This window comes from Neopelma chrysocephalum, unplaced genomic scaffold, assembly GCF_003984885.1.
Source record: "Neopelma chrysocephalum unplaced genomic scaffold, ASM398488v2 Primary Assembly neopelma1_67, whole genome shotgun sequence".
Classification (NCBI taxonomy): Eukaryota; Metazoa; Chordata; class Aves; order Passeriformes; family Pipridae; genus Neopelma; species Neopelma chrysocephalum.
In genome coordinates this window covers 3019789-3163967 of record NW_020897726.1, presented here as the reverse complement: position 1 = coordinate 3163967, position 144179 = coordinate 3019789, and the positions used below count along the sequence as shown (strand labels likewise).

Here is a 144179-nt window from a genome sequence, read left to right as displayed (position 1 = left end):
ATTAGTTTAATTTATTACCAATCTAATCAGGACAATGAGAAAATAAAAGCAAATCTTAAAACACCTTACCCCACCCCTCCCTTTTTCCTGGGCTCAACTTTACTCCCATATTCTCTACCTCCTCCCCCTTCCAGCTCAGGGGGACAGGGAGCGGGGGTTGCAGTCAGTTCATCAGATGTTGTGTCTGCCACTCACTCCTTCCTCCTCAGGAGAAGGACTCCTCACACTCTTTCCCTGCTCCAATGTGTGCCCCTTCCACAGGGCACAGTCCCTCAGGAACAGACTGCTCTGGGGCAGGCCCCCTGTGAGGTCACAACTCCTGACAGCACACCTGCTCCAGTTTGGGCTCCTCTCTCCTTGGGGCCACAGGTCCTGCCAGAAGCCTACTCCAACATGGGCTTCCCACGGGGTCACAGCCTCCTTCAGGGCTGTGCCAGCATGGTGTCCTCCATGGGCTGCAGGTAGATCTCTGCTCCACCATGGACCTTCATGGGCTGCAGGTGGACAGCTTGTCTCACCATGTTCTGCACCACAGGCTGCAGGGAAATCTCTGCTCCAGCACCTGCAGCACCTCCTCCCCCTCCTTATTCTCTGGCCTTGATGTCTGCAGAGTTGTTTCTCTCACATATTCTCAATCCTCTCTTATCTGGCTGTAATTGCTTCCACCTATAACTTTGTTCCCCTTCTTAACTATGTTATCCCAAAGGCTCTACCACTGCCACTGATGGGCTCAGCCTTGGTGAGTGGAGGGTCCATCTTGGAGCTGGCATCGGCTCTATCAGACACAAGAGAAGCTTCTATCAGCTTCACACAGAAGCTACCACTGTAACCTCCTGCTACCAAAACCTTGCCAAAAACCCAAATACATTGTGGGAACATTTTGCCTCTTGAAAAGAGAACAGTATAAATCCCTGTCAGATTGCTGTGTAAGTCACCATCATGTTACCAAGGACAAAAACATAACCCCGCTTATTAGAGTAGATCCTCTTTTAGTCTAAGTCAGCATTGCTTGAGTCACTCAAGCTTAACTAGCGTATCACCAGGGCATCTGCTGAGTTCCTGTGAGTCTAAATCCTCTGCTACAAAAACTGAACAGAAGACAGCCTTTAATTTCAGTGAAATCAGAAACAGATCAGCTCTGGGGAAGGTTATGCTTCCAATATACCAAATTGTAGTTATTTTTTGGGTACTGCTTTTGTTTGGTCCTGAACAAATTCCTTGCCAGTTGCTTTAGGATATTCTAGTCTAGCAGTCCTTTCTTTCCTTAAAAAAAAAGAGACTTCAGTAAGTTTAACTTAAAAAGTGGTATGGTAAAGGGAGGATCTGATATTTTTTCAGATATAAACACTATGATGATTGTAAAAATAACCCTAGGATATGCCATACACATTGTAATATCTGCCTAAGCTAAAAAGGAATGTAGCAGTAGCTGGAAATAATGATAAATGGGTTGTAATTCCTGAGCTGCTTCTCACTATTGTAAAAGCTGAAGTTAAAGTAGTTTGATGCTTAGCCTACTCTTTTTCTCTCTTACCTAACCTTACTTACACTTTTAGGTTTACTTTTCACAGATAAAACAGAGACTTCTTGTTTGAAGGACTACTTAGTGGTCATTAAGTTACTTCTTGCCAAATTCTCGAATAATTGCCTCAAAGGTTTCTGTAAGGTACAATATATTTGGCATGCATAATTGGAAGAAACAACATAAAACATACATTGCATCTTTTAAATAAACAAAATATTTTTCGTTTACACAAGACTACATAAACAAGTAATAAAGACTTTGCTGGCAGAACTTTCTTGTTGGGTCATTAAAATAACTCTGCTTTCATGCTTCTCCCCTTCCCTGGGAATAATTTTTTTTTTTAATGACTACTGTTATTCTTGCTACTATTATACTTGCCCCAGCATATTGATGTTAGACATGAATGTCACAGTAAGAAGTTTCTTTTAAACTACTCTTGTGACATCCTGAACAGTGCTTTTTCTAACCTAGCTTACATTTTAAAAGTGCCTTCAAGTTTTTCATCTCATAATGAAGTTCAAATAGTAAAACACAATAAAACATAGATGACTGACAGTCAAGCATAATATCAGAGAATAAGCACACAGTAAACAGATTTTTAGGGATTCTAAATTATTTGAAGCTTGTATTTCTTCAATGAAAAGCTTACTTACCAAGTAAACATTCATTCTTTCCTTGGATATGTAAGAAAAAAATGTATTCTGATTGTTTTGCCTTCTGCTGGAATATTACACTTTACAAAAGTAGATTGAATTTTCCGTTAGCATTGTTCTACCAAGATTTTCAACAATAAAAAGAGCTGTATCATTAACTCTGACTTATACTATATCAAATTTAGATTAATTCCAGCAGTGAGGACTACCACATGCAGCTTGAGAAGAGTATGGCTGTACATTCCAAAGTCAGGACTACACAAGGCCTTCTCTAACCTTCAGAAATAGAGGCTCTCTTTGCGGGGGAAGAAGATGCCTGCTGCTTCACTGAAAACCTTCTTAAAGCTCCTACATTTGTATAATAAACAGAGGGAACTAAGAGTTCAATGTAAAGAAGACTAGAGCATATAACGTAGCTACTCGAGAAAGTCACTGCAAATTTGATGTTATTTCTGACCAATTTAGCAGCACACTAATCTGCACAAAACATTTATTTCAGTGAGCGTGACAGCAATATTTACAAAAATAAGATTGTCTCAGGAAGGTCTGTAGATTAGCCTAATTAAAATAAATTAACCCAACTTAAAGTTGGTACAATTTTCTTATGAAGACAAGCCCACTTTCTTGAAGCATTGCTCACATTTATCATACTTGGACATTTTGTTCAGAGCAGACATAACATTTTTGATAATATACAGTATGTAGGACAAAGCCGCAGCAGTTTGTCATGGGTGGGCTGATCCTCGCCCACTTGAGTTAGGCAGGTTTTGGAGGACTTGTGAGAACGGCAGAGAGCTTCTCTCATGATTAATAGGCACGCAGCATTGTTTGATCTCCCAGGAAACGATGCTGTTTGATTTGGGCATGCTGTGATGAAATGGCAGTTGTATCAGCCCTGTCCTTTGTTCCACTGTCTCCTATCAGATGTTTAGGAACCACCAACATTTCTGCTGTTCCCATATGATTATCCTCACATTCTTCCTCACTGTGCCACCCAGACCTTCAAGATAAGCATAGCCTTGATGTCTTTTTCTCTAAAAGTGTTTGAGATTTATGATTCATCAGTGGTAAAAGTCTTCAGTTTCTCCTTTAATAATCATCTTGCCTAGTGCCTGTGGTCAGCAATTAGAGATCTTGCTCAGAGAACAGTAGGGAACATGGTGATAAGCAGCCTACCAATATTAGCATTTGGTGGCTTGCTACATGCCACATCCACAACAAGCCTGTTTTACAGACCATAGGAAAGGGAAGGAGCAGTCTCTTTCCCAGCATAACTTCAGTTAGGTCAGCTGGTCACAAGAATGAAGAATTTTTGTGCTGTTCTTCACTTCTGGAAGTCAAGGCAGACATACCGAATAAAGCTAATAGCAAATTAAAGAACTGGGTAAATACTTACCTCAGACAAGAAGTAAGAAGTGAATAAAGTCTCCTAGGCATTAAACCCATGAAATTATCTTTGTTTGTATTTATTTTTGATCACCAGACCTGCAAAGGGCAGTAAGTGACATTAAGGCATTTAAAATACAGTAGGCAATCTGATATTAGAATTCAGGAACAAAACAGACACTACTTCACACATTTAAACTGCACAGCTCTTGCTTGCAGTGTCACTTAGTGCATGGCTAAGGGTGCCAAAATAAGGTGATCCAAAGACAGAGCAGAACTGTGCTTCATCTGCCACCCCATCCTCCTCAGTAATATAACTGGGTTCATATTTCATAATCCCACCAAAATACTTATTTAATGTAGAAAAATCCATTTCACACTTTTTTTTTAATGCAAGCATTTCATTTTATTTATCTCCATCCACACGCTGCGAAAAAATATTTTAAAATTTGAGTCCTCATTTTTAAATACAGTAATTGCCTTCAGTGTTTGTAACATATTAATTACTGGTAAGAGACAGAAATGAGATTTCTTAATTTAATCACTGGATTAGATCATTAATCAAATCTATATTGGATAGATTATACAATGCAGAAATAACAATATTCTCCTTCAGGTTCTATTATTTCAACTAATTGCAAAAAACCCCCCACGTTTTTCCAAACACTGTAATAATACTCTATGTGCACTTTTCCTTTTCCTCTCTTTATGTTTGTGAAATAGAGATCAAAATAATTACACAAAGGTGTATATTAAATACTCAAACCCAAAACCACTGGAAAAGCAGATGATGGTAAAGAATATAAAAATGAGTTTAAAATAAAATATATTTTTTAAAAACATACCTTGCCGTTTACCCTTCTATAATTCAAGTTTAAATTGTGCTATATTAAAACTCCACATATTGGTCAAATTTATTTCTCTGTTAGGAACAGATTTCTGGTCTTTTCTATGCATCAGCATTTACAGAGAACTGCAAGTTTGCTGCAAGATCTGTGGAACTTACTTTCTTCTTCTTTTGGAAGTCATCTTTCATAACAATGTCAAAGATCTAAAGGAGGGAAGACATTCCTCCATGTTTTCCATATTTTTTTCTCACAGGAATGGAAACATGGTGTTCTCAGTGTTTCAGGATAATAATCCCAATGACTACGACTATGGCATCCAAATAATGGCCAGCTTAGCAGAGCACCTTATTGGACTTCAGAGTGACTTTATTCATTACTTCACTCTTGAGGGAGTCTTCTCCCTTACAAGAAATTGCAATAAACAACCTCCATTCTTGCTAATACTCAGCCGTGGTAAGAGGGCACTCAACATTGTACAAAAAACAGGACAGTTCAATTCTGGAGTCAGGTCAATCCTAGCACCTGGAAAGCCTTCCTGAGGGCTGGTTTCTGCAGGATCATTCAACAGCCTCTAAAATTTTGCGTTCATGATGTGGTTCTGTACCTCTACCACACATGTGATCAACTCACCTTCTCATGACTGCTACTCCTGCCTCAACTTCCCTGGACTGCGAGTGTTTGAATTTAAGAGAAAGTTTCCCTTCCTATCATTCAGGAAGCCCAGAAACACAGGAGAATGTAGTGGTTTTCCCTTTTAATACAGAAAGTATGAACCCTACAGGTATACAAAGCACACCTGGCCTCCTTCCAGATGTCTTTTTTTTTCCTCTCCTTCAAAACATAATAAGCTCTAGTGCCTTCCATTAAACACTGGAGAAGTACATCTTTGCCCACTCATAACAAGGAAGATTATTATTTGACTGTTTCAAGACTCATCAGTTCTCATTCTCCGGTTCCCATGGAAACTATCCCCAGTGAAGTTTGAGAGGGGCTTTGTGTGCAGCAGAAATGACAATAATTATGGAGAGAATTAGGTTTCTGAAGGGGAAAATCTTAACTACTTTCAAATTTTGTCTAGACCTTGGATGGTAAATCATCCCCTAGTTTCACTTTTGCCAAATAATAAAGTAGAAATGAGTAATTTGCTGTGTTGATTTTTAGTTCATGAGATTTTTAGGGAAAAAAGGTACTGGAATAAAGATGTATATTTTGTCTGAACAGAGAGCAATGTAATCAGCATAAAATAAAGAGTACAGTATTAGGCTGAAATTAGTTCACAGTGTTTTCTGAGAGAAGTTGTATCTAAATTTATGGATAAAATTCTATCACGAGAGGTACATCTACCATCTCCCTTGAAACAGCGAGATTGTTTCACTGAACATCTACTATAAATTAATTTGATGGAGCAAGTAGTAAACTGGCCCAGCATCTTCAACAAAAAAAAATACAGAAGAGGTTACAGTAAAAAAAAGAGAGACAAGAAAGGGTTGACTTATATACAAAATTTTATAAATTGTATGAGTGCTCTATTAAATTCTAATTCTTGATGAATGAAAAGCAGTTGGTTCAATAATGACAGTATTTCCTAAAAAAACCGCTATGCTTATAATTGAATCTAATTATCTTCTGTAGAAAGAAGTTGTTACACAGATTTAAAACAAGATGGATGATTGAAAGAAGTGGTTGTAATGATGAGCAATATTACAGAGACATAATTATTATAGAAATTGTGATTAATAACTATTTTTATATTTTTGAACAGATTTGGAAACAGAATAGGCAAAGAGACGGGAAAAGGAGCAAGGGGTCTAATATGAGGCCCTACTCAGTTAAGACTACATTCAACAGAGAACACCTATATAATTGTATAGCAATTCCAAAACCATAAACCAAGCATCTACAAGTTCCTACTCCAAAGGACACCTCCCACTTAAACCTGGAAGTTTTCTAAAAATTCTACTTCTATGCAAGCAGAAAACGAAACAGCTTGGCAATTGTGTCACATGCCTATTCTAACTGAAGACCCCAAATCCCCAGGTGCCATGCTGGTCCCCAAGGAGCCAATACCTGCGCTCAGAACACACCCAGCCTACAACAGGAGGCCAGAGTACTTCACAAAACAAAGAGGTGAACATTTTCTTTTAAAACACAGCCAGAGAGGAAGAAATTGTTGTGTTTATTTTCATACAGTATCCTGATGGTTAGAGCACTCACTGAGAAAAAACAGGAGACACCTGAGCTAAAGGTCTCTTCAGCAAGACGTTCTTCTCCTGCCTCCTCTCTGTCTCCTGCCTCAAAAACATGTTTAAATACGAGGCTGGAGGGTAGATGTAGCAGGGGGAGGGGAACAGAAGACGTGAATATACGTTCACCCCTGAGCATTTAGGGCTGTAAGCAGAATAACAAAAATACAGATTGCACTCCTTGGACTTGTTTTGGAGTTGTGTTTAAAATGCACAAACAAGTCTGGAAGCTGGGAACAGAGGCCAGAAGTTACCCCTCCCTGCTGGGAGAGCCAGGCCAGGAGTCATCCTCCTCCAGGCCCCAGGATTCCCGCATTCCTCCCAGCCTACTCACACAACCTTGGCAGCACCGCTCCCTCCCCAGCTCCAGCCTCCCGGGCAGCCTGCTCACTTGGGCATTCCCCCAGGACCTGGGAGATGCAAGTTCAACATGCCCAACTGAGCAGCAAGCCCTTATAAACTTCTTAGTTAAAGCTTATGCTACTGATTCAAGTATAAGAGGTGTCAGGAAGAGAGAAACCACCATGGGTTTGGTAAGGTTTAGTGTGCTGGGTTTTTTTTTATTAAATGACATAGAAGGATAAAAACATAGACCAGAGCTCAGAGCTTGCATGCACTGGCAGTAGAGGCAGTGTGCCAAGGGAAGGAGGTGCCTATGGCCCACAGAGAGCTAAATGCCAAAGCTGCAGAAGGAGGCAGGATTCCTGAAACATCCCTGTTCTCACTAATTGGCTCAGAGCAGCTTCCTGCTGAGAACGCTGACTCTTTCAGATCCCCCTTCCCCATACGCAGTATCCATCATCCCAGTTGTTTAACAGGGGCAATTAGGGTGCCAAACACCTAAAAGTTATGTACAGGAGCCTGTTTTCTATTTCTTCACTCTGAAGGCTAGATGAAATCTAGCCTCTATGGACCACCGTTTCCATTTGTTAAAAATAGATAGAAATTAAGCTTTGTATTCCACTGGGCTGGCAAGGATAAATGTACTGAACATTGAGATGCTCAGGCATTCAGTAATGGGAGTTGTAGCACAGGATAAACCTCATAGAGATAAGATCCCTGTCTGAAATCTTTCCTATGCAAGCAATTAATCTGAGAAGAGTAATATGAATGTGATACAAAACTATTAGAATATTGAGTTGGTTAAAATAGACTGACCAACCAACGTTGTGGGAGGAAAATATTCCTACAGGCAGTATGAAAATCGCAAGCTCTCTGCACAAAAGCCAAAAGCAGTAAAAGTGCTCTCAAAATTCTCTCCCAGTTCTGCAGCCTACATGAAGGAAAGACAGTAATAGCCTAGGCCAATACTTATCCCTGCAGTGCAGCACAAGTAAGGAAGGGGAAATCATAAGGAACTGGCACAACCAAAACAAGATATAAATTTTTATCCCTGGACTGGGAAGGGGAAGAAGCTGATGAATATTTGCAGAAGTGAAAAGCTTTGGCATAAAACAGAGTGGGGCTCAGACTTCGGCCCTGCCACTAGGGCTGCCTGGAGAAAGACATTTCTGCTTCATGAAAGCTGAGATTTCAAAATCTGGCTTTAAGCCAAACCAAGATAGAATTTCCAAGCTGATGGTTCCTAAACATGACTTTTTGAAAATAAGCAAGATGCTTGATTTTCCATCCAGTAATGATCCTGTAATACAAAAGCAGCATTTGTTACAAAACAACAGAATTTAGACTTAGGTATCAGAATTTCCTATCTTTGTGAATGCAAATTCAGTTGAATTTACATGATTTGATAAAACTTTCTAAAATAACTACATTTTTGATTAATGTGAAGTTTCTGTCCTTAACTACTCACAAGTAAGATTCATGATGAAAACAAAACAACAAAAAAAGCACGAACTGGACACAAAGATCAAATCAGAAAATAAATACTAACCAAGGGAAAAGATGGATCTTAAGCCATGAGAATTAATGTAGTATGAAGACTACATACCTTATTTTGTCTCAAGAGTATATCTATCCAGAGTTATGCAAAATGGTGGTGATTGTCATTTAAAGTTCACTGATGTGGACAAAACTAGTGGACTGTGTGTATAAAGCCGTAATAATTCAGTAAGACAAGAGCAAATATACTACAGTTCATCAAATTAAATAGCTCCTTATCCATGTTTTTGCGAAACTACCTCTGCTTTATCTCTGTGCCACAGGAGCATCAGCACAGATTGATACCAGAGCCTCACTCCTGTAGACAACGGATGTCACAGATCTAAGATTTCCCAATCTCCCCTTCCTTTAGGCACAGAAATTCATTTGAGAAGCTGCCCATTTTTTGACTTAATCACATAAATGCTGTCTTATATGTAGAAACACATGAAAAATAGAACAGGTGGATAAAAATAGGTTCAGCCTGGGAGAACCCAGAATTTCTGAACATTCACCACTGTGAACAAGCTGTTAGGAGCTGTGGAGCTGTTCGGCAAAGGCCCCAGTTTGGAAGCCTAAGGTTGCCATCTTTTGGAATTGCATGTGAAGTGTGTAGCTCCCACACAGTGCCATTTCATGAGGTCAGGAAACAGCAGTAGCTTAGTGAAAGAAATTTGGGATGAGACAAATTGTCTTTACTGCTAAAAAGTCTTTACTTCGAAGTGTTTTAATCAGTAGTAGCATCCAACTCCAGAAGAAATTTCCACACTTTCTTGTCATCAGTACTCACATCACCTAGGTAAGTTCAATAATGGTTCTACAGGTGAGTGTGAAGGACCCCAAATCAACTTCTGTCTTATATGGAAATTCCACAGCATCTAGTTTTTGAAGGGAACATATGGAAAGGCTTTCCATTTTAACCTCCACCCAGTTCCCCTGCCTTGTTCCCATGATCCTTTAAAGTCTCTTCCTCCTCATCCTGGATGCAAGCTGGCCCAGTGGTTACTCAGGAGTTTTCCTATCTCCCTTCTGTTATGGAGTTAGTTACTCCTTCCCTTGCATGCCCCACCCTCCACTCCAGCCTCCCCTAATCATGCAACTTGTTTTGCTCTCACAGAAGGTGCCATCTTTGCTCTCCTTCATCCAGTGTGCAGCAGATGGGACAAGAGGCAGTCTGTATTCCTCTCCTGGCCAAGATGCCTCTTTCCAGCTCAGGATCCAGAAACTGTCAGCAGATTAACTAAACTGTTTTCCAGAATCATGAGATTCAGTTCTTCTCGATTTCAACAGGAGTTGTTCCTGAGCCTAAAAAAATTTCACTTAAAGATACTATACAAAAGTCATATGCACCACTCCAGCGATGGAAATAATATCGGTGCAAAGCAACTTCTCTTACTAACACCTCATGGTGGATATGCCTGGGTGGCTGAGAAAATTGGATCACAAATTACATGGGGACCACACCATCCAAAGTTCACTTTATTTCAATTCTCTGGCTTCTGTCATCTAAAGTTCACTATATTCATGCTTTAACTCAGTTCTCTGGCTTCTGTCAAGCCAAACTTTGTAAGATGTTGGCAAAGATGGTCAACCTCATTCTGGGCTATATAAAGAAAAATGTTGCCAGTAGGTTGAGAGAGGTGATCCTTCCCCTCCCTCTACTCAGCACTGGTAAGACACACCTGGAGTACTGAGTCAAGTTCTGGGCTCCCCAGTGCAACATAAAAATTAAATTGGAACAATTACAGTGAAGAGCCATGAAGAGGACTGAATGACTGAAGCAACTGTCATATGAGGAGAGGCTGGGAGAGCTGGGGCTGTTCTTGGAGAACAGATTGGAGAATAGAAAGCTCAGGGAGATCTTGTCAGTGTGTATAAATATTGGATGGGAGTGTGTAAAAAACATGGAGCCAGGCTCTTTTCAGTAGTTCCCAGTAACAGGATAAAAACAATGGGCACAAATTGAAATATAACAAATTCTACTTGTAAAATACGAACTGTGCTCTAAACTAGGGTCTAATTTCCCATCAGTTCATAGCAACCACATATTTGCTTTCCAAACATACGTCTCTATGACTCTTTCCCCTCATAGGCACTCCTCTGAAACATCCCAACAGTTACAATCCTATCAACTTCCAAGTCACTCTGTAAAGCTCTTTTGCTATTAAGTCTGCAAAATTCAAATTTGATTATTGGGTTGTTGATGGTTTGTGACTTCAACTGACCCAGGCACTCTCACTGCCCCTTTTACTCCTTCTCTCATCTTGTTTTATACTTAGCGTGTAAACTCTGGGAGTTAGGACTGGCTTTTTATTCTGTGATTATACAGCCTCAACCCTCTTGTTCATACCTAGAGTTCCCAGATACCATCGTAAAAGCAAACAGTGGTAAAACTGATCTGCTGATGTAAGTTTAGAGAGTACATTATCTATCACTTTCATTTTTAGATACTTGTTCAAGGAGGTTTTCATCACTGAAGACATTCATTTCACTTAAGTTTAGCCATTTAACTGCCAGAGCCCTCCTGGAAAGACAGATAAGCATCATCAGAGAGGCATTCACCTTACCTCAAGAGACTTATATCAGCCTGGTATGATCTACCTCTCTCTCTTCATTTATTAGAAAGTGAGCATAGAGACTTAAAATTTAGCCAGCTGAGATTATGACATAAATCTACATACTCATCAGTAAACATCTCGCTTTGAAAATTTTTATTTAGATGGCCTGGACAAAATTCCATCTTTTTCCCTAAAGAATGTCAGAGAGTAATACAAGATCTCTTATAAGGCATCATTCATATGATTTAGTTACAATATTATGCTTTACTAGTTGCAGTCTTTCTTCACAGAAGCTGAGATTCCAGTGTGCATCGATTTCTTGTTGCGCATTTACCCTGCTTTCTGAGAAAACAACCATTTTTCTCATCACAGGCTGTAAAGCTGCCATGAAACACAAAAAGCCATTCAACTGGGCTGTTACAGTCTCAGTTAAACTTGCTTAAGATCTGGTTTAGGCATTCCTAAAAGATCCTTCAATGCTTTGTAACTTAGACAATACTGAAGTGGCACCAATAACCTAAAATTATGTTGAGGACTCTGAAAGTACAGCTAGAGCAACTCCAGTAGTTCTGGTAATTAAGCGCTCCTGTAAATGGCATTCACTATTCTGACATTTACATTTAGGTGAGGAAAAAACCTGTTAGAAGTAATAATGGATGACTGTTGTGATATAGGAAATGCTGAACTCCAACAGTCTGTGATTAACAACTTACACAACCATGCAATTAACGTCCTGCCTTTTCAATATAACTTAAGTTACACAATGCTAGTGAGAAAAATGAGTTTTATTCCCCAACAAGCTGACCCAAGCTGTACAGTGTCCTACACAATTTGCAGCTAATCTTGAGTAAAAGAGATTGAGAGACAGAACTTTTTGTTTCTTTGTTGTGAAATTCAGTCATGCAAAGAGAGAACAAGTGCTTACTATTCTTTCAGAAAAAAAGAAGCATCTGTGATGATTACCAAGAACTCGCTTGCTCACTTAATGATGCACAAAATCTTGGTCAAGGGCTGGAAATATTTTGTGTTTGAATTTCAGTGGAAACAGTGCAAAAACCCCTTTGTAGATATATAGCAGTCACCCCCAGGGCTACTAGAAAGAGAATTAATTTTGGACCTTTCTGTGCTTTGTAAGTTTAGGATAATGTAAGTATAGCATTGACAAGTATTATATCTCATCTTTGGAAGGATGGAGGAGGGAAAAAGGGGCAGGCAGGATTTAGGTTTGGTTTCAGCAGCTTTAACACACAACATCTAAGCATGACCTTACTTACTAAATAGTCCTAGTGATCTTTACATTTAAGTAGATAAGTGTAGGAGGGAATTAAGTAGATAAAAATGCAGAAGGGAAAAAAGAACATAAAACAGCCTTCTGAACATAAATATCAATTCCAGATTTAATGGCATCTTAAAATCAAAGGACAACTTTGCTGGCAGCACACTTCTCAAGATTATTCTAAAGAATCTAATTATCTAATTTTGAAATATAATTTGTGTTGTTCTTCTTGATATGAGCTCATAAAACCAAAGCTTTGCTACACTGTTTAAGACAGAGTTCAAGTTACAGACATTAAAAAAGAGGTGGTGATACAAAGTCTTTCACCTCTGGCAAAAATCATAGAATCATAGAATTGTTTAGGTTGAAAGGACCTTCAAGTTCATCAAGTCTAACTGTTAACCCAGCACTGCCAAGTCAACCAGTAAAACATGTCCTCAAGCACCACATCTACACATCTTTTAAATACTCCCAGGGATGGTGAATCAACCACTTCCCTGGGCAGTCTATTTCAATGGTTGGCAACTCTTTTGAGTGAAGAAATTTTTCCTAATATCCAGTCTATACTCACCTGGTACAAACTGAGGCCATTTCCTCTAGTCCTATCCCTTGTTACTTGGGAGAAGAGACCGACCCCCACCTGGCTACAACCTCCTTTCAGGTCATTGTAGAGAGTGATGAGGTCCCCCCTGAGACTTCTCTTCTGCAGGCTAAACAACCGCAGCTCCCTCAGCCTCTCCTCATAGGACTTTTGTTCTGTACAAGACTAAATATTCTCATGAATAATGGCTAGTTGAACTCAAAGTAGGCAGTTGAAGTAAAACTAAACATAACTTCTTTGGTTTTATTTCTTTAGTAATTACAGGAATCTGTGAATTGATGAGATCTTAGAGAATCTACCATGTTCCGTGAATGTTCCCATCCCAATATTTAAAGCTTTAAGACAAAGCTCAGCCATACTGCAGCAGTCATACTACCAACACTCGAAGTCAGTCAGATACTAATTTGATCATGTGAGCTCTTATTGCAAGCTATGGCCTGTCTTGTCACATTTAGGCATATTTGCTATACTTCCTGCACGCCAAAAAAACTATGCATTTGGCCTATACAAGCCACATTTTGTTACATGATCATCAAAGGTTCTTTGCACCTAGTTCCAAAGCATAAACAGGAGAGAAAGGCACAGAAATGCCAATTAAAAGCCATAATTTTCTGTCACACCTAGTTAAATATCAGGATCTTCAGTCTGGCAATTTCAATGGGAATATTCAGCTCTGTTCAATTATACTTAATACCTGACTGTGTTTATAATCTCACAGCAGTTGCTCCCATTCAAAAGCACTTTTCTGTGCTTTTGCAGCTCCAACATTCTCCTGTTTGTCAGAACAACACATCATTTTGTAGTCATTCTTCTCTCCCACTTCTCTGAGTATTTTGCCAAGTCCTGTTGATTCCCCCTTTACAATATGTCCTGGAAAAACAAGCAAGTCCTTTCTGTCACTCCCTTGGCTGAAACCTTTGTCTGAGTTCTGACTGTCTTTCTTCTGAAGTTCTTAAACTACTGCTACCTCCTCTGTTGCTTTTTCTAATTTCTACTTGGTACTCCCACAATTGCTACAAACACTTTCACAAAAGCATTCCCTCTTACAAACCATGAATCACTTCACTGTTTTCCTCCATCCTAGCAAGCAGATATTTCCAATTTTGCTTATTCTATTCTTTCTGATCTTTCAGCTTTTCTTTCAATCTTATACTCAGTTGTATTGGCACTTCCAATCTGACTCCATCCTGGTATGGGTAATACGAAGTCACTTCCTACCCCCAGCAGCAAACTTTCACTGAATCCCTCCAAAACATATCACTACCATACATATAATTCTGATTATATTACATATTTCTGGGAATTTTTTTTTTACCTATGAAAAGTTGAGTTTGAGTATTCCCAAACCAAACAAGAACTTCTGCACACAGCTTTCTAGATGGCCTGTGAGACAGGTTCCTATTAGAACTTCACAGTGAATTAAATACTATAATTTCTAGCTTAATGCAGCTGATCTGCTACATAAAGGTCCTCCTACACGGTAAACTTTCTCATGCAGAGACTTTGTCTTTGTTCTGACACTTTGATGAGATCATACATGTCTTTAGTTCATATATATAGGACATTCATTCCTTGTAAAAGCAAAATAACTCCCTGTCTTTCCCTTCCTTCTAAAAATACAAACTACTCTCCCTCCCTCAAATAAAAGCCAATCAACAAACCTCTAATCAAACTGAAGGACTTGTACGGTTTGCTTGCCTGGTGGCAACAACTTTGAAACTCAGGGGATGGCACCTGCTTAAAATGGAATGTTACTTTTACAGGGAAAATATTCAAATTTGTTCTTAAGTTAGGCAATTTTGAGTGGTTTAACCTTTATAAAACTGTATATTCACAATAAAATACAAATTTATCTTATTGTATTTTAACTAAGCTTGTAGTTTCAAATTAAGGTACTTGTACCTCACTGAAAAACAAACAAACAAACAAACAAAAAACAAAACACACCAAAAATCTTCTGTATATGACACTGCCCAAAACTCCCATGTTTGGAAAGGCTGCAATGTTAGAAAAGAAGGAAGGCAGGAGTGTTTCCCTGCTCTATGGCAAAAATATATCTTCAGTGTACATTCACTTTTTTGTATCTGGTCTGCAGTTCAAAATACTTCAGTTCTACTCTCTCTCTGGACCCTTACAGTGTAGTGCAACTTCATATTACTGAATATCTCTCTGCTCTATCTTCACATGCTCTGTAGGGATCTTCTCCGTAGTTTTTAACACACATGGTTGCTACAATAGGTAGCAAAATCCGGGGCTTTGCAGAAATGCCTGATCTGCTTCAGAGTATCTAGTCTCTTTACACTTATTTTTAGGATTCCATTCACTAACTTGTAAAACACAACTGAAAGAAACTGTTTTCCAATCACTGCTTTCCTTGGGTTCCAGAATATTCCACTGGTTGCATACAGCTCATTATGTTATTATCTGACTGCTGGTTTAAACCTTGTAGCCTAAAGATAAACAGAACTGTCAACTTCAGTACCGTAAACAAACACTTTTGGCAAACACAAGGTGCCTGAGACTTTTCTTCACTTATTTCACTCCTTTAGACCTAAATAACCAGACTGACAACATGTATTCACAAGAATATACAGAAAGGATACAAGGTATAGAAAGGATGACAAATGAGCCAGGCTAACCCTCGATATTTGGGCGCTAATCCCTCCCACCAGCATTGTGGGCGTCCAACTCACTCCTCCCAGCAGCCAACCTACATCAAGTGGCAAGAAAGAGCATGAGGGACTGCACACAGACAAGCAGAAAGGTCTACATATTGTTCTGCAATGTTTGCAGACCTGCACACAAAAGAGCAAAACCATTTCTGCACGAATATGTTGGAGAGAGCAGGGTACATTTAATACATGTAAGGAAATACAGGACATACACTATCTTTCAGAGTTAAAGGATGAAGTGACTGACAAGGAACTCACAATTAAAAATTGGAAAATTATTTTTAACCTTTCTCTACTAAAATTTCATGCATAAATCAAGGTTGCATTTTAAATACTTGAATAAAAGCAACTGAGAGATTTAAAGGTAAAAGCTCTAATCAGATAGGAAGATACACATGTGGACAAAGATTAAAACAAATCTTCAAAATAATTCAGAGTTGCTAGGGGAAATGGAGGTCTTATTCTGCAGTAAAACATGCAAAATTTTCAGAATGCCAGCAGATACAATTTATAACATTAAATCAAGAAGCTTTTTATCTGTGGCCTGTACTTGGGATAGAATTTGGTTTGCAGGAGAAAATGGCACAGATGAAGGTTTTCATTGAGCAGAACACTTCACAGCAATGAAATCCAACTTCATTTAAAATCCAGATTTGCCAACAATGCAAAAACTATGGAAGTGACAGATCACGACTACAATTTGTCTTAAAAATCCATAATAATGCTGCACTTAAGTTCAATCTCTTACAAATCACTTCAAATCAAAAGACAGCTAGGGTCTATTGGAAAATAATATATAAATGTTTTTAAAAATTCTTATAAAAACCTGAAGAGTCCACTATAGAGCTTATTTTTTACAAGACTTGTGAAACCAGGACTGTCAGGTACTAAGGATGTTTTGTGGTCAGATTTATTAACCTGATACTCAGCTTTTTGCATTAAAAAATCCAGAAAGATGGTGTATAATAATATCTAATAATACAGGTTCACATCATTCAAACCCTTAGCATGAAGGCAAAAAGACTGGGCTGCCAGGATGCTGTAGCTTATTTCCATGTGACAAACAGAGAAGCAAACCTAGAAGAGTCAGAAATCACCTTCCTTCTCCTATTGCAGAAGAAGCTGGAAAGATGAATTTTGAATCCTATGAATCTGAAGCAGAACGGGCCAGCAGCATGTATGGAAAAGACTAGACCCAGAAATCTGACTATGAAGGAAAGCTTTTCCAAATTTTCAGTCCTGCACAAACCCCTTCAAAATGTGAGGATCACAGGAGTTCTGACTTCCATATCACCCCTTCCTTCTCCTCCTCCCTAAGATTACAGGCCTAGATTAAACAGCATTCCTGGTTAATGGTGGTAATGTCCACCTTCACTCACTAGATAAAAGCACTACTTGCAGTCTACTGCAATAACAACACTCTTCATCTACCTTGGATACTTTAGCATTCAGATGATTTACTATAATCAGATATAGAAACCTTATCCAGAGACAGCAAAGAAACCTGTTATAGACTGGTAAGTGAAAATCTTGAAACATGAATGTAATGAAAAAAGACTAATGCATTAACTCATGGGGCTCCCAAATTTGAAATAATCTAATTTTCCAGGGTGCAAAATTCTCAATTCCTTCTGAAGTCAATGAGAGTAGTAAAGGACAAGACTGTCTAGGCTGTTCCTTCCCAGATTAATTTCTAGTTTCTCTGATCACCTGCCTTTAGCTGGCCGGTCCTCCACCTCTTCAAACGAAACCCTGCAATTCAGTAACTCTCTCTGTTACATTTCCCCACAATATTTTATAAGCTGAGAGGTTTGGCAACTGCTAGTTAGTTACTTTGCCAGTCAAAACCACCACAACACAAGGATTAGTTTCTCCTAAACAAAATATGTTCTACTTGCCAAAAGATACAAGCACTCCAGTGTGAAGACATGGCAGTTAAACAACAGAGTCACCTGAGCACAATCTTGTTTGTATGTGGCATTTTTTCTGAAAACTAAAAACATCTGTCTCCCTTGGTACTTATTCTCTGGGAAACAAATGTTAATGTTTGCTGCTCTCATAATAACCGCCTCCCAAAACCACATCTATACAAGACAGAAAACTAGCCTAAAATCCTGGACATGAACTCCCCATTACTCAAAACTAGTTCAGATGTGTTTAGATAAGGCACGCCTTTGGATTTCAGTTTAGACAGAACCACATTCAACAATCCTGAAACTACAGCTGCATTCCACCCTTCCAGCCTCCATGTTCTCCTTGTTGTAAATCTGATTATTGTACTCTGTGGCATGCTCTTTATTTTTTTAGTCTTTCTTAAATGCTACCCTTAAAGAGCCACTTTCAACCTGTGTCTCTCCATATTAGGTAATATGTCACACAAACCCATGAGAGCACATGATACTTATTTAAAAGAAAACATACAAGTATTTCACTCTTCCTCCAAGTAAAGCTTGTTCTGGAACAGAAAGAAAACTTATTCTTTGTTCTGTGAGAACCTTGGCCCTTCCTCCTAACATCACTTTCAAACTTCATGCCTTCAGGCTGGAAACATTCCATTTTTCATCAAACTGTTTTCTGAAGACTGCACATAACACACCTGTCACAAGCTTTTGCTCTGCTCCTTTGAGGAGTTTCTGCAACTCCCACACTCTTGGCAAGAGCTGACTCCAGGTATAAGTCCAACACCCTGCTTTACTCATCATCTAGGATGTATGATTAACTTGTTTTTTTCAAAGTTATTGCCTTAAGCTCTAGGTGCTGACTACTCCCATATGAGGAACCACATGTTTTTCACTGTTGGCCCATGTTTCCGCTTCTTTGGGCTGAGAATTCCTAATGAAGATGGGATCTGTGTGTTGCATAACCTGGCCAACACAACGCTGACATCCAAGGTTTGGAACCTGCAAGAGTTCCTGCTAGGTGTGTTCCATTCCCCAAATCATTCATAGATTCCATCTTGATATGGGAACTATTTCTCCAAAGCACCAGTGATTTATTGCATCAAACATAATAAAGGATTTAAGTTCACAGACATACACAGTCTCACCTCTGACAATGCACATGAAACCCCTAAAGAGAACATGCAACTTTCAGTCTAGATCACATTTTCACAGATGCTAAGCTACGTTTGCTACAAATCCTGGTTATAGGAAAATGTCAACCCTTTCCAGTAAATTTCGTAAGAAATTATTTGGTCAAGGGAGAAGAGATGGACATTATTACCAGAGATTAGGATTTATTCACTTGGTTTGCATTTGCCAATGTCCTCATCTAGCCCATTGTTTTCTCTAATAATTCCTTTTGAGCTAGTTCTGTGCATCTGTGCACAGGGAGTGTATCATCACACAGCTGCACTCCAGGGCCTATGCTCTGCTAAAAAGGAAAACAAAAGAAAATTAATTCAAATTATAAATATTCTCCTTTTTCAATAAGGAGGACCTCTGAAGTACAGAGGATCTTAGTTACATTATCCACAGAAGGTGCATAGCTTTGGGCAGCCACAGGTTAGCAGAATTTAGAAGCTCCCATTTTTCATCCATTAACTCTGATAATTGTATTTCACATATACTTTTGAACAGACACGCACTCTTACCTTCCCAGGGGGGAGAGGTTTGCCTTGTTGTGGATTACAAAAAATGATGAAACAAGTGATTTTTGTAGATAACTTAAGAACTGATGAAGAGTGAAGAGGCAAGAATTAGTTCAGAATTTTTAACTAATTCGTTCATCAGACTAATGTCTCTATGCAGAATTTACAAGAAATTAAGCCAATTTAAAACCTAGAGATTTAGAAATAGCAGAAGTCACAGAAAAGATGAGGAAAATATTAATTTAGTGATATTTATGCTAGACTAAGAAGACTACTAATATGAATACTAATATGAATACCACAGACAGACATTTTATGAGACTCAGATAATGGTTCTGGTACTATTTCCCCCCACATGGTAAATCAGTATATGTAAAGTATTTATTCTCTGTGCTAGTCTACAAGATGCAGCCTTTCCCAATACAAAGGAAAGGGAAAGAAAAATCAAACTTACCACTGTCTAGCTATTTTTGTATCTTTCTAGAATAGCACTTGGAAACCCAGATAGAAATATTAATTCTCTGAATGAACACATTCCCTAAAAGCTTTGACCACAGGAGAAATTTTGATGAAAACCACGGTCAATACTTTTTTCTTTTAAGCTAAGGTACAAGCCATCAGTGAGCACCCAGCAGCAAGTATGTTTGAAATGAAATTTTCTCTTAAAAGAAAAAACACATATAAAGGAGTGAAAGCTCTCAATAATATTGACAAGAACCAGTATTTCAGGTGCAGTAGTGCATGTCTTAAAAGCCACAAGTATTACATAGACATGTGAAACTGTAACCTCTAAAATAAGGCCAAAGTCACACAGGGCTGCTGGCTACACAAGTGCTGCTTCAGCAAACTCAAGTCGCCTGTGGGCTGTTTTAACTTAGAGTGTGCTTCTTATTTCTTCCAAGTATTTTCTTTTTATTTGTTCCTGTTTATCACTTCCATATTTGAATATATATAACCTTCTTTCTCTGAACACATATTATTTCCAAAAATATATGCCAAATTCTAGAGAAAACTACTGCATTATATAATTTGATCTTCTGAGCTCCTCTTAATACTTTTAAATTCCAGTAAAAGATAAAATACATGGGTCAAATCTGCTAAAACCACAGCTCATAAAATTCTATTTTTGTTCAACTCTGGAAGTTACTTTTGAATAATATGCATTGTTTCAATAAGCATCTGTTAGGTGAATTTCACATAATACCAAAATTCTTGGATCCTTAATTTTTAAAAAATTTTTTGTCACATATAAAACATTTAGCTAAACACTGCATAAAAACAAGTAGTATACTGCTGTCAGAAATTACCACATTAACATGCCAAAGGCTTCCAGTAAACATCGGAAAGACAGAAGTACAAAAGAAATAAGAATCATTGGAACGTAATGAAAGCTGTTATTATAAACTCCTCAGGACTTACAAACTGAAACAAGTATTGTAGTTGATCTTTTTATGTCTTACATCATAACTTGGTATATTCATTGCTAACCTTGAAAGCTATACAACAATACACAAATATTTTTCTCACAAGAGTTCAAAAAAAAAAAGGGAAGGAAAAAAAAGACTCTTTTTCCTTCTTTTGTCCTCCTTTTGTGGGCTGATCTTCAGAAACACTGAACACTCACAAGCATTCAGTACCTATGAAGATCAAGCTGGAAGCACCTGTGCTCTAAAAGACAGAGGCAAATGGATTAGGTTGTAGTCCTTCTGCATGAAGTCGACTGCCTAACATGTCTGAAGAACAAAATAAACCTTTGAACCTTCTGCGGAATGCATGAGGAAACAGTAATTGTCTCTATTGCATCCTTAAACAATGAGGGGCTTATACTCTGGAATTAAGAAGTTTTAGCTAAAACCTCTGTACTAAGTGTCAGAAGCCAGCTCTTCTCCTTGCCAAAGCAAATGCACTAAATACAAATATGGAATACAGAATCATTTCTATAAAAAGATCTCATCACTGCTCCCTTTCAATTTATTTCAATACAATCTGTTAAATTACAGTACAAAGAGAAAGAAATACTTACAGAGGAAGTATTTCTAACCAATATCAAGTAATTGGTGGCTGATTTAAAGAAGCTGCTTTGTCCATATCACTTCATTTTGTGAATGTAAGGGTAGAATTCTTAAGTGTCACTGCATTACCCAAAGCTTCTCAGGTGAGTCAAAGTCTGTCTTGTGGGGCTGGGTTAGTGCTGGATCCTTTGGAATCCCTCAAGATACAACTAACAAAAAAGACATAGATACCCACCCACACACAAGGGCTGCTATGAAGGAAGCAGTGGGACAAGGCAGGCTTTTGTGGCACTTGTTTACATACCCATGACACATAACCTTTCCTTCTCAGGCAGTACATCCCACAAACATGTTTTAGACAAACAGAGCCTTCTTACTATGCAAAGGTGGCAGAGCACTGAACACTACTACGCTGCTGAATGATGTTGACAGTTTTATAGTGTCTATAGGAATAATATTTTCACACGTAATACTTAGAAAGAAAATGGTAATGAATAATCTGATGACAGTACAGATGCTTACAAAAATCAGACACTTCACTAGCATAAAAATTATTTTTGGAAAGGTACCAGTATTCTCACTCATTAGTCTAAACATAACCATCACAGGATGAGCTAGGTCCCCAAGATTCTTATGGCACAGCTGCACCTGTATGGCTTTAAACGCTTCCATAAAGGAATGAATCAAAAAAATTACATTAACTTCACAGTGGAAGTAGGCCTACTCAAAATTAAAAAGTGCCATGAAACAGAAGAGTACTTCTAGGCAAAGATAAGTGAAGGAGTGTGATTTCTGCTTTTTTTTTATGTAGTCAAATTAAAAATTAAATATATTCTGAAAGTCTCTGTGGAAAGAGAATTAAAAAAAATCCTTTATCTGGGATAATGAGCTGGCTGACTAAAACACCAAAGTATTTTGCACCTTAATGTCAGACAGAATATTTATACTGAAGAGCCTCTTGATATGTAAAGTTCCTCTTCATGAGATGGATTATTGGAAATTTAGAGCTGTAACAAGACTAAAGCCAGACAGGGTAAAGTCTTCCACAATTGTCTTTTTCCCCCTGCTTATAAAGAGGTCAGTAAGGTCAATACAGTTTGAGTAAGCCAGATTATACTTCTTCCTTCCAAACCTCAAAAGCATACAATTATTACTTTTTTACAAATACATTTGGCTCACTAGAGTGGAAATGCTTATGGAATTCCATGAGAAATCAAACTTCTGTATGCAGGACAAAGGAAAGAAGGTTATACACCATGGATAATGGAAGACTTACTGCAATTTACAAATATCAAACATGACAACCCACCAGAATGTGAAAATAAACGTAAAAAAACCTAGTTGAGCTGAGGCTTTAGTTGTGGAATATTTAGTTCTAGTGCAGGCACTATTCTTATATGTGCCATACAGAAAGCTGAGTAGCTCCCTGAACAAAAATGTGTATTTACATAGCACTTTTTCTTAAGTGGTTATATATGACATATACATGCACCTACCCGCAAAATACATCATCATATCCAAGAACTGCAATTTGACAATATTTTTCTTCCTCCACAGGGGGATTTGCTTCCACAGCACAGCAAACACTGTCATAGATTTTGGGCTCTGCCACAGACATTAAATGGCAGTCAGAAATCAGCAATTAGTCCAGAAAGCATAATGCAGACAGTGTGAAGTGAGGCAGCATGGAATGGTTGGACCTGACATAGGAAACTAGGTACAACGCATAGGGGAGCCTGGAGCTGACACCCTGACCATTCTCTTCAGACACCTAACTGACAACTCCACCAGCTGCAGGGGCAGCTGTTGAATGCTGAAAAAACCAAACCACCTTGGATTTACACGCAGAATAGGGATCTAGGCTTAACATGGGGTGAGATATTCAGAAAAATGCTGTTGCAAGGGCTTTTGTCACAATGTCCTTTTATCACCCACATCTGTGTGCACCAGGCAAACCTGCTAGGTGTCCTGTCCTACTTTACTGCTGGTCTCACAGAATCACAGAATTGTTAGGGTTGGAAGGGACCTCTGGAGTTCATTTCATCCAACTGCCCTGCCAGGACAAGGTTACCTAAAGCATCTTACATAGGAATGTGGCCAGGTGGATTTTTAATGTCTCCAGAGCAGGTGACTCCCTGACCTCCCAGGGCAGCCTATTCCAGTCCTCTACCATTCCAATGTGATGTTCTTCCTCATGTTGAGGTGAAACTTCTTGTGGTTTAGTTTATGGCCATTGCTTCTTGTCCTGTCTCTGGGCACCACTGAAAAGAGGTGGGCACTGTCCTCTTGACACCTGCCTTTGAGATATTTATATGCATTAATGAGATCCCCTCTCGGTCTTCTCTAGACTGAACAGGCCCAGCTCTCACAGTCTCTCCTCATAAGAGAGATGCTCCAGATCTTTAATCATCTTTGTGACCCTCCGCTGGACCCTCTCCAGTAAGATGGGGTCAGATGTTCAGAAATCTGATATTGCAAGAGCTTTCGCCACGACGTCGTCCCCTACTGCTGGTGTCCCGGCTCCAAGGGAGAGCATAGGGCTGGGCGAGGGGAGCAGCGAGGTGCCTCAGCCGCTGCCTTGCCTTCCCTTTCCGACCCGGCGCACCACGGCTTCGTCCCGCCACATCTGCCCCGCGGGACGGGAGGGGGCAGCCCCCAACCCCACCAGGAGCCCACGGAAGCACCGTGTCCCGCGGGCCCCGCTGCCCAGGAAGCCCACACAGGGCATGCCTCCTCCAGCGCCCACCTCCCTGGCGGCGGGCGGCTCCTCCCGGCATGCCCGGCACGTCCCGGCCGCGCTGCCTGGAGACGGCCGGAGGGGCGGAGCGGGGCGGGGAGGAGTGGAGCGGAGCGGGGCGGGAGGGGGAGGATGCTGCGGCCGCCGCGGGGCGAGGCAGTGGCGGCGGCAGGAGTGGCAGCGGCGGCGGTGGTGGCACTTGGCGACACGGAGGATGCGGCGGCGGTGGTGTCGGCAGCAGCAGGCGGAGGAGCGGGGAGCGATGCGGTGCTGCGCGGCGGGGCCGTGGCCGCACAGCGCCCTCACCACCCTCCTGCTGACAGGTCGGTCCCGGCGCGTTTCCCGGGGCGAGCGGGGTAGGGCCTCGCCGGCAGCCGCCCGCCTGCGCCGCGGTGCCCCCTCGCCCCGAACTTCTCGTCCCCTCCCGCCGGCGCCGCTGCCCCCCGCCTTGCCCCTCGGCTACGGCTCGCTGCGCGCCCCGTTCCCCCCGCCCTGTGCCTCCCGGCGGTGCGGGGTCCGAGCTGCCTCGGCACCCCCCATCCCGCGGCTCCCGGCTCCCGAGGACGCTCCGCGGGCGGCGCAGGGATGGCGGCCTGCGCGCCCCCGCCTCTCACCCGCCGCAGCCCCTCCCGGCGCGGCGGCAGCGCCCGAGGGCGGCGGGGCCCCGGGCTGAGGGAGCCCAGGGGTGGCCGGCGAGGGCGGAGCGGGATTGCCGGGAGGGCTTGGAAGCCAGGCCTGGCTGGATGGCGCGGATGGCTCCACTCCCGGGCACTGGGCCTGGCCCGCTGAGCTCCTCTGCTCCCTCGACCCGGTGCCTGACCCGAGGGATGGGCTGTTGTGGGTGCGGGGTTGGCTTTCGTATTGCCCCTCTTGCCCCTTATTTCTCATCTTGACCATTTAATCCAGCTGTGTCAGAATTATGACTGCAGAAAAAAGTCTGGATCTTGGTCCGTAATGCATGTAAATAATGGCTTTCATGCAGTAGGCAAGTTTCACACCCACAAGGTTCTTCACGGTGAAATACAGATGCCAGTTAACAGCAGCCCAGCTGCAGAAGTGCCTTTGTGAGACTTGTTACACCAAGAGCAAGTCAACAGCAAGAAATCCTATTTCTTTTGCTTATTTTGACGTCTGAGAGGTTGGTGGTGTGTCATCTGCAAGCAGTCTGCTCCATATCCTCTCAAATGGTGTCTGGGTACACTTTTAGTGTTTCTTTAAGTGTCTGGCCATGCTTGTCATAGGATATTGACATCAGAATTGACATGAAGCATTGGTTACAATTAAGATGTGGTAAGAACCTAAGTGTGAAGTTGTTCAATGTGAGGATAAAACTTTGCATTTGTTCAATGCAAGGTACTGCTTACTCCTTTAGTGGAAATTCTTCCTCTTCTGCCTCCCCCTCCATGACTGGTTGTGGGATAGCAACCAAGAAAGAACTAGGAGAAGTTAAGATAAGCTTTCTGTATCAACTGAACTAATGGGTTCTAAAAAGTTCAACAGAAAGAAGCTGAGTTGTGAGCTTAATCCACATGTCCTTTCCAGGCTACATCGAAAGGGAAGAGGTCTTAAGGTTTTTTAGTGATAACTTTTCCACTTCAAATTCAGACCTTTCTAGGCTTGGTTCAGTTGGATTTCCTTAGTTAAAACAAAAGAATACATGGTTTGAAACTGATGTAAAGAAGGAGGCATGAACTCTAGTTCTGCTACATTTTTTTAAGAGATATTTATACGAAATTTATTCTTCATCAAGGTGGAGATGTATAGTATGTTCCTGATCTGAATGATGCAAAATGTCCCAGGAGGTCACCTGAGCTCCCCTCCATTCTCCTTAAGCAAAGAACTTCCAGCCTTGTTTGCTGGCTCTGGGATGAGCCATAGCCCAGCATTAAAATCTGTTCTTTTGAATCCTGGTCTTCAGTAGAGTCTACAGTACAGCAGCATTACTTAACGAGACAAAAGACATCTTGCAGACAAAATGGAACATGAGAAGTAGCACAAGATTTGTAAATAGATTTTTTTTTTTTTTTAGTACTCCTCAACTAATACAGGTTAGTTTTTCCCATTTCTTTTGTAGCACTTGATCTACAGAAGAAACGTATGATTTTTGCATTTCTTAAAAATGCATGAAACATAAAGGCTTTTCGGAGGCGGGTAGCTGCTGTCAGAAGTCTGGGTTGTCCCCCTTTTATTGCTCCCCTGTCCTCCTCATAGCAAAATATTATTTCAAAATGCAGAGATTTCAAGAGATTTAACAGTTTTAAGGGTGTAAGAGGATTTCAGAAGTTCAACAGTTGCTCCAAGGGGGCTAGTATAGTACTGAAATGAAAGGTATTGACTCTCAAATGCTAGCTGATGCTCATTTTCCTCCACTGCTAGGAAAAAATGGGACTTTATTGTGAGAAGTGACATTTAGGATTAAGCATTTCTAATGCCAGCTAGTTAGTTCTTTGGCTTCATAATAACAGACTTCATAGAAGTTTACTAGATTACACTAGTAGAGGTGTCTGTCATATTAGTTTGTCAGAGCAATGAATTGCCCTCATATTCTGCTTCCGCAGAGAGAGTGGTCATCAAAATGTTTGAAATTATTGTGGCCAGTGTTTTTGCCCTGTGTTTCTGCACTTAAAGAGTTATTTGTCAGTGCCCATGTTGTCCCTGGAACCCCTCTTTCATCCCAGGAATAGGGAGTTTTAGAGTGATGGAGTCATCTTCCTTCTTCCCTATAAAGGGATCAAAAAGGGGAAGGAGCTCATTAGTTCCCACCTTGGAAGCTGTGGTTATGTGGTCACGGTAATCTATCGCAGCTGAATTGCTGCCAGAAAACATTCTTCTGCCCTTCCATGGCTAGGGATTTTCACTGCTTTCCTTGGCACTGAGTAACTCGTGCACTGATAATGTGAATTGGGTCATCGGCTGAAAACTAATGCACTCGCAAAATTTGTTCACTGAAATCTGTGTATCCCTACACTTGTCCCAGTGTTGACAGGACAAGGGCTGTTGGCAATACTGCTGCTCAGCCGCAGCCTGCACAAGGAGGCACAACATTTCACAGATGATGGGTGTTTTCAGACTAAAGCCATGGCAAACCTGCCCTTTTTGCTTTTGTGGATGCAAACATAAGAAAAAAGAAAGAGGTGTCCTTCAGAGAGCCTCTAGATGTCTGCCTGAGAAGATGTTGCCTGTCAAGTCTTTGTACTAATCTGACCCAGATCAATAAATAAAATCTGTTGTCAATGAGTACTTGCTTGAATAAGTAATTACACGAGGGAAAGGGTAGCCATTCCATTAGTGTGCTTTTCATTACAGAAGCACATTATTTATAGGCAATATAGCTTACATAGAGACATCTTAGAAGTCCCAAAGCCAGTAAGAAGTGAGCTTTATAGCAGAAATTCACATCTAGATGTAACTGTTCAGTGTGTAGAGAGGCTTAGTTTTGCTCCATAATGTTCTTAGATTTGCATAGAAGTTCATTAATGTACGTCAGGAGTTGCAGTCACAAAAATAAAACCCTTTCTTTAGAAGAAAGATTGTTTCCAAGCAAACTAAGAAAAAATAATTTAAAACCTAGACGAATACCTGTATTGGTATAGCTGTTGGGCTCTTCTTGAATAGATACTGATAAATTTACAGCAGAAACTATCAGTGTGGAGTGCCCTCCTTTGGCAGACCTGTAGAGGAAAAGAGGGAGTTGCTAGTTTTGATTACTTCCGTGAGAATTTGAAGGAAACAGAGGAGAAGAGACAAGAAACTAAAGAATGCAAATATTAATCTCCCTCCTAATCAGCTGAACTGCTTTTCAAGCAAGTAGTAGCAAGAAGTAGTAGAACTAAGAAGTGCTCTGACCTAACAGGAGTTTTTGCGTGGGTATCTTGCTGAAGCATTTTCAGTGTGAAACAAAGTGCAGCAGATTGAGAGCTGAAGGCATGGATTTCAGTATTCTCTGACAAGTATCTTTGTGTTGGAATTAACATGAACATGTTACATAGGTTGAAATGATACATTGTTTTGTTAATAGCATAGTTATGGCGCTCATCATGTAAGGCCAAAACAATAAGGTTTATGTAAACATGATCTGTGTCTAAGTGTTGATACATTTGCAACACAAACAGCCAAAATGCCTTTTAAATGTAGGTTATTTTTAGTGACAGTCCAAACCATGAAGATGAGAAGTGAGAAAGAACAACCTACTGAGCAGACAGAAATCTCAGCGTCTCGAGATCGATGACTTTTCTGAATTCCTTAGTCTTTCAGATCAATTGCCACCTTAGAAATTTGGAATGTAATTGCAGGGATACTCTGATAATTAATATCAAAAGATGATAGAAATGTAGGAGATATCCTGGAATAGCATGCTTACAGGGTTGCTTGGTCATACCTCATGGTTACACCATGGGCCTCGGGCAGGAACCACAGGAACTGACAGTGTTTTCCTCACCTTCATGGAAATGCTAACTCAATTCAGTTCTCTTGTCAGGCCTGGAGTAGGAAGGAGAATGGTGGTGGGTAAGTGCTTCTATTAGTAAATAGTAAGGTTTTTGTTCTCCCAGTACTTAATTTGCAGTGTTCCCAAGAATGCAAGTGCTGAAGTTTCACAGTGAGACTGGCAAAATGCTTTATTCAGTTATTTTTCTTGAATGATTTTTGAGAAATGTTCAGATGTTACAGTAATCAATGAGTAGCACAGGAACAGGTAGAAAACCACTGCCTATTGAACAAAGATAGTATAAAGCTGAGAAACATTTCTGGTGTTGATTTGGACTTTTACACAGTTCGAATAAATGGAGTGAAGAGGAACCTGAACAATCTGCAGTGGAGAACTAACACAAATTAAGTTTTATTTCTTATGTAGTAGCTGTCATTGATGAGGATTTTATCTGTTAGAAAATATCCAATCTCAATGTGAATTTCCACTGAGAGAATCCACTTTCATTCATAGTAAGTTTCCACCATGTGCTGTGTATTAGGTAAGAGGAAGGTGCATGGAGGTTGGAAGAGGGGGGAGAATAGGTGGTGCTGCAACTTCTGCCTCCTGTGATGGAGAGTTGTTACCTACTGGGCAAGTATCTCAGTGTGGACACCAGTGGATCCTCATTAGCTGCCTGGGTACAGGCTTTGATTTGGACTGTGGGCCAAACACCTTGATGCAGAGAGTTCCCTCTTTACAGATGTTTTGTTTCTACTCAGAGGTTTCTGATTGTTCTGCTCCATGGTTCTTGGCAGCCCATCAGAAATCTGCGCTGTGTATGGACCTGTGCTTCCAGCTCAGGATGCAGGAAGGAAGACTGAGCCAGATGGGATATGCACTAGAGGAGTACAAGGGTAGTTTTTTTTGGAGCAGAGTTCTGCCATAAAAGAGTAAGGGGCAGTGTAAGCATGGCCTGAGGTCCTTGTCTGTGTCATGAAAGTAGCAAGCACATGTTTATGTCAAGTCCCAGGTGAAGGTGGAGGTGGAGGAGAGAAGGGAAGAGCCAGCTTTTGAGAGCTGGAGCTGCATGCTGCTTTAATAGTGGGAGAGATGGGCTTGAGATCCTACTTCAAAGAAGCAATAAGAGGACAGGTTAGGGTGCAGGATGCTGTGTGGATGTCAGAGTGCAGTAAAGGAGTGGGGAAGGTGAAGTTGGTCCATGATACTTAGGTCCTTTTTTGCTTGTTAGCTGGGCAGAAATTGTTGTGGGTATCTTCTCTGTTAAATACTCTGTTGGTAAATATTAATACTTAAAACCTTTACATAAACCATATGCAAATAAAATTAAAGAAAGGGAAAATAGTGTAAAGTAATATACTTTATATAATACTGTAATTTACAGTTATAAATTGATGCAATTATAATAAAGAAAAAAGGAAAATAAAATTAAAATATTAATTACAAAAAAAAATAATTGAAGTAAAGAAAAATGAAAACACTGTAATGTACTTCACCTGGGCTTGTTTGAGTACCAGGCACAGAGTTGTTCCTGCTGATAGAGACCGTGGTGGGTTCTCCAGCAACTGTTTGTGTGCAACAAACTGAAAAGCCTGACACTATTAACATTTTTTTTTTGAGTGAGTACAAGGCTGATTAAATTAATTCTAAACTATCTCTTTGATAAAATGCATGGTTTGAATCCCTGCATTCTGTAGTTTAAGGCCTCTTTTGTCATCCTTTAATCACATTCAGATCTTCCCAGAGCCTTCGTGATGTTGTCAGCGAGCTTCTTGAAGGCTCTGCTAGAGAGAGTATTTGAACAGTGATCATATCTGTGTCAAGTACAAAAGTAAAATCTCCCTGTTCCTCCTTGATGTTGCTGTTTACATGTCAGCTGTTCTAACCAGTCTTCTGCTGAAAGCCTCTGTTCAACCAGTTACTTCCTGACTTACATCTCTAGGTTGTTATCAGAGTTGAGCATCCCTGAATTGTGTGCTCTGTGGTGTGCATGGTGTGCTGCTGCCTTTGTTCTTGGTGTGCAGTTACATTTTATTCTATTGAAGTGCACATCACTGATCACCTTTTTCCCAGAGAATGCAGACTGTTCTCTGTTAGGAGCATATCATCTCTATTATATGTCAGCCTCCTAGCCTTTGTTTTTATCTGCAGATTCTGTCAGTGTATTTTATACATTTAAGTCATTCTCCCTCTCCCCCACTCCTCCCCCCCCACTCCAATTGCGTAAGGCTAATGCCAGAACCTTGTGAGGCCCACTAGAAATCTCATATAACAAATTAACTTTTTAGTAGCCATGTTCTCTTGCTTCTCACACCTGTCATTTGAAATTAAATAGGTGGTGATATATGTGCAAATACCACATTGTAAACTGGCACACTGATTTGAAAACAGGCACACTGGCTGCTTTTCCAGTTCCCCTGTAAAATGCAGCTTGGCATGGAGAAGTAAACAGGTAACTTCTTCAATCCCCGCAGGTAAACATAGCACAACTTCTGAACCCAAATCAAAGACACTTACTGATCATTTATGTTTAAAAATACACGTGGAACTTGTCTTTCTTCTTTTTTTTCAATTCCATTTACATATGCTAAAATTATTTTGTATTTATTTTCTCAATCAAAATGTTAGGTGATGAGCTGCATAGCTAAGTGTAACGTGTCAATATTGCTATCTCTATCAGGAAAAACTTGTGGGCTCATCAAAAGTGTCTAAAAAGATGCATGAAATCCTTAATAAGGATTAAATAAGGATGGTGATAAGTATAATACTTTTCATAAGGACTGTGATAACTATAATACTATTTTCCATTTAGTAATTCAGTCATCTAATCTTGTATTAGTTGTTTTGTCTGGTATTGGTGCTGATTTGTAGCTGACAAGCCTCTGATTGCCCAGCTCATCCTGTTGAAATATTGGAACTTTATTTTACCTTTTTTGGAATTTCTAGAGCATTTCAAGAATTACAAACATTTACACTGAAGGTCCTATGCAGTACTGAATTTCATAATCCCGAGGATGGTATTATATTAAGATTTTCAATATATGCAGATCAATTCAGTAGGGAAGAAGTTGTCTATCTGCCAGACATATGTAAACCAGTGGACATAAATAATAGCTTTTTGTTAAATCAGATCCTTTGTGTATATTAAAAATCTAAAGAAATTTAACAGCAATGTATAATTTAGAAATGTTATTGTGTTGGTATGTTAATTATTGCATTAATTAAATTATTAATTTTAGTAAATAAATAAAATTAAAAATTAATTTAAAGTGCATTATTTTTTTATTACACTTCATCCTCAATTCAGTTTTCGATGTTTTGTGTAACTTATCTTTAATAAGTCTCTCTCTTACATGCATAGATTAAGTATTGTGTATCTTCATTACTGCTGAAGCCAGATCTGTTTGACCTCCTAAATTCTGTTTGGAGAATGCAATATCACTAATGTCATAGCTGACTGGTGTAGCAGGTCAGAAGTTTCCACAGATGAAAATGATATTCACATACTTGGAGTATTTGCCAAGAAATGTTCATTTCTTCCTGCAAACCACTGTGTCTGTACACAAGTACTGCTACTTGATGTTTCTGGTATTGCTGTTTTTACAAGGAAATTAGGATGCTAATCCAATAACATCTTTGGACTGGGGTTTGACATGAGTTCTCACTCCCAAAATACTTCAAAATAAAGACTACTTATTATGGCTACTTTCCCTTTCCTGACTGCATTTCCTTCCCTCTGCATTTTCAGTTGACTTGTAACTGTACAAACAGCTGATATTATCTATTATTCATCACAGAATAACAGAAACAAAAAAGTGGGAAGTGAGGAGGGAGCATTCTCAGGCAGTTCTGCTACTGGTGAAATGGAGTCTTTTTGTCAGCTCCACAGCTGCTTGTTTTCTCCTGTGATCATTTGCTCCTCACCACATTCAAAACTTCTTCCTCCTTCAACAGCACAGATCCAGCTGATTTCAGGCTGTGTTCTTGCTATGTGGAATATAGACAACCATTTTTAATGGGTCCTTTTTTCAAAATTGAATATTAGTTATGCCTGCAAGGCAAGGCAATCAGCCCCACGTGTCTTTTGTATAAACATTGTTATACAAGCAAAGCTGTGCTCTTGGTTATATTACTTTCCCTTCTTTGGCCAAAATATACTGTGCCAGTGAAAGTTACTTTATATATGTTTTTGCGTCTATGTAAGATTTTGCCAGTGCAAATACATCTATCAGAGAATGCTCTTTGTCATCTTTATTATTAGTACAATTATGTCAGCAGAAGCATCTGCAGAGGTTTAAGCATTTAGTGTAAACCTAACTTATTTGGAAAAATTGGTGTCAAAAAGGTGACTGTCAGAAAGATTATTACATGTTTATATATTCATATCAAACGCCACCATTTTTTAACCTGTGGTTCCTAAACTCTGACTATAACCAAAATGTGGTTTAGAAGGCATCTGATCCCATCTGATCAGGTTGTTTATGGAATTCTGTTGATCTAATTTTTTTTTTGCATTTGTTTTATTCTGAAAAGCTTTTTTGCTAAGCTCTGCTGATGGCAATAATGGAACTGTTAACTGGACGACTAAGCGAGCCCACAGTTATATTATCAGCAGAATAAAGGCTGTTCAGAAGAATGGTGAGTTTAGGTTGAAAATTTAAATCCCATGTTGGTTCAGTCAAACCTGCTTTTAATATTACTCTTGTTTATTCAGTCATGTCCGTGTTTTAGGAATAGTGTGCTGTTTTAAGGTAAGTAGTTTGGAAAACTCAACATTTCCTCAATCTTCAAACATTCACAGACCTGTGTGTCCTTGTGAGTCTTCTCTGACTTTACCTGTTCCTGTAGCTTTGCTTGAAATAATGGCAATGTGTATATCTAATACTGCACATTTTCTTATCATGGCTGGTTGCTTGGAGATACCTCTGCAGTTTGCTTAATACAATAACTCTTCTGTAACAATTTAAAAAAATCTTCTCACATATAAATGTAAAAGATTTTACTGTCATTTATGCAAGTACACATGGAATATTGTAGCTGGTGCACACTAGCTGAGAAAAAGCTTTGCACTGATTGCCCATCCAGGCAGACAGTCTGAATTGCCCTCTAGATCAAGTTATTTCTGGGGTTATGCTTCATCTGCTAAATATCAGTGGGGAGAGGACCCATTGAAATTCCCAGAAAAAAAATTCCGGATGGATTTTTTTCTGAAGATCATCAACATAGAGGCTTCAACCAACATGGTGAACCTTCTGAAATTTCTGGAGATGGGGGTCTTCTGTATCTGATATCAGGCTCTGGGATGCAGGCTGTGCCCATGTTCAAGACCTACAAAAAACCCCTTGAGATCTACAGAAAGGCCTCCAAGGGATCTGGAAACAAGAAAGAAGAAAACAGTGCTTTCAAGGTAGCTGATACTGTCTTTTTTTCTAGCAGGGATCTGATGTGATCCTATGTAGTGGAGATTTTCAATTTCCCATGATTAGTTTTACAGAAGCCTTTCACAGTCTCATTGAGATTTTTGTCTACCACAGGGAATTTGCCCAGGCAATTCACAGCTGGCAGTCTGCTGTATTAGATTAGCATCTAGAAGTTGTTAAGCATAATCACTTTCATCCCGAGATTACCTAAGATGATTACACATTCATCTCCATTCTCAGGAAGTCTTATGAAAATAATGGTGGGCTTTAAAAGCTTGTGAAGAAAATAGCATTTCACTTGTTTCATTATTGAAAAGCTGGAGTGATAGATGTAGTGGACTGAAGACTCATCATTTTCCTTCTAATTTTGAAGAAACTTCATAGGGAAAAAAGAAGAGGGCTTCTCTTACAAGGGGAGCAAGAACTTTTGAATTCTTAATCTCTATACTTGTGTCATTACAATGTGTTTGTCATTCCAAGATAAAATAGATCTGTGAGATTTTCTCTTCTGAGAGATGTTTCTAGAATTCCACCAAGATCGGTGTTTTATATCTGCATCAAATCCTTATTAGCATACTTACTTCAGCAGCTGGGCATGTTTCATTGCTAGGGATGGGCAGGCATTTAGTGGTGGTAATAGGTTTTTTATAACAGGCAAAATAAATGTTATATGGGGTTTTCCAGTAACTGCTATTATCCTTCTTTATTTCTGAAACTATTTGTCATGGAGAAACTTATGGTACATTACTTTTTCACTGTTCTTCCTGTTTGAAATGGATTTTCATTGTTGAGGCAAAGCATCAGAAATGGAAAAATAGGTATGTGATGCATTTTCAACCAGCCACCATGTTTTTGTCAGCTTTTCTGCTCTATTAATGTTATTGTACTTTTTCAGCTTTTCTTGAAAATATGTTAGAGGAAATTAATTAGTTTCCTTCTGTTTTTTACAGCTCGTTCACAGAATTGAGTGCAAAGGTTTTTTGGATCATCATTTACTAATTTTAAGTAAATAAATCAAAGAGCAATGTTACTGTACTTAAGTTTATATAATGAAAATTACAGTAATTGGTTTATTAACCACACAGAATTGTAATAAATTTAAATTTCAGGATTGTTTTAATTTTGTCACTAAGATAAAATTATTGGAAAAATGCTCTGTTCAGAACTGTGTTAAAAGCGGTTTTCAAAAATGGGAAAAAGCAAATGCTGTGTAATTTGATGACTAGAATATCCAGAACTTGAGACTATTAATTCTGCAATATTAAGCTTGAAGAGTGGGAAGTACGTAACTAAATGTGGAGGTCTACATTACAGATGTCTGCATCTCCTCTCAGGTGCCTCTGCAGTCCATGGACATCTAGTCACCATAGCCTGGAATATAGGACATGATTCATCTCATTTTACAAGAGAAATCAAATTAATCAACCCCTAGAAGCGTCTGTGTCTTCTCCACTGACTATAAAAGGAGCCTGACTAACTCAGTGGTGGATGTTTTTTCTGTAGGCATCTAAAATTAGGTGAGATAGATTCCATACAGAGTACGTGGTGAGAGGGCTAGAATGCCTGTGATTAATGCCTAATTAGCAGTGTCTTTTTAAGCAAATCTCCAGTAAGAAGGTTGATATAAGGCTGGGGAAATTATACTAGGATTAAAAAATTACACCAGCATGAAAAAATTACATGAGCTTGATCCACATTTCAGATGTGTCGTGCTTATTGATCGAAGTGTTGCAATTAGCCCTTTATCTTCTAAAACCTAGGAGTTTGTTCCTAGGAGTTTGTTACAATGACTCTGAAGTTTCTTTTGGAGTCACTCTTCCCAATGACAGCATCTCCATGCTGTATGGCCTATAATCTTTGTTCAGACATGTCATTTATCATAAAGTTTCTTTCAGTCCAGCAAGCAAGGCAGGTAGCTGTGTGTGTCTATCTATGACTTACCATCTTTATTTACCACTTTTGTGATCCTCATGTTCCTGACAAAATTTATTAGCAATGATTCTTTCAGGGCATTGACGTAAAATTCAATAGTAATAAAAATATTAATATTATATCTTATTAAGATACCATGAGAAACACCTATTAGATCAGTTTCTCCATTTATACTTAAATTTTGAAACTTGTCATTAAAGTGGTTTCTTATCCAATTTATCATAATAATTTCTTTTTTCTTCTAATTCATTAAAATGTGTATGTAGTACAGCATTGAATATGTTATACCTAAAGAAAGATATACCTTTATCAACTAATTTTGTACTAAATAAAAAATAACATATTGCTTTTACATATTCTGGTCGTTCTTAATTAATTTCCCTTTAGGCTTTTAATTCTTTCTCTTGTAAAACAGGGCTTCATTTTTTTTTGTTTGGAATTAGTTTCATTTGACTGGCCTATAATTATCCATGTCCTTCTGTTTTATCCCTCAATACAAGCACAATATGTTCACTAATGAACTCTCTAACCAAAGTTTTAGATGTATGTTATCTGAACCTGCTGGTCTGAGAAATTCTAGCTTTAGGAACTCAGAGAAGTCAGCTGAAGTGAATTGCTTTGTCCTTTTCTGCATAAGAACTGAAAAATCTGCTGTTTCCAGTCAGTGGGGAATCAGTACCATGAATTGGTAAGGTTTCTCTGTATTCCTCATGTTCCTTTTTATGTAAAAACCAAGGAAACATGATTGTGTCATAATTTAATGTATTTTTATTCATGTAATACTACAAATAAACGAACTATAAAATTACAGTAGCCTTCCTTTTTTTTATAACAATACAATTAAAGAGCTTGTATAACTTCTGAAATCTTAACATAGGTTTATTTACTGAAGTCTTGGAAAGGATCCTGTTGGGCAAAGAAAAGGTTTGCCCTGCATTCTGTTCTTAAATCTCTGTAACCTTTTAAAAAACTAATAAACAGGTATCTAATATTTGTTGCTTTCCTTTCCCGATGCCCGCATTGCTGTTGAAATGCATGGAGTTCCCCAGAGCATGTCTCATTTTTGCCTTTTTTCTGTCTCTTATCTCTCCTTCTGCTTTTCAGTGTACACGATTCTGTCTAGGGTGCACTCTGATCGGAATGTATACCCTTCTGCTGGAGTTCTGTTTGTTCATGTTTTGGAGAGAGAGTACTTTAAGGGGGAATTTCCTCCTTACCCAAAGCCTGGTATGGGATGCTAAGATCTTCCATATTATATACAAATGTAGAAAAATTACTGGTTTAAGAAATTGAAGTCTACTTAGTGTACCTTAGAGTTCAACATATAAGATAAAAAGGACATGTTTTAGTTTCTATTGAAATATATTCAAATTAAATAAAATATGTGTTCCTACACTTTTAAAATATTCTGGTTTGTGATAATTTGTGAAAAGATTTGCATATAATTGTGTGTTGTGAAAAAATGTAGTTAATTTGGAAGGCGTAATAATACATTTTATGTCTATATATATATGATATTAGAAAGTGTTCCTTTTATTCACTTTTGCATTAAATATGAAATTGTGGAACTTTAATAATTATGTCTGTTAAAATTGCCATTTATCTGATCACTGTCTCAGACATAGTATCCATTAGTCTATATGATGGAGGAATTTGAAAGCATATAGTAAACATGAGACAAAATAGAAGATTAAAACAAATGTGAGACAACATAATAATGTTTTCTTTAATTTAAAACAAATATTCCTTTGGATTCAGCCTTCTTCCTACATTTAGGAACACTTTAATGTTAGTAAGCAGTTTGTTTTTAGAGAAGGACCTGTGATTTCTTAAGTATGGTATTTTGATGTACACCAAAGCTAAAAGATTGATCATTGGCAGGTTAGAATATGTGTAAGCAATCTGGAGGGTGGGAAGAGAAAGAGAAACCATTCAGCCCTGCATGTTTATCTACAATAAAAATATATAAATATATCCAATTTATGTAAATGTGGCTACCATATTTTCCTATAAAATATGAAAAACCTGTAATACATGTACAGTGCACACATAATCCAATCCTGTTTCATTAATAAGCTCTTGAATTGATTTGAGAGTGCTGTTATCACTTTAAAGAAAAAATAAGCTTCTGTTAGCATTGGTTAAATTTTGTCATGAATAAACCCAAATTTTAAAAAAATTTCTTCTCTTTGAAAAATTGATGTTTTTTCTGACATGAATACCTGAGTCTTCATTTATGTCATGGTGACTGGCAGAGTGAAGTTTGCCTCTGTCCCAGTTTCCTCCCAGATTTGGCACACAGATGGAAGGAACCTGGAAATTTTACTAATGATGGATTGTCCGTACAGCCACAACCTCTCTCAACGTTCCTGGCAATAGGAATCTGATTTCAGATCCTATTGAAATTGGTGTCCCCGTAGATGATTGTGATCATATCAGAAATTCACTGTAAGGCCAGATGTTACCATGGTCCTTTTATTTTTGTCTGCTGGATCATTAGCATAATTCATTGATGAAGGAAGGGCTAACCAGAATGTCTCTCAGGTGGCTTTCAGAATTTTCCCTGAATCATTTGTGATGCTGGGAATTTTGTTATGAATGCGATAGATTAGGTTACTGAGATGTCCTGAGAGAATTGCGAGGGAAGTTGTGTTACACACCCGGGTGCTGGTTTGGTCTGGTTCTGGTTAATTTTACTCATAACCAGATGTGTAAATGTGTACCTGAAGACTAGTCTGGCAACAGGTCTCAGCCTTTTGTTCCTCTCTGGAGGAGATGACAGGTGTTCATTCCTCAGTGGGCTCAGTTTCTGCCTTCTGTGCCAGCCTACCTGTTTTCTTCTCTCGACACTTGTCCTACAGTGCCTGCTGTTGCCATCTGAAAGCTGAGTTGGAGCATGAGGCAGAGGTGTCTGTGCAGGCTCAGAATGGATTTGACTGAGTTCTGTGCCTCAGCTGGATGCTGCCTCAGCAGTGAGGATCTGGTAGTGTTCAGCCATGCTTGATTTCATTTACAAAAGCTAAAATAAACAAGTCAGACTCAGGCATTTTTAAGAGTATCAATGAGAACCACAAGAATGGAGGTAGTGGTTTGACTTGAGGGACTTTCACGGATTGGAGCTGGACCATTGTATTTAGTAGCCATCAGTGGATCCATTTCACAGGAATGTCTGGCCCTTCTTTGAATCAATGTGTTTGCTGAAGAAAAATGACTGCCAGGCTGTTGGTGCTGAAGACGCATGTGTATGTCCTGATGCTAACAGAAGCTTTCAGGCATTGGTGATTACACAGCCACTCTTTACAGTAAGCCCTGCCAGGTACATTGAGTACCTGGAGCCATCATTAAAAACATAAAAGAAAGTTGGGGAGAGAATTAAAGGACCGAAGCCTTTGTGCTTTTGTCTGTGAGGAGGTGAGATGCTTCAATTCTATGTGGAACTGAGCTCTAAAAATCAAACCCACTAGTTACTGAACATGAGCACTCAGTTGGCCAGGACTCTAGGAAGTGCCAGTATATTATCTCTGCAGTTGGTTACACTTTTCATGTGTGAATTTCTTAATACTTAAAAGTGCTAAGTTGGAGTTCACATACCTGATATAGTAAAGGTTAGCAATTTTTTTTTCTTTTTGGAAAGGTTCAGAAAACAGAACTGGAAGCCAGAATAAGACTTTCTAGTGGACACATCAAAATCAAGGCATATAGCATTTTCTTGTAAATATTCTAATATAATTTTTCTTATCTAGGTGAAATAAGTAATGATCCTATAACATTTAATACCAATTTAATGGGTTACCCTGACAGACCTGGATGGCTACGCTATATACAAAGGACACCATACAGTGATGGAGTGCTGTATGGCTCACCAACTGTAGAAAATGTGGGCAAACCAACCATCATTGAGGTATTTTCTTTCAAATGTTCAAAAAGTTTTAGAGTGTAGGATTCAGAACTGTCAACAAATATTGCCTCTTATTTTTGAAAAGTTAATTACAATAGTTATATAAAAGATTGTAAGGCAGGGACAGACTTGTGACATTAACATTTTCTCTTAGGTACCATTTTATCCTCTTTTGAGAGAAAGACAGATTGTATGACATTTTATAGTTTACTTTTAAGGTGTAATATATAAGTAGCAATAACTAGTTAAGCTTAATACTTCTACGTGCAATACTTCCTGATTTTTGTCTTTTTAACTTTCTAAGAGGCATTCAGTAAATGATGACTATGTAAAAGTTTTATTTAAAATACAGGACAAAAAATCTTTGTAAACAACTGTTCTTGAAGAATAACTGAATTCTGAACTTTGTAACATTCAATCTAAATATGGGACAGACTTCTCCCCACTGGAAAAAAGGTTTGAGTCAATAAACAGTTGTGGGGCTTTATGTTAGTTTTGGTTTGTTGGGTTTTTTTAAATTACTTTTCATCAAGTATTCCCTTGTTCATTATTTATGTTTATTGTTATTTTTTAGTTAGCACTTACATGTGTGTAATTCTGTTCATAAAAGTGTTAACAATGACCAAACTTTATTTTTGACAATTAGCTATCCAAATGTTTAAAAGCACTACTTATTCATTGAACAGCAATTGAAAGGGAAAAAGGACTATATTTTCTGCCTTGTGTTTCATAGACAGCAGACTGAATCAGGCACTGTGTGGTTCACAGTGTTTAAGAAATCTGCACATTATCTTGCTCCAGCCATTTTGCTACAGCAGCAGTACATTTGCCTTAGACCCTTAATGGTGGTTTTTTTTCTAAATTGTGTTTGATGTAGTTTTTCTTTCTCAAGAATGGCACCTCTGGATGTTAAGTTATAATGTAGATAATTTCACTCATGGTTAATTTTATATACATGATTCAGTTTTGATTTCAGCAGGACTAATGACATCTGAGAATTAATCATGTGCAGAAGCTCTTACAGACTCTGTTTAGCTTTCTGTAGAGGAAGCCATTATTTAAAATTGCCAGTTTTTAAATGGCATGTGCTTTTAAATTCTAGGATCTGTATCAAGACCTCCATTCTAAGCATGACCCCAAGCTTATATCTGAACTAAATCTTGCCTACCATGCAAGTTAATTCTTTGCAGTCCCAGTGTCAGATGTGGCTTTTGAATTAATTCTATGGTACGTGAGGAGGGCAGGTGGCATTTGATCCACTTCCTAGTGCCATCTGAGTAGTTGCATATTCCTGGCCTGAGTATAACTTCCGTCATGTCCTGAGGGGGTGTCATGGGTAGGTCAATTAATTGGAGGAGACCTCATGATTAGAAGAACCTAACATTATGCACAGCACTGCAGTATAGCAGGAAACATTCTTGAGCTCAGCTCCTATGAAAGCTGTGCAAAGACAGTTTGTGTTTGAATGAATGTTCAGGACAGGGCAATCTTTGCTGCTGTTGCTATTCCTTGGTGCTGGGGCATGGCCACACTGGCAGCTCCCACTGCTGGAGTGCAGGCTCAAAGTGGGTACTGTTGTGCTCCTGTATAGAGCTTGTACAACCAGGGGGTTTGTAACTGCTGTTACAACCCTTTGAAAAATTAACAGAATTGAGGATTGGAGAAATCTCAGAAATATATTTTCTGTTAATTTTGTAACAAAATTGTTATTGTTACATTACACAAGATCTAATTGTGTCAGGTAAGCTTTTCCCTCTCCACTTAAATGAACCTGCAGAAGATATTCCACAGCATTTTTCCTTTTCATTCGAATCCCTTAAAAAAGTGCAACATTTGTTACTTTGTTTGTTTAATAGTCAATGTCACAATAGTTTGTAGCTGTTTGCTGAGAAGCAACATAGTTCTGCCACTGTTGTCACTCCTCTGCCTTTCCTTTGTCTCTGAAATGAGTGAAATAAAGTCTAAAATTAGAAAGAAGATTAGTTTTTGTAAGTTTGTTTCATGAAAGATTCATCAACTTTCAGGGAAAAAAATAGAAAAAATAGTACATATTTATACTGATATCCAGCCTCATTCAGTATTTCTTACGAATGAGCACTTAATATAGTGCAACTTTGGAGTACAGTCACCACTGGGAAGTAACCACTTGTGCACATTTCAGGCATCCTAGATATTTAAACTTTAAGGATGGTATACTTGCATATTTTAATCATGAAGGTGTATGTTTCCAAAAATAAGACACAAGAATGTTGCATCTACCCCCTAGTTTTCACTTCCCCTATAGTTACAGATTTCAAGATTTTTTTAAAACTACTTATGTTGGAGCAACATTTGTGAATCCATTCATGGAGTATGACTTCACTGGGTCTAGAGCTAAAACTAAACCCCAGTCCCAGAAATGAGAATTGCTGGGATCCCAACACTTTTTCCTTTAAAAAAAAAAATCTCTATCTAGTTTAGTTCCCTAGGAGCTATTAATGAATGTAGATCTTACAGTATTGATGGAGGGGGTTGGAGGCTGGATGGGAAAATGGTTGCTTATGGTTGTTCTTAAAGAAAACAGAAAAGAAAGAATACACGTGTGTGGTAGAACACTTCTGTCAGGGCCAAAATATTCTTTTCACATACATTTCTTGGATAATTGTATTTGGCTACAGACTGGTCAAGAAAATTCTAGTATTCTGACTGGAAGGTAGTACTGCATTAAATAAATTGACCTTACCTTTCAAATTTTATTTTATATTAGCAAATGAATGTTCATACATTTCAAAATAAGGAGGCAAAGCATTTAAAAGGTGATAAGTATTTCTGAATTATGAGTTTAATTTTCATGGATGTTTCATTTACCTAATTTTTATTTTTGCATTGTTTTGCAATCATATCTTTTTCACTCCAGATCACTGCGTACAACAGGCGTACCTTTGAGACAGCAAGACATAATTTGATCATTAATATAATGTCAGCAGAAGGTATGTACAGAAAATAGCTTGTTGTGTTTTGAACTGAATAAGCGAAGCCATCTCATAGGCTTTGGTTTTTCAAGATAAAAAATCCTGTAAAATAGTTGTCTGGTGTTCAAGCCAAATGCAGGGACACAAGGGAGAAGTAAGAGAATTTTTCCTGCTTTAATTCATTTTGTTAATTTAAGATGGATTATTTCTGTCATACACGACTGTTTTTCCTCACTCGTAAAAAAAAAGTTAGCTTTTTTTTTTAATTAAATTGGTTTTAATTTTAAATTTCTCCTTGTCTTTTCAAATGGACTTTACATGAAGGATTTCCCTCTCTTTCTGCATGTTGTTTAGTTTTCTTAGTTCTGCATGTGCCTTATGCAAAGAACACTTACGTAGGCAGATTCAGAAAAAAACAGGTTAAGGCATATATAGACATTTAGTCCTTAAAATTAGTTCTTTTCATCATATTTACCTATTTACATTATGGAGTGTTGTGAGTTGGAATCCATTGTTGCTGCAGATCAGTTTTGACCCCCAAATTAACATGAATGTAATTTTATCTGTTTCATGGGGTTTTACCAGCTGAGACTCTTTTCCTCCAGTCCTCTTCTCCAGTCCCAGTTGCTTTATAAATAACTGAAGATTTTCAGCTCGAGTAACAGCTAATGGTACTCACTATTGAATTAAATATAATCACATTAGGTTCAAAATGAACTAATTCAAATACAAGACTTTTGGAAAGCTGTATAGTCTTAAAGTAGTATTACATTAATCATTACTTCGGATATTGGAGCCTTTGTTTAATGCAAAACTTTTTCATCACAACTAGATTTTCCTTTACCATATCAAGCGGAATTCTTCATAAGGAATATGAATGTAGAAGAAATGTTAGCAAGTGAAGTTCTTGGTGACTTCCTTGGAGCAGTGAAAAATGTATGGCAGCCAGAGCGCTTGAATGCTATAAACATCACTTCAGCCCTGGACAGGGGAGGGAGAGTTCCACTTCCTATTAATGACATGAAAGAGGGGTAAGCACATGTGTCAGTCTGATGTTTTTGCTTTACACTTTGTTTTCTTACTGAAAAGCTTAATATTTTTTCAGGTTTTCTAGAAACTTTGCAATTGCTGTTTTATATTTTGGAATTAGATATAATAAGTTTACTGGTGTTCTGAGCCCTAGTTATAGTACAGGTTTACTATGACAGATACCATTACAACAGGCAACAGCTCCTGTTTGATGTTACAGTCCAAGGAATACTAACAAATTCCATTAATTATGAACCAGTTGGTAGTAAATATGCTTATATTGTAATTCCAGTTTTATTTCTGAGCAGTCATTTGGCATGCTTTTCAAGTTTTTAATGGTTTCCAATTCATGAAACTCAAAATTTTGAAGCAAGGTGTGATAGAGCATAGGTTACAGGGACACTTAAATTTCTAAAAGCATTTACCATGTAACAGTGTAATTTCTAGCTGTACTCTTGCTTAATGTCAGTTAGTTATGTGATTCAGGAGCACTGTGGACTTTCTTCTGAAAGTCATAAGCTGAGGTATCTGGGGAGCTCAGGTCACTTAGTGTAAACTTCAGGAATGCACTATTTCCAGTTGTGATTCGTAACCATAAATTCTGTTCTGAAATACTGTACTTCTCTTGGAAGCTAATAAGGATTCAGTCTTTTCAAAGTCTGATTGTGGTAGGGCTTTTCCAGGGTGAAAATAAAGATGCCTATTTATTTTTAGATAATTTAGATATTTTGGTGTCAAATAATATCTGAGAAAGGGCTGAAGGTTCAAAATTTGAGATGGGTGCAGAAAATCTTGTTTCAGAGCCTTTTTGTGTATCTGGAGGTTTTGAGCACATTTAAAGAAGGCAAGTCATTTCTGCACTAGCCAGAGTAATAGCAGAATCGCTTAATACAGGTGGCTACACTTCAAATATTTAGTTAGATAGTGCCTGATATACCAAGTGGCAACCAGGACCTAATTTCTGCTTCAGGGTCCATTGGTACATTATTACCCGGTGCAGCAGACTGAATTTTCCAGCAGCATTCTCTATATCTAAATATGACAATTAGTGTAGTAGCTTTTATTTTATGTATGGTAATGCTAAATGAATTATTAAGTTTACATTCAGCTTTCAGTATTCTGAAGCAAATTTTGTTGCTTAGCTACAGTATGGAATCTTTTAGGAAAAGCTGGGGGTTTGGCAGATTCATATTAGTATTAAGTTTAGAAATAACTAGCCATCGTGAATTTAGTTTGAAAACATGGGAAGAAACTCTTCAGAAATACTATGATGAGCAAGACTAAAGATTTCCTTAAGATAAAATGACACTATTTTAATCCAATTTTCAAAAGTAGTACTGATTTTCTTATATGAGGGAACTACACCTGGAGCTCTGTGACTGCATGGAAATTGACACTTGTGCTGGTAAGCAAATATTTACATTATGTGGGAAAACAGAATGTGTTGTAATGTGCAGCTAGAAAAATCCTTTTGATTTCAGTCAGTTATTTGTATGCTTAGATAAAGTATACTATGAAGAAAAATAATTTTTAAAAGTAATTTCAGTCTTTAAAGAACAGCTGAATGTTACTGTAAACAACAATAATGTTTGGAAGAGTATATAATTGTGCTTTGGGGATTTGTGAGACATCCTGCTGGTCTGTCACTCCTCTTTTTCTGCAGTGTGTATGTGATGGTTGGGGCAGATGTTCCATTCTCTTCCTGTTTACGAGAAGTGGAAAACCCACAAAATCAGCTGAGGTGCAGTCAAGAAATGGAGCCTGTAATAACTTGTGATAAAAAATTCCGTACTCAATTCCATATTGACTGGTGTAAAATCTCTCTGGTGAGTTATTTTATTATTGCATAAAAATGATATTTATAGAAGTACAGGTGTGAGTTTTGCCAGCCTGGCCAGACAACTTTGCCAGTTGCGCTTCATTGTGACTGACTTTTTTTTCTATTTACCAGACATGCTTAAGGTTGTGACAGGATTTTGCTATGTAGGCTAAATTCTATTAGAGGTGAGCCCCAGTGAAACCACCATATTTGTTTTCACTAGCAGTGAATGCTATAAATGGCCAGAGAACTCTAGGCCTTACAGAACTAAAAGTAATTAGAGAATTATTTAGGTAGGTGTAGTTCATTAATTTAGAATGCTAATACTGCTAGTTACACTTGCTTTCCAAAAAAATAATGTGTGTCTATATATATGTATGTTTTCTCAGATATTGATTCTACAGCACTGACCAGTTAAACAGCATTTTTATGCTGTTAAAAAACTGTTTCTGGAAATTGTCTACAACATATTTCATGTTAAAAATGAAATAGAAAAAGAAAATAATGTTGACGAATTAAATGAAAATAAATGGGAACATTTTTCTCAAACACAAGAAAAATGATAACCAAACAGTAGACTATTTGCCATGAAGGAGTATAACTCCTAAAGAGGCTTTTTAAGATTATTTTTTTTTAGTTCCAGTAAGGAAAATCAAGAAATAATACAGTATTGGAAGAGAATGTTGCAAAGTTTGAACAATGATGGTGAAGGTACATAAGGTAAACTTAGATAATTGTTGAGCTGCGTCACACATTTCTGAGAAGGAAGGTGAAAGGGAGATATTAAATACTTTTTATAGTGGAAAGAACATACTGAGTATGAGAAAAGGTATTCATACACAAAATTGATTGAATAACTTCAAGTAATTTCTCCCTATACACTATAAATTAGGAAAGCTGCTAGAAAACTCAGAAATACTTGTTTACAAAAGAATATCCAGGTTATTTACATTTTATTGGCCTTCTGTTGAGAAATTGCAAAAGGCACAAGTGTACACAGCAATACTTACCAGCACCTGAAAAACAGCAGAAGGTAGCTAGTCTTTGTGAAGAACAAACTATGTTAAGTCTTCAATTTCCTCCTACAAGAAAGATGTAGAACAGAGGTGCAGCAGCAGATGTCATTCCTTTATGGTAAGGTTTTTTAATACTGTCTCACAAACAAGCTCAGGAACGTGGCCTAGGTGAAGCTATGACATAGTGAAGAGCTGGCTGGTAGCCATAATCCTAGAATAATTATTAATAATTCCTTGCTATTCTTCATTAATAGCTGGATGGTGAAATGGGCTTATTAAATTAAATTTGCAGTCCCCATGAAACTGAAAGGATCTGCAGCTGCATTGAAGGACCAGATAGCATTCAGAAAGATCTTGAGAAGTTGGAGAAACAGCCTTAGGAAACAGGGAGAATTTTAAAAGGAGCAGCAGAGGTACAGTGCACACAGCAGTGCTCATGCAGAATGAAGAGTGGCTGGTTAGGAGTACTTCAGAAAAAAAGGTCTGACAGTAGTAGTGGCTCATAAAGTAATCATGAAGCAGCATTGACATGCTGGTTTGATAAAAGCAGAGATCACCTTGGGATGTGTAACAGGAACAGGCTCTCAGAGAAGCCTAATTTTCTGCAGCAGCCTATAACTCAACCTTCTTGAATTCAACTTTTGGCGGCTTGCCACAGTAACTGAATTTAAACAGTCTTAGGGGTGTTTACTGTTGCCAGCAGCATTGCTGCTGTAACCTGGTGCATCAAAGGGAAAAGGGAGGCGAGCTTCTATCTATCTAATCACAGTCTGCTTTTCACAAGGCAAGCCAAGGGGCAGGAATTCTCCCCTGCCATGGGCTGGGAGGGAGTGGAGCTCTACTTCCCATAATCACAAGGTAGACAAGCCATCATAACCTCTTCTTCCCATTTTTATGAGGTAACATAGGCAGTTAGCACCAAATCAAAGAGTGGATTCAAGTTTGGGGGTCCCAAATTCTGCAAAGAGGGACAATGTAATAAATGCTTCCTCTTAATGCTGCTTTTTGATAGCTTATTCATTTATTTGTCAGTCACATAAAAAAGTACATAAATGTTTTTTGTGCATTTGTTAGGGTTTGAGATTCAGCTAAGCAGCCAGGTGGAACTCAGGGTACCTAAAAGATACTGTGAAATTAATGAGTGGAGAATACATAAGTTAATTTTTGTTTTGCAAACTGTCTTGCACTAATAATATACATATATCTTTGCATTTGAGGCTCAGCAAAATTTCTGGCATTCTATGAAAATGTGTTCATCCATTGCATAAGTTGTGACTTAAAGCATAAATTATAAAGAAATGACCATAACTTGCAAGATTTCTCAATGAACAGTCAGACAGAAGTTCAAGCATGTATGCAAATATATTTGATTTTTATTAATGATCTGGAGAGAGTCTTAAGCCAACACTGATAAAATTTAATAGTAATATCTAACTAAAGATAACAAGAAAACAGAGGCAGAAAGTTAAAAAGTCATCTGGGAAAGGCAGTCAAATGGAATAGGAAATTCAGTAGCAAAACAAGGTTGTATTTTGAGGAACATTAGGTATAGACATAAAAAAATATAAAAATAAAATCACTTGTGACCAGGAATGCAGCCTTCTGAAGGTTAGTTGAATTAAAAAAAAAAAACCTTGAAACTCCGACCGATCAACTCAATGCACGTCTCATGTTGTGGTGCCTCCTGCACTGGGTGTGTGGGGGAGGCAATGAGCTGCTCAGCCCTTGGCAGCTCAGTTGATGCCTTTGCTTTTTTGAGCACTGGATGGGAAGCACTGAAGGAGAAGGAGGAGGAAGAAAGTCATAGGTGTGTGACTCTTCATCTCTGCCACACTCATACAGGAGAGGGCAGTATTGTTATTTAGGAAGACTGGTAAGAAATGGATTAATTCATAAAAAAGAAATCAGTACTAAAGAATTAGTTTGCACTAGGGATGTTTACTGAATTTTTACTCAAATACTGTTTGTGTGACGTATGCCTGAAATTAATCTGTAAAAACCGTGGTGTCTCTGGTAGGTACGAAACAGTCATATTATAACATTACTATCACATTGATCAGAAGCTTTCATAAAATATAAGATTCTATTGAGTAAAAAAAGTGATTGGATAAAATTGTATAGAATTTGTCTAACATGTAATATGGATCCTTTTATATGTTATCGTTGGTTAGATACTGCCTGTTTTTACATTCTGTTACTTTGTTATTTGATCATCTTTTTTTTTCTTCTTTTTTTTTCCCCTGGGTATCAGGTTGACAATACAAAACAAGTTTCCACCTTTCAGGAAGTGATTCGTGGAGAGGGAATATTACCTGATGGTGGAGAATACAAGCCACCTTCTGACACACTGAAAAGCAGAGACTATTACTCGGATTTCCTAATTACACTGGCAGTGCCCTCGGCAATAGCACTGGTGCTTTTTCTAATCCTTGCCTATATCATGTGCTGCCGACGGGAAGGAGTGTGAGTACTTTAACACGCTGATAAGTAACTGTAGACTTTTCTAAGATTATAATGCATAGAGGACTATTTGTTAGAATAATTCTATTTGGTTCATTATAAACCTTTAAAACAGACCAAAAGATATCTGCTTGAAATGCTGAACTATTTCTCACCTAAGCACATGCACTAATTTCCAAGCAAGTGGACATAGGGCCTTTAGTTGTTCTAGCTGAAAGGTTTAAAATACTCAACATACACACAAAACTCCCCAAAATCTCCACATGTGCACAGCTCTCCAAAATGCCCTCAGCAAATAAAATACTAATAAAGGATCATTGGTTCAGGAGGATATTAAGTAATTTCTAAAATGCTAACCTTCATAATGTAAACCTGGTTGAGATTAACTGAATTTAGACATACTATAAAAGAAAAATACATAAAAGGAAAGCAGCAAGTAACGTGATTCCTGCCATTTCTTACACAAACTACAATTTCATTTTGTCACAGAATTTATTTTAGCCAGAAGCTTGTTCTTTAACCTGCATTTTCATTTCCCTCTGTGTGTGTGTCTGTGTGTGTATGTCTGTCACCATTATCACATCTCTCTACGTCCGTTCATCAAGGCCTCACCATAAACCCCGTTGCAAATGCTGCCAAGTTGCGTTTAGCAATAACCTTGTCAGCATTTCTACATCATGTACTATTTTCATCATCAGATAGATTTAATGTTCAACTATCAATGCTATTATTTAATTCATAAATTTTGTTTTGTTTTTAGGGAAAAGAGAAACATGCAAACACCAGAGTAAGTGTCTTCTTTCCTGTTATTTTTCTTTTACCATTTAATTTTCATTCTCAGTAGCTCGTCATGCTTCATACATGTGTGTCATAATCTTCTTTCATTCTCTCTAAACCATGGTTTAATTCATAAATGTGAAAGCTGCTTTTAAATCAGAGTCCCGGCAAGGATAGAAGACCAGAATAAAAAGGGTTTGAAATTAATGACTCATAATTCAAAATAAAATAGTTCTGTTAGAATAAATATGTTAATATGCAATTTATACTCCTGGTTATTGGACTTCCCAGCCTGTCTCTTAAAGGCAGTGACCAGGAGAAGAAATATCCTGGAAGATATCCAGGGTCTATACTATGGAGTGTTTTAAAATTAATTTATGAGCTTTTATGAATCTACCACAAGAATCAGGAGTTAACCAAAGCTTTCATTTTAACTGCAGCAAATAAATGGAACATGAGCCATAAATTGCACAGTCTTGGATCCTATGAGAAATATCTATTCAGGCAGGAAAAATCTAATGGAATAATTACTGCCTTAAAAATTAAATAAAGCCAATATTTATTAATTTAACTATGTAAAGGTACTGTAATTGCTGCACTATAGAGTCTGTAGCATGCGTCAAAGTCCTTGTATTTTTAAGAACAATAAGAATTGTAAAAATCTATCCATTTTGGTAGAGCACTTAAAATATGTATTCACTATTTTATTTCCTTTTGACATAGCATCCAGTTGGTCCACCACAGTGCTATACAGAAATCAACCAAAGAGCTTCGTGACATGTCTAAAAACAGAGAGATCGCGTGGCCTCTTTCAACGCTTCCCGTGTTTCACCCTGTGACTGGGGAGATTGTCCCGCCCCTTCACACGGACAGCTACGACAATACCAGCATGCCACTGATGCAAACACAGCAGTAAGTGTTTAGATTTTATTTTATTTCTTAATGCTCACTGTATTGCACGATTTAACTGTAGATTCCAGTGCATGTCTTCTGAAATGTGTTTCTTATGGAGGTTTCAGGACTGACTCCCAGTTCAAGATTGCTCTGATGTTTGCATTTCCAGCAGAAAGAAAGGCCTTCTGTTATAAAATTAGATGGCTGGCTTTCAGTCTGAAAGCTTGGCAAGAGGCTTTGCATGGAACAGTTAGATGTGTGAATATTTTGGAGAAAAACTACTTTTGATAGAGGAATCAATTAAAACTGTTCTATTTTAGACACCAGGTTGGTGGTAGTTTCATACCAGAAAATCCAGACTTTGTAAATGGTTAGTCATGTACCTGTCACACATGGTTTGTGTTTGAAATGTTGATGTTGAACAGAAGAACATATTCCATTACACAGATAAAAAATACAGACCCATCAAGGAAAACACTCAGAGCTCTCACCTGTTTCCATTGTTGCCACCCTCTCTCCAAGACAGAAACCAGAAAAATACTCGTTCCTGTTCTTTAGAGTTCATTTATCAGTAACTTAATGAAGCTATTGAGACAGACCCGCCCAGTGCTTTGCACATGTTCCACTTTAGACAAGTCCATAGTGCTGTAGCAAAAAGGCATTTCTGGTAAGATTTCCTTGAGGTGCCTGGGGCTGAGCAGATCTGAGGCAGTGGTCTCAGAAGTGGCTGGCATTTTTCAATGCCATCTCTACAACACCATCTCTAGCTGGTAGCTCCTCTGCTGGCAGGCCTGCATGGCCCCAGTGGTACTTGTCCAGTGGCAGCACTAACTAGGCCCTAATTTGCACATGCTTGCCCTGAATTCCCTTCATAATGTAGTTCCGTGTTTTCTTCTCCCTGTCCCAAAGCTAAATTCTCCAGGAAGTACAGCTGTATAAATTATTCCTTGTACAACTGCATCAAAGTGCTCTGCCCTGTCTTTTAGGGCTTCTTTATTCAGAATAGCAGTTTTTTATGACTGGGGTGCCAAATCCTGTACCAAAGGCTTTCTTGAGTTGTACATAAAGTATTTATCTGCTTCACCTATATTCTAACCCTTAATTCCTTTCTGTAAAAACACCTTAGTATCTGGTAACTGTGAAAACAGACACTGAAGCAGGGCACAAAAATGTAACTTTGCCTTGATAAGTGAACTGGTCCAACCCATAAAACTGGCTGACTGTTCATTCATTCCAGTGTCAATAACTAAGTGGCAAATGCTGTCCCCTTTGCTGTACTCATCACTTATGGAAATCAAACTTTGCTTAACATCAGAAACCCGTGGTGACTCTTGTTACCTCTGGCATTTCACCAAGTCTGAGCCTTTGAACCTAGCTGACAAGTGAAATAATAGGAACTACTTTAGCACTAGTTTTCTAGTTTTCATGGACTTGGCTAACCTTTGGACAACTGTATTTGCATACTGAAAATAGATTATTGCTTCATAAGCAAAAAAAATGAAGTGTAAATACTCAGCTTTCATCATAAGACAGTTCAGACTTTGTATGGAAGCATTAAAGATATTAAATGTTTTTTTATAGGAACCTGCCACATCAGACTCAGATTCCACAGCAGCAGAGTGCAGGTCAGTACTCAGAGAATACCGTAACTATTAAGTGACTAGTGTGGAGGAATCACTAGTCAAAATGTATACAGTCTATGGACAGTGGAAATAATTTTCAAATATAGTAAAGTATTACAGCATTGTCATTCCAGATTTTTTTTTTGCTACAGCATTGAAAATTCTGGGATGGGATTAATTGAACAGGTGGGATAAATGCTACATTAGGACTCTGCATGAGACCCTGGAATCGGGTACAGCTAAGTTAGAAACCTCATATAAATAATTTTCTGTTACAACATGAAGGTACAGCCAGATTCCCAAATGCAGTTATGTGGTTGGGATTCTCTGACACTTGGTAGGAACCCCAAATTTCTAATTCCCACCAGTACTAGTTAAGCTCTGAAGAAGGAGCTCTTTAATTGCTGTTATTAGACATAAAGGGTTGATACTGGGGAATCTGTGGTGAGGCACATATCCATGCTTCACGTTTCCCCTGTCTTAGTTGTCACTTTTATATCTTTTCACAAATGCTCATGCACTGATTGAGGTCAGGAATGACCTGTAAGACTAAGGCTTGACTGTTCTCTCCACCTGGCATCTCAGGTTTGAGAAAAAGCTACAGCCATAGCCACGTGAAAGGGGGTAAGAATCACACAGGGAACAGGTAGAGGCCAAAGCATGATTTTTAAATATTCAAAGAGGTATTTAAGCCAAACACTAGAGAGATACATATGTATTGAACATAATATGGGAACTACAGCTCCAAGTGGAAGATTTCTTTTAACTTAGGAGTTACATAAGCAACTCTTTCTTTTCATTGAAAATCCTTCTTCTTCATTACTGCTTTCGGGGATTAAAGGAGAATTTCGTATGACAACATTTCAAAGATTTGAGGCAAGTATATAATAGATTTTTTTGCCCATGCAGGTTGTTTTGTTATCTGGAAATTAAAAACAGTTATAAAAAGCCTGACTGTAGTTCTGCTAGCTTTGCTATTTGTGTGCTTTATTGCACATATGCTGGAAATGGCTGATGATCCTGGCAGTCAAAGCCTTGATCCAAAGCCTCCAGCACTGGTTTGGGTTGACATTTAGCACAGCTCTTCACACTGACTACTGCAGACATTTAGAAGGCAGAATAAAAATGTCACACAGTGCTACTCTTCTGCTATGACTGTTTTGTTACAAGAATTCCAGTCTGTCTTGCAGTAAAAAAAGATGCAAAATCACCGGGTAGTGCTGTATGGTGACAGCAAAGAGGAATTTTTGAAAAGGTATGAAATATAAGCTAGCATGGGTTTGGCACTTGTGAGTCACACTGAAAAACTGCCTAAAAATAGATCTTAAAAATCCTCCTGTGTCTATATTTTCTGTAGCACATAATTTCTGTAGAATACAACTGTTCTTTCATATTCATCACAGACACTGCCTGTGACAAGCTCTCAGAAATCCAGGGCGGGGGGGGGCAGGTGTTGGAATGTATTTGGGACAGACAGTGTTTCCTCCTCTTCTCTTAGTTTATAATGACACCTTGCTTTGTAACTCAGATGTGCAGGTGAGCCTGCAAGCACTTTCATAACATGATGCCATGCGCCTCTTTCAGTTTATGTTGTGGTATCTTCAGGGTATCTATGACTCCTGTTGTCAGAAGGTTAGATTTTTAGAAAGTTATCATTTAAAACAAAATTCAGCTACTACTAAGTTTTTTAGTAGCATGAGTACAAACTTAGCAATCGATTTTATTCATCTGTTCAAGTAAGAAATTTACAGAAATAAAACACCTGAGGCCAAAAAAAACCTATAGAACTAGACATTCATTGATAAATTTTCTTCCTTTTGTACAGAAAATTCAAATTCCCAGTAATATATTCAGGACTGTTAACATACTATCAGTCACTACCATGAATAAGAAATTTCTATTTTAAGTCTTCAGTAGGCCATATTTAGTAATTTGAAGAGCAGACCATGGCTAATAACCACTGTCCTTTTCAGGAACTATTTGAATCCCCAATAAGAAATGGTTTTATTTTAACCCTAACTAAAAAGGCAGACTTAATAGGTGAGATAATGCTTGGCTATTTCACAAGGTTAAAAGCAACTGGGAAAGAATTGTGTGAAAGGTGACCACTCACATCTAACGTTCACATTACACTGATGAAAATTGCTACTGGTCTCCAATATGAAAAGATACATTAAGTTTTGTAATTGTCTCTCTGTCAATAGTCAGAATTCATGAGGACTGTTTAAGGTGCTTAGATGAGAAAGTTTATAGGGTATAATGCAAAAGACTAAATATTGCATGCACACCGTGTACTGCCTTTTCTGTTTTGTGCTTCAGTCTGACTATGAGGCCTGTTAGATCCCAAACAGAAAGATAAATTCCCAGTTAAACAACATTTTCCCAGTGTTCTCCCTTCCCAGAAGAATGCAAGCAAAGCTCTTGGTCCAGGTTGTACTTGCAGTGTTTCTCCAATGTGGTTGTTGATAAAGGACTCATAAATACCATTTATGTGCTGTGCTCTCAATTGACAGTTCAGTATTGTTGAAGCATCACGTGCCACTGATGGATTATAAAGATTCTCATCTATTTGCAGGTAAATGGTATTCCTGAGGAAAGAAAACTAACAGAAGCAATGAATTTGTAATCAGAGAAGGCAGCAAATTGTCTTACTTCCTTATTTGTTCTGGTCGATGCATGAGTTTTTCTGGTGTATATTGTGCATGCCCACAGTATTACGATGCTTTCAGTGCCAGAGAGTACAATCACTTCCATATAACTAATGTACTGTATCCTTTTGTACTTTGGACATTTTTGACAATTTGTAAACACTGATAACTTTTTATATTTGTTACATTCAGATAATAATCTTTCATATCTATATCTATATCTATATCTATATCTATATGTATTAATAAATATCAAGCTTTATTCTGTCTTGTGATCTCTCCTGAAAGTTTTAACAGGGAAATCAAAACTTCAAAGGATTTCAGAGTGTTTAATGGGATGATAAAATTGCCTTATATTTGCACAAGAAAAGCAGTAGTGTATAAGCACAAAAACTTGTGCAATATAATGAGGCTCAGAAATAGCACTGCACATTTATTAGGCATTAATTTTTTAGAGAATATCAAAGATAATGAGCAAAGTTATTTTTGGAAAAAAAGCCCAGAAATAAAACCCCAAACAAAATAACTAAAACTACTCCTGATGAAAATTGGATTTCTGTTCTTTTACCAGATATTTACCGTATCTGAAAACTCGTAAGCAATAAAACATTTAAAATCTGTCCATTCATTCATCTGGTTATCTTACAAGAAACTGTTGCAAACTACTGTAGGCAGAAATTAATGTCTGCAAATAAAAAATGGTTAATTTTGTTACTGTATACTTGGACTAACTCTTCAAAAAAACTCTTCAAAATTTTTTTGTGATGTTCGCAATGCAGTTAATTTTTTGTATCCTCCACGTTCTTTGTTCTTTTTGGAGCACAGAGTTGTGGGAGAACAAGCTACCTAAACCATAAAAAGGAGTTGATTTAAGACATACTTTCCTGGGAGGTGGTTTCTTTGAGAGGCATTTGTCCCTACAGCTGAAAGCTTAAAAATATGGACTTTGTTAAGGATCTGTACTGAGGTTTCCATATTTTTCAATAGACAGTGATAATTTATCTCCTGACACTTTTCACAAGATTTTAAATGAGTTTCCGATGCTTCTTTAAATCTTCAAATACAGCATAACACAGGACTTCAGGGTCTGCAGCTATAACAGCTCACACCAACATTTCTTGGGGTTTTACCTCAAAGCACTGTATTGTTTTAAGCTGACACTTACGCTTTGTCTTTTTTCCTGTAATATTTTCTCTTTCAGAAGCTGTATGTTCATCAGGACATTGCATTGTAAGCAGAAAACTGCGTCTGCTTTAAAATTACTAAATGCTGGCTACATTTCCTTAGCTGAGGTTTGTGGGGTCTCTGCTAAGAGAAATTTGAGTAATTCTGGAATTTAAGACTGAGGATAAAAGGAATTTGTAAAATGAGGTTATTAGAATTTGTAAAAAGACCAAAGTAGTCACTTTTGGTTTTGCTTTCTTTTTCTTTTTACAGTTATGACCCTGTTCTGTCAAAACAAAAACTTATTTTAATTTTTAAGCAAATGTGTTTATAGACTCAGACCTGAATGCAGCATCTCAGCAGATAGTTAGAACAAGTCCTGAGCTGCTTTTTAGACAAATTTTGTGCAACAAGTATGATAACTCTTGCAGCAAAGTATATAATCAGTGCTCAGTACATAGTACATACTTGTGTATTGTCAAACCTGCAATGTCAGTTTGCAAAGCTGCCCTGAATGCTCAGCACAGCCCACAGAACTTGGTAGCAAATGCAGAGGAATTCCATAGGAATCCCACTGGTGGTTGTTAGACCAGGAGAGGTAACTCAAGCTACAGGCATTAAAGTTGAAAAATCAAGGCAGTTTTTCTGAAACAGTTGGAATAAAGAGCTATTCCTACTCACTTTCAAAGTGACATCCATCACACCTTGCTAACTCATCCAAAAGGTACCAGGGAAGACTTCACCAGTCAATCAGCTTCCTCAGAGACATGCCCCTCTCCCCCCCTCTTCTTTCCAGCAGCTTGGATGGTTAGCAGGGAAAAGTGAATCACAAAACTGCACACTGAGGCTTATAGTAAATTAGACATTTACATCTTTTACCCATGCTGTGAAAAAAAAAATGGAGTACAATCAGCATTTGGTTTCTGTTAATTTATACTACTGTTTTCAAATGTATGAGTTGCCAGTGTTTTGAAACTGAAATGAATGGAATGGATTTTAAATAATGATTTTTAATGCAACCTAAGACTGAACTTTGTAATTGGGTTTGGATCATAACAATTTCTGGTAACTCGAGGATGACATGACAATCAATGAACTACCAGTTGAGCCGCTCCCACCTTATTTGTATTAATGTCACAATGCCAATATATTTAAGGAAATGTCTTACACTGTTATGTACATGCATAAAAAATTAGTTTGTAGCGGTGGAGGTTCCACCTATTTTGAAAAGAATCTGATGATGTAGGTGACTTGGGTATGAAGCATACCTGACCTATTTTATGACTGAAAGCTTCATTTATCTGAGGTAAGTTTAATAACAAATTATTTATTTTTACTTATTGAAACAATTACTCTGAAAGCATAGATTTATAAAGCTGGTTAAAGACACTTAATGGCTAAAGAATTAATTAAGACAGTACATTCACAGCCTCTTTTAACATATGATGGCAGTATGAACTGATATTACATTGATTAAGTTGTAATCAAATTAAATAGAAAGCCCTGCCACTGTCTTTGTACATATCTGAAATGTAAAATCTAATAAATAGGAAAACATGAAGGAATGAAGTTGTTGCCTGGTTAATTTACACAATGATACCTAAAGAACACAGTGTTACAGCTGTTAACATTACTGAAACAATACTGGATGGTCGGTGTCTGAGAACTGGGGTGGAGCTGATGGTGCAGGGTTTGTTTACCTGGGGGCGATGCCTAAACAGGTGTCATGACTAGAAAGGATGGAGAGTGTTTGCAGCACTTAGTTCAGGTGCCTGTGTTAGATACTATCTCCCTGATTATACAGAACTCTGGGGATAGGAACGACCACTCTTGAGTCCTTTGCTCAAGGAGCCGCTTCTATTTAGTGTGGGATTTAAGTAGCTCAGTTAGAAGCTAAATTCTTTAACCCAAACAAATCTTAAAGATGGGTTTGGTTTCTTATGTTGCCTGACCAAAGAAAACCCAAGTCAGTTCCTGTCCTTTCCTGCAGAGCTGTGCCTCAGAGTTCCTGCCTTGTAACCCAGGGGAAAAAGTATTGTGCACCTCCACTGCAGAATTCTGCTGAAGACCCCTGAGCTCCAGGGTGGTTTTGGCTACTGGAGCTGTAATTTCATCAGAGCAGGGACAGTGCCATTTACTGCAGAACAATCGTTCTTCCTGCATTGCATCGGACATAATTTGTGATACAGTGAATACCTCGAAGTAACAGTATCCAGAAGTACAGAGCTCTGGAGAAACTGCAATATTAAACTGTGATTCCAGGCAGGCTGAACAGTGAACCGAAGCGCAGCTCGAGTCAAGCAATAAAAAGATTTTACTTAATTGATGCTGCTCCCATTACAAAAATAAGCATCCACAGCACATTTATTTAATGTTTAAATTACTTCATATTTTTACATAACCTGAAAAGAAAATATATTTATCCCACATACAGTAATAGTAAACAAGTGCATTATTTCAAACATTAAAAATAAATCTTTTAACCAAGTCTGTACAACAGATAAATAGAATTATATCTACAATACTTAAGTTGTGAAGAACAAAACAAAAGTTATCCCTCAAACTCACAGTTCCTGTTGCTCAAAATACTGGCATAGATGAAGGTTATGCATGCTATCCCTGTCTATGGTGTTCACCTACACCCTTTCCTTCAGTCACTCATAGGTATTTTTTGAGGAGGTTTAACTTCCCAAACATCAGGAGTAATGCACACACAGAACAAACAGCTGAGTATCTTTCCAATAGCTTTAAAATAGCTGGCAGGCTTAGTAAAGCTGCTGAATTTGGGGCAAGTGAATGACTGATTTTTAGTGTTTTTATGATGAAAACTGTTAAAACAGTTTTAAAAGAAAACTGTTCTCCACCAAAAAAAAAAAAGTTGAAGCCATTCTCACAAATTTTCTTTTGCACTCGTTCATGGCTGCAAGTTTGAATTCAATGTTTTACCTGGAATAAGATCAAGAACATGCACGGGATGGTACATATGGTACAAATTAGGACTCATGTTGTTTATAATCATACATAATTGCACACATGCTTGGAAAATAATACTGTGCTCGTGTTTTTTGACTGCTAACAAATAATCAGGAGAAGAATAAAATGAAAAAGCAACTAAAGGTCAAACTATTACTTGAATCAAACCCACAAACAGGAAGAAATGTCCATAACTTCACTGATAAGTAGAATGTAAACAACAGCATGTCACTGCCACACTGAAGGACTATTTCTTTTAATTTTAGGTTTTTTCCTAAAGGAAAGAGTTAATAAGAAAGATGGGCACTGCTAAAAAGGATGGGAAAAAAAATTCCTCCAAACAGCTGCAATCTCATTTCACTTGTAATTCTGAGATTCAACCATCTGCATGCAACAAAGATGACCACTCAGTACCTTCTCCTCATACCAACAGAGTGGCTTGCATCCTTGACTTGCATCCTTTTAAATGAAAATATTATTACTGGATAGAATATGGCACCAGTTCCCTAATGAGACCTAGTTCAAGGTCACCTACAAACTCAGTGATCACCATCTCCCTGTTCTCCAATTTTCTTAAGATCTGATGGAGTGGATATGATGTGATTTCAGTTGAAAAGGTGTTCCAAAAATTCTCCATCTTGAACTCAGTCTCTGAAAATTATTCATCTGTTCATGGGTATTGTACAGGCAACTACACACAATTAGATGAATTAGTGGAAAATTTATGGATTATCAATTTTAGGGGGAAAAAATCAAATTTTCTTTATAAAAAAATTTAATCTCAGAATTCACCATATTTGTGAAAACATCTTAAATTTCTAAAAAAACTCCCATAAAATATTACGTAAACTTGTATATACTCTTCAATCACTCAACTGATGATTACTTTTTATTTCCATGTATAAAGGGTTGCATATAATATGTACTATTTCCACCCAAAATACTGATTTCTAAACAAAAAATTACCCTTTTGTTCAGAAAAATGCCCTGGTTCCACATCAGCCAGAGGGGGCCATTCCGAAGGATTACAGGTTTGCTCAGTTTTGTTCCTGCTGGGAATGATGGCAGCACGTGTGACGTGTGGGCCGTGCGCCCGTAACACCCGCTCTTCACTCGGCTCCCCCAGTCCCGGGTTAGTCCCGTGATACGCCCATGATGCTGCTAAACCACCTCACTTCTTCGTGTCACGTTTAAACAGATATGTAAACAGAAACATACATCCAGTAGAAAAGACTCATTTTCACATGCAATTCTGTACAGTGCACTCTTGTTTCTCAGATTATTTGAGAAGGCTATTTCCACACAAAATATTTACATTTGCGCTATATACATTTTCCACACGCTTAATTTAAATGTCTTCTTGTACCTCCAGTTGAGAATTTTTGTTCAGGCACACAAACAGTAAACCTGAAGAAAGTTTCCAAGTTAATGCCTTGACTGATCTTGAATTGCTGAGAAGAGGTGTAGTCCAGAAAAAAATCCAGCTATGCATAGCAACCTTTTCAGCAGAGTTGAGTTATCTTTAGGAACCACAATCTGTGCTAGATCATTAGTGATCTGAGAAATTTCATGTGCCACACACACAAATATAAAAGTGCTGACAAGAACATTAAACATTGGATATCCAGGAATGAGCACCAAGATCCCCTTTGTGTCTGCTGCCAGCCAAATATGGTATTGGCAAATGAAAAGCTAAAAGAAAAAAGAATGTGTTTAATAATATTTATAAATATTTTTATTTACCTAAAGCCATATAATTATTACTGTTGCATCAACTGACATACTTCTATTTAAATCAGAAGTTTCTTTCCACGTCCTCACTATAAGACAAAACTATGAGCTTGTTAGAACACACAGTGAAATGGGTTTGCTTGGCCCTTAACCAAATAAGGCTCTGAGGAGCATGGGATACATTCCGTCAGAGCAGAGGAAGAATCCACCTCTGCTCAGTCACTGTCTCTCTGGTGAGGGTCTGAACTAACAAGCCTAGAAATAAGAGATAATGTTTCAACTGATGAATGCACAGATCCCTGCAGTTGACCAGCACCTAAAATTCATCAGGAATTGGAAGAATGGAATGTGATCCTTTAAAAAACCCCACAAAATCATGTACTACATATACATATACATTGTTTTGTAAAGTTGCATTTGTTAATTATTCACAAAAAGCTTTCTAGGGCAAACACATTTATAAGTCTACTTACACTAGTAAGTATAATTCATGCTGATTCTTCAACTGGCTTAAATTTTTATCTTCCAACTCCATACATCTCACAGCATACTCCAGCATTAAATCCCCACCCTCACAATCTTAAATCACTCCATCCCCCAAAACAGCACAAGAATTAACTTGCTACTGTGAGACTGCTATTTCAGTTGTGATTTTTAAGTGTAACAGAAGCTATAATGCTAAAAGAGCTCAAACACCACAGCATGATATTGAGTAAACCAATAAATGTTTTCACTATGTGTTATATGACAATTGAGATAATAAAACATCCTTACATTTCTAAGTTTCAGTTCACTGTAGTTCTGGTCATTCTACTTACCTCTAAAGAAATTTTGCCAAACCAGGCAAAGAACGAGCTATACACAGATCGGACATATCCAGGAATGTTCCTGATGAGGATGAAAGCTAAAATCTTTTTTTTTTAAAGTAAAACAAAAAAAAGCAACTGTGGATGACAAGCCAATTACAAACAGATAAAAGGTTTATTCATATTCACTGCCTGAAATGAACTGCTTCATGCATTAAAATTTTTTTAATATCTAATACCTATCTAAACCAAACAAAAATCCATGAGTTTATACTTAACAAAGTAGGCATTGAAACTGAAAATCTCTTACACACATTCTTAAAGCATAGCAGGTCATATTTACATGTCCAGCAGAATCATGGCCTTGATGTTGACAGCTGTTACTATATAGTTACTAGGCATGGCCACAAAACGTGTTGCACCATGCCAGCCTAAAATGAAAGTGGCCACAAATCTGAATTAACCCTCAATTTTTAAAGACAGGGTGTCAGGATGGCCAAATTAATATTAAAAAATTAAGTCATGCGTGCTGCCTTTCAAGAGAGCAGGACAAACTACTAAGAAAAAGAAACAGAGGGCACAGAATTAGACAGCTGGTGCTTAGTGAGGCAGGGGACAAAGCAAGAGGAAAATCTAAATTTAAAAAAACCACATGCATGCCCCTGTGGCTCACCTCCTCTCTGCCTAAAAGTGACTATAGGATCCCATATGTTGCTTCCTACAGTAATACCTCCCAAACAGTTGTGCTTTCCTACAGCTGCCTTCTTTTCCACTGCTACTCAAATAGTCAAAAGTTAGGTCTGGACTGAAACAGTGCATATGAAACCTACGCTAGGGACATCCAGGTTAATCAAAAGCACAGTCACAGTGTCCAATTTCAGTGCTTAAAGGCAATGAAAAACTGAGCAATGTTGTTAAACCCTTTTTCACTTTCAGACATGAGAATGAAGTGCAATATCTGACATTCCATGCTAAGGCACAAATATATTTTAAAAAAAAATTAAAAACAAGACCAAATAAGAACAGACTAGATTCTATCACTGTAATGAAAAGGACTATAATTAAAATTACCTGCACCACAGAAACAGAAGGATGTAGCTCATTGCACTCTGTCTTGTTTTTACAGCTACTAGCCCAAATAGAGTAGGTCTGAAAGATATATTAAAAAAAAAAAAAAAATCGGTCTGTGTAGCAATTGTACGTAACATTTAAAAATGAAACAAGAGTATGATATTTTGAGTTGCTTTAGTGGTAATTTGTTCACTAAGATGTGGGACACTAGTAAAAAAAACCCCTACATTTGGCTTAGTTTTGTGTCTCTCAAATTCTTTGCAACTGGTGAATACTATACTTATTCATACAATTTTTTTCATCACAAATAAAGAAGCAATCAAGGGTGGAGATCAGAGCTGCATTATCTACCATTTTATTTTTATGATCCAATTTTCTTGTAACCTTTGCAATTAACCAAAGAGTGATGATGTTTTCATCTACAGTTGACTGAACAGAAAAATATTTTAATGAGTAGATAGGTAGGCCTGTACAGAAAAACACAGCTGAAATATCTCCAGATCAAGATTTCATTTCTTAAAGTATTTTCTAACCAAGAACTTCAGAAAACTTATTTAAATATTTACAAACCTGATTATACTAGGTTATAGTGGGTACGTACCAAAAAGGAGACAACTGAAATAAATAATAAAACATTTGAAACTCTGTTGGAGAAAAGAGGATCTCCTTTTCCTTCTGATATCATCTGACGTTTCTGCAATGCCAGATAAATAAAAGCAAACAGCATCCCATGAAAAACCACCTGTAAAAGACAAACAGAATGCAAAGAGTATTTCATGGCCTTTACAAGTACTTCAGGTACAAACACTTAATAGAAATGCTACAAGATAAACTATTTTTAAAGCTACATTTCAAAAGGTCCTTTCCCAGATTTACTGAAGCAAACAAAAACAGACTTTCTACACTAGGTAGTCATAAACTGCATTTTTAACTACAAAAACTACAAACTACAAAAAAAACAACTTTTACTAATGCTTCAGAGAGCATTAAAGACAAGACAATGCTTGTCAAGTCTTGACAAAGCTTGTCAAGAAGCTTTCAAGTACCTACTATCCTCTCTGCAATCGGTGCCAACACTGAAAAAGGTTTTCTCTGGGGAAAAACCACAAGTCTCTGGCTTTCTCCCAAGCTGGCAGGTGAAAACATTCAAGAAGCAGGACAAGTGCTTCCCTTTCTCACAGACACAATTCTTCAAGAGTGTTCTGCGATCTTACGCCAAGTTCTCATTAGCTGTCAGCACGAGGCTGTTTCAGGCCCATGTGGTGCTTCTCTTCTGTGTTTATTTTAAGCTTTCCTCTGTCCACAGCAACAAGGCTCCAAGTCCAAAACAGCACGTGCTGCTGCTGGGGGCAGCCCAGGGTGTGACAACAGTGTGCTCCCCAAATTCCAGCTACTGAAGAGCCCCAGAGGGAAAAGCATGCGAGTGATCCCATTAAGTGTAAGTTTAGCAGATAAATGCTCCCATCTTAGAAACTGCACTTGCCTTTATCAAGAAAGCAAAAGAAAAAAACCCGAATGTCTCCCTGTTCTATTCCCCCACACTGTAGGGTCAGTAACTGGGAAAAAAAGCACTTTCTCCCTGGAAAACCATTAAAAAGTATGTGCAAGAATAGTCTGGTTTGGGCATCTAGACCCTGATTTTAATGCTATCTTAAAAGAAATATATCCTTAATTGACACAACTTGCAAAAAGTATTACTAAGGAAGCTACTACAACAGCCTAAAGTGCTACAGGTGTTAAATTTTCACAGTAAAATTTCTGAGATAAGACAAATCTAGGACACTTTATGACTTTTTTTTTTTAAATCCAGAAGCAAATAAATCAACTTCCTTTTGCAACTTCTTTTAAGCAAGGCTTTGACAGACATTTGCAGAACTAAGATGAATGCAGCTTAGTCTTTTATTAAACACTGGGGCAAACTCCTGTTTTCTCTGGAGGAAAGGAAAACCACCCTCCCTCCCCTCCCCCCCATTTAAAAAATACACTTAAAAGACCAGTATAAATTTATGCAAATGTTACATACATAGCGATCCAGCTTCCACCTAAACCACCATTCATAGACATTCCCATTCAGTTCAAAGCACTTGGACAATGGCCAAAATGAAAATATCTTCTCAAATGTACCCTGTAAAAGATAAACATGGCAAAAGCTTTACCTTGGATGTCAACTGTATTTACTAAATTTAAATCAATACGCCGTCTTTAATATTATTCCATCCCTATTTCAATGGCTACGTGGCATTAGCAAAATAACAGGGTTCCTCAGAAGTCTTTCCACACAAAAAAAAAAAAAGGAAAAAAGAAAACAAAAAAACTTCTTCACACGAGAGAGGGTTTCAGTTTTGCCTCCTACAAAGGTATTGGCACATCTTTCATTTTGTACTGCTGACTTAAAGGGAGAGATCCACTGATAGGCTGTGATACCAAACACACACTCTACAGACGACTACAGTTCAACAGGCTTAAAACCAGTGAGGGCTTAAAACCACACAAACTCCCCTGTAAGATCCTAGAGTGACAAACTCTGCCCTGATTTCTGTCAGCTGTACTGACTGCATGCAGTAAGTCCCTAATTTAGCCTGTGAACCAGGCTTTTGATGTGTGTCTCAGAGACACCATATCACCATACATATCACCATATGCTGCCAAATTTCAGGAACTTTAAACACATTAAAAAACCCCACCCCAAAACCAAAGCATAGACCTTTGTATTTATTACATTTGTAGTAGTAATAGTAGTACACAGAAAACGTGTCAAGATAACAAACCAATGAGTAAGATACAGAATTGAGGTTTTTTCCAGAATCCAAACCAATTCAAATACGAAAAGAAACCAAAAGGTTCTTTTTTCTTTTTTTTTTTTGATTCTGTATTTATGATACTGGAGCAAATATACAAGTTATGAGCACATTAAAAAGTAGAGACAGGCAACAATATACTCTAAGGTCATTAATAGTCAAGATTTACAAACCTGAGAATATGACAGAAAATATATACATGTCAGTAAGCAAATCAGTTTCAGCAGTAAACCAAAGTGCCATAGGCAGTTCCCTGAGGAAGAAATAAATTAATCATTATACTGTCATTAATTTTTCAATAGCAAAACCCAGGACACATTAAATAATAATTGCCAATTATTTAGTGTAGCTGTGCTTTGTAATAGATCCATTCATAAATAAATGTTTAAATATTACCAGCAATATTTTATCGCTATTTACATTTAAATTTTACTTTAACCAATTAAAATAAATATTCACAGCAATTAACAACCTATTAATCCTAAATTGAGCCTCATGTCTAAGACAGGGTCAACATACATACAGAAAGATGAGAATTTAGGTGTTCAAACAGAAACTGTATTTTAAAACCTCTGCTTTCCCAAACACTCTGCACAGGCAGTCCTTACTCTAGGTGAATGTAAATAAATAAATACATAAAAATGCCCAACAGCTTTTGTCATGTGAAACAAATAGAGAAAATATTATTAAACTTTGGGGTACTGGTTGTACTCCAAAGCTCAACTGCAGGTTATTAAGGACAAGTATCTTGTTAAAAGAAGCCTGAGAAACTACTCAAAGCTGTCGACTGATATTAAGCTCTACCTAAGCCTCAACACTGCAACAGAGATTATCTCCCTCTCCGGCCATATAAATTGGCTTTAAACAGGGACATAAACAACTGAAGGCTGACATTGAAAGATTTTCTAGTTTCACAGTACACTATTGCTCTGAAGTACACACAAATAATTTCTCTGTTTCTGGAACAGAAGTGCCTTTGTATTAAAAAAAACTAAAATTGAAGCTATTTGCCTTTGAGATACCATGTAAAACTACTTTTAAGTGTATTTTTGCAGCATCTATTCCTAGTACAGATTTGATATAATTCATTGTCGTATCTGCAGAATATCAAATGGAGATACTCCTCCATCCATAGGGAAAGAGGATTAAAGACTTTTAAGGTTGTAGTTCTAATTTAGGTGAATTAAATAATAAGCATTTATGACATAATGACAGCTTTTTCAATGAGTAGCAACGCATAAAGTAAACTGAGATTTCACTTAAATTTTTGTTTAAAATATTTGTATCACAAGACCTACCGCTGATAGCTGACTTAATCTAAGATACTAAGATTACAAACCCCATGTTCGTATTTGGCCAGACATGGCAGAACTGGTGCTCAAGATGAATGAGACACATTGGCAAAGCAGAACAGGAAAGTCTAAACACTCCCTGTTCACATTAGCGAACCTATTAGTACCTATTAGCCCACAACAGACACAGTCTCAGCAAGCATAGACAGTGCAAACTATGGTTTTAATTTGCATTCAGTAATATTTCAATTCTTGATAAAACACATTACTGATGATCAAAACCTATTAAAAAGTATTCTAATGTGACTGCAGCCAGAGGCAGAGTTTAGTTATCACCTGTTAACTTTTTCAAGTCACATAATTCATCTCTGACAAACTGTATTTCTGTGAACAGCTGTGCTGTGCTGCAAAGAGACTGAGATCTACTAACAATGCCATTTTCTCTATGATTATCATTGTAGTAACATGCAAATGTTTTATAGCAGAAAGAAAAGAAAAAAATCTTACCATTTGCTTTCTTCTGGACAATCTGAGGCCATATAGCTAAGGTGGCATAAATGATCATAAACCAAACAGTGACTAATGGCACAAAGTAGTAGAACTGGTAAGGTCGGTCCATCACTATGCACAGTACCACAACCAAGAAATTGAGACGAAATAAAACCTGAAGGGTGTCAGAGAAGAGAAGATATATAAACTGGGAGGCAAAGTGAGAGATGTGGGAGACATGCTTCTTTAGCACTGTACAAAAATATCTACGTATTTACATCTCACAGGGTGATTATATTTCAGTGGAAATATGGGCAAGTATCTCAGGGAAGATCAAAAATGCAATGTAAGACTGCAGGCTGATTATGTGGTTCTGGACCTGTCCTACACTGGCCTGCTTGGGTAGAGATTGCAATGAAAATAAGGTTAACCAGACCTGACTATTTCCCAGGCTGAGGACCAACTATTCCAGTTGCTGGATGCTGTTAATGTCTCTGTTTTCACTCCCACAGCTACCTGGGCTAGCTCAGTTAAAGCGAGGTAATGCCATTACCAGCACCGCAATTAGGCTGTAGACATACATTTAATAAGCACAATGACCTGAGTCACATGACAATGTAACACTTAACAGCAATAAAAGACACATACTAAAAAAAAAATAAATGTAAACTGCTACAGTACATGCTGCAAAAACGGGGAGGAAAGCCACGAAACCAGGTATGTTTCCCAGTAATGTTATGGCGTGAAAATTAGTTTTCTTTAGTAATAAATGTAGGCTCCAATACACCATCTTTGGAAGCCTGCCTGGATCATTACTTATATATTAATCTATATTGTAAATTGATACTGCAATGGAACCTCCATTGCTATTAATTAGAAAATATTTGTCTTGATATTTTAGAGTGTACATAATTACATTTTCTACATTGTAAGTACCATTTATACGATTTAGGTTTGTATTAGATAAACACTACTGACTAAACAGATCAGATTACACAGACACAACAGCCATTTTTACTGTGCAAACCTTGTTTAAGTGATCTGATATCACATAATTTAGAGAGGATGGATATATTATGGATATTTTGCTATCTGAACAAATTTCTTTATAAAAACAGTAAGTAGATATTCTTACCTGACACACTCTGTATACACCAAAGTCCCCTTTTATCCAAAAATATGAGAAGTGCCCATAACCTGTTTGGAACAGATACGCAGCAACCAGAACTCGAATGTGCATGTACACAGGCAAAAACTGTTGAGAAAAATAAAGTACCTTTTCTTAATGGCCCCATAAATGCTTTTGGATTTCCTTTCCCCGCCTCTATTTTATGATTTTTCGGCATTGTAGTAAATCAGATTTAACTAAGGAAAGAAACCCTATGGTACCTTTCCCTGTTTCTTACTATGGTCTTGTGGTGCTCTAACCTCTTTGATGTTAAAATTAATTTCTCCTATTTATTGCTCTATACTTTCCATATTCTAACTACCAGTTAAGAAAGACTTAAGAAGGGTTCCTTGAAAGCTCACCTTCAGCAGTTTCAATTCAGAACATAAAAAAGAATCTTGCTAGCAATTAAAAATAAATTAATGTAATATTCTACATAGAGGAAATAAGTACATTTTTTCACAGGTCAAGTAATGTATATAATGCTTTTATCAATCAAGTCTACACTTGAAATAGAGAGAAAAACTAATTCTCCTTATACCATGTTTAAAACTACAGGAATTCAATTCTAACACACATTAACACTATCTTTCCTTTCAAATAACATACCCAAATTGCACTCCCAGTAGAAAAAAAAAATAAATTTCAAATCACTTACAGTGCTTGCTCCAGAGATATGATAAATCAAAATAACAAGTTGCATCCAGCCCTTCCATTCATCAGTCTGTTCTCTATTTAACACTTTAGTCTAATGCAAAACAAAACAAGAGTGTTGCTATTCCAAAAAGAACAAGGAACACGTACAAAATGAGGAGAAAAGTTCAAAGCAATAAACCGCCTAATAAGTAAATGGGTCTCAACTGTAAAAATTTTCTGCCTAGTGGAAACACGTCTACCAGATCTTAACATAACCTACACTCTTTTATACCTGAGCTCTGCTTACTTCCAATTTGACTGTGTGAGAACAGCTAAAGTGCTCACAGACATATGGTTTCAAAAAGCTTTTGCATCCAATTCCATACAAACACTATATTGGTTGCAAAGGCATTTTTACAGATGAGTTATACTGGCTTTGAAAAATTAACTTTCAATATTTAACAATTGGTTATTTACACACAAATTAGGAAACAACATTATAAGCTGGATGTCAATGTGAACATTACCTCTTTGGTATTTTCAGTATAAAATACCCCCAAAACCAAGATATAGACGATTGGTATGAAGAAAGATGAATGTGTGTAAAATTTATTTTCCTTCATGAAAAGATTTGCTCTGTCACACAGATAAAAATAGGTCATGATTAGACCAAGTTTGCAAAAGCAGTGTAAAAGCAACTCTAAAGTAGAAACGTTAGGCGTGCTGATGGAAGGTTTCTTCTCCTCTCCGCTTTCCAAATCAGTGCATGATTTGTTCTTCCGATAATTATTCCGATGAATTAAACTGATAATTAAATATCCAATAATGGACAAAGTAAAAAAACAGAAAGCCATCTTCTGTATCAGAGTGAGAGGAGGCTGAGGCTGGCAGCAGGAGCCATCAATGGGCTTCATTATCTTATTGCAGTAGACATTCATAAGAATCATTGCATTCTGTCAAAAAAATAAGCAGTTTTGTTAATTAGACTCGAATAAAAAAGTTAATATATAATAAGAAATTTTTTTCAAGATCATGCACTGACATAAAACGTGCAATTCTCCCTTATCATTACAAAGATAAAATGTCACAGTTCTGCCATATACCCACTTGCATTCAACAGTCCAGTCAAAATACCTCTTCCAAACAAAAAATGCTTGAGCTTCTAGAGGTAAGCAAAAACTCCTAATCTTAGAAGAGAAGTGTTTGCTCTACTGGCTGTAAGAAGAGCTATAAAGAGCTAAATGGACTGTAAATGAAAAACTGCTCACAAACTTGGGTCCTAAAGGGGCACAGTAATGCAAGTCTCTAAAACACGACAATGAGATTGAAACCTGTGGTGAGAGGATATTTAGTCTGTCAAGTACTTTAAAGCAACTGAAACCTGCAAAGGAGCAGAACCAAAAGTGACACAAGAGAGCTCTTTCACAAGAAGAGCAGACTGACAACACTCGGAGAGGCTCACTTCATGCATATATGTACTGGTAAGTTAAAGAGAAGAAATAAAGTCACAGGCACTCCATGCAACCAGGAAGGCGTATATTGTGTGTTTTCTTATCTTCTTCATCCTCCTTACCAACCAAAATTTTCTGGACAGACAGGTAAAAATTTAAGACTCATTTCTTAGCGCTGCTTTACAAGTCATTATCACCTTAACTTATTTTTGCACATGAAGACACAAAGTTTGCACTCAGAATCTAAAAGATCTAGTGGATTAACAGCTATTTTAAAATAGCTACACACTAATGTGCTTTTTAAAACTCCTGTAAAACTGCACTCCTGTAAAACTACTGGGATTTTCTGAACAAAATCTGATGAATGCAGTCCTTGTTACATTTATACATTGCCACTGAAGAACATTCACTTCAAATCTTGTTTTACTATTATTACTTTTTAATGCTGACCAGTGATAAAAACACTTACTGTATCTCTGCTTGATTCAGGGAGATGCAGGCCATCTGCAGACTTCATGATAGTTTCTTGTGCTATCAATTTTGATACACTGAACACTTTAACTTTAGCTTTTGAATTTCGGGAGCTGCTGTTTAGAATACGAACAGCTGCTTCATTATAAGCATCTATTTTCTCATTAGTGATCATTTTCCGACTTTCACTCAGCATATCTTCATAAACAGGATCTGAATTTCAAAGAACAACGAATGAGTACATTAATCTTCAGCTTGTCAAAGACATTTGCTTAGGTCAAGTTGTACAGGCTACTTTCATTTAGGTGGTTACAATTGTTTATAATAATAATAATAATAATAATAATGGCCAGTCTTCGCGAACGAAGATCTGGGGAAAGGTCTTTTACCTTTCCAGCCTGCGCAATGGATTTTTTAGGTGAGACACAGCCTGCGCTGAACTGAGCCCACCCTTTAATCCTAAGGTTCATCTGCCGGGGCCAAGCAAGCTTGGACAATGGCAGTGAGGTCCTCAGGATGTAGGTTTGTTTAGAGTGACCTTCTCATAGATGGATGGCCACACAGGGCTAACGGGCTCCATCTGCCCGGGAGACCGAGGAATCGAACCCGGGTCGCAGCAGTGAGAGTCCTGCATGCTAACCACTAGGCCACCAGGGGTCTCACAATTGTTTAATGGTACAAAAAATGTACAGCAAGGAATAAATGACTGCTACAGTTACTAGAGTTGTTTATGATTAAATGTTCTTATCACCATTCCCTAGTCATGCATATATATTTACAGATTAGAAAGCTCTGGTCAGACATGAATGCCTGTTTAATTTCCCCAAACCTACAAAAGGCATATAATGTTGGAGTGCAGAGCTGCTTATTCCTTCTCTCAGTAATGGAATCCCCCATGATAAGTCTCCCAAGGAAAGAGGACAGTAGACAAGCAGCAGAATAGACATACAGAAAAAAAAATAAAAAACTCTCCCAAATCCTCTAGTTTCTGTGGAAAAAAAAAGCTTCTCATTTCTCTAAGTCACACTCTATAAGCATATTCCACTTGCTTCTGTTGATTCCAGTTTGATAGCAGAATCTCAGCTTTACAGAAAAATGGACAACTTAATTGCCTACAGGTTTCAGAAATTATGTAAAGCTTAACACCAAAGCTATACAGGATTCTAGATCAAAAGGTCAGCTGGAGATCAATAAGTTGCTGTGAAAAGCTGCTGATGTGACACACCCTATGAGATGCAAGTTGATTTACTTTAGCTCATGCCTACTTTTGGACAATGTCTAGACAACTCTGTGTACAGGTTGCTTCTCCTCTCACTTGTTTCATTAAAGAGCTCACAGATTACTCAAATGGACTAGATCTTTAGCAACAGAATGGTGGGACATGTCTGACAGCTAATTGCATCTGTTATAAACACAGTTTTGAAAGGAATGCAGGAAGATTCATTTGTTGATTCAGATTTACCTCTAGAACCATCTTTGATAGGAACTTGGATGTGACTGTAAGGGTACAACTGGGTAAATTGCTATCATGGCTCAAAATGTGCCTACTTTTCTAACTGAGGTGATAATATAAAATGCTGTGCTCTGTGGTGGAGAAACCAGGAGCACATTCTCACTAGGAGATCATTGTTCAGTGTCAGGGATATAATTTAGTTTTATTGAAGAAAAGCAAAAGAATGTAAGCTTTGCGCCATGATAAAAATTTCACTGACTTATTGTGAACCACGATTTCTGATCTCAGTGCACAGAAGCAAGTTTCATTCTACACACCTACATTCTCTGTATTCTCAAGAGCATGTCTATTCATTCTAGACACACATAGAGGATGCACCTGTTGAACCTCTCCTATTATTAATGTAATTTGAAAATTTAATAGAACAAAATCACAGGAATACTGCTATTTCATTTGCTTGTGTTCTTGACTCCCAGGATGCATGTACGGAGCACAGCACAGAGAGAACAGACCTGGCACATTGAGTCTGAGAGTAAGCTAACAGAGAATTAAGAGTTCATAAGGCAAAAGATCTTCCTGAGAGAGCTTTGGAATCTCCATCACTAGTAGCAGTTAGTTAGGCATCAGCTAGTTAAGACTGCAAGAAAAGCCAGACTGAAATTTAACCAACACCCTTTTAAATCTGCAAGTAAGCAGTATGGACTAACTTTTCCATATCCTACAAGATAATGATTCAACAGACAGTGACGGTACAAATTGTTACCTACTGTTCACTACTTTACCTTGTAAGACCCAGTAAACATCACTACTTTTTGCTAATTTTTCCAAAAGAGGTGCAATTGAAGTGATATTGATTTTATATTGTGCAAGGGCTTCGTTGCTGCCATTGTGAATCTTGATAGACCACTGAAGAAATAAAGAAATAGATTGAGAACCTGTATGTCTGAAGACCCTTAATTCACCGATTCCCTTGCTCTGTTAGTAGCTATTTTTCATTATTTCTATATAGCTAGATTTCCTTAGTTTTCTATTCAAAAGTGCTAAAAAATTTCTTTCGGACCAAGCAGGTAATTACATTCAAACAGATCATTTAAATGCAGAGTATATAACATTCGACTTAGGTACATTTGACTTTTCATAAATTAAATTACACAAGATGTTTTAATTCAAAGTCTCCTGACTTTAATCAACAATGAAGTAGCAAAGCCAGTCTCATTCTCTAAAAAGCATGTCCAATTTGGTCAATTCTACTCCAGGAAAACTGACCACAGCAAGAGATGCGTGCAAACAAAACTTGAAGGTGGTATCGAGTTCCAACATTTCCATCTGCTTTGCAGATACCCACAGAGAAAAAAAAAAAAAAGAAAAAGAGCCATTTTAATTTGCGGTTTAATCTTCTAAATGAAATGACTGGGAGAATGATATAGCCACACTAGAATTTCTCCTAACTTCTGAAAAGAATTTCCCACATTGTAGAAAAAATGGATTTAGCATTTTTTTTAAGTATTACTGTATCTATACTAATTTAGTAAAAAAATGGAAAAAAACCCCAAAACAATTAGCCTGAATGTAGTAAACTCATAGTTATTTCTAAATATCTACACAAAAATTTTGATGTAAGCCACCGATTAATGCACTTCCTCAGAATATTACTGAATATAAATTAATACTTCATGAAACAAAATAACATGCGCTGCTCTGAGAGCTCACACACTGAAAAAAAAAAAAAGGCAGTTTCTTTCTCCCAGTAGCTAAATCTTTACTTGTGATTCACCTATAGTATTTAACAGACAGTTAAAACAGCATATTCCATTCAACAGGAAGTCAGGAATTAAGAAGCAGGGCACTATAGTGACATTCTCTGAGTAGCTCCTTTTCCCAAAATAAGCAAGCAACTGAGTTTTGTACGAGCTGGAGTTTCTCCAGCTTGTAAGACATTACTTCTATTTATAAACTGTCACGCAGTTGACATCTTAAGACAGACATGTCCAGGCCAAAGCAGCATGACCAAACTGAGAGCTAAGTTAAAAGATAAAAGGAAGTTTCAAAATGCTGACAAGTCCAAGAGTACACACCAGTTTAATCTAGTGGCAGGTTACCACACCAGCATCAGCTGTGAGGAGATTGCTGATGCATCTGGTTTTTGAACCTTTTATTTTTTCGCAAGATCCTTAAAATAGGGGATGTTTATCTTTGTCCCACTCTAGATATCACTATTAATGTTTTGTGTAAATATACTGGTGTTAAGAAGAGCTGAGCTTCACTTGCATATTGTTAGTTTGTATCTCCTGCTGTCCACAAAGGACAAGCAGCAATGGCTAATGTTTTACATATGAGTAAAGGACATTATTTAGCTAAGAGTCCTGTAGCTTTGCAACCTGACCTTCTGCATGCCAGAACACTATCCATATATAATGGCATTTTCTGTGTGAAATACAATGACTCATGCTAGTAATACATGCTACATTTTCTCAGACTGAGAAGAGATATTCTAGGCTTACTGTGAATCCTAGAGCTCAAATATTTATGTGAATCCTAAAAAAGATGGGAATTTAGGCATTCACCTAAAGGCAAAAGAGAATTCCTCATCCCTCAGGAAATGTGTGGAGGTCTCCATACACACATGACATTCCCTTAAAATTGAGGGAATTCACCCTTAGATTGGCATGTCCAGAAGCTTCCAGACTGGTAGAATGCCTGAAGTGTCCCTAAACAAAACTTTTTTCAAAGGATTTTATTTATAATGGAACACATTTTCCCCTCTTTACCTTTCAGCTGGTATGAAAATATAATAGCTAATCCCTTTCAAATTGCAATTCCCAAAAATTTGGAAGTAAGGGATACCAAACATGGAAATAATGAGACGGGCACTTGTTCAACTCTTGATTCCCAGTACCAGCGAACTACTAGAATAGAATATTTAGGAGGGGCTGTTAAATTCCATCTCTTGAAGTTTTAAAGAATTGATTGACTATTGTAAAGTGCAACACAAGTATAACTGATACTGCCTTGTGGCAAACTGATGGGTTAGGAGACCTCTTCTGGTCCTTGTCAGCCTTGTTTTCTGTGACACTGCAGCACACAGCAGTCGTGAAAACTTCCAGTGGAAGAAGATTCAGGAACCGCAATCTCTTTGGTTGTTGAATTATTCTTTTTACCCACATAAATCTAAAGGAAATATGTGTGTTCAAAAAGACCATTCCAAATTGGACCATGCTCAAAAGCTGTATTTTGTGACTGAAAACAGTTAATTAAAAATGCATCTTAGTTAGTATGCAGGTACTTTCATTTAAAATTTTAAATTAATAATCTGCTTTTAATTAAAGCTTCTTTATTAGCTAGGTTAAAGCTAATCAATGCTTATCAACCAGTATTGCTGACAAAAGCAAGTACTGTACCTCACACAGCTACAATAAAATACACCTGTAACAGCAAATTCACTGAGTAGACATTTTATTACAAATTGGGTTTAACAACTTAATCTTGTAACCAACTTCAGAGCATTAATGTTATCCTACAAGAACTTCCTTCTTTACTAAAATGCCCCACATGTGTCTAACTTACCGTGGCAGCTCCTACTACAATTATATGAGGTTTTGCCACAGAACCCTAAGACACAAAAGTAAAGAGGAATTAGTTTTAAAATATTCACAAATTATACCTATTATGACAATTCATATCTTAATTAACTGTGACTCACTTGTCCATCAGCTAATGGTTACAAAAGAGTAGACTGCAGACATATTACAGAGAACATCAACTTGTGATATACCTGAATTTTCACAAAATAGCATCTGCAAAAGCGTGAAGTATCAATAAGCACCTACAATCATTATTAATTTAGTAGTGTATTTCTCTTTAAAAGCTATTTAAACTTCTTCTCCTAAGGTCAAGTAATCTGTAGATTGCACTATTGAAGTACTTTTTATCTCAGTCTTTCAGCATTGTCAAACATCTGTTGTATGACTGAGGTAACCAGTTGTTGCCCCAGAGGTCTGACAGTTCTATCCAGAAAAAGGACCAGCACATGTAGTCAAACAGAAGAGCAGAAGGAAACAGTCCTGACCACCACAGTATGAGTTCTGCTCTGCACAGCAAGGGCTTAGCATCTCTCATTTTTTTGTAGTAACCATAGAAAAAGAAAACCAAATGATAACTTCAACTATCCTGATGGAAGGTGTTGTGCAAGAATGACCTATAGGGTAGCAAAAGAACCATTCAGGGCTACTACTGATAATAACTCCAGGCTATTTAAAGGTTAAGAATGGAAAAAAGAAAAAGAATTTAGCTGCCAATCTGCAAACATATTACTTGTTATCAGAATTACATACAAAATAACATGACAACCTGCATCATAATTGAAACATCTAAAATTAATAGTATGCTAATTGAGGGAAATATTCAAAACAAATAAAATCAAGAAAACCTTGACTTTGCAGGTTACCTTTGTCCTTCAGTCTGAAACACTCAAATTAACATAAAGATATGTTAATCATCATATATCTCAAGTTGGAATGGACCAAAGGATTGAAATATTTGGTCACATTAAAGTGGAGCTATTGCAGACACAGAGGAATTGAAACACCAGATCAGAGTGAAATCCTTTCAGCTTTTAATAGGGTGAATTAACCCGCTCCTAGGAAGTAGGGTTTTTCTGGTTTATTTTGGGTTTTTTTTGGTCCAAGTGAGGTCATCCTTTGGAGATCAGAAGATACCCAGAAACATATAAGGTAGTAAACATCCCCTTTTCACTACTTTGACTTCAAATTTCAGATCTCTTAAGACAAACCTCAGTCCACGATTTGATACGTTGCCTCATAGAGCCATTAACTTCTGGATACCATAGAAAATCCTGTAAGATAAAGGCAGAGTTACTCTGTAAGTTAAAAAGCAATCAGTAGACTAAAAACAAAAAATTCAAAAAATCAGACTAATTGTCATCAACTCAACTGTAAAGGAAAACCATTCAGCTCCAAGTGAGATTTCCCTTATAGTTAGTATGAAAAGCCTGACACCTGGGTCTGGTGTGGAAAACAGAAAGCAAAGGCAAAAAAAGGCAAAAAAAGCCAGCACTCCCACAAAACTTCTCCCTCATAAAAAACCCCCAAATTTTCATTTGTGGTTCAGGAGTTGGGATTTCACCAAGAAGGTAATTTTTTAACATTTGCCAAATTGGATGTCCTTGGGTTTCCTATGTGATCAGGGATAAATCTAAGGTCACATCTATAACTTATTCATTAAAACTTGCTTTTTGTTCAATTTTCCACATTTTTACCAGCAGATTTTCTTTGCTCCAGAGCATAACATAATTGATAGCATGAAATCATAATTTTCAAACAAAAATAAAACCTAACAATTTACCTTACAACTTCAAAAATTATCAGCTGTTTAAATCTAACAGTGCCATGGCTATTAAACACATTACCTACCGGCATTCTTTCAGATGCCAGGAGTAGTGCTCAACCTTCTAGAAGTCAGTCTAGACTTTGGCTAGTACTATTATGTCTCCCAGGCAAAGCCATGACTTCCTAGCATCTAGTTACTCCTCAGGTGCAGCACTATCGAATGGTCTAAAAATACATATTAAAGTGAAATGGCAAGGATTACATATGCAGAAACTATTGTGAGAAAAGTTAGAATGCAGAATGCAGAAACATTACCAGCAGAGAGGAAGTCCTTATCTTCCACTTGCACAGACCTAAAGATTTTGGTACTTCACTTGAGTACTGTCAATTCATTATTTGGCAATAATGTTAACAACCATACAGTCCTCTGCTGAAGGACAGAAGGTCACTCTGATGACTAGAAAGGGCAAAATTAAACTCTCCACTTGTTCCCAGTAATTTTCTCTTTTGTTGGTCAAGTATTTTCCACATTTAGATTATTGGGTCACAGCCATTCTGAATGTGGAAATTCAGCTACCATACCAATAATGCCAAGAACAATACTGCATCAAAACAAGGAAGCAGCAGATTCCAAACATATTCTTAACTATCCAGACATCTCCTAAAAGCCCAGACCTGCCATCTAAAATCTTGGTTGTTAGGCACCTACCAAGGTTTAAGGAGTTTTGAAGATGTAATCCTGTGTCAGGTTAGGCCAACGCAAATCACACTGCACTGGCCCATTTGTCCTGCCTTGAGTTCTGTCCTGCCTTTTCCAGCATTCAGATAACCATATGATGAGCCACATCAGACCTGATCAAAAAGGAATCCTACAAGGTAACTTTTTGGCTGAATTGACTCCTAAAACAGCCCACTCCACAGCTATATCAGGAACAGTTACAGCACAAACACAGGAACATACTGTGAAGGGAAACAGACTGGAACAGCACAGGGTTGAATTGCCATGGCCTTACACCCTAAAATGTTATTCTATACCCTAAATCTTAACCATGTACACAAACAGGTACTGAAAACTCACTTGCGCACAACTCAGCAAATACACTGGTTCTTTGGTTTTCGTGAATAGAGAATGAGTTGTCTCCAAGCCATAAACAAATACATGACTAGCAGAATCCCTGCACTGCTGACAGCTGTCATGGGAAGCAAAGAAAGCTATTGAGGACAGCCTTTCCATTGCCAGGGCAGAGGAGAACAGAGTCCTTCAGAAAACCTACCCTCAAGCATTTTGTTTGTTTTCTTTTTTTAAGTATCCACATTATAATCAACATTGTGTTTATTTCTTCATGCAAAAACAGTGGAAGGAATACTTGTTGGGATAGCATAGAAAGCTCAACAGCAATTACAATTACCAATCCAAGGAAGTTGGCCCCACATACATATTCTTACAGCAGTGAAAGAGTAAACTTCCTGGCAAAAGCTATTCTTGGGAAGGCCAAATTATAAGATCTGACAAAAAGAAAAATTATACACAATTCCAGAGTTTATGCCCAAAACTAACCCAGAATACAAGTATTCAATGCCAAAGTCTCTCAAAATACAGTATATGAAGATACACTCTGAAATATCTGTGAAATACTTATAAAGAACGTTGACGGTCTAAACCTTCTTTTAATTTTCCAGCTCTGACTGCAATTTCATTTACATTGTATGAAATAATAACGTGCTTATGGCTTGCAATTTAATGCTAGATAAAAACTTACCACTTTAATTGAAGCAGATTTATCTTCAAATGGGATATTTCCATGCTGTCAAAAAACCCCAAAACAATAAAAACGAAGTAAGAAAAACTTTCAGAATGAAAACAAAATATTTACATTCCTATGCTAACTTGCTCTCACACAAAAGTTTATCTTCAGTGGAAAGGATTTTTCTTGTATAAACTTGTCACTGTACTCATACAAAATGTTGATGTTACTTTCTTGATAAAACAACCTACTCAAATAAACGATTATTCTTCCTGGAAGAAATCTAGCCAACAAAGTCTGAAATGCTTTCTGTTCACTCTGTTACAAAAGTATCAAATATTTTTCTAAATTTAGCCTGCCAACACAAGAAAAACTTAAGACCTTTTCCCTCTTTCTTTTCTTACACTGCCTTTCCCCAGCCTTCCTTTTCATCTGCCCATCTCCTTTGCACAAAACAACCAACACAGTTTTAATTAAAAAATAAAAGAAAATAATATTAGGCAGAAATAAAATCTGGAACACATTATTAAATTTGCTGAGTGAAACTGTAAGAAATCAGAAAGGAAGGACTCAGATATGCATACACAATCCTCCTTTAAAATATACTAAATACAGAATTAGTTTCAATCATGGTCCAAAAGAACAAGTTTACTTCTCTTCCACAAACTGAGATCCTGATTTCAATAACACTTGACAAATAATACTTTTGACTCAAAATCAATTATAGCACTCTATCATCTCAGCATCACTTTTGGGAAGCAACTGTGACCTAACCAACTGACTAGGAAAACCTGGGTTCTTGGATCAATCAAGCATCTTGTTTTGACAAGTGAAAGCAGCTTCATGCTGTGTGCTGGACAAGCCACCAGCCTGAACTTCTAAATGACAGAATTACTAAATAATTGACAAATCTGATGCACTGTTGAAAGTGAAATGCGTCTTTTCCCTCACATTTGTACATACATCTATGAAACTATGGGCCTAAGAAGTACAATATAGCAAAAGAAATCAGTATTCTGTTCAACAAATGATAAAGCTAAATCCTTCCTTACTGTTTCCCCCCAGCAAGCTGCTGTTTACATTCTTTACCTTATAAAATTCAGACAGCTCTTCATCAGGGATCAAAAAGAAGGTAAGACCAGAAGCTATTTTAATTTCAGCTTCAAGTTAAACCTGGAAATCTGTCATTGCCCCATGGATTTGTATGAACAGATTAGATCAGCAATTTAACTGACATTTTAAATGACAAATTATAAGACATGAACTACTACTATTTAAAAACACACAAAGGAACAATCATTTTCTCATCAAGAAATCAAATATGAAACGTAAAGTTGCTATGGGACAGACTGCTGCAAGCTTTCTCTTGAGCTTCCTAGTTCCCTTCTCAGATTTACAATCATCTCATCTGTATCCAAACAATTATTTTGGTCTAATCTTGTTATTCTTCAAAAGATCTTTTTGCGCTTCCCTTCCTGAGGGCTAGGTCAGCAAACAATATCATTTCTTGCTTTTCTGAAGTTTGGAAAAGAGTTATAAGGTAAATTGGGAAGAAACAAAAAAATCATCAAAATAAAATATCTCACCTTATTTCCCTCTTCTTTGACTTGAGGATTTATGAGTTTTATAAATGAATAGAACAACTGTCGAATTCTAGAATCTCCTATGAACACAATATGTTTGTCTATGAGGCAATTTTTTGCTTCACTGTAAAACAAATCAGCAACATTCATGTTACAGGAAATTTATATGTCAGAAAAAAAGTATTTTGAAAATCTACAGAGCAATATAGATAACTAAGGTATGATAAATCTTTTTCTAAACATGCTGAATCAATAAAAACTTTAGTGCAATTTGCACAGAAATGAAAATGAATGCGTACGATGTGATTAGGCAAAGAACCAAGCAGGCTTTTCTATTCTGTAGTGCTACAAATACAGTCGTTTCAAACAGTAGTTTCAAAATGGTAATGTACAGCAAAATTCTAAAAAAAAAAAAAAAAAAAGTTCTCTTAGCAGTAGGTGAAAGAAAACAATTAGTAATTTTATTTGGGATATTTTTACTTGCAATTTGACACATAAGGTCAGCATTTTCCCTTTGAGCAATCTGAGAGTGACATGAAGCTATGCAGTCTCATGTGGCTCTCCATAACTCATGCCAGTACCTCTATCACCAATATTTATTTATATTTTTATACAGAAATACAACTATGGTAAGCACTGTAGACACACATATAATGTGCAAGGAAAAGATTTCTTTCTGACATATACTGTATATTTTTGAAAGCCTAGAGAATCAGCTATGAAGTGAACAATAAAAGATACTGCAATTACTACAGCTGCAGTCAAACAACAATGACTCTTCTTTCCATGCAGATGAACAGAAGACATGAGTTTCCTTACCTATTTTTATACTTATGCATCATACAACTGTGAGGTTGCCATACTTTTTCTCCAAGAAATCTCCCACTGGACAGAAGATACTCACATGTATCACCACCTTGAAAATGTTATATTAAGATTAGAATTCAGCTGCATGAAATGTAAAACATAGCTCCACTGCCATTATAAAAAATAACTTGACAATATTCGAAACACAAGAATTGGAACAATCAACCGCAGTAAACATATATAACTTATCATAAAAACATCTTGCACAAGTTTCTGCAAGTTGCCTTCTTGTTTATTATACCGCACTGCTCTGTAAATCACAACTCTCTACCCAAAATATTAGTGATCCCACTTCTGTTAGAAAGATGTTGTGACCTAGAATGGCATTTCCTTTAAAAGATGCCAATTCACTGTGCTATCCACTATCCAGAGTACATCAGAATATGAAAGAATACAATTGTTCAATATAATACTCTTCTACACAGAATCATCATGCACAGCATCTTGTATAGAACATGAATCTCAACACGAGATTGGGAAGAAAGTCTATTACATCTCCCTGCTTAAGATTTAGAACAGGTGGGTTAACCTGCTGGGTTAATATGCAAAAAAACCCCAAAACATTTACACAAGAATTTGCTGATCATTCTGGACTTCAGGTACCTTTTCCACTCATTAAGTTTTACAGTAATTAAGATTAATCACTTGACGGGTGATAATGTTTCAGTCATGTTAAGTTCTTATAAATAAAGTTATGTAATCAGTGACTGTTATCTTCCCAACTCCACATCAGAATCTGCTGCCTTATAACTGAATGCAACAGAACACCATTCACTGCAAGAGAAGTTGCCCTCCAACATTTTTGTCATACTTGGCATTTCCAAGCACTGCCAACCAGGGAAATCGTGGTGAATGAAATGGTAGGGACTTGTGCTGCTTGTGCAGAAACAATGTACCACCGCCCCTACTTGACACTTTCTGTGAAACCTTGACTTCATTAAACTCAACATATTTTGGCTTTCAAGCAACACAGTTTCTCTAATTCTCAAACATGCACACTTATTTTGAGTAAGTTGCATAATAATGAAACTGTCAGGAATAATAAAAAACCAATCTAATCAAAAGAAACAGGAGACATTCTCACTGACAATGAGAATAGGTGACTCAGAGTTATTACTGCTACAAAGTCCTCCACTTTGCAGATGATGAAAACTAGGAGATGTATCAAAGTGATATGAGTGAACCATATAAAAGAATATCTATCACTAATCAGATTCTCTCTGAAATCCATTAACTTGCTGAAAAAGATGCATAAGAAAATAAGAACAATTATTCATGGTCAGACCAATGGTCAGTCTAGCCTGGTATTCTGCTTTCAACAGAGGCCATAAACAGATGCTCAGAGATGAATAAGAAGAAGGTAAGTAAACATTATGATTTTGTCTAATATTCTTCCAACCATGTTTAGTCCAGGGACTTCCTGAACTGGACATGCAGTCCTCAGGTTTTGGCATCCAGAGCATCCTTCTAAAAGAGTTTTCCATACCCACAGCTGATGCTTGAAGAATCACCTGCCTTTATTTTAAATGCAGTTTCTACTACATTTACTTGGCAGTCCCTTGTTCTTCCATGGGAAAAGGCAGTCTGGACTCATGTCTATTATGATCTGTAGACCACTATCAATCCTTCCTCATTTAGGTTTTCAAGACAGGAGAATATCTGTATCTTGAGTTCATGACCCAAGCTTGGTTCCTCAGTACTCCATAATTACCCACAAATTAAACAATCCTCCATCTACAGCATGTTCACTGATGTAACATTCCAAACATCACACATTGTATATATCTTAAACAGAGAGACAATATTTCAGGTCAAGAAGTTACACCTTCCCTCCCAACTCCAGGTCCTGAATATCTTACTGTTGCCCTGAGCAATATTAGAAAGTTACTGAAACTTATTAGGAGAGTTACTGATGTCTGATATCTTCCTTTAAACATAATAGTAGAAGTCATGGGGAGAAGATGAGGGAGGGGAATAAAACCAAACTGGAACAGCAGCCAAGAAAGTAAACTGGAGGTTACAGACCAGACAGTTCCTCCAGAAATGCCCAAGGCTGGCTTAGGAAATGAAATAGCAACTGAAGAACCATGCTCATATTAATATACCACACCTTCTTCTTAGCCAGTAATGAGATGTTAAAAGAAAAAAACCCAAAGCATAACGACAAAAAACCCAACCTAAAACCTGAGATAAAGAATTCCAAGAGCCATTCTATAAACAAAACACAGAACATTCTTTTTAAACTCTTCCTTTGTGTTAGTTATCCTTCTAACATATTACCTTTTATGTTGGTATAGATACACTATGGTATAGTCCTACAAAGTGTATAATTTCTCTGAATTTTATTATGCTCATTATTCTAATTTATCATTCCTCAAAATCATGGTTATTCCACTGAAATTTTGAAATCTCTAAGTCTTCATTTAGTGCCAGAACAGACTAAGTTTCACAATGCTTTCTCTACAAGGCACATTCTCTGTTTCGAAAAACTGGAAATTCAATTGTTCTCTACCATTCAAAATAAAAAAACCATAATTTTAAAGAGAATCTACTAGTGCTGCCGGTGACCCCTAAATATAAGTTTCCCTGACCTTCCATAACCCCAGTCCAGCATTTTTTCATACAATTAACTTTTATACAGGCAAGTGTGACTGGGAATTGCACCGGGCTGCTCCTATCTAGAATATGTACTTGCATGACTGAGGCCAAAATTAACTGAAATCTTTACATGTAATGACAATCAGACAAAAGAAAAAGTATAAAAGCACGAAAAACACAGCAATCCCTTCCCTGGCACGGCCCAGCTTTCACAGACTGGCAACTTTGAGCCTGTTTGCAGGCCTACCTCATCCATCCTCTGCAAATCAGGATAACCTTTTTTGGGAGTATTTTTGGTATAGAATGTCTTGTGTAGAAAAAAAGTGCTTTCTTTTGGTAATTTTAAATATATTGCCTGCTAATTTCATTTTCAGTTGATACTTTTTGTGTCTTGACACAATCACAATGAATTTACCTTTCCCCAATAATTTGTAATATTTGAGACCGTTAACAAGTTACTATGTTTCTGTCCAGGCTACAGAAGTTCATTCTATTTCATTACTTCTTGTAGAGAAGCTGTTTGATTCTTCTGCTGTTTGTGTTACTCTTTTGTTCACGCTCTTCACGTTCTATTGTACCACTACTAAGAGGGGGTGACCAACACCACTAACAATAAGCGAGGTGCCAGTTAGCTTTAGTTGTGCAGTATCACAGCAAAATCTGCTTTTTTCATTAGTTGCCAAGAGTATTGTGACATTTGCTGAACTTCAGATGTCTGATATCACCGTAGGGTTGCAGACGATTTCTCAAGCACCTCTGCTTTCATCTCTCCTAAAAACTCTTGTCTGCTATAAATCTTCCACCCTCCTTTCCTAAACCACTCATTCTTCTGAATGTTACTTGTTCAAAGAAGCTCAAACTGGTAACTCTCTATTCACTCTGACTTCCATGTCCTCCTACCTTTTTAACAACTACGGGAAAACCTCTCACCCTCTAATTGCTACAAAAAACTAAAAGCCTTAGGCAAAAAAAACTTGTTGAAAGGTTTGTAACAATCCATACAGACCATATCAACTTACATAAAGTCCAGTAGATTCTCACAATTTTGAATCTGTGACTCAGCCCCCGAATTACTCTCCCAAAATACATTGAAATTATGCATATTTTAGTTTCCCTGTAACCTGCTTGATATGGCAGTCCCTATTTTCTCAGGCCGGTCTTGCTACCCTCCTCCTGTCTAGTTTTGTGACTCTCTTGTGCCGTAAGAACACTGCACAACAGGCAAGTTTAATTACCTCATGCTTGAGCTCCTCTAGAATTTAGTAAATGCTTCCATGTCTTCTAACTTAACACTGGTCAGTTTATCAGACTTACTGACATGCCAGTCAGAGGGTGAACCTGGGGAATTGTATCCATAAAGATCCCTACCCCCTTTCCCATTTCCACAGCAAACTGCCTCAGCCTTGCCTTCCATGGATGCCGGCAGCAGGTGTTAAAACCCGACACCATTTGTCCTACAACAAGCAGAGCCGCCGTGATCTCTCTATGGATCAACTTTCTGATTTGCCCACAGAAACATATCACATTTTTTAGCGTGACATGGAAACAAGAAAATATTTCCTTCAGCATTTCCATTTGCATTTACGGATCACGCCAAGATTCGCTGCTCCGAGGCCAAAACAACCGCGGAGAAGCAGAGCCGACGGAGCTCCCAGCGCCCCGTGACCGCGGCGCCCCGTGCACAGGCGGGCACGGTCACGGCTGCGGTCGGTCCCGGAGCTCGGTCACCGCCTGTTCCACGGCCACTGACAACGCGTGAAACCGAACAGCTCCTCGGCTCGCTTCATCCGCCAGCACGGCCGGAGTCTGTTATGTTCGAAGCGATGGTTTAAGGAGTGAAATTACATACACCAAGTCTCATACCAATTAAGACTTTAACCACTAATTGCCAAGGTAATTAATCATCCCGTAAGGGAACAAGTGACAGGGAAGAAGCCACCCTCTAGCCCTCAGCTTCACCTGCCGCAGGCCGGGCCCCGGGAGCTGCGCTGCGCTCTCGGTGCAAACACCGCATCACCACGGCCCCGCCAGCCTCGCTCACCCCCCTCGCCCCGCGGGGCCTCGCCCGGATGGCGGGAGCTGCGGTGACCTCCCGGTCGGGCCCCGCGGGCCGGGTCCCCGCTGTCCCCGCTCGTCTCCCGCCGACCTGCCCTGCCGCCCCGGCCCGTCGGGGCAGGGCCGCGCCTGCCACCCCCGCCGCCCCGCGGCCCGCTGCAGCTGCCCCGGGCGGTGGGACCAGCCGCCCTCCCCGCACGGCCGCGGTCCCGGGGCTCCGCCTCCCCTGCCCGGCAGCCGCGGCCCCCCGCGGCGCGCCCGCGGCCGCCCCCTCACCTCGGTAGCGGCGGGAGGCGGCGTGGCAGGCGGTGAGGAGCAGGACGGCGCCCAGCGCCAGCGCCTTGGCGCTCCTCACGCTGAAGTAGTAGTTGATCTCCCGCTTGCCCCCGGTGTAGGCCAGCGCCGCCATCTTGGCTCCTCCATGACAACAGCGTGCGATGGGGCGGGCGGGCGCGGCGGGGCAGCACTGGGTCCCCGCCGGCGGCCAACGCGGACCCCGCCGGCTGCCGCCGTCCCCGCCGCCGCGGCCGAGAGCAGCCCCACGCCCTGCTGCAGCCGGGGCGGAGCCACCACCGCCCTCCTGGCGCCGCCGCTTCCCCTCGGCCGCCAGCGGGCGGCCCCAGCGCTCGACTCCCCGCCCCGCGGCCGCCGTGGGGCTGCGGTGGGTCCCGGTGGGTCCCGCCGTGCTCGGTCCGGGCCCCGCGGCTGAGGGGGCGGTGGTGGGGACCTCGTTGGGACAGTGCTCCGTGAAGGAGTACCCTATGCGTGACGGCTGGTACTGGACAGTGAGGACTTCTTGCTAAATAATGCGATTTTAAGCACTTGTCACTCTTCTATTGGGAGTGGTCATTCCAGGCTGGGAGAAGCTCACTCCCTCTGAACGCGGGTAAGTGTACAAGGAAGCTGACACAATCACAGAATCAATAAGGTTGGAAAAGACCTCTGAGATCGAGTCCAACCTATGACCCAACACCACCATGTCAACTAAACCATGGCACTAAGTGCCACATCCAGTCTTTACTTAAACACCTCCAGGGATGGTGATTCCACCACCTCCCTGAGCAGCCCATTTCAATATCTAACCATCCTTTCTGCAAAGAAACTCTTCCTAATGTCCAGTGTAAGCCTCCCCTGGTGCAGTTTAAGACTAAGTCTTCTTGTCCTATCAATAGTTGCCTGGGAGAAGAGGCCAACCCCCATGGATTTAGATGGATTTGAGGGGATGCATGAAATGATTGCTGAAATCTTACAAAAGGGAAATCCTGTTCCTCTACAAGCAGCTACTTGAGTTGTACCTGGGAAAAGATACAGGGCAGCAAATTGGCTCTGAGTCCAGTCCCTCAACAGCGGAGGAGCTGGGAAGCAGCCACTGAACTCACCAGGCCCGGAGCAGGACAAGCTGTCACGGGAAAGACATTTCCACAAAATACAGTAACCACATATAAACAATATAAACAAATATAGAACTTAGGAAAAGTGTGCAGTATGCAGTCAGATAAATATGGGAAACAAATATGGGAAATAAACAGTGAGCAGTTGCCAAGCCTTGGGTGCATGATGAAGTACATACTGTGCTAGACAGATTCCCTCAGATCCAGCAGAATTCTTTTCATTAGGATTGGCCAAAAAAAAAATGAACAGAAAAAATGTTGTTTGTTTTGGGTTTTTTTTAACCAAACAGGTAAGCAATAATAATGAACAATCGGGTTCTGAACACACAAAAAGTTCCATTTTCATTTCACCGACCTTCCATTTCCCTGAAAGTTCTGAAAATCATTGAATTTGATTATTCATTTAATAATAGATGAAAAAAATAACTGTGTGTGGGGGAAAAAACAGTGAAATATTTGAAACAAAAACCGGGAAGTCTATCCACTCAAGCAATGTTTTATTTTTAAATATTACCTGAAAAACAGAAGAATTTAAAGTATTATGCAAACACAATGTAATGTGCATGCAAAATTTGAGTTCAAGTATTCCTCTATTACTATATGTTCAATGTATATCCCATTTCCATCCAACCAATGTCTTTACTATCTGCCAACATATAATCTATATTTTTTCTATTCAAGTCTGCCTGTTAATCACTTTCTCAGCATTGTTTTTAAATTATAAAAACACTATATTAAAGTGCCTAGGTTTATTCTCTCAGGGATAGAGGGAGAAAAAGTACCCCTTAAACTCCCAGGTATACAGATGGGTGGTTACTGGGTTATGTTTTTCTAAAAAAAAAAAAAAATGCAACAAAACCAAACTAAAATAACAACAAAAATCCCAGCAAATCAACCGTCCCAATTCTGGTTGTAGTATGGGTTATTTTACTACATAAATGAAAAATTCCCATTGATGCATAATTTTTGTCTCATGTATCATTCAAAAAGCCAAGAATTTTCAAAGCCTTCATACTGTGAACAAACTTTATTGTTTGTTAAAATATTTCTGTTAGTGCTTAGCTTTCTTTGTCCTCATTTCACATGCATTTTACACTTTAAGAAACAACTTAAATATTTTTTAACACCTCTAACTGAAAACATTCACTAGAATGCTGGTAATTTACTCGCAAGTTAGAATAAGGTGAATGAGGAGGAATGGTGACTTTCTGATCAATTTAGAAAATAAGTTTAAATTAGATAGATATAATTTACACAGGTATAATTTAGATGAGATAGTTCTTTCTTTAATGCTTCCTGACTTTGTTTGGCAGGCTCAGTGTACATAGAAGGAGAGCTTTGTGCCATGGGTCAGACCTGGCATGCACATACAAGTTTGCTGATAAGCTTCGTTCATGGTAGATCTCCTTCAGTATTACAGCATTACTCTGTGTTCTGGAGTTGGAATGGCTGTCATCAGTCAAAGGCACAAGGCAATCACAAGGACTGGAAACATGTAAGAAGATAAAATGGCTACTATAGTATAAAGTCAGCTATTATAGAGAGCTGGTATTTAAACATTTTCAGTCAGAGGAATAGTAGGGCATTCTCATATGATATTTTCCCTTTAGAGTTTTTATATGTTTATAAGAGTGTAATTAATTTTTCACAAGTATATATAGCAAGGAATATAAGTACCAATGCTGGAAGAAAAATTAAATTACCTTTAATTTATAAGTTTCATAAGGAAAATATTCATGTGTTCATAAGGAACATACTATTTGTTATATAACAATCCTAAACATCCACTGGTCAGATTATGTGACTAATACATCTGTTCTAGAGCAGGCAGTAGTTACAAGTATTGAGGCCATGTTGCTGAGAACACAGCTGTGTTGGGCAGGACACGTCTCCAGGATGAAGGACCACCGCCTCCCTAAGATCTTGCTCTATGGTGAACTTGCCACCGGCTGCCGCAAGAGAGGAGCCCCGAAGAGAAGATACAAGGACTCCCTGAAACAACATCTCAGCCTTGGCCATATCAATCATCATCATTGGTCTACTCTGGCCTCCAATCGGGAGGTCTGGAGACACACCATCTATAACGCGGCTGATGCTTTTGAGAACACAGGGTCACTCTCGAGGAGAAAAGACAACGCAGAAAGAATTGTGGCTTGCTGAATATACCACCAAAGGAGTCTTTCTGCTTTGCCTTTTGCAACCGGACTTGTCTATCTCGTATTGGCCTTTTTAGCCACCAGCGTGCTTGTAACAAATGTGGGTAGAGCCCTTCCCAAATTTTCGTTTGCGAAGTCTAGCCATGATGATGTTTTGTTATATACTATAACTGGAATATTCCCTACATTAACTTACAGGTTAAGTGTTGAATAATTAATTAGTAGGATTTGCCATACCCCAAACCATATCACTTCTCAATTTAAATGTAGAAGCATTGCTGGATTGTGCTGGTCATATTGCAATTCCAGAAATAAAGCTGCATTTCCAACATGTTCCTGGACAGTGTATTATTTTCAGTAGTGCAGCTTTTGCTTTGGCAGCTTTTGAGTACTCACCAAATGATGGCATCAGACATTTTAACTGCTGAGTTTTCAGCCTCATAATGGCAATCAGTTTTTCCCTAAGCGTCAAGTTTCCATGTGGTGCGTGCGTGTGTGGTAGTCACCTATTGCAAATATTTAATTGCATTAATGAAGAGGGAGTACAGATAGTAAGAGGGTTTTTTCTCAGTGGACTTGTTCAATTAAGCAGTGTAGCCTGTGTACTGTTGCAGCCAAATGCTAAAACAAATATGCCCCCAAACCTGTAAGATCTTGGAAATTCTATCACAAATTACTGCTTTTACAGATTTCTAATTTTGTAAAAGTTATAAAAGTGGTTCCTCAATAGTCTGTACTAAAGTCAAGATGATATTAAGTGAAGTAGTTATGAAATCACACATATGAAGGCCATACTTAACTTTATCCTCAAGAGATAAATACACCTGCAGTTCTATAACATGAGGCTTAATAGTGTTTTTGTTTAGGGTTTCTGTGGGTCCAAACCAGATTTGGATTGGAGGGATGAAGACAGGAAAAGGAAATAGGCAGACTGCAAATACTTATGTCATCTGTCCCCTTTCATTAAGGACAGTCAAGGGGCTACACCTTTCTGCATCATGGGTTGTGTCATCTCTGTGCACCTACACAGTTCTGAGTCCAGGCTTGGACTCTCTGCTCAGCTCACTAATGCAAATCTATTTTTCTTTCAGCTGCTTAGATTCTTATCCTCAAAGCTTTGTATCCATCAAGGTTATGGGTTAAGAATTTTCAATTTAGATGAGTTTTTTGGTATTCAGGTACAATTTTTTTCTATTTCCCTCCTCTCTTTTCTTGACTCCTGGTTGAGGGAAAATGGCAGTCATTGTTAGTTCCTTGTCAAATTGAGTAATTCCTTTTTTATCAACACTTTGTTTTCATATTGTTCCTCTTCCTGGTTTCCCCTTATGCTCCCAGATGTGCCTCCTTAAAATTCAGAATTCTTTATATTTATGGGGCAGCCTTTGGAAGCCAACACAGCCACTGTCCAAACTGTGTTGCATTTGTGGAACACTAGAAGCCTTCTATTCTGGCTGCCAGCAATACTGATGCCATAGGATTACCATGTTCTCTTTCAGCACCTCTGCACTAAATGCCTGCTATTTGAAATCAATGTTTTTAGGGAGTTAAATTTATTTTGGAAGTAGAAATTATATATTATTATGAGAGTTACAGGAATAAGGGAGTCTCTGTGGCGCAATCGGTAAGCGCGTTCGGCTGTTAACCGAAAGGTTGGTGGTTCGAGCCCACCCAGGGACGTGGTCTTCCCTTTCCTCTGCCATGGCAGGGGCTTGGAATCAGATGAGCTTTCCAATCCTAACTATTCCATGGAATTTTGGAAATTTAGAATTCTTTGTTAGCCTTGGGTTCATTGAAATCCTAGTTTGCTGAAGTATCAGCAATGGACTAACAGACTAAAATATTTCCATGTGTCATTATTCTAAAACGAAATTGCATAGAAGTTGTTTCATTTAAGAAGAATATTGCAGTGTTCCTTATTCTGTCATATTTGTTTTTCTGGATGGTGCTCTGTTGTGTTGCTGTGAGCTCTAAAGTGTATGTGTTATTATGTTGAAATATAAACATATTTATACAAAATATCAACATGGACTACTGTGCCCCTCAGGCTTAGCAAAGATTTGTCATTTAGGAATTAACAGATAACTGAGTAGTTGTGTCACTTTCAGGAATTTTGTGTAAAAGCCTGGTGAGTTGGAATCTATAGGACAGCTGTTATTGTTTGCTTCTAGCTTTGAATGTCCTGTGCATGGCGCACTTTAATAATTACTCACATGACAGTCATATGGATCTAATTCTTTCATGTGATGTTTTTGCTTATGCTTTAAAAACGCTTGTACTGAGATAGGACAAGTGTAGTCGTATACTAACAGTATACGACTTCCTCTAAAGCCTAAACCCAGAGCAAATCCATATGCAGTGAAACCACTGAAGCCCATGATCCTTCAGTAGCTCTCTTGTGGACTCTTTGCAGAAACTTCAGTGATAGGACAAGGAGTAATGGGTACAAATTGAAAGAGAGGAAATATGGGTTAGACATTAGGAAGAAATCTTTTACTATGAGGATGGTTAGACCCTGGAGACAGGTTGCCCGGGGAAGTTGTGTATGCCCTGACACTTTGAGCACTGCCCCCACAGATTGTTCAAAGCCAGACAGGACAAACCTTAAGCAACCTGGTCTAGTGTGCATGGCAGGGGGTTTGGAATTCGATGATCTTTAAGGCCCATTGCAACCCCTAAACATTCTATGATGCTGTGATTCTATTCCATGAGGCAGCCCTTCTCTCACAGAGCTCTCTCTCCACAGTCCTGTTTTCATGGTATATGCAAGAATTCAATCTTTCTGAGATGTCTTCCTTTCTTAGTGCTGGAGCATAAGTATCTAAATACTAGGAAAGAGGCAATAAAAATGCTGCTTTCAAAGCTGAAGGTAAAAACTCCAGCATTCAATCAACGTGGGAGCAGGAAACTGACAATTGCCTGGTGAAGAGATGGGCCGATAGCCAAGAAAAAATTCTGGCCTTGATCTAGGTGCCATAGAGCTGCTAATAAAACCAGATGAGATCTTTAAGCTTGTCTGTTGGCTTTGACAGAGTGCTTCTACTCTACAAATAAGGAGCAAGAAAAACAGCTTCTAGTTTTCAGAAGGTGCTTCTGTGCCCTCCAGGTGGCAGAAGAGTGCAAAGCAACTCGGAAACGGAATACAAAGTCCTGTTGGTTTTCAACACACTAGATTCAGATCGTATCAGATAATGAGTTTAACATTAATATTTTTTTTTTAGAACATCATACTATCCTAAATTTCAGAGCTTCAGATAGTAAAAGGCTATGAGTTTAACTGAAAAATCTATTACACTTCATAACTATGCCAAGAAACAGATGAAGGGGTCAGTAGGAACCAGTGCAAATAGTCTTCATATCGTGTTTGGGCAGTGCATTGGCAAGGAGGTAAAGGAGTTGTTCAGACAAAACCCACAGAAAACAGCTGCTGAGTTGTTGCATATGAAATTTCCACAGTATTTATGTAGAGTTAACATAGAGAACAGATTTTTAGACCAAAAAATCCTTCTGGAGCAGAGGATAAGGAAAATATAAGAACATTGCTATGGACCTAGAAGGAAAGTGAGAGAGAAACTCAATCCAAATGTCAGTCCTTGGCCCATGATTTTATTAACAGATTGGTCACATCTCAGTGGTGTAGTGGGTTTCTGTGGCTAGGTTTTGTTAGCAGGGGGGCAACATGGGTGGCTTCTGTTAGAAGCTGCTAGAAGCTTCCACTGTCTGGTGGAGCCAATGCCAGCCGGCTCCAGGACGGGCTTCTTGCCACTGGCCAAGGCTGAGCCAATTAGGAGTGATAGTAATGTCTCTGTGGTAACATATTTAAGCACCAAAGGTGGTTGTGAACGAGCAAGATTCAGGATGGGAACAGTTCCAGGCATGGAGGAAGATATACAGCAATCAACAGGACTTTATTATATGGACTTTACAGGTTTTATGTGTTCATAAATACACACATTGTATGTTGCCCCTATATTTATATTTCCCGGGTGTGCCCAGGCATACCTGCTTCCCCACTCCCCTCTCTGATAGGCTGAAGAAGCTGCAGAGAGGAGAAAGTTACCATTCGCCCTTTCCTTCCCTGGTTCCTCCCACGTTCCTCCCCCTTTTGCCTGTATCCCTACTCCGATTTATTCCCCCGTTTGTCTGCCTCATGCTCCATGCCGTGTTCTAGCCCTTTCCCCACCTAAACCCGTAAAACCTCGGCACACCTCAATAAAGTATTCCATCTGCACCCCTACCTTGCCTCCGGACCCATCCGCGCTGTGTCACGGCCCCATCCCCCTTCAGACCATGGCAGGTTGTTGCGCAGATGAGAATTCCAGCCAGGGAAGAGCGGAGTGAGAACATGGGAACAATACAGACACCAAGGTCAGTGCAGAAGGAGAGGCAGGAGGTGCTCCAGACACCGGAGCTGAGGCCCCTGCAGCCCATGGTGCAGCCCATGGTGGAGCAGCTGTGCCCCTGCAGCCCATGGAGGACCATCAGGGTGCAGAGACTCACCTGCAGCCCATGGAGGAACCCATGCTGGAGCAGGCGGATGCATGAAGGAGTCTGTAATGCCATGGGAGGCCCAACATGGAACAGGGTCCTTCCGGAGACCTGCGGCCTGTGGAGAGGGAAGCCCACGCTGGAGCAGGTTTTTCCTGGGTAGGACTTGTGGCCCCTGTGGGGGACCCATGCTGGCACAGCTCATTCATAAAGGATTGCACCCCATGGAGAAGTGACCCACAGGACAGCAGTTTGGGAATAACTATTGCCCGAGGGATTGACTCATGCTGGAGAGGTCCATCAAGGACTGTCTCCTGTGGGAGGGACCCCACAGGAGCAGGGGAAGGACTCCTCTCCCTGAGCAGCAATAGAAACAACAACTGACCATAAGCCCCATTCCCCATTCCCCTGCACCGCTGGGGGGAGGAAGGAGAACATGGAAGGAAGGAGGGATGGAGGGAAGATGTTTTTAAGATTATTTTACTTCTCGCTCTTTTGTTCTGATCCTGTTAGTAATAAATTTAAGCAATATCCCCACTTTGAGTCTGTTTCGCCCATGAAGATAATCAGTAAGTGACCTCTTCCAGCTCTTATCTCAATTCATGAATCCTTCACTGTTTTTTTTTTCCTCTCCTCTGTCCAGTTGCAGAGGGAGAATGAGAGAGTGGGTGTGGGGAGTACCTGGAGTCCAGCCGGGATCAACCCACTACAAATGGATACCCAAGTCCTGATATACAGACAACAGTAAAGGCTATGGAGATGGTAATATCATTGTATACAGGGCCAGAGAAACACTGCCTTAAACATGAGCAAGGTCTTAGAAACAGTACTGTTTACCTGCCTATTAAATGGTTAATCTGTGGGACGTATGTTGGTGGGGGTAGAAATGTAGCTCCTGAATCTCCAGGAGAGACAAAGCAGTTGAGGTCATCGCAGCTCAGGAGGAGGGACATGAAATGCTGGTTCCTGTCACCTGCAGACAGCCAAGGACATTGTTGTCTGCAGGCACTAACTACCAGCTTGTCTTGAGCAAGGAAGAAATTCTTAACATTAACTCTTAAGCTATTCAGCAGATTGGATGCTACTAGTAAAACAATAGTTTCAAAAGCTACAGGAACTTTTTGAAACAAAGTATTTGAAGTCTGTATCCTAGAACCATATATGGAACTGAAAAAAGTTCAAAGGACCTATTGTGTCTATTTGTATCTATTGTGTCTATTTGTATCTATTGTGTCTATCTTGTTTCTCTTGTATCTATAGCATATTAAAGTAGCTGAGAGAAACTATGTGGAACTCTAGTCCGACTCTGTGTGTATTGTGAGGCAGGCGGTCTGCATGGATGTGGTTTACCCTCTTTGCTCCTCCTCAGAAGAATAAGCAGAGATTTTTAGGATATCATTGCAGAATCTGGGGAACCAATAACTTTGAGCATGTGCAGTTTCTGCAGGAATTGATATTTCAAATGACTGTGGTAAACCAAACATGGTATAGAGGCAGGTATAGGCATAACAACAATGGATGTTCTTTTGAACTGAGGAACTAGTCTTATTCCCTGTTAAATGCTGAAAGATAAAAATAAACAAGAAGATAAAAAAGACTATTAACCAGAAAAATTGTGAAAAGCATTTTTCCCAAATTAAGGCAGGCTCTGTTTGGGTGACTCTTCTTGACACACATTCTAGGCACTGCTGTAGAGAATTTACTGGGAATGGGGAGCAGACTCTAACACCTCAAGATGTTAAATACCTTAACCAAAAGGTAGTGGTAAACCCCTTTGGATAAAATTACCCTGAAGAACTTATTATGGAGGAAGGATCTTAGCCCTGAGATTAGCTTAATTGGTTAGAGCATGGTGCAACTAATACCAAGGTTGTGGGTTTGATCCTTGTATGGACCATTTGCTTAAGAGTTGGACTTGATGATCCTCGTGAGTCCCTTCCAATTCAGAAGATTCTGTGATTCCATGAAGAAAAAAACTTTCCTTTAGACCAATACAGAGAGAAGATAATTTCAGATTCATAGAACTTGACAAATGGAAGATTAAATTATTATTGTATTTTTTCTACCCTGAGTGAGCATGCAGTTTGCTACTAGAAGGCTTCCTGGTTTGGATGAGTGTTCTTCTGATATGTTGATATATTTTTAGGGCGAGTTCTGAGGCTGATGTTTTGGAGAAATAGCCACAGGCAGTTCAGAATATTTGGACAGTAAAAACGACTGTGAATTCAGGAAAAAAAACCCTAGAAAAATACTCTTCAGGGGCCAGTAATTAGCATGTGAGTCAGTAGGTGGTGCTCAACGCCGGTGGAAATGCTGAAGAACTACTCTGCTGTTTCACTAAGGGTCTTCAGAAATGGCATTTGGGAAAAGTTGTTTCATTTCACCTGAAGAACCAATTTCGGTAGCTAGAAAGCAATACGATATTGACAATAATTATTGGAATTAATTATATTTCAAATGCTTGTGTTCAACATAGCATTCAAATATATTTGTTTTGACAGCTGTATTTGTTTGTTTTGATAGTTATATTTACCTTAATGAGAACTATCATTTCTTTAATAGTTGGAGAGTCTACATAAGCATGGAATCATGTTTAGGAAATTTTGCTCATGTAATTTTGCTCATGTAATACCTGTATTTCACCACCTGTTTTCCAGGAAAGGACAAATTTATTCCATCCTTAGAATATAGACATACAGTTTTTTCTTTGTTTATACACCATAGATTGCATTCATTACACATCTGAGATTCATGGGAGAGCTCTATAGAAATTTAGTGGATTTTTAATGAGCTCAGAATGACGTGTGATTAAAACTAGATGAATTAAGGATTACTTCTGTTTGCATGTCTATGAATTGTTTTATTTCAGTTTACTGTTATCTCATTTTCTGGAATTGTATACACGATCCTAATACTGTAAAACACTGTATCAAGTGGGTGATGGGAAAGCAGGTTCTAGGAGATCCTGTCTGAAACCACTACAGGAAAACTAATCAAAAATCACATCAAAAGCTGCAACTTAGATCTGTGTGGTGGAAGTGTAGATCCATTAACCTGTTAATGCTGTTTTGTCACTCATTTGTCTTACAGGAAATTTGTCTGTTTATAGTCTTTAACACAGTATTCATGTTTTAAACTGACAAACACTGATCCTTAAGATAACTGTCAGTAGCTCATGATTCTCTTCCCAGTGAAGTAGGCTGCACAGTTACAACTGTCCCTTTTACAACCACTTTCTGGGGTTTGAGTTTCTTTTCACTCTGTGATGGTCAGATTTATGGTATTCTTGTTACCTCTGTTTTTTGCCTATTAAGGCCATATTCATGCAAAAGCACCTGCTATAGAGAACCCAATGTGCTGCCAGCTAAGCCTGCTGCAATGGGAAACAGGGCCCAGGCAAGCAAGTTATGCTCAGGAGAAGCAAGGAAAAGGGAGACTGAATTCATCACCCCCTGGAAACTGCTGTTTTGTTTGATTCATTTTTATTTGAGTGATTCCCCTTTATCCAAATGATTGCCCTGTTTATTGGGATCACAGACTGACTGACTGAGATACAGTTGTTTTTAAGGATATTTATGCTTATAAAAGTGTAAACCAGCCTCAAGATCTGTTGCCCATCGCAGCTAGTAAAATTCAGGTGTCAAGAGGACAATGTAGCAAGCCCAGTTCATACATGCAGAGGCACTTTAAATGCTTCTGAAGACTTTTTATTAAGATTTATGGATACAATAAGGAATATTTGCACTAGAGACATCAGGCTTCAGCTTAGGTACGATTCAAAGCACCTACTGACAGGAGCCCTTTAACCTCTGTTAATTTCTCAGGGAGATGGAGTAAGAGGAGCTCACAGAGAGAACGCATTTATTGATCACATGAGTGGAGGTGATTGGTCCCACAGATTCCTGGGGCAAGAAAGGTCTGAAAGCTGCAGTACTTTCATTTGCATAATTGTATCACAACCAACCAACCGCTGTGCATGTCAGCTGTCTCTCTACCCAGCTCCACACAGCTTCTCCAGCAATTCTCTTCTGATTCACTGCAGCCAGGGCTTCCTGAAAACTTTGTCTTTCACTTACTCACTCCAGCTGTTTTCCTTTCCTTCCAGGTTTCTTTTTTTGTTACAAATGTAAACTTTAACCTATTTTATCCTTATTGTCTTAGCTAATTTATGCAAATTGTCTAGATATATTGCTGCTGACAATTAAATTCTCCAGAGATAATCCATATAGGTAGGCAGACCATTCCCAAAGATAATTAAGCTCACTTTACCAGTTTATTCAACATTTTATATTCCCAAAATTAGACAATATGAAGGCTCCCTGCCTTGTCTGCCATTCACCTCACTTATTTTCAGCTGTGATCCTTGAAAGACAGTTTCTTCAATATTGTACATAGCATAAGCAAAATACTTGATCATGCAATAAGTTTTGATGAGCTCAAAACTTGCAGGCCAAACTTGGTGCTAATGAGGCTGGAAGTTGCGTGGTAGGCACTATGTATTTTTTTATTTAACTTCCAGATGAGGCTGCTTTTGTGGCAAAGGTCTGAAAACAGAGAAGAATTTGGATGTTATCAATGAGCTGACAGAAAGGAAGTGTTTTCTGCCTAGCAGGACATGGCATGGAATAGAAGATAGAGGAGAAATCAGAAGATGACAAAAAAGACAGTGTTTGCCCTTTATAGTCTCACTTTTAAGCCTCAAGTGTCCCTTTAACTGTGGTTTGGGGTTTTTTTTCCTCCTCAGGCAGCAAAGGTCCACCTCTAACTCCTAGCAATAACCTTTGCATACATCCTAGCAGATTACATACACTGACAGATGAAATTTTATCTTTTCAGTCCTTGTAGGAACTTTCTGGTTTGTAGTTAATCTACATGAGAAAAGAAATTCTTATATTTTAAAACATTGAATTATTTTCATTTTGTAGCAACAACAAATTTATTTTGAAATAGTAAAATAATATTTGAAATACGAATTCTTGAAGAATCAGCATCATCCAATGAGTAAAGGCAGGTATTTACCTGCAGTATGTTTAACTTAGTGAAGAAAAAATGGGCTATATTTCATCACAGAAATTCCCCCTTTTACTAATGCCACACACAGCTGCAGGCACGTAGCAGCTGCACTTAAGATCATGTTTTGATATTTGCCCTTTTTTTCTTAATCTATTCATCGCAACCAAGACAAAAAATGTCTTTAGAAACAGTTTTTAGTGCTTATTCCTCCTTGCACCATTTGAAGGTGCCTTCAGTCTCTCCACTGCTAACCTTCGGAGTGGTGCTTTCTTCAGGTTACAGGGACTTTATTCTGGATATTTTCTTCATGCTTCCCTTTGGGAGTTCCCCCTGGCTAAGCCTGTCTCACCTCTCCCCTTACCTGCTTTTGCTGTTGTCTTCAAGGGCCTCTGTGCGTTGTCCCAAGCACGTTTCTCAATTCCAAAAACATGGCTGTTGGAACTGCAGATCATTTAGCGTTTTTAGCACTCTCTTAAAAGGTCTCAGAGAAGAACAGTCTTTGCTTCTTGTGGTGTTTTTTGTGAAGGTAAATTATTAAGGTTAGCAACAGCAGGTGGTTCTGTGTCTCATACAGAACTGAACAAGAGCCTAACAAACCCTGAGCTTTCTGACAAGACAACTAAATTTGAGATTCCTTTCACAGACTTCTGCACATCCTTTCTAAAGCACACAGGCACAATTCTGCTGATTACAGCACAGCACCAGCCAGCACAGCTCTCTCAAGAGCCAGGAGCTTTCTGTCTCTAAGTGTAAGACAGAAGCTTCATTTTCCTTCTACCTTTAAGTGAGATGATGATCTTTCTTTCAGCCATTAGTCCTGCTTAACTTTTGGAAAAAGAGAAGAAATTATTTCTGCTTCTGAACTTCTCACACTATGAGGCACAGAGTTGCTGAGTGAGTTTCTTGGGGTCTTTTCAAAAGGTGCTGTTGAAATGAAGTATCGAGTAGACAATCACACCCTTAAGAAAGTTGTAGGCAGCCTCCCAAGACTTTAAGCAAATATTTTACCCCAATGGGCTAACAGAGTTACAGCAATGTAAATGTATTGTAAAATCTGGGTGTGAGCATCTGCCAATGCATCTAAGCAAGTAACTTAAGTCATTAAATAGTTTCTTTTGGAACACTGGACATGCTTTATTTCATTACTTTTTTTCACAATTTATTTAAACATCTCACATATACAAAATACATTTTCTTTCTTTTTTTTGAGAAATGATTATTTTTTTTTTTTACCCTTTGTAGAAGATGGAAATGAGATTTGAAAGCAGGAGCAACCTGATTTTGGAGGAAGAGGATGAAGATGAGAAAAAATGATCCACATGCTTAAGCTGTGGGTGAGACAGGACATTTTAAGTTTTAAGACAGACTTCAAAGAAACAAGAAGCAATACTTTAAATGTCATTAGCACCACTGAAGTTCAAGTATTGGAAAGATAATCCGTAATTACGCAATTAGCACCACTGTATTTTGAGTGGAACTGAAAGTACCGCAGATTGTATGGAGAAGTTCCTACAAAAGATGTGGATCACACTTGATTTAGTGTATGAGGTAGTTTAAACCTTTGGAAGTTGTGGATTTAAACTTCCTCTGTGGAAGATATTCAAAGGCCACAAATGGTGCAAACTTTCATGACTTTTTATTTTGGTTTTTTTTTTCTTTACAAAGGTTGACATTTCCCAAAACAAGGTGTTAAATCTTGAATGACTTCCAAGTCCATTTGGGGCTGTATTAAATTTCATTGCACAATTCTCCAATCAGTTCTTCTCCTTCTCTTTCGCCCAGAGTTTAAGCAAGTAGATGAACAGAAGAAATGGAAGGAGTCAGCTTTCATTATAAAAAGAAATGACAAGAGAATAATTTGGGAGAGGCTTTAAGTTAATTTTAGTTCATTCATTTAAAACAGACTGGGCCAACGTCCACACTGAATTCTTGATCAGGGCTGCCGATATCCAAAGGTGCAATGTCAAGAATGGGCAAGCGGGATGGCTTATTTGTTCTGTATTCAATGATCGTTTTGCCCCATTCGTTGTTCTTTCTCTGTAAGACAAGATTCATTACATTTGTTATTGCATTGTTCATACTATTAAGTAATTGTTTCAACTGAATGGATAATTTCTGAAAGAATTTTGTATTAATTTGCTTCCATTGTTTGCAAATCAGATACCCAATATCCAACAATTAAGATCTCTGACACAGATAAAATATTTACTTGAACCTTCTGAAGTTGTATATGTGATGCTCTATATAAACTGCTATTATTAATTTATTTACACTGATGTTAAACCCACAAAGAACCCTTCCTGAGTGCTTAAGGACTTAAAGATCCTGCCCCTTCTACAGCTTGTGCACTGTTTTGTCATCAGTCTTCTGCTTACACAGAATTTGGATCTTGTCCCTCTGAGAAGCTTTTTTTTTTCTGCCACACTGCACAGTACAAGGTAGGATTTGTTTGTAGCCCAGTCCTTTCCACTTGTTAAGGATCTGGACCAGTTGGGTTTGTAGGCTATTTGTCTTCATTGAGTAAAATTTTGCTGATCTGACTGATTATTTAATTCTAAATCAAAGCACGACTCTGTCCCCAATCATGTGCTTAAGCATGGACAGTCACTGTGCCCATGGTTTCCACATTACTTACAGAGCATCCATCCTCGAGAACACTGAAAGTGAATCTGCTGTTGCCTTCAGCTCGTAGTTCAACATCATTGGATCCCTGCAGCATTACAGCCTTTTTAAGGTTGCCAGTTTCCGCATCCATGTAGGCAATGCTGTTCTTGCAGTGGTAGGTGATGTTCTGGGAGGCAGAGTTGGCCAGTAGACGCATGAAGGCAAGTTGGGTGGCCATATCCTTTGAGGTCACTCCTTCACTATTGTATTCAAACTGAAAAACAGAGAGGAACCCAGTCAGTTGTATTGCTGGGGAAAGAAGGATGTTTGTAATGCAAGTGTGTGATAGTCGCTCTAGAAGATTAAAAAAAGAATCACCTAAGTCTGCAGTCACTTGTCTATTGCAATTTCAGAGCTAAAGAATATCAAATAAAACTAGTAGGAGGTAGACTGACAACCAGACATGAGTGGATGTAGTTAAATTGTAGAACTCTATCCCGAGATATGGTGTTAACAGTTTATGTGGATTCAGAGACAAGAGCAAATAAGTTCAAGGAAGACAATCTGTTTCCACAGATACACAGAAACATTGCCTGTCTCAACAAAACCCTGAATCTTAATTTTTTTTAATCTAATAGAATAGTGTCTGTGGATATTACAAATGTTTACCTCATTCCTAAATTCTTTTTACAGCACCTACTTTTACTGTAAGAAACGGGACCCTAGATTGTTTTGACCCAGTGGGATCAATCTAATCTTCTAATATTAAAGATCTTGGACACTTTGATTTCATCAAAATATTAACTCAATTTAATTTAAGAATTATGTAATTAGACCTCCTTAGCTGTACAAAAGTGATTTAATTGCAATTGGCTGGGACAGTGTTTAATGTGCAAGAAGACATATTTCTTGTTTTTGTTTACACTGACAATTCTGAATGTTACGGTGGCATATAGTGTGAATCTGTGATGTGTAATATAAATATCTCTCCAGGAATAGTGTAGTATGTAAATAAATCTCCATTAAAAGAGTAAGCAAATTTGGGTTTCTTACTTTTTCAGAATTTCTGGACTGTCTTTATACTAACGTACCATATTCCAGTCCAGGCTTCCCTCAGCAATAGCAATTAGTCATGTTGAATTGATCATTAGTAGACCGAGAAATATTAGAACAATACTGAGAAATACTTTTAGCAAACTGTGACCTAAACCAGAACCAGAGCTCTGTGCCCTTGAGACAAAAGGTAGTTCCCTTTTCCATATTTCTCCCCTAAGAGAGTTTAATTTATCTGCTTGCTTGCTTGCTGAGAGTCAGTGAATTGGGAACTCTTCAGACAGTGCTATAGAAAACAATCATCCTCCCATACATCACTTACCTGGCTGCCACCATTGATAGTTTCACCAAACCATACGTGCTTCATGTCCCTGGGATTCTTGTTGATATACCAATTCTTAGCGGGAATATGGTCAGGGTTGGCGTGGATGCAAGTCTCACCAGTGGCAAAGTCACAGTATACTCTAATGGCATCTGCAGAGCAGCCTTGGTTGGGATCAATCCAGTAGAAGCCTACCATTGAGGAAAGAAATGTGGACAGTAGTTCACTCAGCTTAACCTTTGCATTCAGTTCATATTCACTTGTCTGATATAGGAACTCAGAGAGAGGCCACAAATATCACAGCTAGGACCAATATTAATGTGATAAGTGGGATGCATATTTTGGATTGTTAATGTATAAGCAACTGTATTTGAAATCTAGAGTTAAGTATTTTTGCATTATTTTGAAAAATTATTGGAATAATGTGCAGCAATAGCAATAAAGAGCTTTTCAGAATGTAACTATTTTTAGTGTAGACAGCAATAACTTCTCCTTTGTCACTTAGTATTTTTGCCAGGTGGCCAAGGAGGCCATTCAAAGAAATGAGCCAGAAAGGGCAAATATCTGGCACCAACATACCACTACTCCATTCTGGGTGGCTAAGTCTTAGGTCACGACAAGTGCGAGCTGGGTTCTTTTTGGAGCCTTCTGGGGTCAGCAGGGTCTCAATTTGGTTGTTCAGTGTTTTCAGAGTGGCATCAACTTCATAATCCTTGGGTCTGAGAGAAGGCTGATCAGCCCGGTAGTATTCTGCATCAAAGCCAACTTCATATCCACCACCATTGGGACCAGGGGGACCAGGGGGACCAGGAGGTCCAGGAGGACCCTAAAGTTTTTCAAAAGCAAAAGACAAGAGGTATTCTGTTAGACATATTTTTCTCTCCATTAAATGCTTCCACAGATGCATAGTCCTACTTAACTCCTGGCACCCTTAACTCTAATCAGAGGCAGCACATATGGACTTGCCCTGTGGTGATTGCTATGGACTGAAGCAGTGCAAGATGCACAGTGTAGGACTACCACACCTCTTTTGTGTATTTGCTATCTGGCTGTAAAGGAGTGAATAAGGACTTCAAGTTTAATAGAGACTTCAAGGACTAATAGAGAAATGCTTAGATATTTTTTTAAAATAAGTAAACCCACATATATTCCTACACTGCTAGGCTTCTAGTGTGACATAAATGTGTTAAATCAACAAAATGAGAGTTATACTCACAGCAGGACCTTGACTACCATGAGAGCCACGCACACCAGCAGGGCCAATAGGTCCAGGGAGACCATTACGACCATCTTTACCAGGAGGACCAGAGGGACCAGGTGGACCCTAACAGGAAATTTCAACAGTTTAATGACAGTAAGAACACTGCAAATAGAGATTCATATAAATGGGAGTGTACATATATATTGCACAAAAGTAATGGGAGAATTATTAGAATATGCTCTGAAATTCACATACCCTTGGACCAGCAGGGCCATTGTTACCAGGAGGACCTTGATCACCATGTTGTCCCTATTAGGAAAGATATATGCATAGTCATTAAAAAGTGCAGTGGCACATGTTTGTATTTGCATGATTCATTTGCATGATTTATTAGTAGAGTTGGGATGTAAAATGCTTGTTTTGGGAGGGAAGGAGAAAAGGTGTAGAGAGGTATTTAATGGGATAACCTATAAAATTCTCTATATTGTTTCTTCAGGTTTTCAGAATTCCCAAAAGGTAATACCTCAATTTAAAAGGGAAGAAAATTCATAAATTACTTCTGCTTCTCTGATACAGAGGCTTTACAATTTCTGGCCAAAATAAGAAATAAGACTAAAACAAAGATAGAGTTTTTTTAATTCTGTGCTAGCCAAATGCAGTTGAGTTTCAAGGCAACTAATAGTACTCATAGTTCTAAAGCCATTAAAATAATTAATTATTAAATTATTAATAAAAGCCTATTAAAATTTGCCATTTCATATGAAAAGCATTGAGTGTTAAAGAGACTCTTAATGGCCTTTGAAAGATGATGCAGAATGGAGTAAGTGGTATCAATCTGCTGGGTTGTGCATATATAATTCCACCCTAGGGTGACCTTATTTCCTCTTTTTTTTTAAACTCTTTATATTCAAAATACTAAAAATCAATTACTTACAGCCAGACCAGGAAGACCCTGTAATCCATTGTGTCCCTTCAAGCCAGGCAGACCTCTAGGACCCTTGTCACCAGGTAGACCTTTCTCACCACGTGGACCTTGTGGGCCCTAGGAAGGAACACAGTTGTCAGAGGAATAAACATAAGCATTCTATATTATGCCATAGGTTGCCCCAATATGTATAAATTACATCCTGTTAACACAACCAGGAAAAGTGCCAATCCCAAAAGTTTCAGGACCAGTCCCATAAAAGAGAATGGTGATTGAGATTCTAGATCCATAAATATTTACAGGTCCTAAAGCACTACTTTTTGGGTCAGTACCTTGAGCAGAGTCATGAGTCCTTATTAATAAAGTATGTTTTCTCTTCTTGCATCAATGTGGTAATGTACTTAAAAATCAGACTTACAGCAAGACCTCTTGGACCAAAAGCACCAGCAGGACCGACAACACCAGCAGGACCCTGAAACAAGAATAGAAAATGCATGTCACTGCTGTATACTATTCTAATGAAGGTTCCATGCTCAACAGATTTCTGCAGAAGGTGATTATCCACACACTGTAGAGATGTGAGGTATTTTATGGACAAATCTTAGTCTTCTTAGACCTTAATGAAAAAATTAAGGTTTCATCAACTTACGGGTTCACCACGGTTTCCAGGCTTTCCAGAAGGACCAACTTGGCCATGAGGACCAGGAGCACCCAGAGCACCACTGGGACCAGGACTACCAGGAGCACCGCGCTCACCCTGGGAACAAAGGAACACAACAGGAGACACAGTGTGTTACTACTGACTTAGACATATTGGAATATTTCTTCCATGATAATGAAATAAAATAAAAAAAAAGTTACCTTGAAACCAGGAGCACCATCACGGCCTGGAGGACCATCGTTTCCAGGATTGCCCTGTTAAAATACCATGAAAAAAATACTAAATTCCATCACCTTTCATTTCACAAGGAACTGTGTGTCACACTAATTGCTTCCAATGACAGTAAGAAGACATTGAATGGGATAGTATTAAACTTGAAGACAAAAAGGTCTTCCTTATAGATACTATTCTCAAATCCCTTACATATATTAATTTTCTCAGAAAACTAAATTACTTCGCTGTAGTACTTCACAAGTTTAAATGGCTTCCTTCGTGAATGTTAATCTCACTTCACCTGTTTCACTGTGTACAAAAGCAAACCTTTTCCTTCAGAAAATTCCAATGTAAGAGAAAGTTGGTTTCTTTTTAATTATTATTCTCTGTTCTCTTTGAGATCCTGCAAGTCTCAGGACTTGCAGGTGCCCTGTATTAAAAATACTTCAGGTTATCAAATATGCTCCCCTTCCCTTTCCCCCTCAGGGAAAGCTTTATATAGTTCTCCTAACAGGAAACAAGGCAATGCATTAGTATTTTACTTGAACTGTTCTCAAAGTGTAAGTCATTTATAGCCACTGTATGGACACCCTGCTTTAAGGTGAACTACTAACTTGGATGGTTAAATTGAATGGATAAGTTTATTTGCTACTCTATGAAGGTGTTGGAGCAGGGCTCTGTTCTTCAAGTAATCACCCACAAGGCAGTACGTTAGAGGGAACAATTTGTTCCACTCCAGTGTTCCCACATTCCCCCTTCTGCACAGGGCTCACGTCACCATTGTGCCTTAACCTGCAGTTCAGCAGTACCTGCCACACAGGCCAGAGTTGGCTCTGTAGTGTTTTTACCCCGCAAACTTACTTTACCTTTTGTGGGGAGGGAATGCACATTGGGAAACACCATGTAGCTCAGCCACAATGTTTAAGTGTATCTGTTTTGTGAGGACTCCAAAACAGTGCTGATTGTTGCACAACTCCAAAAACTGAATTACAACATTTTGTGTAATGTGCTTCATAGGCCTTCTGAGTGGCTCTTAATTTTAAAAAGCTCTGTCTTTAATACCATGAATCACTAGATACCTCAAGTAAAAGTGACTGCAATTTTTATACTTCCCTGAAAGATATGTATAATGTGTCTTACATGATGTTTAAGAAAATTTGTTGATAAACAAGGCTTTTGTGATATATTCTTCTCTATAGCCAAGGTACATCCCCTGGAATGTACTATTTGTTCTCAGTTCCAATAATGAAGTAATCTTTTCCCCACTCCATCTTTCTTGGCAATTAAGTAAAAAAGTCAAAAGATTCCGATAGTGACTCCAGAATGTATTTCAGACATAACTTGTGCCTTGAAGAATTTGTCATCTAGCTGAGGATGGGAATCTATGTCCATAAAAATCCTGATATAATTTTCTCTGAAGACATTGCAAGGTACAAGTTTGCTAGCAGAACAATCTTCAGTTCCATTCACTTTTTCTGTGTATTTGTCTTTGCCTCAGAATAAAAGAAAAGCAACCTGAAGTGGAAATAAGACAGCTTACATCACGTCCAGCTTCACCAGGAGCACCATTTGGACCAGGAGAACCCACAGGACCAGAAGGACCACGGGCACCAGGAGGACCAGAAACACCCAGGGGACCAGGTTCACCCTAATATAGGAACAGTGGTAACAAAATGTGACATTATAATACAAAACAAACCAGTCTTACAGAACTTTTGGCCTTTACCTAAGAGAAATATTTCTCTGCAACCAGTTCAGGAAGTGAAAAAGAATCAAGAAATGTGAAACTTATCTAACTATATCAAATATTATCTTCATTCTAAATTTTACTATCAGAAACCTCTGATAAGAGTCAGAAATATGGTCACTTACTGACACAAGTCTTGTTTGTCTGCAACAAGTCATAATTTCTTCCATTGCTCTAAGTCTGTTAGGTTCATATCTTCTGTTTCCAGCAGCAATGGAAAGAGGAGAATCTACATCTCCTTTTGCCTGGCTTCCCATAAGAGGGGACCTCAAGTGGTTTTTTGTTGTTGTTGTTGGGGTTTTATTTGTTTGTTTGTTTTTTGTGGTTTTTTTACACATTATCTGTTTAAAGAAGTTTACTAATCATATACTCACTGTTGCTCCAGAGATGCCTGGAAGACCACGTTCTCCCCGAGAACCAGGCAGACCAAGAATACCAGGAGCACCAAGAATACCCTGAGGACCTGGGGTACCAGGAGGACCCTGTGATGTGAAGAGAATAATTTTTATATTACAAGACAATAATAAATTTAACATACATGTCTGCCAATGATACTGAAGATTTCATTCTCAGCTGCAACTTCTGCAGATCACAGAAGACATTTCTATAATTTTTTTGTTGAGAAACAATGGTAGTATTTCACAGAGGTGCTCACTTCAATAAGACAGAAATGTGTATGACCTTAAAAAAAGCCAGTAATTCAGATGTGCAAGCTTAAAAGATACTCAAAATTAATTAATTTATTTGCATAGTTCTAAGTCAACCTGGGGGCAGACAACTTTAACATCATGATCCCCGCAAATCAGAGTTTCTGATGCAGATATGAATTGAGATTGTTCTAAATGGATGTTCACGTGTTCCATTTTTCATCCATGATGATCAGTTTCAGAGCAGGAGACTCTGCTTCCCTTTCTCAGACTAAGTATCAATTTTTTCTCTAATTAGTCATATTGCTTTCATTTGCTCTACTTACAGAGAAAGATACAACTCACCACAAGAAAAACAAAGAGCAAAAAAACCCCTGATCCAGGGATCAGGTTCACTTTTTAAAGGCGTGTTTGTCAAACACACCTATAAACAACTTCTATAAACAATTAAAAGCTTTCCTAAATTTGTGGGTAAAACAGAAAAGCCCTTCACAAACGCAGAAAGTATCTTAGAAGCCCCAACATTTACATAAGAGAAACACCTTTAACAAGCTGTTATACTCAGTAACTTACAGCGGCACCGGCCTCTCCAGATGGACCTTTCTCACCAGCAAAGCCAGGTGGGCCAGCAATACCTTGTTCACCAGTGCGGCCAACTGGTCCAACATCACCACGTAGACCTCTAGGACCATCTTTGCCAGCTGGGCCAGGAGGACCAGGGGGACCAGTGATGCCCTAGGATTGAGTATGAATATAACACCATTACAATATAGACCCATTAACTGGGTATATCAGAGATAAACTTCACTTTAAGTCCATGTAAAAAAAAATGTGCTTTGCAATAAACATGTTATCAGCTACTCTGATGTAGCAACTTCAATTGCTTTGTCAGCAGAGGATAACTAGAATCTGCAGAGTTATTGAACTCAGGGTTTTTTTTTAATCAGGGCAGGTGAAAGTGGCATAATTTGGTGGGAAAATATAGATTTAGCTCTCTCTGGAGACATTAATTGCAATTATAAAATCTATGAGAAAAAACCCCAAACTCTTCCAATTCAACAGGATTATTTGCTTTAGATACTGGGATTTAAAATTTATTTAAATCTAGGGTATCTAGGGAAAGAATTGCCTTTTGGTAAAGGTTGGAAACACCTTTGAAAAGAAAAATTTCAAGTGTCAATCTGGAATGAGATTTCCTGGCTGAAAAATAAATAAGCAGGGATTCACATTCTAAAACATAATGAGACATTTCCCTGCTCAAGACAGGGGCTGGAACTGCAGATAGTTTAGAAAGTGTGGATACAAGATAACCTTAACATGCTTCTGCAGATTGGACATGATGTCCTTATTCCACTCCACCAGGAATAACTGTGTAGCCATTGATTTGAATAAAAGGAAATCAACACAGATTTTGCAAATGATTGGGTACTTCAAGATGAATAAGAATGCTTGACAGACTGTAAAAAAACCCCAAGAATTAAATGCATAGATCCTGCTCAGGGAGTTTGAACAGTTAGATTTTTTTTCTTATCCAATCCTATAGGGATCTGAGATATCTAGTGCAATTAGAATTTGTGTCAATGAAACAAAACTTAGGATTATCCCTAACCAAAGCAACTTCTCATTTATCTCCCATTAGAACTTCATTAGTTACTTACAGCAGGGCCAGGAGGACCAACTCTTCCAGCAGCACCAGGGAAACCAGTCATGCCCTAAAAATCATAGTGAAAAGGCAGATTAATTTTAAAGGCAACAATAACTTCATGAAAAGCAACAATGTCAGTACCAAAAGCTTGAAGACTTACAGGAGGACCAGCATCACCACGAGGGCCAGCAGGACCAGCAGCACCAGCAGGACCCTAGGTATGAAGGATTGAAAAAGAGAGATGGATTAAGCAAAGGCAGTTAATGTTCCCTATTTACAATAAGGGCTCAGTGTCTCTCTTGTGATAGCTAAGGGTAATTTTTACTCCAGCAGGAGGATAACTGGGCCCAAAACCACACTGCCTATCCTGGTACTAGGGTATTAAATTCTCACAGACATTTAAAATCAGCATTATAAGGCCTACGAAGAGTTGCATACAAGGTATTTACGATTCAAATGAATTTCCTTGCAAATGTTATGCGCATCTAAACAAATCTGGAAGTCAAAATGTGAAAGTAGGGCAAAACCAGTAAGTCCCCCTTTTGCACTGTGTGACTTATACATCCACATAGTGCAACAGCCTGGTGTTGGTCTATTAAAATTATACAGTAAGTACCCCAAGCCACGTTATCTTGCAACACTTTATGGTATTTGAACTACCTGGGTCTGACTTTGTGCATGATTCAACCAGTTCCCCAATAATGGGCTGCATGCATGTGAAGCAGAATATAGCTTTGGGCTATAGAGCTGGTAGCACATGAAAAGCCTGTGTGCAAGTGGGTGCATGAACAAATTTCCACATGCACTTCTGGATGACTGAGTCTGAAAACTAGTCTGTGACAGCACATCCTGACTTTGAGAGAAAGGTATCAACATCCTCAGCTCAGAACTTACCCACAATCACTCCCTGGATGGTCCAAGATAGACTGATTTTGCTGATCTTCAGAGCAAGGTGAAAAGTAGGTGTGTTTTTTTTTTCTCCTTATTTCAGTTCCAGACTCACAATCTGAGCCCACATAAATAGATTGACAAAGTTTATATAATGTGTGAAAAATCAGTAAGGTGAATTTCCACACAGCCTAGTTTGTTTTGAAGTTTTGTTTCTTTTTTTAATTACTTTTTCAGAATTCAAGGCCTTCAGATTAGTGTATTGCTTGCATAGCACAGTTAAGAACTGTGCATTTTAATAAGACACAGTTCACTTACTGGTGGTCCAGAAGCACCGATTGGGCCAATAGCACCTGTTGGTCCAACTTCACCCTTAGGTCCTTTAGGCCCACGCTCGCCTTTAGCACCAGGCTGACCAGCTGCACCCTACAGGCAGAAAAACAGACAGAATAATGAGCTAGAACTCTTGTGAAGGAAAGAGAGGAATGGCATGGCATCAATATCAGGAAAGCACAAATAGAACTCACAGGGGGTCCAGCAAATCCACTTGGACCTACGGGACCAGGCTCACCGCGTTCACCCTAAAGAGAGAACAAAGAAGAGAGGACTGGTTGGACTGGGCTTTAAAAGGGCAGTTTTCTGAACATCATGTCTTTGAGACAAGAATAGTTGCAGAAATTGCTACTTACAGGGATACCACGGGCACCAGCAGGACCAGCAGGACCAGCAGGGCCTCCTTCACCCTTAAACAGATAGCAGAAAACATTATGACACTGTGGAGAAAGGCCTTGCTGTAATCAGAATAGGGGTGACCTTGTGGTACTGGTGCATGTAGTGAGTCCCCTGTGTCTCTACTGGAGGGGATGTTACTGAAAAATGCTTCTTTTTTGACCCACCCTGTATTAATAATTTCTAACAATTCTCAGACAGGATCATTCTGAGATAATGTATGGTTATTCATCACTATATCAAAACCCCTTCTCACAGTGTGAGAAGGGTTGTGGAGCTTAACTTTGACTGGGAAGATTTCAGCCAAAGCCTGAATCAGAATCTTCTCCCCATATAACACAGTATCATGTACATGTGCATCACTTCCCTGCCCTTTTAGGAAAAGGTTTGGGATCCTATGGCAAACTTTGCTGAATAGTCCCAATAAATTTGCCTCCCAAGTCTGAAAAATGTACTGAACTTGTGCACATTGGAAAGATGGAAATCATCTTTAATGTTCACACGTGGGCAAACTGCATAAACAAACAAGACACTTTTTCATTCAAAGAGTAGACTTACCCGATCACCAGCACCACCAGCAGGGCCAGGAGCACCAATAGCACCAGGGAGACCCTGTAGGTCAAGAGACAGGACACCATTTCTAACAAAATGTGAGTAGGAGCAAGTACTTTAAATAATTTTTCTCTTTCCTCCTAGAGAAAGGTGTGTAACTTTCTTCCAGATGTTTTCAAGATAAAGGACACATGATCTATTCTCTTATTTTCCTTTTCAATTATTATTGTTATTATTGTTATTTCCTTCCCAAGTATTAATTCTAGGACAGGCACCTTAAATCTCAAATTAATGATAATTTTTGTGTAGCTTTGCAGGCTGCCTTTAGAATTAGCTGTCTGGGTTGAGCTCATGAAATCAAAGAAGATAATGTCACAGTGAATAGCTATGCAATACAAGGTTCTCTGCTCGTGTAATTTCTCTGCTTGGATGCATGAGAAGTAAACACTTTTCTCTCTTTCTCCCCCTAAATTCAAACATCCCTGGACAAAGGGGCAACAAAATCACATTGATTTGTATTAAAATAAGCAGAAAGAAGCAGTGACACAATAAGGGGGAAACTTAAGTCCTGAACATCCTTTTCAGTCACTGAAGTTCTGAGGTGCAGCAAGGTAAACTCAAGTAGAACCAAAAGATACTCACACGAGCACCGTCTCTTCCTGTTGCACCCATATCACCTCTCAGACCTGGGGCACCCTAGAATACACAGAGGGGAGAAAAGCATTATATTGGTAATGAACACAGCAGTTTGTATGAAAGAAGTCTTGAACTGTTTGCTGGGTACCTGTGTGTTACTTGCACATCATACAAGATGCTTATAATACTAGGGTATTTTTTGGGAATGGACTTTGATTATTATTTCATTCTTATTTCTGAGTATATACTGACTTGAAAAGTGAAAATTTGCAAAGAGGATTGACATGCTTTTCAGAATTATAAGTCTGCTTCTTTCATGGGAAACCTATCTAGTTTCTCCAAGATACCAAGAATTTTGGATGGAATTAAAAATTCAAAACCAAGTTGATGTATATTACCAATTATGAATATAAATCCCCTGTCAAAACCCCTTTACTTTTGGTCAAGAAATAGCTATCTGTAAAAATTATTCTAGGTATTCATGTTATACTTTCTAATTGAAGCAAGAAAACAGCTGTTACAAACAATGATGTCATATGGGTGGTAACATAAAATGCCATAAGTTTCATATAAATTTTTGTTATATCCACGCCACCACTGGAGTCAAGAAATCAGACCAGCACTCTGTTCTATGTCTTTTTTTTCCCTAAATACAGCCTAGACTTCTGCATTAATTTGCATGTCAATACATAGTGTTTTTTAAAAAGTTTGCAAGGAATTTTTAAAAATTTCCTTACAACTTCATTTATGATAAATGACTATGGATTTTTAGTCAAATAATGGAGTTCTAAACATCTCAGTTTAGATTTTAAATAATGAACAGGAGAGAATATGGAATGAAAGGTACATAGCAAGATAAAAATCAATTCTATAGATAATTATATGGCAAAGCAGAAGTAGCAACAGAACTTGCAACCAGAGTTTACAGCTTTATATAAGAGTTTAAATTGGCTAAAATAATTTCTGATTTTATGGAAAACTGATACAATCCAAAACTTTTTGCAACTGATTTGCTTATATTGTCACTGCACCCCGAGCAGTCATGGATTTGATCCAGAGACACAGTCCTTTGTGATTGGTAGGCCCATTCCTACCATAAAGTCTGTACTCAAAGACAGCTTTAGTATTTCTCTGGTAAAGATAAGCTCATTGTTACCCAATCCTGTGAAGAACCAATTGCCACTTAAGCCAATCACAAATGCTGAGCAAAGATAAGAATAAAACCTTAGATTGCCAGTCTGTTAGACCAACCTCTACTTGCTCACTAAGTAATACAGTTTCACAGTAAATAAAAGTTCCATTCAGGTTTTTTCAAGTTAACGAAATTCAGGCATCTCCCAAACCAGCGCATGCAGTGACAAAGCAGTTGTCCACCTTACCTTTTCACCCTTGCCTCCTGGAACACCAGCAACACCTCTCTCTCCTGGGATTCCACCAGGGCCAGCAGGACCAGGAGCACCAGCAGCACCAACATTGCCAGGCTCACCCTAGCAGCAACAGCATATCATGTAAGTCAGGGTCAGATCATTCACACAGTTTGGAACAAAATCATCATTAGTGCTTTGCTCATCATTCTGCTTGGTTGTAAACAGTGTGAATAGTAGCATTTTGTCTTAAGCTATTGTATGTATTTTACTTTTTTAGCTAGTTAAGATGCTACATGTGAACACTCTCTGATTCTGTGGGCTCCTGAGGTTTTAGGGTGTCCCATGTTCCCAACTAAACTTCTGTAGAAAGATTCCCCATGAAAATCCTGAAAACTAAGACCCAGATTCAGTTATCATCAAACCAACGTAATTTGTTAGATAACCACTTATTATTGCCCTGATGTTTGGGGAAGAATATTGCTTACTAGACACAAGAACTTCCTGTGTACAAGTAGATGTGGGTATAAATAGAATTCAGCATGGATTTCAGTCAAAATCTCAGGTCCTATCTCAAAACAGAATAATAGGATACCCAGCTGACAAGCTGTATTCAAACTGAGTTCCCCTCCCATCATCTATAGTACCACCCATTTAATATTAGCATGGACTAGCTGGGATGGAGCTTTACCACTTGAAGAGATGACCCAGGGGCTGTAGTGTATTGGTAACTACCTATTGGCAGTTATCACCTATGGTCTCAGGAAACCAGGTTTTGGATTGTGTCCAAATTCAATCATCAAGAATTCAACAGCAAGGCAGTGGCAGCTGGGAAAGGTTTACCTTGTTACCATCAGGGCCTGGTGGGCCAGCAGGACCACGGCTTCCAATGGAACCGGCGGGACCAACAGCACCGCTTTCACCAGGAGGACCACGTTCACCCTACAGGAGACAGTCTGATTTAAGTTTTCCCTTGAATTTCTCCGTAGCTGAGAGGTTTTAAAGCACTGGCTAGTAGCATTTTAATCTGAACAAAACACTAAGAACTGTGTAAGAATTGTACAGCCACTAACTAAACTGGTCATAAGAACTGGCTCCAGCTTTTGACACAAATACAGCAAAATGAGGTAATAAAGTCTTGCATCATGGTAACAGCTGACAATTAGGTTACAAATACTTTTTGAACATGGATTTTGTCTACTGTGCTCATTCTGGTAACAGTGTCTTGCATTCTATTGCCAAATGGAGATTCTGTTTTAGGAAAAATAATGGATGCTAGTGAAATTAAAGCAATAATAATTGGCAAACAATTATTTTTACAGTGTCAAATGCCTGGTGAATATTGGAGAATAAAGGTGACAGCTAAAGCCTATTAATGTGAGCTGTACATTTTAACAGGCATAAGGATAAATTCTGAAATAGAGGTCATCCGAAGATGTGGAAGCAGCCGGAAACTGGGTTTAAATGCACAACAGATCTATCAAAGATCTTTAGTAAAACTGATATTTCTATATTTCAAATTATCTCAGTGTGATCAAGCTGGACATCAGGGAACAATCTGATAAGGTATAATAGAGATTTTTCATTATGCTAGATTTTGTACAGTATTATGTCTAATATGTTGAATTTTGCATAACAGCTTTGTAGTTATTATACAAAATCTGGGATTTTTCATGAGAACTATAATGTGGTCAAAGAACTGACTCAAGGAGACGTAGCACACTGTTAGAAGCACCAATGATGTGGAAGATTAAATTATATTTTACAAATGTCCCTCGATTAATATTTCTTTTACATACACTTTCTTAATGATAGAGAGGCTGAAAAGGAAGATAGATATTTATGAAATATGCAGATATCACAAAGGTGGAAGTTTTTGTCAACAGGAAGAAAGGTTGGCATATTACACAGGAAGAAGTGAATAACCTGCTAGATGACTGTCACAGCAAAAGTGAGATAAAATTCAAGAGTGCAAAGTATCAGGCCATTTTTGTAGGCACTAAAAATGAGAATTTCTGCTGTAAATGGAAGTTTCATTGGTGAAAATGACAGAAAGGGAAAAGTGATAGCCAGTAGCCAACGACATGATGCAGACATGAAAAAGGCAAACATGACTTGGCACAAGAAGTGAGGTATTTTTAGTTAGTGTTAGTTTTGTGTACAAAGCATCAGAAAGATTTAATTTTGAATACTGAATGAAATACATCCTGGGCTGGGTTTGAGATACTTAAGGCAAGCTAGAGCAGAGGCAAGTAACTGCTACTACTATGACAAAGGCTTGGATAGATCAGCAAAGTTTAGAGGGCACATCGTTATTGATACTGATGCCTTAAGATTCAGTCTCAGGGCACTAAATATAGGGAGGGAAAGTGCTGTTTAAACTGATCAACATAACTTATAAGAGTGAATGGGAATATTTGTCATTGGATACATTTAGGCTGGAAGTCAGAAGAAAAGAAGAAGCAACAGAAGTAGGTTAAATATCAATCTCTTTATAGATGAATTTGGAGAGCAAATAATTAATCGAGCATTTTATAAACTACTTATTATTCTACATAAATGAGATCTTCTTGCCATGCAGGAAGGCCTCCGCACAAAGCTCTTTAAAGATGTTTATTGACAGTGCAGGAATAAAGGGAAGTGGAAGGCAATACCTTCCAATGGCTATTCCAGGCTCTGAATGCACAAAGAGGTTCTATTCACAAAGAGGTTACCTGAGAGGTAGGAGCTGGCAAGTAAGGGATAGGACAACTGAAGTGGTCAGACTAAGAAGGTCTGCACACAGGCACTGTACTTGAAAATTCTCATATGCATCAGGCCTCAGTGTAACACTGTAGGATTAGTCTTTTGTCATCCACAGTCTCATCGTGAGGTTAATACAGGGTATCGTTATTTGGGTAATAATCATACTGCTTATCCAGAAGTTTACTAACACTGGTAACTGTTGTATTATATAATCATATAACCTCCTAACATGTGCAAAGAGCAGAGATAATTCTCTTTCATTCCTGGGAATCTGCTCTGCAATACACTGTATTCTATAACAAGGCTTTTTGCCTTGAGGAACTTGGAAATGTATATAGCTACAACTATTATTGAACACATTCTTAAGACAGTCTGTACCAGATTTCAAATGAGTTACTTACTCTTGGGCCAGCAGGACCAGGGACACCAAATTCACCATGAAGACCCTAGAAGAGAGTAGATATACTGGTAAGGCTTATTTCTAAAGCAAACTTGTTTGCTGAAATTGTACTTTGTTTCTTAGCAGTAAACAGAAATGCTTCTCAAATTGCAACAGCATATTGAACATTTTCAGGCAAATAGCCATCTTTTAGATACATGGAAATAAGCCCTTTTCATCTAGCTGCACAGTATCTCAAGGCACACATGAGATAATTTTTCATCAGAAGAGCTACCTATTTAATTACAAGCTCTTTTTTTCAGGTATATGCATTGTAAGTTATTTTACAGGGACACAGATAGATGTAACTATAAATATTAAAGGTGGTTATGACACATAGGATAAACAATTTGCAGATTTCATCACACACTAACTGTGCAGCAGTCAGAGAACATATCACGCCTAAGCTACCTCAGTTGTACATCATTGTAAATTCACCGAAGTCAACAGAGCTGTAAAAGAACATAATTGGAGTAATGCAGGTTAGACTTAACCTGAAAGATTTCAAAAGAAATGTGAAGTAAAATATTTTTCATGTACTGTCTCCTCCTCTGGGGGAGGAGGCATATTTTATTACTGCCTAAGGCCCAAAAAGCAAAGGACTGTCTTGGCTCAGTTTCATACCAAAACTTAGAAAAAGAAGTATGATGCAAGTTCCAATAGAACTTCTTCATTTGTGGCTAGCTTTAACAAAAGGGACTATTAAACTTTGCATATAACACAGATTGCTTTTTTTTTGGCAAATAGATCCAACAGGCTCTTGCTTCACCACATGTGCAATTTGAAACACAGCACTTACGCAATGCCTGCCCCAGCTCGTAGAGTACTGTACGTGCCACTCACCCTTTCTCCTGGTTTACCAGCTTCACCAGCTGGACCCGAGGGACCTGGCAGACCCTAAGTGTAAAGAAACAAGAATGCATATAAAGTTAAGGCAGAAGCACTTCATGCTTTAGAAATCATAGATAATATTGAGCAGAGCACATGGCTACTTACCTGGAAGCCAGGAGGGCCAGCAGGACCTGTTTCACCCTTTCCACCTTGATTCCCCTGGATGGAATGAAAAACAACTGATTAACTTGGAAGGAGAAATACAGGAAAATGGATTTAAAAATGGGAGGTCCCACTAATGAAAAGTAAATCACAAATTGGACCTGTGTAAAAGCTGTTACTCACAGTGACTCCAGGAGGACCTTGAGCACCGTTGTTTCCCTCTGGACCAGGAGCACCCTATAGGTGTTCAAGTAGAAAGCTGTTATCAAAGTTTTGATTTTTTATAAATAATATATCTAAATTATTATGTGCCAAAACCAAAGGTCTCTTCCAGTGCATTTTGAACTTAACCACAGAAACTTCACTGTCAAAGTGTGCTAAAGATGCTTACAATTTTAAATTCTGGTGATTCAATTATTGCAGCACATTCATCCTTAAGAAAGCTTATTTTGGAATTACAGAATATAGGAACCTTGCCGATAGCATTTTTCCCACAACAGACTGATTCTTTAATCCCTCTACATGGAAAAATTAGTAAGTTTCAGCTATTAATAAGAAGTTGGAAATTTACAGGATAAATTGGAAACCATACACTGTCCTCAAAGAATTGAGGACAGGGAGTGTTATTTTTTCCCTCTTCATAAGATGATAATACTGCAAAATTAATTACCCAATTAACACCCAAGAAGAGGAGTTTTCATTTATCCATTAAGTAACAGCCCCCACTGACATGAGGCTAGATGAATGTATTCCCAAGTGCTTTTCTCTTTCATCATCTATTCATGCTTGCACAGGTCAATGGTATCTTATTACAGAGGTTTTGAAAATCTACTTCTTTCTCTCTGGAGGGTGCTAAAGCAATTATATCCACATACCCGTGGGCCAGCAAGACCAACATTGCCTCTTTCACCAGGTTTGCCAGGTTCACCCTGAAGTCGAAAGAAAAAGAGATATAAAAGTCAACCAAGACCAACCTTAGACTCAGTTTATACTACTAAGCAGACACACTCTCCTTGCCAGAAGATTTATTGTAATAATTCTTTAACCCCAATTAAAACACCCACAAGCTCCATCTGACTTTTTAGATCACTTTGAATATCTCAAAAATAAACATCTTGTCTTTTCAAAACTCCATTTTCTTATTTTTTGAGATCATAACTCATGACTCTCTGCATAGTATCCTATGCAATACACTCTACTTATGTATGCCTGTGTGTGTATGTATAGCAGCACCCAAATCCAGGAGGTTATTATTGTTATCTGTGGCCTCTGTGGGATATATCAAGAGGCCCACTGAAGTCATGGGTAACTTTTCTTCTAAACTGAGTGATCTTTGGATAGTTCTCCATAAATAACAGTATTCTGGAACTGAACCTTAATGGCCAAATTTTACAGAACTTTTCCTGAAGCCTATATACAGAAATGACAAATTGGAGATGCAGAGATTATAAAATAGACATGTATTATCCTAATCACTTCAGTGTCCAATTATTCCTAAGCTAATTACATTGTTTTTCAGTTGTTTAATCATATTTTGGATAACTGAAAAATAATTTAAAACAAAAATCTTGAATGTAAGTGGATGCTACAATAAGCAGTACAGGAAGATACAGGGAGATGTGTTTGATTAATGTCAGAGCTGGGGACCTAAAGATGTCTGGAAATACCTTCATAGTAATAGAAAGCTTTTGTACTGTACTTACAGTGGGACCTTTTGGTCCAGGGAATCCAATGTTGCCAGGCTCACCTCTATTACCAGCTGGACCAATTGGCCCAACCCTACCATCTGCTCCAGGGAAACCCTAGAAAGAGAAATCATACTATTAAATGGCTGGGGTAATTTAATTAGAGTTCAGCTTTGGGAGAAATGTGTACTGACAGGAAGCAAATGCCATTTAACTTTTAAACATCATTGATACACTGCATGCTCATGCATTCCTCCATTTTTTTTCTCTCCTTTCATAGAACTGCGTATTTCTTCTTCCCCTTCCAGGACACAGGCCTGATCTGAGACCCACAGAAATGAATGGAAAGTTTCACACTGTTCTTCTGACTAATATGGTAGTAAAATTTTGCTGGTTCTATGTAGTTGTGTGAGGGCTCAGTACCGAGATCTCTGCTTTTTAAAATCTCACTTTATGTGTGTGTTTCACATGCAATGGGGGAACAGAATGAAAAGCAAAGTACTTACAACAGGACCCTCCTTGCCAGCAGGGCCTGGGCTTCCAGGCTGACCTGGGAGACCCTGAGAAAGGAAAAGTTTCATGTTTTTAGAAGGAAACCAACTCACCCAACAGTTAATCAACATTTTTTCTACATGTATGCGTACACACAGAGAGATGCCAAGTTATCAATATACACTGAGGAAACAGGACCGTCTGACTTATCAAGTTTACATCTAAAGCACACTGAAGTTTAATTTGGTGGTGTGTTCCCTTGCCAGTTGAAAATCAACATAGGTTAGTACCTGTTTCACTCAGATAAACTTATTTAGGCTCTGCTTTGGAGGAGAGTGTGTTTCAATATCTGCAGATGCCTAATAGTTTCACATGTGCATTGAAAACCTTTTCACTTCATGGGGTAGGGTAGGAAGAGTAAAGAGAATTAAAGACCATGACAAGGACATAATCTGACTGCAGCCAACACCACTAAAAGTGAATGGCTTCTTTCAGTGAAATAATTTCCAAAATAAAATAGAAATAATTGAGATCAGCCATCTCATCGTTTTAGTAGGGTTTGCTTTTCTTTTAGTTCATTAAAGAGGACACACACACCACAGTTGTGATCTTAATGATCATATTCTGTAAATAATCACAAGTGGAAACCCCTTTCAGAAGTCACTGCAGTATCCAGCACAAGAGGACACTGTTCCATGACAAGGCAATCAAACGCTACCATAACAAAAGGAACTAATTTCAATAAATATTTTGATGCTTCCTAATCATTCCTCATAGATTTTTTTCAATAGAGTGGTGGAAGTGCCCTAATTGTGTTTAGCACATGCTGAATTTTTGCATTTGGATTTCTGAATAATTTTATCCCTTCATTGTAAGTCATTTTCTTTTTACATAGTTCAAACTTACACCACAGAGTTCAAACTTACTCTTGGACCCATAAGACCAGGCTCACCAGGACGGCCAGCATCACCATGAGGACCCTTAGCACCAACAGGACCACTAGCACCACGGTTACCAGCAGGGCCCTACCATAAGAAAGAAATAAAATAAGGCAGAGGTAGGAAAAAGCATCACGTCTGTGTATAAAAGAAGATGGTTCAGAAATAGTGGCCCAGACAAAAGTCTTACCATGACACCAGCTCTGCCATCAGCTCCAGGAAGACCACGAGATCCAGGCACACCCTGCAAGTCAACACAAAACAAATCAAGGAACGGAAAGAACTAAATCTGTTGTTGCTTGCTTAATTTCAGCCTTCCAAGCACGTCTGCTGAATTTGAGGTAAGTGCAGCTCTAAGCTCACACACCTCAGTGTAAATCGATATTGTGAAAGAAATCTCTTTCACTTCCTATAGATTTCTTTGAATTTTTGTTTGTATCACAGAATTTTCAGAGTTCATTGTAACTAATAGTGGCTCTAGCCAGCAGCTAGGATCCCACAACCTGGCTCACACAGTTCCACATTCCCTTCTCTGTAGAGAGTTACTGATTTCTCTGTGACTCCCTACCCAAGGTGCAACACTAAATCTTTATCTCTGCCAAAAAAATATCTGGTGGAAACACTGCCATTTTTCGTATTATTTTCCTATGAATTGTTTTCCTGCATGCTTCCTGAAGTTCATGAGGTCTTTTTCTCACCCAGTGAGAAGGGTACTAGGCATTCTTGAAGACACTGAATTGAAAGCTTTTGCCTCCTATGATATGTGAACCAATTCTCTGTTTTGAGCAGTTAAATTCCATCACTACCTTTAAGAGTAATTAAAAGATAATTCACTAAATATTACACAATGGATGAATCAAAGCAACCTCTAATTGCTTCAGGGATAAGATTGTAAATATGCATTAACACAAAGCAAAAATAGGTTTGATCCCAACTAATCAAAAGGCTTAGAATTGAAAATTATCTTTGTGTAGAAGCATTAATGTAAATGTAATTACTCATAATTATTTAATTTGTCTTTGTGACTCTTGATTGATTTCCTCTTTCCTTTTACTTCGATTTCTGGAACACAAAAAGAAAACCTACTCTCAGACCAGCAGGGCCTGGGGGACCAGCAGAGCCAGGTTCACCAGTGCTTCCTCTCTTGCCTTCCTCACCACTGGGACCAGGAGGGCCAGGAGGTCCAGCAGCACCCTATGTCAGACAAATAGAGAAAAAGAAGAAATCAGGTGCTGTGTTGCAGTTATAATCAGGCTTTTGATTGAAAAAACCTTCACATTTTGTCATACTTACAGGCTCACCCTTGGCACCACTTTCTCCCTTGGGACCGGCAGGGCCTGGTTCACCCTAGAGTCCAAAAAAAAAGAGATAATAGAATTACGTATCGTTCAAAAAAATTTCTCTTCTACCTGGAGAGCTTTCTCATGAATCAAAACAGTCTTTGATCATCTCATGCCATGCCTGCCTCTATTGTGAATAACGGTCAATGAGTACAATTGTATTTTTGGCTTAATAGCCATGAAAACAAACATGTTCAAGATGCTTAGAAATTACATATATTGAACTATGACACATTCAGGGCTGATTCCTCTGCTGAGGATACCCATTGAGGGCCTAGCTGTGCGATTGCTGCCACATCTCTCTTGATACTATCAGCATGGACAGAGTTAACAGTCCTTGCACTCGAAGGGAGTGCAAAGTGAACCTCTTGAGTCTTGGCATCTGAAGCAAGTAGTGAGACACAGAACTGAACTACAATGTTCAATTATAGTGCAGCAAGAAAAAATGTCTGCATTATAACAAAAATGTATCCAGAGAAAATCTTTTACTACTGTGGACACTGTGTCCAGTTTTCAAATGAAGACACATAATATACAAGGTCACTTACAACAAGTCCTCTAGCACCACTAGGACCAGCAGGGCCAGGAGGACCAAGAATACCACGGGGACCAGGAAGACCTGGAGCACCAGCAACACCAGGAAGACCCTGTAGAGCAGAGGAGAAAAAAGGTATTATGAACCTATTATCTTTTCTGTTGCATTAACTGAATTTGGTTTTTTTTAAAGCAAACAAGTATGAGTATAGTTGTACTTACAGCTGCACCTTTAGCTCCTGGAAGACCATTAGCACCAGGGTTGCCCTGTTAAGGAAGATAACAATGCTGGTTCATTCAGAATCAAAGGTACACCCATCCAACAATAGATAAAGTCAGGCAAGTTACTTACTGGAGGGCCAACAGGACCACTAGAACCAGGAAGTCCAATCTCTCCTCTTGGACCAGCAGGACCAGTAGGACCAACGTTACCAGCAGGTCCGATTTCACCCTGTTTGAGAGAAGAACAGAACCCTCTATCAGTGTACACAGTGTTATGGCAATAGTGAAGCAATCCTATATTAGCCTGGCATTAAGAAGACAATCATACATATATATATATATATATATATGCAGAGGCCAGGAAACCAAGCAGTTGAGAGCTTTTAATGGATTTTAAAGGCACTGAAGTTGGAATGTCTAGTTAGGCTCCATCTAAGCTGATAGCTAAAACAACAGATGCTCAGCAGACCCCAAAAAGTTACATTATCACCTAGGATTAACCAGAAGGTTGATCTAAAAAAAAAACCAAAATTACAATTCCAGTCTTATCTGCAGCCATGTGCCTCCAGCATTAGCCTGAGATGCCACAGCATATGAGACCTAATTGACCATTGTCTTGGACTTTCAGATGCCACTCACACTGATGCAAAACACACAATGATGCCTGATCAGAGTGCTGTGGGATAGTATTCACAGTGGAGTAAATGACAGGAAGAAAGGTCCTTGCTTTTATTTTCGGAAGCTTGTATTCCACTACAAAAAACTGAATATAATGACAATTTCTCTCCAACAATTCTCTAAGCAGCCAGCATTCACCCTGGACATGTAGACTGTCTTCTCTTGAAATTACATGCTGTAACCACACTAACATCTGCATCAGAGAAAACTTCATGGTTTTCAAAGACTTGCATTTTGATAAGAATAACCAAAATGGGATCTCAATGTTTTTCTCATCTTCCTTGCAGTTAATATTAAAGGGTCCAGCAAACAATACTTTATTTTCTTCTAAGGATGGATTAAGATAAGTTTTGTCTGTGACATGGATTTTGTGGCAAAACATCAGCAAAATTAGTAAATGTAGTATATGTGATACTCTTGGCTTCCTTGGGCACTCAAGATATTGAGACTCTTACCCAGGTAAAAATGCTAAGATCTGAGCAATAAATGAATCATTTAAGTTATAGTCTGCAAGAGCAAAATGGTAGTGCCCTGAACCTGAAAAGTTTAAATGCAATTTCTGCATTGTAATTTCAAGGACTTAAGTTGGAAAGAGCCCAATACTCAACTGCAGTCCTCCACTACTTCTATAAAGTGATGTTATCTGCTGCTTTGCTTATTTAGCATGATCCATGTCACCCTTCGAAGGTGTATTCAATTGCATCACACAGGAAGCAGAAAAAAAGGTTATGTGTCTTCCTAAATCTGCCCACCATCCATCTTCAGCTGTGAAGTAACTGCTGTGTTTTAAATTAGCATTCATATCTGATGCTCTCCAAATACTCTAGGAATTCATCCTCATCCTAATCTGTAACTGATAAGAAAGGATTCCTATTTCATTGAGAGTGGGGTTTTTTTTGCTGCCTAGCAACTCTTTATAGTACATTTCATCTTCACTATCAAATGTATCAGGAGAAGCAGATGTTCATACCTTAGCACCAGGAGCACCTGGGAAGCCTGGAGGACCAGCAGCACCAATAGGGCCCTGGAAAATTAAAGGGAAGCAGTTGTGTAAAGGTATTCTGTGAAGACAAAAACATCTTGCTTGCTTTAAACAGATTAAAAAAAAATGCACATTTACTTATTCCTCACGTTACCACCTCAGAATACCAGTTGCCTTCTGCAACTCCAAACTGACAGATTTGGTTTACTACAAACAGTTAAGAGCAAGGTCAATGCTTGAAAAGCATTTGCAGTGCAAATTTAGCAAGAACTGGTAAAACCTTGCCTTGAGGCTAAACACCTGAGAAAGAACAGAGGATGGGCAGAGGCAGGCATCTGCAAGGCAAGGTGGCTGATTCTACTACAACTACTTATGGCTGTGAGATTTCTAACTACATTGGGACAAAATTCCTAATGTACCCAGACATATATTCATAGCCTTTATTTTTCAGTGCATGCAAATACAAAGGGATAGTTTTTCTTCAATTATCAATAAAATATCCAACTCACTCATTGCTATTGGGAACTGACATCTACATTTTTTTTGAGCTAAGATCTTTCAATTATAAATACTTATTATAAAACTGCCTCAAAAATCCAAGGGAATTTGTCAGCTGGTATGACAAAGAGGAATTGGCTTCCAACATTTTATAACCTACTGTGTTATAAACGGGGTAGCTTGAATTCTCACTGGTTTTGCATAAGCAAATAAAAAAAGAACAAAACCCTTTAAGATGTGTTTGAAAACATAAATTTACAGATTTTTCATTGCAGTGACTTTTTACATTTTAAATTCCAAGTAGCAAGAAGAATAAAATGTTATTTCTGTTTTAGTTTTAAAAAATTAGTGGTAATAAGTGCTATGCAGAATATTTACAGCATTATAACCTAAGTATGTGTAAAATAACTTCAGCCTGGAATAGACACTGGAACACAATGCAATGCTGTGCTGCTGCCCATTCTGAGTAACACCTCTGCAATCAGCAGCTTCAGAATATTTTTCATATAGTTCAATTGCCTTCATGTGAAACATCTTCAGCTAAAATGTTTTGATTCTGCTACATCAGGTCTTAGCTGTAAGATCTCTATTTGCCTGCAATTTAAATACATAATCACAGATATTTGTTGAATACTCTGCTTGGGAGAACTGAAGAGTAATTCACAGCTCTACTAACATTCTACTCTATTAAAGCACAAGAGGTGTTTGAAGTGACAAGGAGCATTAAAATCAACTCTAGCAAAGCAGAATCAAGTACAGCTTCATCACTGACTCAAATTTTGAAGGTAGGAAGAAAAAAACTATTCTAGGCTATTCTTGATTTTTTTTACAGTTTCGAAACTATGTCCTTGACACATACTTATTTCACTGAGACAAATGAGGTTTACTAAAGTCAGTGGTATATTATGGCAACACTAACTCCTTTTGAATGGACAAATTTGCATTGTGTTAGTTCCTATTAGAATAGTTGTTGTTTACTAATCAGATCAGGGCAGTTGGATCTCACTGGCCTTTCACATTAGCTCACATAATGCAGGTATCAGTGGTAAATGAAAAAGGTTAATGTCTGATAGCACAACGCTGCAGGTGCAAAGCTGTGTTCTGGTGTGCATGCATTATTTACAGTTTATATATAATTACAGTCATCTGCAACATGTGCATGGTATATATCTGTGAAAAAGTATAAAGTCTCTTTAGTTTTGGGATGAGAACTATTCTGTTAGACTGCTGGAAATGAGAATTCTGTTCATTGGGTGTTTCTCAGTGAAATCTGCTGGGAAAGTTTCCCATGAAATCACCAGTGCAAATGAGAGAATATTTGGTTCCTTTGATATAGATGTGTTAAAGATAAATTCTGAGGCTCTCAGGATATTGTCTACAAAGGTATTATATTTCACTAATTCTTTTTGTGATGGTCTGATAAGCAACAAAGGACTGTGTTAAAAACATGAACACAATCAACTTCTCAGAAGCCAAAGAAATCCTCTAAAAACAGGATAAGGAGCACAAGGTCTAATGGAACCATATTGTCAAAGAGCAAGACAAACTTACAGCAGGTCCAGTGGGCCCAGCACTGCCATCACTTCCACGAGCACCCTATGAGGAAAGAACATGATAAATAGTTTGAAAAGAGAACTGAATATCAGAGAAAGCCACAGTAAGTGGCTGGTCATGATGACAGACAGATGGGAAGCCACTTACAGCTGGTCCAGGGGCACCTACTCTTCCTCTCTCACCAGGGAGACCACGAGCACCCTGAAGGAAAAAAATTAAATTAACTCATTTATATCTCTCCATTGAACACAGATATATAGAATTTTTTTCCTCTGCTAAGTAATATTACTATTACATTAGAGTATCTAGCTAGCTGGAGTGTCACTGATGACAAATATTGAAGAAAATGCTAGCTGAACAAAATCTATCAGATTATAATTTCCCACAGCAGCAGTGAATACTTACAGGTTGTCCAGGGGTACCATTTTCACCAGGGGCACCAGGTTCTCCCTGTGAAGAAGAAAGTTTGGAGGCTTGAATTAATTAAAGGATGCTTTGGACAGACAGCACAGCACCTTCAGAGGGATTTTCAACTGCTGGATCCTCCTCTCTTTGTCTTCTGTAGCACTTGCACCACAGTATACAATAGTATAGCCCTGAAGGTGCAGAGACTGCAATTGTCCCTACATATACTGGAACACAGTCAAATGGAATCCTTTTAGAAGAGGGGGTCAGAGAAAGTTGCTTGACTTACCTAGCTCAGCTTTCTTTATCCCTTTTCTTTATTCTGATATTTACTCTGTAGTACGTATTTAAGAGATTGGGCCTGGATAGTCAACTACTAATTCAGATCAATCAGCAGCTGTTTTTTAGCTAGAGCAGAACCAGAATGATGCTTTCCTTTGTCTAATGTTAAGGTGACAAAGTTCCTGTCAGATGGCTGAAAATAAGGATCTGCCTCAGTTATTTTTAACTTAAGACCAATACTACTGATTATTTGAGGTCTAGGTTGATCTACAGTAACAAGGTTTGTCCTAGAGCACTTGTATCCTGATATACCTGAATGCACCCAATCTTAAATGCTGCAAAGATTGCAAGTTTTTGCCTTCATCAACTGCACAGTTATATCGTGACTGACCTTAATTTACTATGCTGGTGTTTTCCACTCAGAGTAGCACTCTTACTAGTAACTATTCTATACTTTACTTAATTGCTTTATCTGCTTTTAAATACCCAATAACTGGGTAGACTGTTTGCTATCTCTTTACCATACTTTCTTCTGAAGGTAAACCTCTTGCAGTGATATTGGAGAATGGTATGTTACAGTTAATAACTCTATAACAAAATGGTGCTAAGCTGTTAGAAACAAGCAAGAGGCAGAATAAGCATTTGAGTTTTTCATTGTTATATTAAGAGTTCTTGAATACAAATCTTCTGTGAATCACTCAGCTGCATTTAAATTTCCTACAACCCCATACTGCAGTATTTTTCAAGAACACTGGGGCACTGAGGTGGAATGGAAGAAGAAGAAACTAAAAGAGAAAGAGTTTGCCAGAGATGTTTCTGAACTATATTTAAGAATATACTTTTAAGGATTTTTTTTTTAAGTATAGTGTTCAAATATGTACTAATCTGAAGATGGTAAAAAGGAAAAAGACTGTGAAGATCAAAATAACCTCAACTCAGAAAAGCGCTTCATCTACCCAAATTTTTAGCAGAAAGTCTTACATTGAACATGTGTCTCAAACAGAGTTTTGTAGAAAAATGAGACGGTTTCATTTTAGCCTGCTTTAAAGAAATCCACCAAAATTCAAAATACAATCCACAGAAGAGCAGAGATAGCAAAAGCAGCCTGAAGTGCTACTGAATAGTCAATCACCAGAAGCCCAGTTCTGCAGCTCTTATTCACTATAAGTACTAACTTGACTAAGGGCTCAAGGATAAGGCCCCAGGAAAGTTCCCATGATAAGGTGCATGGGTTTGTTCTACATGGATCCACTGACTTCTAGATTATTGCAGCTGAGCGATGTTTATTGGCAACATGGAAGACTGATTGGAGGAGACTTCACATGTTTTTCGCTAAAAAGATCTATAAATGCATCCTACATTTTCAGATTTCATGTTTACCTTGTTGCCAGGAGTACCAGGTTGTCCCTTTTGACCATCCAGACCATTGTGTCCCTATATTGAGTAGAAAAATAAATACTGATACATATTTTCTCACAAATAGCTATACACAAACTCTTAGTCTTGTAACATAAATCCCTCCTCCCACACAAAATTATTTCCTAATATAATCTTCTGATTTTTCCAAAATAATCAGTCTTTCATATCAGGCAATATAAAAAACTTCAAGGAGGTTCAAGCACTCTTGACTTTCAGAGGATTTCCAGGGGTTTTCAGTATGTTGCACTGTTATCAGTCTTAAATATTCAGGGAAAATATATATATACTCACCCTAATTCCCTTAAAGCCAGGCAGACCAGGAGTTCCAGGGAAACCACGAGCACCCTAAAAAAACACAGTGCACAAATGATTGTCTCTCATATTATACACTGCAGTTAAAAAGAAAGAAATTGGGTAAGTCTTTCAATAAAATTACCGTGTATATTTGGGTCATGATTATTCAAGTGAGGAATACCTAATCTCTCAGGATCAGACTTGTTCCAAGATTAACAATAATCAACCTGATTTTTCCAGTTCTGAATCTCAGAAATTTCATGCATTACCACGTGATAGCACAGCTGTTTTAACTTCCTGTGCCAAGGTGCCTGCTCACCTGCTTCTGTATAACTCCTCACGGTGGCATTTCTGTTACTCATTACGTTTGCTTTACTGGGTATGGGATGGGGAAACAAAAACCAAAACTATATGATATCCCTGAAGGTAAGGACTGACATTGGATTAATCCATATAAGGAATATTACTAGACTGTTAATGTGATGAAATTCTGAAAGGTTGTTAAGTTTCATTGATCAGTGAATTGTTTTGTATTGTATACAGTGGATCACTACATACCTGAGGGCCAGCAACACCCCTCTCACCAGGTCTTCCAGGTTTGCCAGGGTGACCCTAAAAAATCCAGTAAAGATGCACTAAGAAGGAAAGCTCCTTTTATAAAATAACAACATAAACCATTTAAAAAAATACACTGGCAAAGCTTCTCCTTTTCAATACATACAGGGAGCCTATTAGCTTTCAAGTTTTCTTCTTCCTGTATTCAGGAAGCTAAATAATATTTTTGGAGATGTTTTGGAGTTATCCAATTTTCTGTACATTTTCAGCATACTGCATCTCTTGTACTGTAAAACAATTATTTCAGGGGCTTATTTATTCTATATATTATAGAAGAATGTAAAAATTATGGCAATTAGAATGCTTATCTTAACGATAACTTGATTGCTAGAGTTGAATCACCACCCCAAAAGAGAAGAAAAACATTTAATAACCACTTACATCTTCACCAGCCTTTCCTGGAGGACCAGGGGGACCACGAGGACCCTGGGGACCCTGTTAAAAGTAGATTGAGGATTACTTAAAGCATCATTCTTCATCTAAGTCTTTCCACTGGCTTCTGACTTGAGTTGGGGTGTAGCTGAAGCCTAATTGACTTTGCATTTTATGACTCCAATTTGAAAGAGCCTGAGTGTTCAGCTCTGTTTCCGTAACAGGATCAAGCAGGAGTATCCAAACATTCAAAGATGTGCAGATGGATAGGAGAAATGGGCCTAAGTATTACAAGCCTACTTTGGTGTGCTATTTCTAATGTTAACAGTGTCAGCATGTGAAACCTGTACTTACTGTTTGACCAGGTTCACCAGGCTCACCGGGAACACCTTGAAAACCGGGAGGACCCTAGAAGATGAGGGAGATATTGTAAGTTTTCAAATAAGCTAATTTGTCATTTTTTAGTTATGTCAATGTCAGTAGAAGAGATGAGACTGTACTTACAGGGGGTCCAGATGCTCCAGGTGGGCCTCTAGGTCCCATCAAACCCTAAGGGAGAAAAATTGCAAAATCTCTTTTAAAACCCACTACTATATAAACTCATCTATAACACCAATTCCCGGTATTCCTAAATAATTGTAAGCATCACAGTTTTCAGTGTGCAATGTCCAGGTCAAACTATAGGTAGTTAAGAGATCTGCATGAATTTGCACAGGCAGTCAAAGTGCAAACAGATCTTCTAAGGGCAGTGAACCATCAGGGAATCCAGTAGGATGATTAGGAATGTACCATTATGGCTGTGAACCTTGTAATTAGTCTTCTTAATCTATTCTGGCTTATTAGCAAGTGCACTGGCTCATTCTTCTATGTACCCTCTACCTCCCTGTGCAGAAAATTCCAGAATTTAAAGATGAGGGTCATAACAAAACATTGTGAAAGGCTCTTATTATGTATACATCTATTTCAAATAATGATCTACTTCTATTTAAATATTTAATTGCTTTCTGGTTTTGATTAAATTCTCTTCATTTCACTGCAAAATAAGTCACTAACATACTTTTGAAAAGGAAATTTCCCCAGATTAGTACACTTACATAACAGTTGTCTTAAGCCTTACTAAGCAAGAAAACAATTTTGAACTGAAATTTAATTTAGACTTCTATTGTCCAAAATGATTTAGGATATGTTTCAACAGAAATCCTTATGTTTTAAATTGGTTTTAAAACTTTCTCAGGAACTTTTGTAGATTTCCTCACTACAAGATTAAAATCATATGCCAACTTTTCAATGGCTTATGTAGTATTCCCATAAAACTGAATACTTTTCATTAAGATAAATAAATACATATTAATTACAGGCATTTACTTATGAAAGTTAAAGCAATGTTGTGGATATAAAAATATGCAGTAATTCTAGAAAAAAATAACTGTTTCTGGACAGTCTGAATCATATGTGCTGCATAAACTCTGAGTTTTTTCACAAATTATATTCCATAATTATCTTTCCCTCCCTTTCTAACTTCCCAATCTATTACATTTTCTTCATGAAACTTAAAACTTCCTCACAGAAGGCAGATTCTACTGCTGTTGCTGTCAGATGAACCCTAACTGACTAAAAAATTGGAACTTAGAAAATTGTGACACCCCAAGTAAATCTTCATCTACATTTTCTGATTTTTTGTCAGACATTGAGGGCAGAACTTGATTAAAAGTACTCCTATTTTCCTATATTTAGTATCTAAATGGAGACCAAAAGATTTCCCAGTATTCATTTAATATACAGTATTTTTAGAAATGGAGACAAGCACTTGACCCAGAATAATCCTGGGCAGCCTTCATCCTGCTGCTCAGCCATCAGATGCACTGGCTGGGATGTCAGTGTGTTTGGTGAATTTAACCCCTATCTGTGTGCACTGAAAATATCCGCTAACATCAGGAAGCATTAGAAATTCATGTGGAGCAGCAATAAACTCCTTAAATTCCATTTGAACATAATATACAGTAAACAAGGATATCAAATAAGTTGTATAGCCATGGGGGAAAAATGGTCACCAACTGGAGCTGAGATGCTGAGTTACTTTCTAGACCTATGTCTACCTTAGAAAGCAGCTTTACAATCATTCTTCCTAAAACACGATCTTCTGTCTCAATATGGGCAAAGTAGAACTATATAAAAGCACACGTGTTCTCTGACATCAAATTGTGAGATTCACTGATTCATATAAGTGTTAAACAAATTGAAGATTAAATATGGTCTTGGGACTGTATATTTAAGTCCTAAGACTATTCTAAACACATACATTTCAAAACATATATTCTCCTACAAAGGATCAGTTCACAGCCTGACTCAAAATATGATCAAAACACTAACTTTTGCATTAATACAGTTGGATTAGACTCAAAGGAAAATAGTAAACACACCCATGCCAGTTACCAAGTGCTCTATCATATACCTACCATAGGTCCTGGGCCAAAATCAGCTGCTTTAGATGGATCATATTGAGCAGCAAAGTTCTGTAAGTGATAAAAAGTTTGAAATTAAAATACTAAAAATTTTGCCTTAAAAAGTATTTCTTATCAACATTCTACATCTAAACATCATCTGACTTGTTACACTTGCTATATGATTTGTTAAAGCAGAATACATACAACTCAGTAAACATAGCCCTCTTATAATTACATTTCTATTCACGTTTCCAAAAAGACTTGATTTTACTGGAAAGGCCCTTCAAACAGTGGCCTTAAATATCTATGCAGAAGTGATAGAGAGGCATTGCAACAGCGTGAACTAAAAATAAAGAATGTAAATTCAGTGGTCATTTAAAATTGCAAACTTTCTTTAAACTCTCAAGTTGTTCAGCGTAATTTTCAATAAGGGAACTTATGCATATTTTTCACTGCTTTGCTTAAGTAAAATTCATGTACCAGCCCTGACAGACGAGGTAGGCCCTTCAGCTTCAAAAAGAACTGAGGAGCTGCAGCCTCAGAGACTGCAGTGGATTGTTGATATTTTATCAAAACAGAAAGAAGTTCTACATGGCACAACTGAAAATCCTTTGCTTCCTTGTTTTCGTTTGATTGTTTTATTAGCATATTAAAATAAGAAAAAATAATGAAAGCAGTTTGAGATTTGCAAATGGGAAAACAAACTACTTTTATCCATATTGAAGGCAAAAGAGTATTTTTCCATGCAGAAAGATTTACCAAACTTGATCATTACAACACTGTCTCTGTCTTCATGTTGCCTATGCAAGCTAATGTCAAGCAAAGAGTTAAATTCTGCAGAGAATACGTCATGGACACTTGTGCAGAAAGTGTGTATGTGTCACAGTCCATTTACGTTCTGCAGCATTTATACAGATAGAAATGAAAAATTCTAAAAAATATACTCTAAAATTCTACAGGACTTTTAAGTATTGATTTTTAGCCTAAGGGGTAGTCTTCTTCAGCTTATTCCAACACAGCTGCTGTCTGTTGAATCCAACTGTGAAGGTTTTTTTTCACTATCTGCTTAAAAGCACTGGTTTCATTTAGTTGAATCCTAACCCCTACACATTACGGCTGTGTAAATTTAATGCTAAATAACAGGGTTGCTTTGCTCCTCTGCATAAGTCCCTGTTGAACACAGAATCCAAATTTTCCATGGAACATTTACACCCCAAAGAAAGTTTAATTGGAACTGGGACCATGAATTTCTTAAGGCTCACAAGAGAATGTGTGTTCTACTTTCCAAAGCAACATCAGTATTTTCCAGCTGATACACGTTTTGCCTTAGCCACAAAGCACAGTTTTGGTAATAGGAAGTTTGGATGCCTTACTCCGCCAAGACCTGGAGGACCAGGGGGCCCTGGAGGACCTCGTGGTCCATCTTCACCATCTCTGCCTGGTGCACCTGGTGGACCCTAGAGTCAAAAAGAGGATTACAAAGTGAACATTAGAAGTGGTTGAAGAAATCTCTGATGTGATAACTTCATTAACAACCACGCACCTACAGCACACTCTACAGCAGTGCTATACATGAAGTTTCAATAAATGCCTAACTTGAGAAAATAAGTATATTGATTTTATGTTGACTCCCCATAACTCATATCAGATATGTACTAGACCTTCATATTTGAGAAGATTTATGGGGGAGATATTTCATTTATGCTACTAAAGCATAATCTCCAAATTGGGAATTTTCACCTTAAGCGACCAAATTTTGGACCCATACATTTCTAGTGACCCATATGGACCCACAAAGGTGCTCAAGTTTTGCCATTGTGGCAGTTAAGGTGAGATATTTACTTTGTTTAGTATTTTGGATCCAGTTCAGTGTTAAATGAAATCCATAATAAATGGATTTCTAAAGGAGGAGAATTAGACTTCCAACATTCAGGACAAAGTATGTATCTCATTTCATTAAATGAATTTAGTTAGTGGTTGCCTAAATCAAATATCCAGTTGACCATACAGATAGAGTCTTCCTAATAGTTCCCTTCACATTCGTCAGCATACTACAGTCTCAAAACCTCAAGAGCTCCCTATCAGTACTATGGCATTTTCATTTTCAGAAGACACTAGAAAGACACACAACTACAAACTACACAGATAAGTATGTGAGTTTCAGAATGCCACTTTACAAAGAGCAGCAGTGATGCAGAAGCAAAACAGAAAAGCAAATATCAGCAATATGAATGAACAGTACAATTAAATTATTCAACTGTCCTCATTTATGGTTACTTTTACGGTAGCCTTTAATAGTACAACGTCTGCTTTGGCTAGTAGAAGGTAGACGACAAATGCCTAGCTGCCAACAAGAGAGCTTTTCCAAGCCATCTTCAGAGGCACAGATAATAAATCATCCTCAAAACTGGCTTTGTCTATTCAGGGCTTATCCAGATACCATATTGTTCAAAGACCACATCTTTATGTGTCAACTTTTCCCTCTACACTTCCATGCACTATTTCCACGGTGAGCAATGCGAAAAACATTTTTCAAGTCATCACTTGGATGCTAAGCTGCTATATGATCTCAACCACATCTGCTCAGGCACAATGACCATAATTAGGTTGCTGAGGTATTGGTACATAGGTAACTTGGTTTTTTTTTGGATGAAATTGTACATGCAAGCTTCTACAGCTACATTCATTCAATATCACAATGATACCTAAACTTATTTTTTACCCTACTGTTCTTCCAACAACTGCTGTTCAAAGTTCACAAACAAATGAACGGCCTTACCCTTTCTCCCTGCGGCCCTTTGTCTCCTCTAGGGCCCTGCAGGAAGAAAATAACACTTAATGAGTTATCGCAGAAATTTTGCGGGAGGATACAGGGAAACAGATACATTAAGAATAATTAGTGTACATGAAAAAGTGAAAAATGACTGCACATACAGGTCCAATAGCTATTTTCCACAGACAGATAATTCTTTTTCCCCAGAAAGCTACTGGAAATAGACCCTGTCACTACTGTGTGAATTAAAATTATCACTGCACAGATCACAGAAGAAATTTAAAAGTTGATTTTCATCTCTACTAAATAACTAGTTCTAATTTAAAGTAGGGACTCTTATAAATAAAATAGAATCTATTTAGCTTTTAAGATCTGGATAGATATTGCTGTACTGTTCAATTCATGTAAATCTTTCTGAAGAAACTCTGACTAAGAATGCTACTTTGATGAAGTTTAGTTCTGAGTAGGCTTAATTCTGCTCCTGGATAAAGCACCTTTATTTTGAATTATTTAAATTCACTCTGGTGTTAAGATGTTGCACTGATTGTTCCCTCTTTTTTACTGCCTGTTCATCTCAGTGCTAGTGCTATTTTCAGAGAACACGGAAAATAATAAATATAGTCAGTTTTCCTTTCATCCAACATTCAACAAAATATTAATCTCCTGAAGATTATTTGATACCATCTCCATTTCCACACAAGAAAAAAACTGCTTACCTTACGCCCTGCAGGTGCCTGGAAAAATAAAGAAGAGAATTAAAAAAGTTAAAATTTCTCCCAGTATTTTAGACTAAAATAGTGTATAAACTTAGACTCATCTTCTTACATAACTATGCTTTTCCTCAGTACAGTATCTTTAAGTATGCCCTAAGGTTTTAAATTACTATGAAAGCTAGGAGTTTATATATAGCAAAGATGCATGTAACTACATGAAAACATTCTGTTGAAGACTGACCATTTTATAGCTATTACAGCCTAAAAAACTAGCATTAAAAAAAAGTCACACCTGAGCTCTTCCATAATCTTTCTGTGCAATGAAATTTAGACTGTAAAACTGGCTTTAAAGTAGAGTCTTCTCCAATCCAAACTGCCAGGTGCAGTGTCCAAACACCACTGCTCTGTTACTTTCTCCTCACGGTCTCTACACCTATGAAGGCAGTCTCTTAAAAAGGCCGTCCCACTTGTGAAATCGGGGTGGGTACCTTTCCAGGCAGTCCCTTCAGGACTTAATCACCAGGACCATCTTGAAATGAACTTTAGAAAATAATACTGCCACAACAAAAGAAGCCTAGCCTGTTAATTGGAATGCTACATATTAGATAAAGAAATTATACTGACCTTACTCACATCTGCAAAAAGAAGGGAAAGAAAAAAAAGAGAGATAATTAGAGTGTGGATTCAGTTATTTTGCAAGTTTTACATTTCATTGCTTTTAATTCAAAGTGCATTTTTTTTTATTTTCTTAACGCAATAAACATTTTCTTTATGTAATTTCTTACTTTTAAGATGATTATCTTAGACTGGAAAGACTCGCAGGTGAAATTGCCATGTATTCCAAATTCAAAACAGACTTGCTAATGAAATTAAAACAAGTAATATGATTGATGCAGTGAAAAGGCAGATATCGTCTATAAGCCTGCTCTAAATATTCTTAAACATACCTCCCTACAAATAAAAGCACCAATGTATTTTCATATGTGTGTGTGCAATGGATTAATAAACCCAGACAGGCCGATACATACGAGGGTGTTGAATTTTAGGAGTAATCTTAAATTTTAATGTAAATAGCCCCATCACACTTTTTATGGGGAATGGTTCTAGCCACATGTACCTATTTCCACAATTTCCTGTAAAAGCATGTAACAGGGAACACCTTGAAGCTATTAAACACCAAAAGGCAAATAACTATATGTTATGTACTACTAAGTATGCTATCGTTCATTAGCTGGAAATACAAATTTTCTGAATTTCTTAATTTACAATTAAAAATCTATTTTGGCTTAAATTCACTATAGTAAAAGGGTCTCATATCACACTTGAATGCCACCAATTTGACCTTATCCCTAAGTAGCAGGTTGTTGGAGATTTTTCCACAACGTGTCACTTTGGCAATGTATGATCACACTAAATTCAGATGATTCGTACAGTCCAGCAAAAGGTAACACTGCTGAAATGCTGAAAGCACTGAAATACCGCGGCAGCACACACCGATTGACTGTGCCTAACCCAATATAAAATTAAAGCCATTACTGCCCCCAGGTGATGTGACACTGGCACCTACCCAAACTCATTGCGGGCAGCGCGGGGGCGCTCGGTTCGGGGTCCCCCACACGAACCGCTCCGTTTCCTTGGCGAAGGAAGGAGCTGCTACCGCCCGTCACCGGGGGTGGGTGGGGGGATGTCCCCAGAATGCCCCGCCAGAACGGCCCTCCCGCCGCCCCTCGGGCATCCCCCGGGCCACGGCCACCCCGCTGCCCACCGCCCCGGCCCCTCGCCGCCCCCCGGGCTGGCAGCGGCAGGGGCACAGCCGGGGGCATGTTCCCGGGGCTCCCAGTGCCCTGAGCGGGAAGCGCACGGCTGCTCCATCCCTCCTCCGCCCTGGAAGGCGGCCAAAGCCCAGTGTAGAGGCACGACGGCCAGGGGCTCAGGGGGCCACTTCTCAGTGCGCTGTCACGCAGAGAGGCCCCAGCCGAGTGAGCGGGGCGCGTTTCTCTCCCACCACAGTACGTGTGCGTGTGTGGGTGCGCTTTTCCCTCTGCAGTTGGGGGGCACTAAATCCTCTCTTAGCGAACGTCGGGGTGCCGCGCTCACTTTTCTCACTAGAGCGGAGCAATACTGCTTCCCTGCCTCCTTTCGTCCTCCCCTCCCCGGAGAGCCCTTGGAGTGGGCTCAGCGTGCGGGGATCTCCGCGGGAACACGAGAACAGCCCCGTCGCGCCGCGCTGGGTCGCAGGGCCCTGGGGCGCCGCAGGGCTCCGAGCCGCCCGCAGGGGGCGCTGCCGCGCGCGGGGAGCGGGACGGCGGGTTCCGCACGGAGCCCCCGCCGCCCCCCCAGAGGGAGGGAAGGGATGAGCCGCCGCTCTCCCGCTCCTCCGCTTCGGAAAGCGCGCCTGAAGTCTCACAAAAGTGCAGCCTGGGTTCTTCCGCTCGCCGCAAGCACTCTCCTCCCAGCCTGTATCCGTATCTCCTTCCCAGCATCTGCGCTGGAGATAGGGCTTTGCGTTCTCCTTTAGGTACGAGCCCGTCTGGGGGGAGGGGGTTATTCTGGTTTTCTCTCTCTTTTTTTTTTTTTTTTTTAATCGTAGGGGGAAATCTCGTTGGCCTTTTGCCATCTTTTTCTGAGGGGAAGAAAGAAGCTAGATTCTGATCTGGGACGGGAGGTGGCAGTTTATGAGCTGGTCTCTATCGTTTGGGAAGAGGCAGCTCCCCGCAGACTGCCGTCCGTGGGGAGGGCGTCGGGACAGAGCGCAGAGCCGGACAGCCACCCCTGCCACCACCCCTGCCACAAACAAGCGGAAAGCACTTACGTTGGCCTGTTGTTAGGTATGAAGTTACTGCGAGCAGCAACCAAATCCGTGTATCCACAAAGCTGAGCATGTCTAGTTGCAAGACATGCAGACTCCTTGTGGTGCCGAGTCGGTTGGTTAGCTATCGCCTGTGGGACGCAGGCATACAGTCTTGAGGAGTAACTCCAACCTTAGCAGAAACCTGCTGCCCGGGACGCTAAATTAACCCAGCCCCGGTCCGTTCTACTTATACCGCAGGAGGGTCCCGGCACCGCCCAGCCCGTCACGTGCCTGTGTCTCCGGCCCGGCGCGGCAGCCTTGGCAGCGGGAGCGGCGGGGGGGCGGCGACGGTAAATTGGTTCCATGCTTTGAGGACGTGGACACTTTGAGGCTTTCGGAAGGAAAATCTGACTCGTCGTCTGATTTTTTTTCCTCTTCATTCTCTCTTTTTTTTTTTCTTTCCCCTCAGCCGTCCCCCGCCCCTCTCGCCCCGGTTTTCTGTGAGCGCGGCCGGGAGCCTCGCCGGGCAGCCGGCTGGCAGCGCCCCGACGGCGTTCAAAGCGGGAGCTGTCCAGGGCCTACGGAGCCTCCCGCCCTGCGGGAAAGCGGCCGGGGGAGCCGAGACGAGGCTGGATGCCCCACTCAGCCTCTCCCCGTCGTCCCACTGCGACCAAGGACAAAAGGCGACGCTCCCCATATCCCCGGACCCTCTAGCCCGAGGCCTCTAGAACGGTCACCCCGGTCCCGCGCCCCTCGCCTTTCCCCGCAGACAGCGAGTGCTGGGGCACCGACAGCCCCTCAGCCCGCTCGTAGCGGCCGCCGTGTCCCGGCCGTTCACTCTCCCCGGGGAAGCGTCTCGGGCCAGGGCGCGGGCAGAGAGCCGCCAGTCTCCTCTCCCAGCTTCGCGGCCGCGGGAGGAGCCTGGGGTGCCCCGCAGCCGCCGTCCCGAGCGCTCCCCGCCTCTCGGCCCGCCGGACGGGGCCCTCCGGGCGCAGGGAGGAGGATGGGCGCTCCCGGCAGCTCCCCTTCCCGACGGCCACCCGCCCACCCAGATGAGGGAAAGCTGGCGGGGTTGTTTGCCACGTCTGCCCGACCACCGACTTCTCCCTTCCCGGGGGAGGTGGCCGAAGGGGGTGTGAGAGGAGCTGCCCACGCTGTGCCCCTAGGGCCGGCGGCGACAGGCCGCCCCTCGCGGCGGGCAGCGGGACCCTATCGTTCCGCCCCGGACGCCTCTGCCCCCCGTGACTGGGGGCGGGGGGCTGCAGTCACTCGGGGTCGCCCATCTCGACTCCTGCGGCTGCGGGGAGCTGACGTGGTCCCTCCGGCCAGGCCAAGCGGCGGCCGTGGCCAGCCCCCTCCCCGCCCACGGGCTCTTCCAAGGCGGGCAGCCGGCCCCCTCCCAAGCCGCCTCTGCTAGCCGAAGGGAGTCCCGGGCAGAGGTAACGACGAAAGCAAATAGAAGCCCCGGCTGCTGAGCCGGGGGGTGGGGGGCCCTCTCTGGGGCGGAAAAGGCGAGGACAGCGTCCGTCCTCGCTCCCCTTCCCTCCCCCAGCCCAGGCTGTGGGTCGCGAAGCAGGCGGATCCTGCTCAGGCACACCAGGGAGCCGCGACAGCCTCCGAGCTGGCGAGAGAGCCCCGGCGGATGGAGCGGGAGGGCTCCCGGGCGAGGGACAGCAACGCCCCCTGACCACCCCTGAGCCAAGCGGCTCTTCTCCTCCTCAGCCTGTCCTAGAGGAGGTGCCGGGAGTGTATCCAGCCCCATTTATCAGCTGCCTCCGGGAGAACATGTACAGAGAGCATGGGAAAGATGGGGGCATGGCTGTCCACCTGAGAGGGGACTCCACAGAGGTTGTGCCCCGGGGGCACTGCCAACACCGGGCACAGCCGAAAGCAGAATCCACGTGTCGGGGAGAGCCAGCCGTACCCAGTCGAACTGCCTGTCTGTAGCCGCCTCCGCGGACGGGACGGTTCCTGACTGTCTAGAGTGCCGATGGAATGGAAAAGCCTGCAGTTTGGATAGAAAAAAACATGGCATTAGGAAAATGTAGTTCGTCCAACGAAGTACGCCTGGCCACAAAATAGGACCGCAACAAATGATGACGGATATAAACGTTGTAATAAAAGTATATGGTATAAACGATATATGAGTATTCTTTCAGATTATCTTTCATGTGAATGGTATCACTTTAGATCAAGTAGGATTTTAAATTAACCTGGGCAGCGAAGATAACTACTTGAAAGTTTATACCAGCATAAACCTAAAGTAGCTCAGTGAGCTTTAAACAAGATAAAATAATAAATGAAATTTAACCCAAAACACTGAGGCTCAAGTCCGAGTATTTCCTGACAACACTTCCAGTGAACAGTGTTTTGTTTTTTTCAAACTTGTTCCTTGAAATCAGACATTGACTGTACAGCCAGAGTTTTTCTTCGTTTTGACTCTGCTGCATCAGCAGAACAGTTATTGACTGATTATAATAATAATTAGATTCTTTTGAGACAAAACCTGTTCTAACTGCATATGTATAAACCTACTTTTTGCATGTTTTCATGAAATGATAGCCCTTTTCTACTGATGGAACACTCTGATGGTGCAGGAATGCAGACACGTGTATCCTGACCAAATCAAACTAAACCTCCATCCTGCCCATGAAGTTTCGCACAGGAAAGACAAGGCCCCCTCCCAATGAAGGGAAACCCCCTGCAAAGATGTGGATGTTCAACTACCATATCTACCATAAAGCAGATGGCTGAGGGAGACACGTGGCCAGAAGCTCAGCAACACACAAAAGCAGTTGAGATGATATGAAACTCTTTAAACTTCCAAAGAGATGAATTCTTGGTATGCTTCAGCCATTTTAGGATTGGTCCATACAGATAGGAAAAGAGAGATACAAAAGAGTAATTCATTGGTATGGCTCTCTCCCCAGCTCTACCAGTCTCTTTTCAGCAATCCACCACGCTGAAAAATCCGTAACTCTAAGTTCTCTAGAACCAACAGCTTTGACGTAACAGTCTCATATGTATACCTGACTTTTGGAGCCTATGGAGCCCTTGGCCATTTTCTTCACTATCGGTCACCCGTAGTCTTAATATTTTGAGGAAAGATGAGGAAGGAAAAAGAGGACTCTCTTTTACTTCTGTCATTAGCACTAATTCAAGCCACACCAAATGATTTCAGGGTAAGTGACAAAGGCCTGCTCAGTTGATCTTCCTACAGGGTATCTCTGTCATACAGACACTGTCACTTTCGGTCATGAAGACAGGCTACACTACTCATCTTCTCTATCTAAGCATGCAAAAATAAGCTGATAAACTTAGGGTGAAAAAAAAAGAAATGCTCCCTAAAAAAGGGAGTGCTTAGTGGCTTTGGTTCTGTGATATGAAATCGGAAATATTTTTTTCCTTAAAATACAATTAGTGTGAATGGTTGTTAATATGCAAATATCACTATTAGTATTTTGACTCCTGAAGCAACACAAGTAACATGACAGCTTTTGAAACCATTAGCATGCCAGAAGTGATTTGATCAGCCAGCTTTAACAAGCAAACATCTAAGAACTCTTTTTCCCTTTGGATCATACTTGTTTAAAGGAACTATTTCACACTGAAGCCAGTAATGCCTATGGCACTATTTAAATTGAAACTGATGATAATAAAAAATATTCTCTGCAAAATTTGCTGTTAGGGCAAGTTTTAAAAGAGGGAAGTTTCCAGGTGATGTCAAACCACATTTATTTCTCATTATTTTGAAAAAATCTTTAGAATACAGACCAAAAATTATGAAAACTGTAACTTTTTAATACATACATTGGAAAGTATTTTCCATGCATACTCTTTCAAAACTTATCAGCCAATCATTGAGCCATTATCATAGAATCATATAATCATATAATCATAGAATGGCTTTGGTTGGAAGGGACCTTAGAGATCATCTAGTTCCAACCCTCTTGCCATGGGCAGAGACACCCTCCACTATACCTGGCTGGATGTCCAACCTGGCCACGAACACTTCCAGGGATGGGGCATCCACAGCTTCTCTGCATAACCTGTTCCAATGCCTCACCACCCTCATAGTAAATAATTTTTTCCTAATATCCAATCTAAACTTACTCTCTTTCAGTTTGAAACCATTCCCACCTGTCCTATCCCTTCATGCTTTTGTATATTGTC

General features: G+C 38.9%; 3 protein-coding genes, 2 long non-coding RNA genes and 1 other non-coding gene across 12 annotated transcripts in view; 3 read left to right on the top strand and 3 right to left on the bottom strand.

Moving 5' to 3' along the window:
* Positions 1-206, bottom strand: part of LOC113968351 — an 8826-nt gene extending 8620 nt beyond the window's left edge. Inside the window, exon 1 of the long non-coding RNA XR_003534484.1 lies at positions 70-206. This is a non-coding gene — a long non-coding RNA (uncharacterized LOC113968351). The remainder of the gene's footprint in view (positions 1-69) is intronic.
* Positions 207-24110: 23904 nt separating this feature from the next.
* Positions 24111-57599, top strand: SGCE (sarcoglycan epsilon). 7 transcript variants are annotated; one of them, XM_027684688.1, is made up of 13 exons: positions 24111-24301; positions 32938-33042; positions 36861-36983; positions 39500-39657; positions 42551-42623; positions 43438-43636; positions 45298-45460; positions 48721-48932; positions 49690-49716; positions 50430-50618; positions 52182-52225; positions 53064-53098; positions 54798-57598. In XM_027684688.1, exons 1-13 carry the CDS (start codon positions 24193-24195, stop codon positions 54846-54848), a joined length of 1488 nt encoding a protein of 495 aa, XP_027540489.1. In that variant the 5' UTR covers positions 24111-24192; the 3' UTR covers positions 54849-57598. The 7 variants fall into 7 exon arrangements, with proteins under 7 accessions (XP_027540489.1, XP_027540484.1, XP_027540483.1 ...); XM_027684682.1 differs by having other exon boundaries at positions 24118-24301; positions 56072-57599; XM_027684683.1 differs by lacking the exon at positions 53064-53098 and having other exon boundaries at positions 24115-24301; positions 56072-57599.
* A 726-nt stretch (positions 57600-58325) lies between these two features.
* Positions 58326-87077, bottom strand: CASD1 (CAS1 domain containing 1). Its single transcript, XM_027684681.1, has 18 exons — positions 86843-87077; positions 81866-81962; positions 81050-81170; positions 79479-79523; positions 77163-77225; positions 75938-75982; positions 73156-73279; positions 70919-71133; positions 69526-69951; positions 69021-69110; positions 68330-68449; positions 67213-67369; positions 65587-65666; positions 64639-64740; positions 63217-63357; positions 62616-62693; positions 61557-61649; positions 58326-60699 (listed from the first exon to the last, which is right to left on the bottom strand). Exons 1-18 carry the CDS (start codon positions 86973-86975, stop codon positions 60433-60435), a joined length of 2397 nt encoding a protein of 798 aa, XP_027540482.1. The 5' UTR covers positions 86976-87077; the 3' UTR covers positions 58326-60432.
* LOC113968270 lies at positions 84811-108832 on the top strand. Its single transcript, XR_003534460.1, has 3 exons — positions 84811-86404; positions 108089-108255; positions 108723-108832. It is a non-coding gene; the product is annotated as an uncharacterized LOC113968270 (long non-coding RNA).
* Positions 91717-91790, top strand: TRNAN-GUU. Its single transcript has one exon. It is a non-coding gene; the product is annotated as a tRNA-Asn (tRNA).
* COL1A2 (collagen type I alpha 2 chain) lies at positions 101226-140266 on the bottom strand. The gene is made up of 52 exons (XM_027684680.1): positions 140028-140266; positions 137840-137850; positions 137219-137236; positions 136509-136544; positions 135103-135186; positions 133742-133798; positions 131790-131834; positions 131640-131693; positions 131295-131348; positions 130857-130910; positions 130296-130349; positions 129966-130019; positions 128304-128348; positions 128046-128099; positions 127896-127940; positions 125835-125888; positions 124317-124415; positions 124187-124231; positions 123979-124077; positions 123384-123437; positions 123177-123284; positions 122281-122334; positions 122079-122177; positions 121167-121220; positions 120679-120777; positions 119851-119904; positions 119159-119212; positions 118979-119032; positions 118826-118879; positions 117945-117989; positions 115642-115740; positions 114814-114921; positions 113441-113494; positions 112805-112858; positions 112207-112260; positions 112045-112098; positions 111836-111943; positions 110790-110843; positions 110643-110696; positions 109558-109719; positions 108712-108819; positions 108131-108238; positions 106578-106631; positions 106366-106473; positions 106135-106188; positions 105726-105833; positions 105047-105100; positions 104807-104914; positions 104170-104416; positions 103591-103781; positions 102247-102489; positions 101226-101648 (listed from the first exon to the last, which is right to left on the bottom strand). The coding sequence occupies exons 1-52, from the start codon at positions 140095-140097 to the stop codon at positions 101502-101504; spliced, it is 4092 nt and encodes a 1363-aa protein (XP_027540481.1). The 5' UTR covers positions 140098-140266; the 3' UTR covers positions 101226-101501.
* Between the last annotated feature and the right edge of the window lie 3913 nt (positions 140267-144179).

Bases quoted from the DNA above. Each gene is read 5' to 3' on its own strand.
- SGCE (XM_027684688.1), top strand. From the start codon at position 24,193: ATGCGGCGGCGGTGGTGTCGGCAGCAGCAGGCGGAGGAGCGGGGAGCG. The intron at 36,984-39,499 runs GTATGGGATGCT...TTTCTTATCTAG, and splicing joins TCCTCCTTACCCAAAGCCTG to GTGAAATAAGTAATGATCCT. The intron at 43,637-45,297 runs GTAAGCACATGT...CTTTTTCTGCAG, and splicing joins ATTAATGACATGAAAGAGGG to TGTGTATGTGATGGTTGGGG.
- CASD1 (XM_027684681.1), bottom strand. From the start codon at position 86,975: ATGGCGGCGCTGGCCTACACCGGGGGCAAGCGGGAGATCAACTACTAC. The intron at 79,524-81,049 runs GTGAGATATTTT...GTTTTTTGACAG, and splicing joins TCAAAGAAGAGGGAAATAAG to CATGGAAATATCCCATTTGA. The intron at 63,358-64,638 runs GTATGTAACATT...TGTCTTTTACAG, and splicing joins GGTGGAAGCTGGATCGCTAT to GTGGTTTTTCATGGGATGCT.
- COL1A2 (XM_027684680.1), bottom strand. From the start codon at position 140,097: ATGCTCAGCTTTGTGGATACACGGATTTGGTTGCTGCTCGCAGTAACT. The intron at 131,349-131,639 runs GTAAGTACAGGT...TACTTTTAACAG, and splicing joins CTGGTGAACCTGGTCAAACA to GGTCCCCAGGGTCCTCGTGG. The intron at 119,213-119,850 runs GTATGTGGATAT...GAACACCTATAG, and splicing joins TTGGTCTTGCTGGCCCACGG to GGTGCTCCTGGTCCAGAGGG.